The sequence below is a fragment of the Choloepus didactylus genome, chromosome 18, assembly GCF_015220235.1.
Source record: "Choloepus didactylus isolate mChoDid1 chromosome 18, mChoDid1.pri, whole genome shotgun sequence".
NCBI classification, from domain to species: domain Eukaryota; kingdom Metazoa; phylum Chordata; class Mammalia; order Pilosa; family Megalonychidae; genus Choloepus; species Choloepus didactylus.
Window position 1 is genome coordinate 17,288,224 of NC_051324.1, and position 128,338 is coordinate 17,416,561.

Genomic DNA, 128,338 nt, shown 5'->3' on the forward strand with positions numbered 1-128,338 from the left:
TTGTGATTGGACAAACTCTGTACAACACGAACATGTGGAGCAGCTGAGATCAGCAAAATCTGTAAGTTCTCATGGCCAGGGGGCCCGTGCCCCTCCCTGCCAGGCACAGTCCCAAGGGAGGAGGAGCCATCTGTGCTGGGAATCTGGAGGGAGAACAAAAGCTGTAACCACAGATAAGCTGAGAGCAGACACTGGAAAGTCTGGGAGCAGTCAGCCCAGCAGGGAGGAGATAAGGCTAGCAAAACAGCAAAAAAAAAAAAAAAAAAAAAAAAAAAGGAAAACAAAATAAAAACAGAGGCTTTTTGGAGTCAGGTGAACATAATAAGGAGAAGGGCAGGGCTCAAAGAGAATCAGACACATATGCAAATCCAGGGAGGGAGAGCCCTTGTCTGAAAAGCCAGCTTTTCTGCTAACAACCAGAAAAAAAAAAAAATGCAATCAGAAACAGAAAGGAAATATAACTACCAATCCTGCAGAAATAAAGGATATAATGAGAAATACTATGAGCAACTATACACTAATAAACTGGACAACTTACGCAAAATGGACAACTTCCTAGAAAAGCATAAACAGCCAACATTGAGCCAAGAAGAAATAGAGGACCTCAACAAACCAACCACAAGCAAAGAGATTGAGTCATCAAAAAGCTTCCAAAAAAGAAAAGCCCAGAACCAGACGGCTTTACATTGAATTCTTCCAAACATTCAAGAAAGAATTAATAACAGTCTTGCTCAAACTCTTCAAAAAAATTGCAGAGGAGGGAAAGCTACCCAACTCATTCCATGAAGCCAACATCACCCTCATACTAAAGTCAGACAAAGATACCACAAAAAAAGAAAATTATAGACCAATCTCTTTAATGAATATAGATGCAAAAATCCTCAACAAAATACACACAAACTGAATTCAGTAAAACATTAAAAGAATTATACACCACAACTAAGTGTATTTTCTACAGATAGAAAATTTTCAAGGCTGGTTCTATAAGAACTGGTATGCAAGACTGGTTCAACCTAAAAAAATCAATTAATGTAATACACCACATTAATCAATCAAAGCAAAAGAACCACATGATCATCTCTATCGATGCAGAAAAGGCATTTGACAAAATTCAACATCCTTTCTTTTTTTTTCTTTTTTTAAAAATCTTCATTTTATTGAGATATATTCACATACCACGCAGTCATACAAAACAAATCGTGCATTCAATTGTTCACAATACCATTACATAATTGTACATTCATCACCTAAATCAATCCCTGACACCTTCATTAGCACACACACAAAAATAACAAGAATAATAATTAAAGTGAAAAAGAGCAATTAAAGTAAAAAAGAACACTGGGTACCTTTGTCTGTTTGTTTGTTTGTTTGTTTCCTTCCCCTATTTTTCTACTCATCCATCCATAAACTAGACAAAATGGAGTGTGGTCCTTATGGCTTTCCCAATCCCATTGTCACCCCTCATAAGCTACATTTTTATACAATTGTCTTAAAGATTCATGGGTTCTGGGTTGTAGTTTGATAGTTTCAGGTATCTACCACCAGCTACCCCAATTCTTTGGAACCTAAAAAGGGTTGTCTAAATTGTGCATAACAGTGCCCACCAGAGTGACCTCTCAGCTCCTTTTGGAATCTCTCTGCCACTGAATCTTATTTCATTTCCTTTCACATTCCCCTTTTGGTCAAGAAGATCAACATCTTTTCTTGATGAGAATGCTTCAAAGGACAGGAATAGAAGGGAATTTTCTCAATATGATAAAGGCAGTATATGAAAAACCCACAGCTAACATTGTACTCAATTGGGAGAGACTGAAAGCTTTCCCTATGGAACAAGACAGGGATGCCCACCATCACCATTGTTATTCAACATTGGGCTGGAAGTTCTAGCGAGAGCAATCAGGCAAGAAAAAGAAATAAAAAGCATCCAAATTGGAGAGGAAGAATCATGTCATCTGCAAACGCTTTCACTGTTTGCAGATGACATGATTCTATATGTAGAAAATCCAGAAAAATCTGCAGCAAAGCTATTAGAGCTAATCAATAAATACAGCAAAGTGGCAAGCTACAAGATAAACATGCAAAAATCTGTAGTGTTCTTATACACAAGTAATGTGCAACAAGAGGAAGAAATAAAAAAATTTCCACTTACAAAAGCAACCAAAAGAATCAATATATTTAGAAATAAACTTAATGAAGGCCACAAAAGACCTATATGAAGAAAATTACAAGAAAATGCTAAAGGAAATTGAACAGGACTTAAAAACATGGAAGAACATACCGTGTTCATGGATTGGAAGACTAAATGTAATTAAGATATCAACTCTGCTTGAACTGATTTATAGTTTCAATGCAATACAAATTAAAAACCCAATAACTTACTTTGCAGAAATAGAAAAATGAATAACCAAATTTCTTTGGAAGGGCAAGTTACCTTGAATAGCCAAAAATATCTTGACAAAGAGTAACAAAGTGGGAGGTCTCACACTACCTGACTTTGAATCATATTACAAAGCTACAGTGCCCAAAACAGCATGGTACTGGCTTAAGTACAGAGATACTGACCAATAGAATCGAACTGAGTGTTCAGAAATAGACTCTTGCACCTATGGACAATTGATCTTTGATAAGGCAGTCAAGCCAAATCAACTGGGACAGAGCAGCCTCTTCAATAAATGGTGTTTGGAGAACTGGATATCCATTTCCAAAAGAATGAAAGTGGTCTCCTACCTCACACCTTATACAAAAATTAACTTTAACTGGATCAAAGACCTAAACATAAGTGCTAAGAACATAAGACTCTTAGAAGAAAATGTAGGGCACTATCTTAAAGATCTTGTGATAGGAGGTGGTTTCCTAGACCTTACATACAAAGCACCAGCAACCAAAGAACAAAAAGACAAATAGAATCTCCTCAAAATCAAACACTTTCATACATCAAAAGACTTTGTTAGAAAAGTAAAAGCCTATACAATGGGAGACAATATTTGGAAACCACATATCAGATAAGGGTTTAATATCCTGGGTGTATAAAGCAATCCTACATCTCAACAACAGAAAGAAAAACAACCCAATTAAAAAGTGGGCAAAAGACAGGAACAGACACTTTTCTGAAGAGGAAATACAAACGGCTCAAAAACACATGAAAAAATGCTCAACTTCACTGGCTGTTAGAGAAATGCAAATCAAAACCACAATGAGATACCATCTCACACCTACCAGAATAGCCATTATCCAAAAAACAGAAAATGACAAGTGCTGAAGAGGATGTGGAGAAAGAGGCACACTTATTCATTGCTGGTGGGAACATAGCAACCACTCTGGAAGACAGTGTGGAGGTTCCTCAGGAAACTAAGTATAGATTTGCCATATGACCCAGCTATCCCATTGCTAGGTATATACTCAAAGGAACTGAAAGCTAAGACACAAACAGACATTTGCAAACAAATGTTTATGCAGCATTATTCATGATTGCCAAGAGATGGAAGCAGCCCAAATGTCTGTCAATGGACTAGTGAATAAACAAACTGTGGTGTATATATATATATTTATTTATTTATATATATATATATGATGGAGTATTATGCAGCTGTAAGACAGAACAAAGACATGGAACATATAATAACATAGATGAACCTTGAGGAAATTATGTTGAGTGAAGTTAGCCAGAAACAAAAAGACAAATACTGTATGGTCTCACTAATATGAAATAACACTAATGAGCAAACTTTGAGAGTTAAAAGCTGATAACTCAGGCTACCAGGAGATAGAAAGAGGTTAGAGATCAGGCGTTTGATGCTGAAGGACTTCACAAATGTTCAGCAGGTTTGATTGTATAGATCCAGAAATAGATAGCATAATACTGTGTAATGGTACCACAATATTGTAAGTACATGGAACAAAGATGTCTGTGAGTAAAGCTGAAATAGGTGTTATAGGGGAATGTATGACACCAAAGGTAAAGATAGATGATGAAGACTGGGATTGCATAACTTGGCAAAAACTGGAGTGGCCAATGACTGTTGCTAAATGTAGAAGTATAAAAATGTTCTCAAATGTGGGAGAACAAATGAATGTCAACCATGCACAGTGTTAAAAAATGGATGGTATTTGGGAAAAAACATAATCAAAGCAAACTGGAGACTATGGTCAACAGTAACATTCCAATATGCTTCCATTAAATATAACAAAGGCAATATAGCAAAGTTAAATGTGTATGAGAGGGGGATACAAGGAAGAGATACAGGATTCTTGGTAGTAACATTGTGTTTGTCCTTACTTTTGTATTGTAAGACATTTTTCTTTTTCTTTTTATTACCTTTTTTATTATTCACCAAAAAAAACACTTTTTCATAATAATAAATATGTTCAAGTGCTGACTGTGGTGATAAATGTACAACTATGTGATGATGCTGTGAACAACTGATTGTACACTGTGGATGGCTGTATGTTATGTGAATATATCTCTATAAGATTGTAGGAAAAAATAAAAACAGAGGTCAAAGTGCTGGAGAAAACATGGAGAGACCGATGTACCTATTTATGATTGATGAGGAGGCAGAATGGTGTAACCTTTCTGGAGGTCACTGTGGTAGCTCCACAAGAAGCTAAATATGTGAGGGCCATAAGGTCCTGCAACCTCATTATGGGGTATGTATTTGGAAGATCCAGAAGCAGAGACAGGAATGAACACTTGCACATTGGTGTTTTTGGAGGCAGTATTCATGATTTGCAATGGGTGGAGGTGGCCTAAGGGTACACTGACTGAGGAACAGAATGGTGAACTGTGGTGTATGCATACAATGGAATATTGAGCAACTACAAGAAGAATGAAGCTGTGAGACATGCAATGAGGTGAATGGATCCCATAGACAGCATGTTGAGTGAAGTACACCAGAAACCATGGCAAACACTATAATGCTTCACCAATATGGACTAACTAAAATGTGTAAACTCAGAATTGAATCATAGAACACAGCCTAACAGGGAAATGATTATTGTAATGATCCCTAGATTGTAAACTCTTACAGCAGTTAAATCTATTCCTGAATTGAAATGGCTATCTCCAAACTCTGAGACGTTGATCCATCAATGTATAATCTGATTGTTCTCTGGAACACTGGGTATTTGTGTTACACCTGAAACTCAGAGGTACAGCTCGGCACATATGAATATCAGTATTAATGCATACGCAACTCTTAAAAAAAGAGCTGAAATAGAGCCCAGACTTCAAGTAGAGATATGAATAAAGCAGATCTGGTTAAGACTAGAGCAAGTATGGCCAAAGGGTAAACACTGAAACTAACTGTGTTCAAACTTCAGCTTCCATATGAGGCCAAGGGAAGAGATGTTTGTTTGGTGTAGGATCTGTATTTTCTAAACAATATGACTTCTACAGTCAGTGTGTTCAAACACTACAATTACATGGAACTTTGAATAGAGGGTTGGATTCTGGTAGTTTCAGGTATTTACTTCTAGCTAGTCCAATATATTAAAACCTAAAAAGTGTTATCTATATAGTGCTTAAGAATGTCCACAGAGTGACCTCTTGACTCCATTTGAAATCTCTCAGCCACTGTAGCTTCATTTCATTTCATTTTGCCTTCCCCCTTTTGGTCAAGAAGATGAAGGAACATGCTTTTAACGAATGAAAATCTCAGTAGAGAAATGGCAAATCTCAGCAGAGAAACAGAAAATAAAAAAGAAGTCCTAAAACTAAAAAATACAGTTTCTGAAATTAAAAAAATCACTAGGTAGACTTAACAGCCACATGGACATGCCAGAAAAAAGAGTAAACAAACTTGAAGAAAGATCAAGGAAATTTACCTAAGATGAAGAATAGAGAGAAATAAGATTGAAAAAGATGCACAGTGTCTCCAAAACTGTTAGATGATATATAAAAGTACAACATATGTGGAATTGGAATCTCAAAAGGAGAGGAGAGAGAAATGAGGGAGAAAAAATAGTTGAAGAAATAATCACCCCAAATTTTCCAAATTTGATGAAAGAAATGTGCAAAGAAGTCCACACCAAGCTACATCATAATAAACTCTTGAAAGCCAAAGATAAATAGAAAATGTTGAAAACAGAAAAAAGCAAAGACAAATTACACACTGGAAAACAATTTTTTGATTAAAGCTGACATCTCATAAGAAACCACTACAGACAGAAAAGAGTGGAGTAATACTAAAAGAAGATGGAATTCTACGTTCAGTGAAAATATCTTTCAAGATTGAAGGTAAAATAGTCATTTTCAGATAAAAGGAAACTAATAAAATTTGTCACTTGTCACCTGCAAATTTGCACTACAAGAAATTCTAAAGGAATTCTTTGGCTGAAGGGAAATGAAACCGAATGGAAACTTGGATCCTCTTATAGCTTTAATGGGAAGACAAACAATCCAGTAAAAAGTGAGCAAAATATTTGAACAGGCACATTACAAAAGAAGATATACAAATGTCCAATAAGTACATGAAAGTTGCACATCACTAGTCACAGAGAAATGCAAATGAAAACTGCAGGATGGCTACCACTGAGTTTCTCAAGCATTCTGGTTTTCCCCTCACCAATGCATGTCTTACTTCCTTAGCAAAAGGAATTTCCTCTGCACCTTTGCAGGAATATAAAATCAGACGGTGAGGCTTCTGATCTCACGTAAGGTTCCTAATCTCTAGCCCTTCTACTCCTTCCTCAGTATTCCTGCAAGGCAATGCTGGCACCCCCACTGCATTTACTATCTTGCCCAAGCTCAAAGGAGACATCTGAGCAGTTTATTAGGACCAGCTCCAGGCATCTTTGCCAGGATGCACTATCCTCAGTCTGATAAAAGTGCTCCCTTGTCAATGAACTCTCCCTATTTAGCTTTTTCCTGCCCCACTCCATTTGTCCTCATAAGCTGCTCCAGCACATGCTCCTCCAAGAACTGGAGGAATTGGCAATTACTGCCAGCATGTATGGCCACTGTATTAGTTTCCTCTTGTTGCTGTAATAAATTACCAAAAATTTAGTGACTTAAAGGAGCATAAATTTTTTTTGTCTTAAAGTTCTGGAGGCCAAAAGGCCAAAATGAGTCTTACAGAGAAAAGTCAACGTGTCAGCAGGGCTGGTTCCTTCTGGGGAAGCAGGGGAGAATACATTCTTGGTCTCTTCCAGGTTCTGATGGTTACTGGTATCTCTTGGCTAGTGGCCACATCACTCTAATCTCTGCTTCCATTGTCACTTTCCTTCTTCTCTTCTGTAGCAAAATATCCCTCTGCCTCCCTCATTTAAAGACATTTGTGATTATATTGGGCCCATCCAGATAATACAGGATAACATCCCCATCTCAAAGCCCTTAACTTAATCACATATGCAAAATCTCCTTTGCCATATAAAGTAAAATTCACAGGTTCCAGGGATTAGGAGCTGCATGTCTTCATGGGTTATTGGTCAGCCTACACAGACAGGTAGGTGAATTCTTTTCAGTGAGTAAGTTATTTCCTCTCAGATCAGAAATGGATTTCCTTTCTCAACTATTCTGAGACCTCACCTTAGTTATTATGGAGGCAGGGAGGGGAGGTAGGAGAAGCTCTTGAGGAGGGCAAGAATCATCTTGAGGCATATGCTTCTTACAGGGGATTTGCATGGTTTTAAGACAAAAGTAGACAAAGGGGGAGGGATGCTTATGCCAGCTAAGTGGGTTCAGGGGAATCTGCATTTTCAAAATTCTCAAGCCCCATCCACTCAAACATCTCTATCCTAGAGCTTAGGTTCTCACCTGACTTTAGCTTGGGAGACCAGCCTGTGCTGCACATTCAGTCTCCTTTGCAGCTCTGCTACCCCTACAATTAAATCCTAGGCTTGGTTTACAGCATTGTTTGGCTTTTAGCAGCAGCAGATTAATGTCTTATTAAATGTCACCATGGGAGGCTTCTGGCTTTCATAACATACTGTGAATTGATATTTGGCTGACCTTAGCCTGTCATTCTGTTTCTTCAAGCCTTCCTAGGTAGTTAATAAAAGCCATCCAATATCCCTAAAACTCCACACATTTTATAATTAGATATGTGTTGGGGATTGAATCATGTCCTGCACAAAAGTCATGTTCAGTTCCCAACTCCTGGCCCTGTGGGTGTGAACCCATTTGTAAACAGGACCTTTGAAGAAGTTACTGATTTAGTTGCACCCAAACCAAATGAGGGTGGGCCTTCATCCAGTATGGCTGAAGTCCTTATAAACAAAGAAAATTGGACATGGAAAAGAAGCTCCTATGAGCAGTCAGAAGCTGGAAGTCAATGGAAGAGAAAGAAGAAGAGATGGAACGATATGCATTGCCATGTGACAGAAAAGTCAAGGACCAAGGGTCTCAGGCAGCCGGTCCCAGACTGTCACAGTCTTCAGGAAGAAAGCCTCACCTTGCTGATGCCTTGATTTTGGACTTCTCTTGGCCTGAGCCAACAAATTCCCATTGCCTAAGCCAATCATTTTATGGTATTTGTTTTAGCAGCTAGGAAACTAATACACCATGTTTCTCATTACATTAATGTGCTAGAGCTAACACATTACCCAGTGTTTCACCTATCACTCATACCTCATCCCACTGTATCATAATCTACTTAGTTATTATGATGCTGTCATATGCTAGGGGTTATTACCAACCCAACTTATTCCATGAAGCGGTGAATGTCCAGTTCCAGAACTCCATCTGGAGGATCTGCACCCCAGGGCCACTTTCAGTACCAACTATCTTAGTTGTGTTTTGCCAAAGCAGGGCCTGACACAAGATATATGTGTGGTTTTATAGGTAGCTAATCTCATGGAGCAGATTATTTATTTGATAAGTGGTTCCCAGGGAGCAAGATTGAGGTTGTGAAGAGAGTGAAACAGAGAAGGAAGCTGTTCTTGTCTGTGAGGTGCATTTCCAAAATTGCTGCTATGGACAACAAAGGCTTGACTGGGCAAGAGCATATAGAATGCCTCCCAGAATCATCTGAAGAAAAGAAAGGGAGCCACAGTTTAAATAAGAAGAAAATCTGAGCGTATGTGAGCCAGAACATTCAACATGCCTGCTAAAATCTACTTCTTAGAATTGTTGTGAGGATTGATAGGGACTTTACGAAGCCTGTAAAGTTCTTAGCACATTACCATGTCAACAAGTGCTCAAAAATATTATCAATTGGTAATCTAGTAATATATTATATACTGTGCCTGTTTGAATGTATTGTGTCCCCCAAATGCCATTATCTTTGTGGTCTTGTGGAACAGACGTTTTGGTGCTGGTTAGATTTGCTTGGAATGTGCCCCACCCAGCTGTGGGTGGTGACTTTGGTGGGATACTCCCATGGAGGCATGACCCCACCCATTCAGGGTGGGCCTTGATCAGTGGAGCCATATAAACCATGCTGACTCAAACAGACTGAACGGAGTGCAGCTGTGAGTGACGTTTTGAAGAGAAGCAAGCTTGCTAGAGACGAACGTCCTGGGAGAAAGCCATTTTGAAACCAGAACTTAGGAGCAGATGCCATTCACGTGCCTTCCCAGCTAACAGAAGTTTTCCGGACGCCATTGGCCATCCTCCAGTGAAGGTACCCGATTACTGATGTGTTACCTTGGACACTTTATGGCCTTAAGACTGTAACTGTGTAGCTAAATAAACCCCCTTTTTATAAAAGCCAATCCATCTCTGGTGTTTTGCATTCTGCAGCATTAGCAAACTAGAACATATACTATATAATATATAGTAATATTGTTGAACTGCTACTAGGAGCTTAATGACTCTTCATTTATCTTCAGAGTAATGTCATGTGCTGGAGGATATGTTCATTTCACTGATGAGGAATCTGAGGCCCAAAAGGGCTTGGCAGCTTGTCCAAAGTCAAGCCACTAATAACCATATGACCCAGTCTGTATCAGGTTTCCCTAGTGAGAGAGAGAATGCTTTCTCCTGGGGAGGGGGTTGGGGAGTAATTAATGGTAGGTATAGGAGCTAGAGAAACACATTCCTCCGACTTCCCACATCCTCTGTTCATTAATGTATTAGCTTCACCAGGGCTCTTGATTTGTAAGGGCCTGGCCTAAAAAATCATATTGGTAGGCAGATTCCCAGGAGTCCTAGCACAATACAGTCCTCTACCACCACTTCCAAAATCATTATGGGATCCTCAAGATGCAGTCCCTGAGGGAGAATGCACTACTCCTGAGGACTCATTAGGAAATTGACTTTGAAGAAAGCTCCATGTTGCTTTCTTTTTGGGGCTTCCTACTAATTCCGGGTCCAAGGCAAGTCTGGGAATTTGTTTGTCTCTTCTTAAGAGACCCGCTTGGGGTTCACATCTGGGAAAGAAACCTCCTCCCTTAGGAAACCCGTATCTAGTTCCAACTTCACTTGTATCTGCCTTGGTGACTTTGGGGATATGGACAAGTCCGCTAGGCCTCAGGGATCCAGGCATTAAGTAGAATTTACATCACTTGCTCTAACAACTTGCCCATAAAGCCAGAGATGGAGACAAAGCCTATTTTGAGAAAATCTAAGTTACCAGGAAGTGTGACACTTCATGGCAATATTTATGAAGGGCTTGAGCTGTTTTCCCTTGTCTCTCTACCATCTAACTCTTTCCTGGGAGAGCTAATTTCTGAGGTCCCCAGGGGTAGCACTGTAGTGAAAATAGCTCTATGAGAGAGAAGATGTCAGCTTATTTACCCCCTCATTACCCCCTTCCTTGCTTTAGTGCATATGACTGAGTCAACATCTCCTCATCTTCTTTCCTGAAGAGATCTCACTGGCTTCTATGCCCATTCAAAGGTGAGTGTTCTCATGGGTCTTTCTTCTGCTCTATGAAATGGAAGGGGTTTTCATTGCCAGAACCTCAGACCCAACTCCATACTTGGTGCAACTGATGCCCTAGAGAGGAGAAAAAGAGTGGAAGAGCTTGGACTATAATTCAGAGGTCCTGGCCCATTTTCTGGGTCCCTGGCCCATGTCCCTCCATCTTGGATGAAACCTGCTGTCTTAACTCTTAGTGGTGGGTATGAGGGGATTCACTAGTCCAGCTCCCTACTGGAACCCAATCCATCATGCATCATAGAACCTTCACTCCAGGGAAGGCTTTGTTGAGTCTTTTCATCTTTGGGAGCATGAAGGGCCTGGTTGGAGTTCCAGTGTAGGGACCAGTCTCTGCTCAATAAAGAGAGCCTGGGACTTGTGATGCACCTAAGAGTGGTAATGCTAGAGGAGCTCCTCAGAAAAGGGCATAATGGTGCCCCTGTCAGACACACTGGAGGTCGCTGGATGATCAGAGTCCACCCCAGAATCCAAGGGTTTTAATCAAACTGTGTCTATAGCCACCTGAGGGTGAGGCAGCAGCTGTCTGTTGCTCTCCTATCCCTAACTATGACTTTCTTAACTATTAAAGGTATACCCTCCAAAAAGCCTTATTCTTTAGTGCAATTTACATGGGATGAATATGGCAGTTGATGGACTGTTAAAATTACCTGCTTGTCCCATCAAAACAATGGGAATCAACATTCCCTGAGGCAACCTTGCATCCTGCACTTGCCCCTACACCTCCCCTAAATTATACTAATCTGTAAAAGTCTAGCCCAAATTCTGTCCTGAAAGTCGTCCATGACAATTCCAACTCTCAATGTGCCCTCATTATCTGAAATCCTATGGAAATTTTAACCAATCATTTATATATGTAAGAAATAGTAGCACAACTATGTGCAAAGTGAAGTATTATAGTAATGATTGTTATTAATAAACTGAATCAAACACATATCCTTTCTTCAGATTGGTTACAGTGAAATAGGGGAGTTATGTTCTATAGAGAAATGACTTTGTAGAGGGTAAACAGTAATAAGTTCCATGCAATAATGTGTAGTGGAAGTCTAGAGGAGAGAGAGACAGATCATTTTGAGATGGGGAAGTTTTAAGGAAGGCCAGCATTTGAGTTGTCTTGAAATATTGGGGCATGTGAAGTTGGAGGAAAGGCATCACAGGTAGAGGATACAGTATGAGCAAGGAGATGGAAAATCACAGGGTCACAATCTATGGCTCATGTTAAGATGGACACAGCAGAGAAAATGGGGAGTAATTGTTCTTAATGTAATGTATGTAGAGTGCTGTTATCCACCCATTGATTTATCTATTTGCAAATTTTTATCAATTGCCAATTTCATCAATGGTGATCAAGCCTGAGGATGAACCCTCTATCCCACCAAGTAGCTTGTGATCTTAAAATTTTAAGGAGGTCCTAGGGATTGCCACATTTAATTTCTCACCCATTTGGTATCCCCTCTGCAGTTTCCCAATTGCCTGAAGACACACCATGAGGACCTCATTAGGGAGGATGGTGATTGAGGTATCCTCAAATTGGAAGCATCATTCTGCAGGAATAGAGGTTTCAATGAGATGAATGTTGCCCTCATGAAACCTTGGGTTAAGCTATAGTTACTGCCTTGACTTCAATCCTAGGTGGATGGGTCTTTCTAAAAGGGTTCTGCATAACCTGGAAGAGCTGATTGCTTTTTGTTCTGGAAGTTGAAAAGTAATGAAGTGGGGAGTAAGAAGCCATCATCAGGCCTCTCAGGGAACACAGATGCCAGGGGATGTCTATCCTGGCTGGATGTTAGAATTACCTTGGAAGCTTTAATAATGCACTCATGCCCAGGCTCCACCTAAACCCAATTAAATCAGAATTCTTGGTGAAAAGACCTGAGCATCAGTAGTTGCTTCTTAGGGCTTTTCAGGTGATTCCAATAATCATCCAAATTGAGACTCTAATCTAAGAGAGAGTCAGGAATTGCAGCTGAAAATATGGACCACCAGAGCTTTGTAAGCTATCTTAAATTTCTGTAACTTTTCTGTTTGAAATCTCTTAAATGATTGTCTTTTCTCTCTTCATGTTTATCTATATAAGTAAAATGAGAAATTCCTGTTCTTAAATATTAATATAATATGTGATAATATATAACATGTAATATATACACACACATATAAATATATGCACACATTATTCTTGATTCCCTCTCACCTTGGTGCCTGTCTCCCTTGTGTTGGTACCAGTTACTATCTTTTTTCTAATTGTGTATTTCATCCCCTCTTTTTACCTGAATTATGTCCTCACATTTCATCTTCTGATATCTTGAAACTCCTTCCTAAGTTCCTGTATTTCTGCCTTGTGCTCTTATAATATAGAGGTGAATTCTGTGTTATATGTTTTAAGTTCATGTTGATTTTTTTCTCACAATATGCAGAACCATTTTTCTTTTGAGTATTTGGAAACTACCATCTATTTTCCTGCTTTTTTCTTCCTGTCCCCCACTCCACATGTTTTTTATTCTAGTGTCTTTGAATATATCTTGTGTTGATTCCTTTTTGAAGCCTAAATGAGATGAAAGATTTCTGAGACAGGTTTTTGTTTGTTTTGATGTGAAGTTTTTTCTGGGGAAAGGAGCATGCCCTATTACTCCTGACTGTCTGAGAGTGCTCTGAGGCTTTACTTCTCTATAGCTAATGCTGAAAGGCAGCTGTGGAACTACTTACAATATAGCCAACTTGCTTTACAGTCTCACCTAAAGACTAAAAACAGCTTGCTTGTGTGAATTTTCTGCTTCTAGGATTCAAACTGAGACCAGAGATGGCCAGGCCACCAACCTGTGCACTCAATCCCCATTTTAAAGAGCAAAGGATTTTTCAGGGTGATGAATTCCCAGATACATCAGTCACACTGCTAGAGCCTCTATAGTGCCAGGACTGCCTTGGCCACTTCTGCCCCTGCATTTCACTCCCCAGCTCAGGCTGTCATCACTCTCTCTTCTGTAGAGTTTCCTAACTGAGCAACTGTTTCTCATCCTCTGATTCCATTCCATTCTATTCATGGAATGACATTATTTTTAACAAAGCTCTAGTCCTGACTATCCAAGGCAATAGAGAGACATAGATGTTTTTTGTTCAGGGGCTTGATATAAAATTTAAGACTTGATTCAATCTGGTTTTCTAAGTCTTTGCCTGCTTGTTTCCAGGACCTCTCCTTAGAGCTATTGGCCAACCTATCATGCCTGAGTCAGGGCAAGCGAAGGCCAATGGATTTCCATGCAGAAACTGAAATGCATCTAGCAGCAACCAACCTTCAGACCATGCGTCCAACTTCTATTTTAGAGAGGGAGAGCATACAATATAAGAGAATAAATAATTTTAAATTAGTCTCTTATTCAAAGTCCAGAGTAGGGGCTTGATTAATAACAAGGCATTAGGAATTTATTGAACATAAGATTTTTCACTTATACCTGCATATGTCCCTCACCTTGGAGAAATGTGGCTGGCTGGTCTTTCTAATAACTATACTGTGTGTCTTCTCTCTGATTCTTGCCACATCTTCACTTGATCTTCATTATTTCTAAAAGCCTTGAAATTGCTTTTTACTTTCTGTGGAAATGCAATTGACATTTATATTCTGGAATCTGCTTAAATAGGTTTGGGGTGATCCCTCAGAGAAAAATGGTGAAAATACCATCTTAATCTTGCTATGTTCAGGGAAGAAGTCTTCTTTTTTTTCTTTAACTTATTTTCCCAGGTTTCTGTCCCTTTCGGCTAACAGAAGGTGGGAGGGACAAAGTGGTTATGGTGATGGGCATCTCTGCTGAGAGAAGAGTAAAGGCATTCAGATGATGGAGGAGGCCCATGTGTGAGGTATGGCCTGGGGATTGGGAAAATATTCACCAGAACAACTGGAAATTTACCATAGTGCTTTGCAGTGAGAGGGCTTAAAACATATATGTTGAGTAAATGAATTGAGTAGGTTAATGTTTCCCTTCTTGGGACATTTTCTTACAGTGACTCATGGGGCCAGAAGCCAGGACCAACAGGACAGCAGCTACTGAGTTCATTCTTGTGGGATTAGTAGAAAAAGAAAATGTGCAATCTGTGGTCTTTGTTCTCTTTCTCTTTGCCTATGTGGTCACAATTGGAGGCAACCTCAGCATCCTGGCTGCCATCTTGGTGGAGCCCAAACTCCACACCCCCATGTACTTCTTTCTTGGGAATCTATCAGCACTGGATGCTGGATGTATCACCGTGACTGTTCCTCCCATGTTGGGTCGACTCCTGTCCCATAAGCGTACAATTTCCTATGATGCCTGTATCTCACAGCTCTTTTTCTTCCACCTACTGGGTGGAGCAGACTGCTTCCTGTTGACAGCCATGGCCTATGACCGATTCCTGGCCATCTGCCGGCCCCTCACCTACAGCACCTGCATGAGCCAGGCAGTCCAGAGGATATTGGTGACCATGTGCTGGACTTGTGCCCTCGCCAATGCACTAACGCACACTATTGCCCTAAGCACCCTCAACTTCTGTGGTCCCAATGAGGTCAATCACTTCTACTGTGACCTCCCCCAGCTCTTCCAGCTCTCCTGCTCCAGCACCCAACTCAATGAGCTGCTGCTCTTTGGAATGGCTTTCATAATGACAAGCACCCCTATGGTTCTTATAATCACTTCCTACATCCATGTAGCAGCTGCAGTTCTACAAATGCGCTCAGTGGAGGGCAGGAAAAAGGCTTTCTCCACATGTAGCTCCCACCTCACTGTGGTTTTCCTATTCTATGGATCAGGAATCTTCAACTACATGTGTCTGGGCTCAGAGGAGGCTTCAGATAAGGATAAAGGTGTTGGGATTTTCATCAGTGTTATCAATCCCATGCTGAACCCACTCATCTACAGCCTCAGAAACCCTGATGTACAGGGCACCCTGTGGCGGGTACTTGTGGGGAGACAATCATTGTGCTGAGAGGTTGTAGAATTTCTTGTTTCCTGCCTTTTTTGGGGCTAAGAAATATATCTTATGATGGCAGAGACAAGAAAAATCAATCCTAAACCATATTTTCTATTTCCTGATGCCAGAATATTTTAGTTAAGTATTTGTCCTACAAGGAGAACCCTACCTAGTTTGTTCATTCATTTGTTCTTTCAACAAATATGTATTGAATTACTTCTATGACCCAGATTCCCTTCTAGGGCACTGGCTATAGAGCAGTGAACAAAACAGACGAATGCCTCTGCACTCATGTCAGTCATCTTCTAAAGAAGGCAGACAAAATAAATGAAACAAATGAGCATCATATATGGTATGTTGGGTACTGTTGATTGTGATAATACAATACAAACAAGTCAGGGAATGAAGTTTGGTTCTGCCAGGCAGGCACCTGGTCAAGTAGCTACCCTGAATTTGGCAGTGCCCATTTTGTGGGCACAGTTGAAGCCTTGGGAGGCCTGGGCAGCAATGTTCTATAGGGAAGTGCCATGTGGACAATCACAGCCTAGGTAGCCAAGAATATCTCTATGAAGTTTCCTTCTATTGGGGACAAGAGAGTCCCTTCAGATCAGAGTGTGGAGCATTGTTTTGATCAACACGTGCAGTGCTGAGGATTATTTCATTCCTTGAAAATCAGCTGCTGCTCTTCATTACCACACAAGAGTCCCTCAGAATGTTTAGGGGACAGATAAAATCTAGAGAGGTAGTAGACCACTAAATAAAAATGACATTAATGCATATGTGATATATCTTAAGGTCATGCATGGAATATTCCATCTCCATCTCCTGCTGTGTCTTTCTTATTTGATGTCATCTTCCTCATACACACACACACACACACACACACACACACACACACACACACACAACAAAGCCCTTGAAAGGATAATCATTTATGCTCCAACTAGGTTGTCATATTTTTAAATGTAGTATACTTAATATAACTGTTCCAAAGTGTTACTTTTCTCTCCCAAACCTCCTAGCTCAGAAACTACACATCCGTCACTGGTCACGGTTGCTTCCTTCCTCAGAGCAAGCAAGACGAGGGTATTCATGAGCATGTGATCAAGAAACATTACCTAATCTCAGAAGTGGTGCCCCATCACTCTTACCATAGTTTATTTGTTAGAAGCAAGTCCTTAAATTCCCACATACAAGGGAAGGGGGTTGCACGAGGATATGGATACCAGGAGGCAGGAATCCCTGGGAGCCATTTCAGAAGCTGCCTTTCCACAACCCAAATGTCTGTCAGTAGGTGAATGGATACAAATGGAATACTAATCAGAAATAACAGGGAAAAGACTTCTGATATTCACAACAACGTGCATAAATTTTAAGACACTATGCTGATTGAAAGAAGTCAGACACAGGGGACATGATCCAATCTACCACACATACACATGCAATAAAACAATAAAGAAAAGGAAGGAAATGATAAACACATAAGTTAGGATCATGGTAATCCTTGAAAGGAAGACATACACAGGGAGTTCTATTTGTTATGCTGCATTATTGATGTATGGGTATTTATTGTTCTATTCTTTATACCTTGTAAAATTTAAATATAGATATTGTCTAAAATGCAAATGATGACAATAAAAATATAACAGTCACAATGGGCAAAATTCTGTCTGAAATTCTAGAAAATACAAACTAACCTACAGTGACAGAGGACAGAGCCGTGATTGCCTGGGTCCTGTGGTGGAGGGAGGGACTGACTGCAAAAGGGCTCTAGGAAACTCTTGGCAATGAGGCAAATATATCATATTTTAATTCTGGTGGTGGTTACCCTAGTATAAGGGATTCACTTTATCATGTGTAAATTATACATCAATAAAAATGATAAAAATATTATACAATTTACATTCAGTTCCCAAATTTTGCAAACATAAACAATGCACATATTTTAGGATGCATACTGTCTTAGTTTTCTCATGCTGCTATGATATATATTACAAACCATTTTGCTTAAACAATAGGGATTTATTGTCTCTCAGTTTTGGAGGCTAGCATCCAAAATCAAGATACTGGCAGGCCATGCTTGCTCCAAAGTCTACCATTCTGCCAGTGGTTTGCTGGCAGTAAATCTCTGTCTTTGTCACCTGGTGATTATTTTCCTCCTCTGGCTTCCATTTCCATGTCTGAATTTCCTTTGCTTATGAGGGCTCCTTCCATACTGGATTAAGACCCATCCAATTTCAGTTTGACCTCATCTTAACAGGATCTTCGAAGATCCCATTTACAAATGACTTCATACCCATAGGCCTGGGGGATAAGAATTGAACCTACCTTTGCAGGGACATTATCCAGTCTACCAAACATACACATGCAATAAAACAATAAAGAAAAGGAAGGAAATGATAAACACATAAGTTAGGATCATGATAATTCCTGAAAGGAAGAAATACACAGGAAGTTCTATTTGTTGTGCTGCATTATTGATTTATGGGTGTTTATTATATTATTCTTTACACCTTGTAAAATTTAAATATAGATATTGTCTAAAATGCAAATTATGACAATAATAATATAACAGTTACAATGGACAAAGGATGGAATATATATCTTCATTCACAAAAAGACTAACAGCCAGGAAGAAACGTAGAAAATGAATAGACAAGAACAATGAAGAAAAATACACTATAACAGCCGACAAAAGAAATGCAGATTGCACAAAAATACTAGGAAAAATGTTCAACCTAACTACATCTGAGCAATGGAAATTAAAACAACAATGGAATATGATTTTTCACTGATAAGATAAAAATTTATTAAAATGATAGTGCTAAAAAAAATGATAGTGCTGGTTAGGACATGGGGAAATGGGCACCATACCAAGTAACCTTAAGTTAGTTAGAGCAATAGCAGAGGGGTGCCTGATGGTGAGAACCTGGGGCTCAAATCCAGAGGCAGATATTAATACCCACTGAAAGGAAAACTGTGGTCTCACACAGGAAATCCAAAGACCTTCCTTGACTCTGCCAGCCCTCCACGTGTCACTTTCAGATTGCATATCACATTGTTTACACTAATACTGCTGTCTGGTGGGAGGTACCAGTGTGGGGTCCCTGTGGTCATTTGCTTTCAATTGAGCTCAACTCATCATGTTTATTTCTTCCCAGGACATGTGAGCAGAGCTTAGGTTTCAGATCTCTTAACTAGCCCATGGGGTAATGCCTGCCTGCCCTGCAGTGGAAACAGTTACCAAAATAGGCCAGAGCTCAAAAGGCCAAATGAAGCACCATTAACACACAGGATTTTAAAGGACAGAGAAGGGAACAGGGACCCCACCTGCCACTCTGCCTCTGTCCCCTGCTCTGCCCAGGGCAGTGTGCCCCACTGGTCTGGATGCCCCCTTCTAGGTGGGTGTGGAGGAAGTGACTCCTTGTGGACCAGGCTTGGACTCCCATGGGACCTCTGCCCTCCCACCAGGCAGGGATGAGACCCTCACTGCAGCAGCCCCCGCCTCTGGCCAGTTCCCCATCTTCTAGCACCTTCTGCTCACCTGAGGTCAACATGTCAGACACTGGATATTACTTTAATTGGTTATTTGCTTCCAATATTTTGCATACCAGAAATCTAATCCCATCCCCTTTTTGAACTAGGTTAACTGGCAAAACGTTACTCAAGAAGACCAATGTCATTTTTGCTTTTGCCTATTGTCCTTAAAAGTTGGATGAGCTTCCTCTCCTTCCACATCTCACAAGGCAAATCATCACAAACAAGACAAAACAAGCACTTGTGCCCCTCTTGGTGAAAGAGTAGATTGGTATAAACTTTTTAGAGAGCAATTGGAGTAAAATGTATCAAAGGCCATAAAAATAAAAACTTTCAGCCCAGCAATTTTATATTAGAAGTTTGCTTTAGGAAATAATCAAACAAATGAATAAAGATGTACATACAGGAACATTTACTGCCATCTTGTATACAATGGGAAAAGAGGAGAACAGCTAAATCTGGAGTAATAGGAAATTACTTAAATTGTAATATGGTCATTAAATTGAATATGGGAATACTTTGCAGGCATTAAATAACTTTTTAGCTGAATATTTATTAGCATGAAAAGATTATAATAGTGTTAATTGAATAAGTAAGAATCAACAATTTGAATTCAATTTTTTAAAACTATATAAATAGAGGTCAAAACCTTAAAATAACACCAAATGTGAAATTAGCTGTATTTGCATGGTGGAAATACAGGTAATTATTTCTGGCTTATTTTCACTTCTGATATTTCTACCATACATGCAAGTAATTTAATGAAAATAATGAAAATTAAAACTAATAAACCCTCTGAGGCATCTCATTACCTATAGAATATATTCCAAGTGCCTTACATGGCATTCAAGGCCTGTCAAAAATATCTCTGTGTGTCTCAGCTTCATCCCTTTCTGCTTATGTGTCACAAATGACAATCCATAAGCACCAACTCACATGTTCCCCTGACACACCAGGTGGTTTCCTATGTCCCTGCCTCTGCCCATAGTTCCTGCCAAACTCCGTGCAAAGGACTTTTGTACCTTATGTCATGTGATCCACATGGAATCCCTCTGAGATAAATATGCATTATTCTCAATTAAGATAAGAAAACAGGGCTTAGGGTGGTCAGATGACCTCCAAGAACTCGTCACTTTAGGACTGAACTTTCCTCTCCCTACCACTGTTCCAGCATAATTCTTCTGCCTTTCTTCAGCTCAGCTCTCACCACCACAGGGACACCTTCTCCAAACCTCCACCACTAAAATGCCAGACCAGGCTTCCTGCCTTAGCTCCTTAGCTTCCAATCCATGTTTGTAACCCAGTATAAGCCCTATGGTGCTCAGGCACTATCAATTAAGTGAAGGAATGAATGACTGAATGAACGTCAAATCAATTCAACTCTACCTGTCCTTCAAGGTCTAGGTCAAGCCTTGCATGTGGTGGTAGAATTGTTCCATCTCCACTTCAATGCCCTCTTCCCAAAATTACCCTTACATTGTCCTCTGAAAGGCTTTCCCCAGTAGAAGCCTTCCCAGGGCCCCAAGCATGTCCTTGTTCCTCAGGCTGTAGATGAAAGGGTTCATCATGGGGGTCACTACAGCATACATCACTGTGGCCACAGAGTCCTTCATGGAGTAGGTATGGAGGGGCTGCAGATACACCATGCCAAGGGTCCCATAGAAGAGGGGGACCACAGCCAGATGGGAGGCACAGGTGGAGAAGGCTTTGTACTTCTTAGAAGCTGAGGGTATTCAGAGGATGGCAGTGACAATGTGGATATAGGACAGGATCATGAACCCTAAGGGGGTGAGGAAGATGCAGCAGCCTGTGACAATCAGCATTAGGTGGTTGATCTGGGTGTTGGAACATGCAAGCTTCAGCAGGACGTACATCTCACAGAAGATGTAGTGGATCTTCCGGGAGCCACAAGAAGGTCACCCTGGTCATGAGGAGGGTGTGGATGAGGACATAGAGGACAGAGAAGACCCAACACAAGGCCAGGAGCAGGACACAGAGCCCAGGGCTCATGGCTGTGGTGTAGTGGAGGGGGTGGCAGATGGCCACATAGTGGTCATACGCCATGGAGGCCAGGATGAGGTTGTCTAGGGCCACCAAGGAGACCAGGAAATAGAGCTGCGTCAGGCACTCTGCATAGGAGATGGCTTTGTTCTGGGCCTGAAGGTTCACCAGCATCCTGGGGATTGTGTTGGAGATGAAGAAGAGGTCGGTGAAGGAGAGATTGGCCAGGAGGAAGTACATGGGACTGTACAGGCGGGAGTCAGAGCCTATGGCCAGGATGATGAGCACATTGCCCACCACTGTGACCAGGTGCATGGACAGGAACATCCAAAACAGGATCTGCTGCTGCTTGGGATTCCTGAGAGCCCCAGGAGCTGGAACTCAGAGTCCCCTGTCCAGTTGCCCCCATCCATTTCACCACGAGTCTGAAACATTAATAGCAGCAGGTATTTACTTAATGTCTCCATTTGAATAAGGACATTCATATAAACAAAATCAACTTCCTTAGTGAAAATATCTTTGACTAAACTTCATAATTTTTCATATAAGCACCAAAAGTAATAACACATACAAAAACATAACATCGAAGTTCTTCATGCAAAGTAATCATTTCAGCAACTTCTAATCTGGCATATTCAATATTATAGGATGAATATCTGTCTTATTTTAAATCTTATCATCTTACTATACCTGGAAATGTTTAAGAATGCACATTGCCTTTACATGTTATGAGATTGTATAGGTTTTAAATTATATTTTCAACTGGTGTGTGCATTCTAACAAGTGGTTATTGTGCAATTGTACAAGAGGAAAAAAGTAAAAAAAATATTTTAAAGGAGAAGGAAAAGTGATCATTATATGCTGAAATGATGATATGGAAAACCTAAAAAAATTAACCAAAATGCCATTAGAAATAAAAGGAGTCAATAAATGGCCAATTACAAAATAAATCGACCCCAAATTCAAGCACTCCCTGTATGCCAGGGTACAGTGATGAAGATCCATTGTCAGTGGCAGATTTCAATTCTGAGCTTTGCCACCTTCTAGGGATGAAACCTCAGGCAGTTTACTTGAGCTCTTTAAGACTTGCTTTCTTCATGTACAAAATGGATTGGGACAAGGATGAAATTTAGTAATAAAGTGCTTCACACGAACAGTTGTCATGCAGTGAGCACTCAAAAAATAGTCCCTATTATTATTATTATGTGTAAATAAGAATTAGGTTAAAATATAATACAAAACAATCCCATCCACATTATCAACAAAGTAATTTAAGCATTAAGAGATTAACAAGAATCAAGCAAGACCTTCAAATTCTCCAGAGGGATGAAAAATGAAAGTCTAATGGATGGTAACCCGAGCTCACCTGGCTGCCACCTCTGTTTCTGTTATGGAGACAGAGGTTGTCCCACCTCTGTAGACCCCATCAGAACCTACTTCCTTCAACAGGCTGGGATAGCTTTCTGACAGGAGGGAGGGTAGGAGGAAGATAACAGGGTTGGGGAAGGCAGAGGAAACCCAAAGAAATGGGTTATGTGCTTCCTAATCCTCAAGGCAAGCATCTTCCACATTTTATTGTACATCAGAGTCACCTAAAATGCTCGTTTTAACTAAAAATATTATTTTCTGGCCCCTTTCCTTGAAACACTGTTTCAGGAGCTCAGGTCTGAGAATGAGAGCCTTGTCAGCAAAACCCCAGTAGTTCTGATCCTGGACTTTGGGAAACACTGCTCTGAGTCTGTCAGTGCGTTACAGATGCTTATATGGTCAGACAGTCTTACAGACAAACCTGCTGCTGTGAGGCTGGGTGGAGAGAGGTGAAGAGGGTGGGGCAGCATGTAAAGGGCACCAAACTTGGCATTGGAAACTGGGTTTTAGTACCTCCTCTGGCACAGTGACTGAGTGGTCCTGAATAGACTGCACAACCTCCCTGGGCATCCTCATCTCACCAAGAAAGCCTTTCCTGCAGGTTGTGTGAGTCACATGAAAGACAGCACCTGACATCACTTGGAGAACTGCAGAGTGCTAGGAAGGTTGGAGGCATTGTATTACCTTCAAACACTAAGGGGATAGATTCTATGAAGACTGTCCAAAGAATATGAGTATGTTTGTGAGAGAGAAAATGGAGAAGAGAGTAGTAAGAAAAGGAGGTGTGTGTGTGTGTGTGTGTGTGAGCCTGAGACTTCTAGAACTTACCCAGCTTCCCTGTGCTGCTCTGACTTCCCTGGTTTTACTTTTTTCCTCAATATGATGAAAATTCACAGTCAGGACATAAGGGAACCCAAGACATCATTCCCTGAGTAGGTCCTGGGACTTGGGGCTGGAATAGGGTAAAGATGGGAAGCAGGGCAATTGGTGACTGATCTTCATTTCCTACAAAAGACCAGATGCAAGAGACTTAAAGCTCTGAGTGCCTGTAAAGGCTGGGAGGCCTGGGAGCTGGTGCCTGAGCCTCAATTCACAAAGGAAGGGCTGAACCTGGACCACCTCATGCCTATTTATCAGTTTTGGGGAGACCTTGGAGAGGCAATCCCAAGACAGCTTCTCAAGATGAACACGGATAATTGTTCCTGTGGTGATATCTGTAAGTATGGGCCTTGGGAAATGAGTCTTGTTTACAAAGAGTAAGCCAGATTTGCCCTCCTTCTCCTCCGTCACTGTCACCTTCTCCCTTTCCCCTCACTTCACTCTTGCTGTTTCTGGTGGGGGGGATGGGCTTGGATTTCTGAAACCACAGATCCCTCAAGCCACTCATCCAGGACCCAAGTCCTAGCTCCACTGAATCAGAGCTGGAGAGATTTTATATTCACCCCCCATGTCCTCTCCACACCTGTCTGGATAACAGTCATTTTTACTATCTCTTCCTTGATGGGGATCTCACCATCTTAACTAGAAGTCAATTTACTATGAAACACTTTGGCTTTGTAAAGGTTCTCCCCAGCTTTCACCTGGATCCTGCCTCCCCATGACCTCCACGCACGGTGCTGGCTCTGTCCTTGAGCTACAGAGCGGGTGGACTCCCTCTGCCAGTGACAGACCTTCAACTAATTAAACACAGGAATGATCTCTCATGGTCTTTTCTTGTAACTGCAGTTATTTTATTTTAAGTATTTGAAGAGCAGATGGGGCTCTGCTGTCTTCAGCCCAGTTGTCTTCAGGATGGACAGTCATTGCCCCCTGTGAGCAGGGAGCTGGGAGTGGAACTGAGGCTTCAGGTTAATTGTAAGGAGAGCAGGTCTGTCTCTTCATCCCCTTCTGGACACTTCTCCTAGTAGTGCAACCTGGTTCTGATAGCCATGTCATAGTTTTGAAATAGACTGAGGCAGCATGGTTTATGAGCAGGCCTTCTGGAGCTGGAATCCCTGGGTTCAAATCCCACCTCTGCTACTATCTAGATGCATGACTCAGGGAAAGTTATTTATCCCCCGTGGGACTTGGTTTCCTTATCTGACAAATGGGCATCTAAATAATATTTATTTCATAGGATGTTTTTAAGGATTAAATTAATATTTCTAAAGTGCTTAGAATACCTATTTGTTATTGTTATCAATTTTTTTGTTTAGTAAAATGTCAAGTAGGAATCTCAGGAATTTTTCACAGGGTATGATTTCAAAGGGTTCTCAAGTAAAGTGCCTCCAGCCTCATACTAAGCAGCTGTGAAATATCAGATCAGTGTGGAGTTTTCCTTTCAGAGAATAATGTCATAGATACAGTGTTACAGGGGGCTATGAATGAATTCAGGACTGTTCCTAGTTCCATTACTAGATGACCCTATTAATTCATTGAATTGTTCTAGGTCTCAGTTTCCCCACTTTTCAAATATGACAGTAACACCCTCTACTGGCCCAATTATGGGATGAGCAGAGTTGACTGGGTGCTAATACCCAGACATCCCAACCAGTTGTTGTGTAGAGTTTGCATTTGTCCCACTGATGAAGCTCTTTAACTCTGTCTTTACTGCCTGATCTCCCCTTTGGGAATAGCCCATACTGCCAACACCTTTCATCAAAAGCAACCCCAGCTCCACTCATGCTCACGGTCTTCTTTCCTACCTTCGTTCCTCTCTCTGTTTTATTCCTGTATTATTTATTGATGGATGCACTGTGCTTTGTGCTAGGGATGCCACCAGGAGCAAGATGGACCTTTTGGTATCTCCTCATGGACTTGTAGACTAGAATGAGAGAGACCATTAAAAAGTAAATAACAAAGGAATTAATCATAAACCATTACCCAAAAGAAACTGTAATCGGATATAGAGAATTATTGGGGGGTGGGTGTTGGGCAGGAAAATCTTTAGTTTGGTTGGTCAGGGAATGTCTCTCTGAGAAAGAGACATTTGAGACATTTAAGCTGTGACAAAAAGGTTGACAGGGTGTCAGTGATTCAGAAAGATGGTGTAAGAGTCTTCCAGAAGAAAGAAACAGCATCTTCAATGGTCCCAAGGTGGGAAATTAGATGTGTATCTAAGGATTGAAAGAAAGCCAGTGCCCGTGTTTGGTGAGCAAGGCTGTAGGGGAGTCAACATGATGTTGAGTGCAGATAAGGACAGACAGATATGGTTAGACCTCCTAGTTTTATTCACCATACAATGAGAAGTCATTAAAGAATTTTAAGCGTGTAGTAGAATAGTGTCCATTTAGTTTGAATTAGGGTCACCCTGGTTGCTGTGAGGGGCACAGATTAGAGGCAGATAGGAGCAGAAGCAGACATATAGGTGGTCAGGAGGACACTGCAGTGGTAAGGACTAGGATGGTTGCAGAAGAGACAGAGAAAGAGAATACTTAGTTACACCCACAGGTGACTTCATGAAAACTAGCTGGTGGTCTGGATCCTGCTGATAAAGGAAAGGGTGAAATTGAGGATGTCTATTTCTAACTTGGATTGGGGACATAAAGGATTAATATGGAAAAGACTTTTAGCTTCTGAGAGATAAGCGGGGGATAGCAAACAGGTATTTGGATATATGAGTCTTGGGTCAGAAGAGATGTCTTGGATGGAGTATATATTTGGAAGACATTGAAATATACAAGATCTCTAAAGCCACATAGACAGGTGAGATCATCCACAGAGCAAGGGGAGAGAGAAAGGAAAGGAGGAAGGCCAGAAATGCTAATATGGCCTCCAGTGGATGAGGGAAAATCAGCAAAGGAGGTGGGAAGGAGTGGCCAGAGAAGAGAAAGGAAAGCCAGGGTCATTTGCTGTCACATAATGGAGGTCAGTATTGGGGATTTAAGACGGGATTTAAAGACCTTTCAGGAAACAACAGGAGTTTGCCAATATGCTGTGGAATGCCCATCTTCAAAAAATGAGGAAACCCCATAGTCCTGAGTCACCAGACAGGCTGCCATGAGCAGTGGGAATTGGACCCTGTGAGGAAGAATGCAAGAAAAATGAGAGTCTGAAGGGACAATGGAGAGACCACATATGACAACAGATCTCTTGACCTACAACCTCTGCAGTGATAGGTCCCAAATGTTCAGGACATTACCAACTGACTGCTGGCTTCCATATTTATTTGCTCCAGCTTCCAACTCAGGATTTACATGAGAAAGCCATATGCTTCCCAAGCCAATCATGTATGATGCCCAAATTCTTACAGCCCTCCTCTAGCTACCCCATGCCAACAACTGCCAATCAGAGCACACCTATCAAGCTTTTCCACTGCCCTGCCTGCATTTGAGTCTATTCCAAATGCAAGTAATGATGGCTGACTGCATGCCAGTGCTAGTTCTGGATAAAAAAGCCTGTTTCTCTCACTTGTCTGATCTTTGTTTATTTCCATAGAAGTTTGCCTCTTTGGGACTCTGAACAGTCAGAAGAGCATGCAGTAATCCATGCTGCAAAGGACAAAACCAAGACCTTTTCAAGGGACATGATGTGTTTGTGGGGACTGGTTGTCAGAATCAAAAATTATTTTTGATGCCTGGGGACAATGAGGCTTAAAAGCACTTTGCACATCTTATGTAAAGTCCTATTACTATGACAAAGTGGAGAAGATAAAGCAGGTTGGAAGAGCTATAGACAGTGCAGCATGGTTGTGATAAGCTTGGGCTCTTGTACATAACCATCTGGGTTTACACTAGCACTGACAGCTTGATGCCCGAGTGATGTTGGGCAAATTTCTTAATCTGTTGAGTCTGTTTGCTTCTGGATATAATGGGAGTAATAATAGCTCCTACTTCATTTTACCATCTTCATTGTGAGGATTCAATGAGTTGATGTAGGTAAAGTCCTATCACAGAACTTGCTATAGAATAATCTCTCAATATATATTATTTGCTACCATTATTGCTACTACCATTTTCAGTCTTTGTCACTGGAGACAAAGTAAAGGCTCAACCTTTGCATGCTCCTGTCACATAACTCATAATCTGGTGGGGACTTTGAACCCTGGCGACCTCTTCCTGACCATAGCACTATCCTGGCCAACCCCAAACTGTCTGTACCACAGGTGCAAATGACAGAGACCAACACTGGTTAACTGAAGAGTAAAATAATTTATTGGAATGTTAATGAGTTCTCAGAATCAGTGAGGAGGTAGGAGAAAAATCTCAGAAAATAGAAGGAAACTGAGGGTAGTAATGCTGAGCTCACACTCAGGAACTGCCTGCCTGAACCTGGCTGCTCTGGGCTCTGCTTCCTCCACTGCTGACTGGGCCAGCTCCAGATACCCTCAGCTAAACTGTGGGACCTGAGATCTGGAACTTCTGCTGCAGTCTCTGCAGACCCTTTTGGACTGTCTGAGCATTTGCATCACTTTTTCAAGATTCAACTTCCTGGGTGGGGGCGTTTAATTGGTTGAGGCTGCATCACATGCTTGCACTTGGGAGAGGTGGAATTCACAGCAGGAAGCTTTGCTCTGCCTCTTTTCTTATCTTTGAATCCAAAAAAGTAGGAAAGTTATTTCCATGCTGATCAATCATGAATGTCAACTACCATTCTGTCTTTGTGGAAGTCTCTGGTCCAGAAAGAGCTTTCCTTATTCATGGACAAAAAATAATATTTATAATAAAGGGAAAGAGAATAAGTTGTACACAATATACTGAAAGACGAAAGAAAGGAATGCAAAATGCAAAGAAGGGCTCAAGAATACACACCAGAAAAGTTTTGCTACAGTGTGAAGAAAAATCATTATGTAATGCTCCTCATATGGTTTCCTGTTAAATATTTCAGATTTTGCTTTATCTCCTAAAACAAAAAATTTTTTTATATAGTCTGGTCAGATAACTATATTACCTTTAGTCTATCTAGGCCTTTTTATGTTTTTTATTTTATCTGCAGGTTCCTGGTTCTGATAATCTTATTTCCTTCTGTGCCTGTGTTATGGGAAAAAAGCCAGAATCCAGGGTTTACCAAGGGTGGAAACTAACCAAACCCAACATTGACACAAATACAAAAAGAGCACCCTAGACATAGGAAGAAACTTGAAATAAACTAAACTGCATACATATTGCAACCTTGCTTTGAATCATCTGAGATGTCCAGAAAATCTTAAGCAGTAAATTGAAATTAAAGGGATACCAGATTTCTGTTGAAACCAAGTACTAATTAAAGTTATTGAGCATCATATTTAAGAGGAGATAACACCATCCTAAATCTCAAATTAATTTTCCAAATATTTTTCCAATCCAAGGTGCACAGAGAAATAAAGATAACTAGACAGGCTCTGACAATGTAGGTAGAGTACAAACATATAAAGTTAGGGGTGAGAGAGAATGTGAATAGCATATGCAGAGAAAGTTTTAAGTCTTTTTATTCTTATATTGATGGTTGTAGTATTCACATTGTTATTCTGACTCTGGAACATTTCGTATTGTGAGATAAAGCAAATTGTAGGATACTTTAATGTTCTCATCCCCTATGTCCTTCAGAACCAGGATGTTCAGTGTGAAAGAAAGTAGATACACATTTAAAATTTTATTTTTGTTACCTGAGAGTTTGTTACAATGGGGGTTGTCTTATAATGATTCACTAAGTTGCACATTTGTGTTGTGTGGATTTCTGTTTCTCTGTTTCATTTTGTAACAAAAACACAAATTATGCATGCAAAATAATATACAACTACAAACCGAACATATTGGTGAAAGTTTTCAAGTCTTACAATTCCAAGTCCGGGAGGATGTGGAGCCATGGGAGCCACGGGATCAGAGGCAGGTGGTTGCCTTAAGTCAGAAGGTGGTTCCTTCAGTTGAGCGTGGTCAGGTAGGTGCCATGGCGGGTCCTGGGGTACTGGCAGAACACCACTTCTTGATGGGGGCAGAGCTCATGTAAGTGTTCACATCACGTAAACTTGTTAACCTGAACATTTATGCCACAATCATTTTTGGCGTGTGTACTAAATTTCATGATAATATTTTGAAAATCTTATGTGATACCACCAAAACTAAGTTCCTGAGAAAATTAAAAACCTTAACCATGTCTTAATTAATGAAATATAATACAGTTAAAATAACAAAATAAACTAAAGAAGAAAGGATGAAAGTTAAAAGCAAAAATTAATGAATTAGGATATACAAATCATATAAAATTGACTAAGAAATGCAAGAACTGATACTTCTGGAAATTCCTAAATAAAGCATTACCTAATACAATGTAGAAAAAGATATACACAATATTTTGAATGAAAGAAGCAAAAACCACACAAGAATTTGAAAGAAATATGAGACTAGTATATACAAAAACAAAAGTAAACTTGAAAACTTGGATGAAATGATGCTTCTATAGGAAAATAAATGCAATAAGAGATGAAAACCCAAATCAGAAGCATCTCCCTAGAGGAAATTTAAAAATTTTCAGAAAAAAACCCATTAAGAAAGTGTCAGTCTCAGACAGTTTTATAGTCAGTTATTTCCAAAGTTCAAGAAACTTTGGAAATTGAAACTGTTTTATGGTTTAGAGAGAAAGGATATTCCTTAAATCACTTTTTAAAATCCAGCATAACACTCTAGAAAATCCTGAATAAGATAATGAGAAAAATAAATTTCTATGACACTTAAGCTTGAAGAGAAAAAAATTCTAAATAACTTCAGTACTACACAAGAAAAATTTCAAATTCTGACCAAGAATATAATACATTTTAATATTAGGAAATTTCTTAACATAATTCAGCCTGTTAAAATTTCTTGAAAAAAAAAAAAAAAACCCAGTGGTTATATCAACAGGTGCCAATATGCATTTTAAAAACTTCAGCATTCATTCAAAAGTAAAATTCTAAGAAAATGGGAGTAGATGAAAGCATCATATCATGAATATATTTTGGGGATTCAGACAACAGAAACCTCTATGTATCATTATTCCTTTTTGAATAACATTAGAGAAGTATTCCCCTGACAAATAAAAAAAAAAAGCATGAGGATTTCAGCAGACTGGGAGCCTCCCTACACAGACCGTCAGCTCAGAACTGCCCTAGGGGCATGGCACTCACATGTAACATAGCACAGTCATCCCTCAACAGAGGACCAGGGGGTGAAAGGCCTGGAAGAGGGACCCATTCACAAGTCTCAGGGGCCACACATCAATAAGAAGGACTTGTGGGTCAGTGGCAGAGACAAACTGTGGCAGGACTGAACTGAAGGATTACACTATTGCAGCAGCTTTAAAACTCCAGGAACAACAGGGAGATTTGATTGTTAGACCCTACCCCCTCCCTGACAGCCCAGACACATGACCCTTATACAGGGCAGGCAACACCAACTACACACGCAAGCTTGGTACCCCAATTGGACCCCACAAGACTTACTCCCCCACTCATCACAGAGGCAAAGCAGGGGAGAACTGGCTTGAGGGGAACAGGTGGCTCGTGGATGCCACCTGCTGGTTAGTCAGAGAAAGTGTACTCCACGAAGCTGTAGATCTGACAAATTAGAGATGAGGACTTCAATTGGTCTACAAATCCTAAAAGAACCCTATCAAGTTAAGCAAATGCCAAGAGGCCAAGAACAACAGAAAATTTTAAAGCATATGAAAAAACCAGACGATATGGATAACCCAAGCCCAAGCACCCAAATCAAAAGATCAGAAGAGACACAATACCTAGAGCAACTAATAAAAGAACTAAAGATGAACGATGAGACCATGGCATGGGATATAAAGGACATCAAGAAGAGCATGGAACAGGATATAAAGGACATCAAGAAGACCCTAGAAGAGCATATAGAAGACACTGCAAGACTAAATAAAAAAATAGATGATCTTATGGAAATTAAAGAAACTGCTGACCAAATTAAAAAGATTCCGGATACTCATAGTACAAGACTAGAGGAAGTTGAACAATGAATCAGTGACCTGGAAGATGACAGAATGGAAAATGAAAGCACAAAAGAAAGAATGGGGAAAAAAAATCAAAATGGACCTCAGGGATATGATAGATAATATAAAAGGTCCAAATATAAAACTCATTGGTGTTCCAGAAGGAGAAGAAAAGGGTAAAGGTCTAGGAAGAGTATTCAAAGAAATTGTTGGGGAAAACTTCCCAAATCTTCTAAACACCACAAATACACAAATCATAAATGCCCAGTGAACTCCAAATGTAATAAATCCAAATAAACACACTCTGAGACATATTCTGATCACACTGTCAAACATGGAAGAGAAGGAGCAAGTTCTGAAAGCAGCAAGAGAAAAGCAATTCACCACATACAAAGAAAACAGCATAAGACTAAGTAGTGACTACTCAGCAGCCACCTTGGAGGCGAGAAGGCAGTGGCAGGACATATTTAAAATTCTGAGTGAGAAAAATTTCCAACCAAGAATACTTTATCCAGCAAAGCTCTCCTTCAAATTTGAGGGAGAGCTTAAATTTTTCACAGACAAACAAATGCTGAGAGAATTTGCTAACAAGAGACCTGCCCTACTGCAGATACTAAAGGGAGCCCTACAGACAGAGAAACAAAGAAAGGAGAGAGAGACATGGAGAAAGGTTCAGTGATAAAGAGATTCAGTATGGGTACATTAAAGGATATTAATAGGGAGAGGGAAAAATATATATGACAAGCATAAACCAAAGGATAAGATGGCTGATTCAAGAAATGCCTTCACAGTTACAATGTTGAATGTAAATGGATTAAACTCACCAATTAAAAGATATAGGTTCGCAGAATGGATCAAAAAAAAATGAACCATCAATATGCTGCATACAAGAGACTCATCTTAGACACAGGGACACAAAGAAATTGAAAGTGAAAGGATGGAAAAAATATTTCATTCAAGCTACAGCCAAAAGAAAGCAGGTGTAGCAATGTTAATCTCAGATAAAATAGATTTTAAATGCAGGGATGTTGTGAGAGACAAAGAAGGTGACTACATACTAATAAAAGGGGCAATACAACAAGAAGAAATAACAATCATAAATGTTTATGCACCTAATCAATGTGCCACAAAAAACGTGAGAGAAACACTGGCAAAACTAAAGGTAGCAATTAATGTTTCCACAATAATTGTGGGAGACTTCAACACATCACTCTCTCCTATAGATAGATCAAGCAGACAGAAGACCAATAAGGAAAGTGAAAACCTAAACAATCTGATAAATGAATTGGAATTAACAGACATGTATAGAACATTACATTCCAAATCACCAGGATACACATACTTCTCTAGTGCTCACGGAACTTTCTCCAGAATAGATCATATCCTGGGACATAAAACAAGGCTCAATAAATTTAAAAAGATTGAAATTATTCAAAGCACATTCTCTGACCACAATGGAAAACAATTAGAAGTCAATAACCATCAGAGACTTAGAAAATTCACAAATACCTGGAGGTTAAACAACACACTCCTAAACAATCAGTGGGTTAAAGAAGAAATAGCAAGAGAAATTGCTAAATATATAGAGATGAATGAAAATGAGAACACAACATACCAAAACCTATGGGATGCAGCAAAAGCGGTGCTGAGGGGAAAATTTATAGCACTAAATGCATACATTAAAAAGGAACAAATGCCAAAATCAAAGAACTAATGGATCAACTGAAGAAGCTAGAAAATGAACAGCAAACCAATCCTAAACCAAGTACAAGAAAAGAAATAACAAGGATTAAAGCAGAAATAAATGACATAGAAAACAAAAAAACAATAGAGAGGATAAATATCACCAAAAGTTGGTTCTTTGAGAAGATCAACAAGATTGACAAGCCCCTAGCTAGATTAACAAAATAAAAAAGAGAGAAGACCCATATAAACAAAATAATGAATGAGAAAGGGGACATTACTGCAGATCCTGAGGAAATTAAAAAAATTATAAGAGGATACTATGAACAGCTGTATGGCAACAAACTGGATAATATAGAGGAAATTGACAATTTCCTGGAAACATATGAACAACCTAGACTGACCAGAGAAGAAACAGAAGACCTCAACCAACCAATCACAAGCAAAGAGATCCAATCAGTCTTCAAAATGCTTCCCACAAATAAATGCCCAGGGCCAGATGACTTTACAGGGGAATTCTACCAAACTTTCCAAAAAGAATTGACACCAATCTTACTTAAACTCTTTCAAAACATTGAAGAAAATGGAACACTACCTAACTCATTTTGTGAAGCTAACATCAATCTGATACCCAAACCAGGCAAAGATGCTACAAAAAGGAAAACTACTGGCCAATCTCCCTAATGAATATAGATGCAAAAATCCTCAACAAAATACTTGAATACTGAATCCAAAGACACATTAAAAAAATCATACACCATGACCAAGTGGGGTTCATTCCAGCATGCAAGGATGGTTCAACATAAGAAAATCAATCAATGTATTACAACACATTAACAAATCAAAAGGGAAAAATCAAATGATCATCTCAATAGATGCTGGAAAATCATTTAACAAAATCCAACATCCCTTTTTGATAAAAAGACTTCAAAGGGTAGGAATTGAAGGAAACTTCCTCAATATGATAAAGAGCATATACGAAAAACCCACAGCCAGCATAGTACTCAATGGTGAGAGACTGAAAGCCTTCCCTCTAAGATCAGGAACAAGACAAGGATGCCTGTTATCACCACTGTTATTCAACATTGTGCTGGAAGTGCTAGCCAGGGCAATCCGGCAAGACAAAGAAATAAAAGGCATCCAAATTGGAAAGGAAGAAGTAAAACTGTCATTGTTTGCAGATGATATGATCTTATATCTGGAAAACCCCGAGAAATCAACGATACAGCTACTAGAGCTAATAAATTTAGCAAAGTAGCAGGATACAAGATTAATGCACATAAGTCAGTAATGTTTCTGTATGCTAGAAATGAACAAACTGAAGAGACACTCAAGAAAAAGATACCATTTTCAATAGCAACTAAAAAAATCCAGTACCTAGGAATAAACTTAACCAAAGATGTAAAAGACGTATACAATGAAAACTACATAACTCTACTAAAAGAAATAGAAGGGGACCTTAAAAGATGGAAAAAATATTCCATGTTTATGAATACGAAGGCTAAATGTCATTAAGATGTCAATTCTACCCAAACTCATCTACAGATTCAATGCAATCCCAATCAAAATTCCAACAACCTACTTTGCAGACTTGGAAAAGCTAGTTATCAAATTTATTTGGAAAGGGAAGATGCCTCGAATTGCTAAAAACACTCTAAAAAAGAAAAACGAAGTGGGAGGACTTACACTCCCTGACTTTGAAGCTTATTATAAAGCCACAGTTGTCAAAACAGCATGGTACTGGCACAAAGATAGACATACAGATCAATGGAATCTAATTGAGAATTCAGAGATAGACCCCCAGATCTATGGCCAACCGATCTTTGATAAGTTTCCCAAAGTCACTGAACTGAGTCATAATGGTCTTTTCAAAAAATGGGGCTGGGAGAGTTGGATATCCATATCCAAATGAATGAAAGAGGACCCCTATCTCACACCCTACACAAAAATTAACTCAAAATGGACCAAAGATCTCAATATAAAAGAAAGTACCATAAAACTCCTAGAAGATAATGTAGGGAAACATCTTCAAGACCTTGTATTAGGCAGCCACTTCCTAGACTTTACCCCCAAAGCACAAGCAAGAAAAGAAAAAATAGATAAATGGGAACTCCTCAAGCTTAGAAGTTTCTGTACCTCAAAGGACTTTGTCAAAAAGGTAGAGGCAGCCAATTCAATGGGAAAAAATTTTTGGAAACCATGTATCTGACAAAAAACTGATATCTTGCATATATAAAGAAATCCTACAACTCAATGATGATAGTACAGACAGCCCAATTATAAAATGGGCAAAAGATATGAAAAGACACATCTCTGAAGAGGAAATACAAATGGTCAAGAAGCACATGAAAAAATTTTCAGCTTCACTAGATATTAGAGAGATGCAAATTAAGACCACAATGAGATACCATCTCACACCAATTAGAATGGCTGCCATTAAACAAACAGGAAACTACAAATGCTGGAGGGGATGTGGAGAAATTGGAACGCTTATTCATTGTTGGTGGGACTGTATAATGGTTCGGCCACTCTGGAAGTCATTCTGGCAGTTTCTTAGAAAACTAGATATAGAGATACCCTTTGATCCAGCGATTGCACTTCTCGGTATATACCTGGAAGATCAGAAAGCAGTGACACAAACAGATATCAGCATGCCAGTGTTCATAGCGGCATTATTCACAATTGCCAAGAGATGGAAACAACCCAAATGTCCTTCAACAGATGAGTGGGTAAATAAAATGTGGTATATACACACGATGGAATACTACGTGGCAGTAAGAAGGAACGATCTTGTGAAACATATGACAACATGGATGAACCTTGAAGACATAATGCTAAGCGAAATAAGCCAGGCACAAAAAGAGAAATATTATATGCTACCACTAATGTGAACTTTGAAAAATGTAAAACATATAGTTTATATTGTAGAAGCTAGGGGAACTAGCGATAGAGAGCAATTAAGGAAGGGGGAACAATAATCCAAGAAGAACAGATAAGCTATCATGGGTAAATTTAACGTTCTGGGAATGCCCAGGAATGACTATGGTCTGTTAATTTCTGATGGGTATAGTAGGAAGAAGGTCACAGAAATGTTGCTATATTAGGTTACTTTCTTGGGGTAGAGTAGGAGCATGTTGGAAGTAAAGCAGTTATCTTAGGTTAGTTGTCTTTTTCTTACTCCCTTGTTATGGTCTCTTTGAAATGTTCTTTTATTGTATGTTTTTTTTAAAGTTTTTTTTTTAATTTTTTTAATTTTTCATACAGTTGACTTAGAAAAAAAAAGTTTTTTTTAAAAAAAGCATGAGGGCCACTGCCATCTCAATGATCTAACATTTTTCTAGCCAATAAAATTAGGTGGCAGAATGAAATAAATCATAAGATGTGGGAGGTAGAGAACACTGTTAACTGAATATTACAAGCTGGTCTAAAAACAAAGAGCATTCATTGGGAAAATGTCTTAAATCTATTCATTTCCATTCATTCCATTTCTCTTTCCTTACACCAAAAACACAATGTTTTACTTACTATGGGTTTGTAGAAAGTATTATTATCAGCTTAAGACCTCCACTTTTTCTCTCTTTCTCAAGGATGATATGGTTATTTGTAGCCATTTATTGGTCCATGGAAACTTTACTTTCGAGACCTCAAAAAAAAAAAAATCAAACTGGAATCGGTATAGGATTGCATGGAATTCATACTTTAATTTAGAAGAAATGTCACCTTTATTTAGGCATTCTATTCAAGAACAAGGAATATTGCTCCATTGTTTTTTCAGATTATCTTCCAACTCTCTATTATAGAATTAATTCTTCTGCGGAGTATTGTATATTTTAGTTAAATTGATTTCTGTATACTGTATACCTCTATGGATGATATCGTATTTTTATTATATTTTCTAAGAGGCTATTTCTTATATGGTAAAAGTTGATTTTAAAGATGATCTTGTAATGACAATCTTGCTGAACTCTCTTAACTCTAATAGTTTGCTTTTTTGTATACAGGTAAACACATCACTTTCAAATAATGAATGATTTATTCTTCAGTATAAATCTTTGCACTAATTTGTTTTTCCCTTCAATACTTTTTCAGTTTTTTCTTAGAGTACTATTCAGAATCCCTAGGCCTGAGCTGTTTACTCTCCTTGCATCTTTCCCAATCCTTCTCTTTCCTTGGAGGGCTAATTTCTGAGATCCCCAGGGATAAAGCTGTTGTGCAGAGAACCATAAGAAAGAGAAGATATCACCTTATTTTCCCCTTATTTTCTTATAAATAGCCCCTTACTTGCTGTTTTGGTATATAACTTGGCTTGCCTAGCTCCTCATCTTCTTCTCTGAAGAGACATCACTGGCTTCTATGCCCATATCAGGGTAAGCGGTCTCATGGGTGTTTCTTCTGCTTTTAAAAACAGAGAAGGAGTTTCCATTGCCAGAACCTCAGTTATGAATCTACACATGGAGCAACTGATGCCCCAGAGAGGAGAAAAAATATTTAGTGGAAGAGTTGGGACTATAACCCAGAGGTCCTAGCCCATTTTCTGGACCCCATGCCCCTCCTTCTTGGATGAAACCTGCTCTCTTTACTCTTAGGGGTGGGCATGAGGGGACTCATTAGCCCAGCTCCCTATGAGGACACAACCCATCATGCCTCCTAGCACCTTCACTCCAGGAGAGGCTTTGTTGAGTCTTTTCATCTTCAGGAGTATGAAGGGTCTGGTTGGAGTTCCAGCACAGGGACCATCTCTGCTCAGTGAGGAGAGCCTGGGACTCCTGATGAACCAAGAGTGGTAATGCCAGAGGTGGTACTCCATGAAGGGTGTCATTGTGCCCCTGTCAGACACCCTGGATGTCCATGGGTGATCAGAGTCCACCCCAGAATTCAAGAGTTTTAATGAAGCTGCATCTCTGGCCACTTGGGGGTTAAGCAGCAGCTGTTTGTTGCTCTCCTATCACCAAGTATGACTTTCTTATCTGTAAGATGTACCCTCCTAAAGGTCTTTTTCTTTGGGGCAGTTTACATGGAAAAAACATTTTAACCATCCATCTATTCATATGAGAAATATCAAATACCTACTATGTGCAAAGAAAATTATTATGATAAGGATTGCTATTGAAAAACTGAATCAAATGTTCTGTCTTCAAGATGGTTACCACGAAATATGGGAGAAATGCTCTATAAAGAAATGACTGGGCTAGAAGGTAAATGGTAGTAAGTTCCATGCCATAATGTAGTAGGAGTTTAGGTGACAGAGAGATCATTTTGAAATGGTGAAATTTTAAGGAAGCATTAATTCAGTGTCCAGCATTTCATCAAGTCTTCAAATATAGAGGCATGCTAAGTAGGAGGAAATCAGTCACAAGGAGAGAAAACAATGTGATTAAGAAGGTAAAAAATCACAGGTTTGCAATCTAATGGCTTTTGCAAAGATGAATCCAAGAGAGAAAGTGGGGAGTAATCATTCTTTAATATAAGATATGTAGAGTGCTGCTATCCATCCATTTATTTGTCTAATGGCAAAGCACCTATCAATTGCTAATTTCATCAATGATGATCAGGCCTGAAGAAGGTTATCTCGTCTCCCACTCCAAATTCTAAAAATCTTAGAATTTTCAGATGTCTTAGCAATTGCATTCAATTTCTCATGCATGTGGTGTCCTCTCTGCAAATTCCCAATTGCCTGAATACATACAATGGAGCCCTCATTGGGGAGGTTGGTGATTGAGGTATCCTTAAGTTGGATACACTCTTCTGCAGGAATATAGAGCTAAATTAGATTAATGTTACCCACACAAAGTGTGGGTTAGGCTGTAGTTACTGCCTTGGCTTTAAGCTAAGTTGGAGGGGTCTTTGTGGACGGGGAATAAATGACCTGGAAGGGCTGGTTGGCTGTTTTTGTCCTGTAAGAAGAAAAACAATGAGGAGAGGACAACGCCATCATCAGGGGTTCTAGGATATGAGGAAACCATTGGATCTCTTTCCTGGCTGAATATTAGAATCATGTGTAAAACATTAACAAAGCATCTATTACCAGGAAGCATCCAAACACAATTAAATCAGGCCTGAACATCCATAGTTTCTTCTTAGGGCTTCTCAGGTGTTTCCAATAGTCATCTAGCTAGAGAATCTCATCTAAGGGAGGGTCAGGAATTGCACCTGCAAATACTGATCACCAGAGCTGTGTGAGATATCTTAACTTTCAGTAATTTTTTTTTGTTTCTAGTATCTCTTCTCCTGAAAGTTTTAATATGAAAGAAAATGAGAAAGGCCTTGTCTTAAGAATGAACGAATGCCAAGAAAGGGATAGTGGAGGTGGTGGCTGGAAGTGCCTGATCAGTGGTGTCTAAGAGAGCAGTGATTCATTGGCATCACCTGAGAAGCTTTAAAAAATGCTAGCACCAGGCTCCCACCCTTGGACATTCTGATTGAATTGGCCTGGATTGGAGCCCAGGCATCAAGACTTTTTAAAGCTCCCTGTGAGCTTTAAAGCACCTCCAAGGGTGAGACCCACTGTGACAGAGAATGGAAGAGAAATGAATGGCCCACTGATTTCTTACAGTCTTCGAAAGACAGGAAAGCATAATGGAAGAAGGGAGTATCTGAGAAGTGACTTCAGGATTTTAACAGCCATGAGACCCATGTGGTTGTTCTTTGACAACTGGTGTCAACAATGGGATCAGAGACCCTGTGCACATACTTGGTGACCAGAGAATAGACCCAAATCACCTGAGGGTATCAGAGGAAAGGCACTTGCAGAACTGGCCAGGGGAGAGCTTGTTACAGGAAATGGAGTGTGGTTGACAGGAGGTAAAAATGAGTGGGGCAGCTGCTGACTACACTCAGGAGCCGCCCAAGCTTCACTGTGATACAAGCGACAGTGTTCACAAGGCAAGGACCTTGAGATTATGAGGACATTGTCATGGGGAGGTGGAAATAGATCAGCCACTCATTTAAGGTACATTTATTGGTTACTATGAAAGTAATATTGATAATTTGGAAAGATAGAACAATTCAAAGGAAACAACTAAAAACCATTATGTGACTACCACTCTGAAAACAACTTCTTAGTAATACCTTGGTGGTTCTTCTGCTTATTTGGTGTGTGTGTGTGTGTGTGTGTGTGTGTGTGTGTGTGTGTGTGTGTGTTACAATATAAAGTTTATATACAGCTTTGAATCCTCTTTTACATCTCATTTTATCACAGGAATTTTCCTGTTTTTATGAAGTTACTTTGCTTAATATTGGCTTTTAAAAATTATATTTTCTCGCTGATCACCGTTGGTATATGAGAAAATCATATTATTGGATATTTGCTTTTTATCTTGCTATGTTCCTATTGTTGGATATTTTAAAGATTTTTCCAGGGCTTTTACTATATAAATTATTTTATTTTTTCCAAGTAGATATATTTTTTTGCTGTTTTTTAGTATCTAACTTTTGAATTCAATTTCCTGATTAAACTGTCTAGAGCTTTCAAATAATGTTAAGTAATCTTGGTGATGTGAACATGCTTGTCTCATCCTAACTTCAACTGGAAACTTCTCATGTTTTCCCATTATTCATGATGTTCACTTTGGAGCTGAGTTAGTTTTAATTTTAACATGTTATATTTGCATCTATTACTATTTTATTATGAGTTTTCAAAATTCAAATTAATGTTGAATATAATCAATATCTTTTTAGCATCTTTGAAAATGATCACATGACTTATCTTTAGATTTATTATCATAAAATATATTAGCAAGCATCCTAATTTTAAACATCCTTCCATTACTGGAATAAATCCCACATGGTTATGGTCAATTATTTTTGTAATATATAACTGAAATAAATTTGTTAATATTTAGGATTTTATCTTAACGTCTTAAATGTCAGTGTATTTTTCTCTTTTTTGATCTAGTTATGGACACTTAAATAAAAAGAATGTGGAAACTTTCTTATTTTATATTCTGGAATAGTTTATTTAGCATTGAAAATTTCTTTATGACATTTTCTGGACATGGTGCTTTATTATGTGTAGGATGGGGAATTGGAGAATAGTTCTCTACTTTTTTTCTGGTAGTCTGTTTAGATTTTCTAACTCTTCTTGAAAATTTTTAATAAATTATAGTTTCATAGACAATTATCCACTTCATTTCATAGAGTTGAGAAAAACAGAATTTTGTAATTCTTCAGTTTCCTATGGTGCTATGATTATTTTCTCCTTATCACTTATTACTTTGCATATTCATACAAACCTTTTTATTCTTGATGAAGTCCTTAGCTAAAGATTCATAGATTACCCTTTACCCCAAAGAATCTGCTCTTGATTGTGTTTATTACTGTTTATTGTTGCTTTTGTTTGTCAGTTTTCTAATTTATTACTTAGTACTTTCTTGGATTTCTTTACATTTGTTTTGTTTCCTTACTCTAACTTTCTGATGGTTAATCCTTTTAATTTTTTTATATTAACATGAACATGAATTTTCCACTCAGCATTGTTTTATTTCTATCCCTTACCTCTACTATGTAGTGATTTATCTTTGTTTTTGGTCTCAGTTGCCATTTTGGCCCAACAGTAACTTAAGAAATCATTTTGAGGACTGCTTGGTGAGTGATCTTTTTCTGATTAATTTCTGTTTTCATTAAGCATTCTTAGAATGTTTTATATTAACTTACCTTTTTAAAAAATTATTGGGTATATTTATGGCTTAAGATTTGATAAATGGTTGTTTTTGTTCCATGGTCAATACAAAAGAAGGCAAAATTTCTCTTTTCAATTTACAGAGTTTATTTTATGATTATGCTCTCTATACCTTTTATATAATCTAATTTTTGTCCTTTTTGTCTGTCATGCCTTGAAAGAGGTAAATTAATATCCCTGACAAATAATCTTACTGAATATTTCTTTTAACTCCTTGTAGATTTTAGTTTATGACTATTGATACCATGCAATTCAGTCCACAGATATTCATAACAGTTAAATATTCATTGTGCTTTATACCCTTTATAAAATGCCCTACTTACTCTATTTTAAATTTTCATCCTGACTTGCATTCTGTCTGATACACCTGTTTATTTTTATTTATATTGCTTTGTATATATTTGCCCATTATGTGTCAATCTTTCTAAATTATTTTGTTTAAATGTGTCTCTACAAACAGCATAGAGTTGAATTTTGCTTTTAAATCCAACAGGAAATTCTTTTTCCTTTAATTGGAAAATTTGGCTTATTTAAATTTATTGTCGTAATAGCTAAGCCTGGTTATTGTTCTCTCACATTATTTAATTTTATATTTTCTTTTATAATTTTTTAAACCCCTTTCCTCTTGTATTCTGTATTTCCTTTGATTTCCTTTGCATATACTTCCTTTGTATTTTTTATTATATTCAAAATGCATAACAGCTAGTTCGACATGGACACTGATCACTCAGAACATTTGACTGGACAGTTAGAGATGTCGGCTTTAAAAAACCTACACAATCACTCTGGTATCATCCTTGACTATAACTTCTCATGCTATATTTCATCAATTCTAAGAAGCATATCATTTCACAATTAATACCTAAGAAATTCCAATGAAGAAAATTTGAATCCTGCCCTGGATCACACTTATTTCCTAAAAGACTATGTAAGCATTGCTCTGATCTCTTCTAGTTTGAATGCTTCTATAGAGAAATGAGACACAAGCCATTTTTTTTCTAGTTTAAGTGACTTGATCTTTCTGCCAATGGATTTGTTTCTTTTTGAAATCTGAAAACTTTACTGGGTCATACCTCACCATGGGACCTCTATGTCCATGTTTCCATACACATGTTGTCCTTTCTCAATATTTAGAAGCCAGTCTTACTTTAATTTTGAAAAGGTTTTCTGAAATGGATATTGAAATAACTGTCCTAGTCCATTATTGAAGGGCTCTTCATTGGGAAGTCCAAGAGGGAATGTGTTGGACTTTCTTTGCATGTCCTATATATCAGTATTTTCCAATAATGTAAGTCACAAATCTGAGTCACATATGTGGCTTTTAATTTTCTAGTAGTCACATTAAAAAAAGTTTTAAAAGTTGTAGAAAATTGATTTTAACACCATATTTATTTAACCTGGTATATTCAAATGGTTATCATTTCATCATGCATTTGATTTAAAACAATACTATATTTTATATTCTTGTTTTATAATTCATCACCAAATTTTGATGTGCATGTCATTCTTACAGCACAACTAAATTTGGATTAGACCCTTTCTAGTTCTCAGGAGCCCTGTGTGGACAGTAGCTACTGGAAAACAGAGCATTATATGTATATATGTGTGTATATATATATTTCTCTTCCTTGCCCATTGCAAATTTGGTCTCTATATCTCTATATGTCTACTCCCTTGTGTAGCTGCTAGATTTATTATTTTAATATTTATTTCTTGTCTATTTTTAAAAACCTTTTGGTTGTAATAAGATACATGCAAGTGAAATTTTCCATGTAATCACCTTCATGTGTACATTCAGGTGATATTAATTGCATTTAAAAGATTGTGTGATCATCACCATCTATTACCCCAATATTTTCATCACATCAAACAGAAACTCTGTACCTGAGTTTTGTCAGATGACATTTCATGTCTTCTGATACTTTGAAACTCTTCCCTGAAGTCTTGTATCTCTTCTGCTCTTATTATATAGAGGAGAATGGTTTAGTACGTATTTTAAATACATGAATTTTTTTCAGAGTTTTCAGCTGTTTGATGGCACCATTTTTTTCTCATTGTTTGGAAACTATCATTTGTTCTCTTTAGGACCACTCCCCCATTTTTTCCATGAGTATCTTTGAATAGCTTTGTGATGATTATAATTCAGTTTTTAAGCTTGCATGAGGTGAAAGGTCTCATGGTCAATTTGTTAATGAGAGTTTTCCATTTGGGAAAGGAAGGAGGATGCCCCATGATTCATGGTTGTTGTGAGTACTTTTAATCTTTACATCTCCATAAGCAGTGCTGATTGCTGAGGAATAACTGACAATGCCGTCTCCTTGCTTATACAGACTCCAAAAATGGCTCACCTGGGTAAATTCCCATACAGCCCTGTCTCCTCTGTTCAAATAAAGTGCAGAGAGGACCATGCTTTCAATCAGTGCACTGAATTCCCATTTTTATGAGCAATGTTTTTTTGTTTCTAATTTTGGGTGATCATATCCCCAACAGTCATTAAGGTCACACTGCTGTGGACCTACTTACCCACTCCTGCCCTTGCACTTCACTGCCTCAGCTAAGCCCTCATCACTCTTTCTCCTCTGATAGAATTACAGAACACAACACCTGTTTCTCATCCTCTAATTCCAGTCTTTCATAGTCAAGGAAATTCCATAATTCATAATTGGCTCCAGCCTTGCTAATTCAGTAGGAAATGAGAGCCACTGATACATTTTTATCAGGAGCTTGATATAAGACTGAAAGCACTTACCTCAATTTGGCTCTCTGAATTTGTGCCTAGTTCATTTTAAGACCTCTCCTTGAGCCATTGGCCAATCTACCGTGCCTGAGTCAAGGGCAAATGGAAGGCTAGAAACTGTGCCATGCAGAAACCCAACTGCAACTAGTAGCAACCAACACTCAGGCCAGGCAACCAACTTTTATTATAAAGAGGTAGCAGGCAATATACACAGAATAAGTCATTTTAAATTAGGATGTTATACAAAGTCCAGTCTAAAGACTTGAGTAACTGCCAGGAAACCAGGAATTTGTTGAACAATGCATTTGAAATTTTACTTGCACGTGTCCCTCACCTTGAGGAAAGTTACTTGGCTCGTATTTCTGATATCTAATATAGTGAGTGACTTTTCTCTGATTCCTGTCATACCTTCACTTGATATTCACTATTTCTAGAAGTCTTGAAACCTAGGTTATTTTAAAAACAACCTTTTAGTCCTGTGGAAATATAATCATTGTTCTATTTTGAAACGTGCTTTATTGGTTTGGAAAATGGAGAAATGTCATCTAATCTTTCTACATTCAAAGAGGAAGTCTCCTTTTATCATAATGTATATTCCCAAGTATTCTGGACCTTTCAGCTAGTAGAGGATGGGAGGGACAGGTATTGGTATCATCGGACATCTCTGTTGAAAGCAGGGGAAAGGCATTAAAGTGATGGAGGAGGCCAATGAGTGAAGTTGGCCTGGGAAGTGGGAAAATCTTCACCTCAACAACTGGGAGTTTACCATGGAGTTTCGCAGAGAGAGGGCTTAAAACAAATATGTTGAATAAGTGAATTGACTGGACTGATGTTTCCCCTTTTGGGACATTTTCTTACAGTGACTCATGGGGCCAGAAGATAGGACCAACAGGACAGCAGTTATTGAGTTCATTCTTGTGGGATTAGTGGAAACAGAAAAGCTGCAATCTGTGCTCTTTGTTCTCTTCCTCTTTGCCTACATGCTCACAATTGATGGCAACCTCAGCATCCTGGTTGCCATCTTGGTGGAGACCAAACTCCACACCCCCATGTACTTCTTTCTTGGGAATCTGTCAGCACTGGATGCTGGATGTATCTCCATCACTGTTCCTTCCATGTTGGGTCAACTCCTGTCCCGCAAGTCTACAATTTCCTATGATGCCTGTATCTCACAGCTCTTCTTCTTCCACCTTCTGGCAAGGATGGACTGCTTCCTCTTGACAGCTATGGCCTATGACCAATTCCTGGCCATCTGCTGGCCCCTCACCTGCAGCACCCGCATGAGCCAGGCAGTCCAGAGGATACTGGTGGCTGTGTGCTGGGCTTGTGCCCTTGCCAATGCACTGATACACACTATTGTCCTAAGTACTCTCAACTTCTGTGGTCCCAATGAGGTCAATCACTTCTCCTGTGACCTCCCACAGCTCTTCCAGCTCTCCTGCTCCAGCACTGAACTCAGTGAGCTGCTACTCTTTGGTATGGGCTTCATAATGACAGGCATCCCTATGGTTCTCATCATCACCTCCTACATGCATGTAGCAGCTGCAGTTCTACGAATACGCTCAGTGGAGGGCAGGAAGAAGGCTTTCTCCACATGTGGCTCCCACCTCACTGTGGTTTTCCTATTGTATGGGACAGGAATTTTCAACTACATGCATCTGGGGTCAGAGGAGGCATGAGACAAGGATAAAGGGGTTGGGGTTTTCAACACTGTTATCAATCCCATGCTGAACCCACTCATCTACAGCCTCAGGAACCCTGATGTGCAGGGTGCTCTGTGGTGGGTCCTTGTAGGGAGAAGGTCATTGAGATGAGAGGTGGTAGAATCTCTTCTTTCCTACACTATTGACTACAAATCAGGTCCCATGACGTCAGAGCCCAGAAAAATTGCTCCACAGTCACCTGTCTATCTTTTGTGCCAGAAAATTTGGCTTCAGTGTTTGTTCTACCAGTAGAGACCTACCTAGCTCATTCTTTCTTTAAATAAAATTTATTGAACTATTTCTATGACTCAGGCACCCTTCTAGTGTCCTGGCTATTGGGCTGTGAATAAAGCAGACAAAAGTTTCTACACTCATGCCATTCATAATCTATTAACAAAGACAAAAACTCTTGGCAAGGAGGAAAATATACTGATTTTGATTGTGGCATTAGTTACACTAAATATATATATTTGCCCAAAGCTGTCAAATTATATGCTTTAAATGGGTTTTATTTATTGTATGTAAGTTCTGTTTAATAAAAATGATAAAAGGTAATATACAAAATGATATCATTTACATTAAATTTCCCCAAATATGCAAATTTAAATAATACACATATTTTATGATATGTACTGTCTTAGTTTGCCAGGGCTGCTAGGACAAATAACAGAACCTGGTTGTTTTAAGCAACAGGAATTTATTGACTGACAATTTTGGCAGGTGCAGTCCAAAATCACAGGGTTGTCAGGCCACACATTCTCCAAAGTCTGTAGTGTCTTGGTGGTGGTTTGCAGGCCATTGATCTCTGCCTCTGTCATATGGCAATCTATCTCTTATGGCTTCTGTTTCTGTGTCCACATATCCTTACTTAGAAGGACTCTGTCCTACAAGAATCAGACCCATGCTGTTTCACTTTGTCTTCATTTTAACAAGCTCTTCAAAGATCCAATTTACAATTTTGTTCACAAGTACAGGACAAGGGGTTAGGACTTGAACATGTTGCTGTGGGGGACATGATTCCAACTACCGTGCATAGATATGAAATAAAATGACAAAGTAAAAGAAGGAAACGAGAAACTCAAAATTTAGTGTGTAGTTATTCCTGAAAGGGAGAAACACAGAGGGGGTTGTACTGGTTATGCTAGAAGGTAGATATAGGGTGCTTATTATGTGAATCCTTAAACTTTGTGAAATTCATATGTGACAATCAAAAGTTTCATAATATTATATTTTAAAAGTGTAAATGACTTGATAAAAATGTGAATTTTTATCACATTTTATGTGAATCCTTAAACTTTGAGAAATTCATATGTGACAATCAAAAGTTTCATAATATTATATTTTAAAAGTGTAAATGATTTGATAAAAATGACAGTCACAAAGAACAAAGGAAGGAATGTAAATATAGATGTAGATATATAGATACATATAGATTTAGATATAGATTACATAGATTCACACAGAGAAAGACAAACAGTTAGCAAGAAACCTACAAATTGAATAATGGACAGGGATAATTAAAAAATGCACAATCGGGGGATCCAAGATAGCAGATTAGGAAAGACAGAGCAAAATTCTCCTCTGTGAAAAACACTAGATAAAAGACAGAAAGTGCTCCAGAATAGCAGTGCCATGGTTCCACCGCCTGGGAAGGGACATCTACTTCCATAGTGACTGTGCACTTGGAGAAACCAAGAGACTGCATTCGGAATTGTGGGGGTGTTTGATCTGGAGGCTGCTGGGGAAACAGCAGCAGAGTGGCACCATGGTGGGGAGAAACTGAGAAACTCTATTTGGAGCTGGGTTAGTGTAAAACCCAGAAAGCTGCCGAGGAGCTGACAGTGGGAGCCACAGTTGAGCACAGTGGGGAGTGCCTTCCACACCCTGGGCATCTGCCTCAGTATCTGGCCTGTGTTGATAGCCCTTCACACATCCACAGCTAAGAGCCCATCAGCTGGGAACAGGCCACTGCAGCAGGCAGACAATTGCAGAAGGGGATAGATACCATGCCCCATGCAGCCATCCTTGCCACAGGCTGGGAGCCACCCCTTTGCAGTGGCACAGCTGATTGCTTCATAAGGTGATTCAGCATTCATCAGGCTTGTGATGGTGCACATGCCTCCTCTGTAGAAGCCCAAGGAGTGAACAGCCTAGAGCAGGGGTGCCACACAGCAGTGCCAGGAGTCCCACACCAATACCAGGCAGTTGTGGGCCCACAGCAGAGAAGGACTCTGGGGAATCTTGGCTGAAGGGTTAGGCACCTGCTGAACTCCAGTGTATTTCAGCTTCAGCCCTGCCCAGGTACAGCTGGGAATACTGGGTCTTAAAGCTGGCTTCCCTGTGAAACTACACAGGGCATGCCCCCAACCTACAGGGCTGGTGGTTGCCACTGCATGTGGAAAACTGGTGCACTGGTTGGATCTGCAGAAGGTTTGGACCCCAACTAGCTGCATAGAGGAAGTTAGGGAGAAATGGCTTGAGGGTAAGAGGTGGCTCAGGAGCGCCATCTGCTGGGAAGTCAGGAAAACTTCACTCCACCAAGCTGTAGCTCTGTCAAATTTTAGATTATTGTTTAAATAAGCCTGCATATCCTAAAAGAATACTATCAAGATAAGCAACTGCCAAGAGGACAAAAACAACAGAAAATTTTAAAGCATATGAAGAAACCAGAAGATATGGATAACCCAAGTGTCCAAATTAAAAAATAAAAAACAACAGAGGAGACAGAGAACTTGGAGGAATTAAACAAGTAATCACAAACACCAATATCATGTCTCAGGCTATAAATGACATCAAGAAGACCCTTGAGGAGCATAAAGAAGAATTTTCAAGAGTAAACAAAAAATAGAGGATTTATGGAAATAAAGAAACTGGTGATCAAATTAAAAAGATTCTGGAAACTAACAGCATGAGATTAAAAGAAGTAGAGGAACAAATAAGTGAATTGAAGAAAATGTATTGGAATGTGAAAGCACAAAAGAAAGGGGTGAAGAAATTGAGAACTTTGAAATGGATCTCAGGGATATGATGGGCAACATGAAGTGCACAAATATAAGAATCATTGGCATTCCAGAAGGGGCGGAGGAGGGTAAAGGACTAGGAAGAGTATTGAAAGACACTGTTGGGGAAAACTTCTCAACCCTTCTAAATGACATAAATATGCAAATCATAGATGCCCAATGAACTCCAAACAGAATAAACACAAATATGCCCACTACAAGACATATTCTGATCAAGTTGTCAAATGCTGAAGAGAAGGAGCAAGTTCTGAAAGCAGCAAGAGAGAAACAATTCACCACATACAAGGGAAACAACACTAGCCTGAGTAGTGACTACTCAGCAGCCACCATGGAGGCAAGAAGGCAGTGGCATGATATATTTAAAATTCTGAAAGAGAATAATTGCCAACCAAGAATTTTTTAGCCAGCAAAGCTCTCCTTCAAATTTAAGGCAGAGCTTAAAATATTCACAAACAAATGCTGAGAGAATTTGCTAACAAGAGACCTGCCCTACAAGAAATACTAAAGAGAGACCTACCAGTTTAGAAAAAAAGAAAGAAGAGTGAGAGGTCTGGAGATAGGCACAGAGCTAAAGAGTTTTAGTAAGGGTAGTTAAAGGAAATAAAGAGAGAGAGCTAAAAATATATCTGACAAATAAAAACCAAAGGATATTATGGCTGATTCAAGAACTGCCTTCACAGTAATAAAATTGAATGTGACTGGATTAAGCTCCCCAATTAAAAGATATAGATTGGCAGATTGGATTAAAAAAATATGAACCATTAATATGTTGCTACAAGACACTCATCTTAGACCCAGAAACACAAAGAAATTGAAAGTGAAAGAATGGAAAAAATATTCCATGAAAGCTACAGCCAAAAGCAAGTAGGAGTAGGAAAATTAATCTCAGATAAAATAAACTTTAAGTGCAAGGATGTCATAAGAAACAAAGAAGGTCACCATATATTAATAAAAGGGACAATTCACAAGAAGAAATAACAATCATAAACGTCTATGCACCCAATCAAGGTGCCCTAAAGTACATGAGACAAACATTCCAAAACTGAAGGAAGCAATAGATGTTTCCACAATAATTGTGGGAGACATCAATACATCACTCTCTCCACTAGATAGATCAACCAGACAGAGGACCAATAAGTAAATTGAAAACCAAAACAATGTGATAAATGAATTTGACTTAACACACATACATAGAGCATTACATCTCAAATCACCAGGATACACATTCTTCTCTACTACTCACTGAACTCTGTCCAGAATAGATCATAGCTGGGACATAAAACAAGACTCAATAAATTTAAAAGTTTGAAATTGTCCAAGGCATGTCATCTGACCACAATGGAATAAATTAGAAGTCAATAACAATCAAAGATTTAGAGCATTTACAAATATCTGTAGGTTAAACAACAAACTCCAAAACAATTAGTGGGTTAAATAAAAATAGAAAGAGAAATTGCTAACTATCTAGAGATTATTGAAAAGAGAGCACAACATATCAAAACTTTTGGGCTGCATTGAAGGCAGTATTGAGGGGAAAATTCACAGCTCTAAATGTACACGTTAAAAAGGAAGAAAGAGCTAAAATCAAAGAACTAATGGAACAACTGAAGAAACTAGAAAATGAACAGCAAACTAATCCTAAACCAAGTAGAAGAAAAGAAATAACAATGATTAGAGCAGAAAAAAATGACAGAGAACAACAATAACAACAACAACAAAAACACAGAGAAAAAATAAAACCAAAATTTGGTTCCCTGAGAAGATCACCAAGATTGACAAGCCCTGACCTATACCAACAAAATAAAAAATAGAGAAGACCCAAAAGGAACAAAATAATAAATGAGAGAGGGGACATTACTGTAGATCCTAAAGAAATTTAAAAAAAATTGAGGATACTATGAACAGCTGTACACCAAGAAAATAGAAAATGTAAAGGAAATGGACAATTTCCTGGAAACATATGAACAACCTAGACTGACCAGAGAAGAAATGGAAGACCTCAACAGACCAATCACAAGCAAAGAGATCCAATCAGTCATCAGAAAGCTTCCCACAAATAAATGCCCAGGGCATCAGAGAGGAATTCTACCAAATTTTCCAAAGAGAACTGACACCAACCTTACTTAAAGTCCTTCAAAAAATTGAAGAAAAAGAAAAACTACCTAATATATTTGATGAAGCTAACATCACACTAATACCAAAACCAGGTAAAGATGCTACAAGAAAGGAAAACTACAGGCCAATCTCCCTCATGAATACAGATGCAAAACCTCGCAACAAAATACTTGTCAAATGAATCCAAAGACACATTAAAAAAATCATACACCATGACCAAATGGGGTTCATTCCAAGCATGCAAGGATGGTCCAACATAAAAAATCACTCAATGTAATACAGCACATTAACAAATCAAAAGGGAACAATCAAATGATCATCTCAATAGATGCTGAAAAAGCATTTGACTATATCCAGCATCCTTTTTTGATAAAAACACTTCAAAAGGTAGGAATTGAAGGAATCTTCATCAATATGATAAAGGGCATCTATGAAAAACCCACACCCAGCATAGTACTCAATGGTGATACTGAAAGCCTTTGCTCTAAGATCAGGAATGAGACAAGTTTGCCCACTGCCACCACTGTTATTCAACATTGTGCTAGAAGTGCTGGTCAGAGCAATATGGCAGGACAAAGAAATAAAAGGCATCCAAATTGGAAGGGAGAAGTAAAACTGTCATTATTTGCAGATGATATGACCTTATATTTGGAACACCCTGAGAAATCAATGACACAGCTACTTGAGCTAATAAAAAAATTCAGCAAAATAGTAGGCTACAAGATTAATGCATGTAAGTCATTAATGTTCCTATACACTAGAAATGATCTAACTGAAGAGACACTCAAGGAATAGATTCCATTCCCAATAGCAACTAAAAAAATCAAGTACCTAGGAATAAACTTAACCAAGGATGTAAAACACCTATACATAGAAAATTACATGACTTTACTAAAAGAAATTAAAGGGTCTGAAAAAGATGGAAAAATATTATGCGTTCATGGATCGAAAAGCTAAATGTTGTTAAGTGTCAATTCTACCCAAAGTCATCTACAGATTCAATTCAATTCCAATCAAAATTCCAACAACCTACTTTGCAGACTTGAAAAAATTAGTTATCAAATATTTGGAAGGAAAAAATGCCTCAAATTGCTAAAAACTTTCTAAAAAAGAAAAAATGAAGTGGGAGGACTTACACTTCCTAACTTTGAAGCTTAGTATAAAGCCAAAGTAGTAAAAACAGCATGGTATTGGCTCAAAGATAGACATATCGATCAATGGAATCAAATTGAGAATTTGTAACTAGACCCCCAGATCTATGGTTGTTGGATCTTTGACAAGGCCACCAAATTCACTCAGCTAGGATGTAAATGTCTCTTCAACAAATGGGGCTGGGAGAACTGGATATTCATATCCAAAAGAATGAAAGAGGACCCCTACCTCACATGCTACACACAAATTAACTCAAAGTGCATGAAAGACCTCAATATAAGAGACTGTCCAATAAAACTCCTATAAGATAATGTAGGGAAACATCTTCAAGACCTTGTATTAGAAGGTCGCTTCTTAGACCTTAAACCCAAAGCACAAGCAACAACAACAAAAATAGATAAATAGAAACTCCTGAAAACTAAAACTTCTGCACCCCAAAGAAGTTTGTAAAAAAGGTGAAGAGGCAGCCAACTCAGTGGGAGAAAATGTTTGGAAACCATTTATCTGATAAAAGACTGATATCTTGCAGTATTAAGAGATCCTGAAACCCAATGACAATAGTACAAACAATCCAATTATAAAATCAGCAAAAGATATGAAAAGACATTTCTTTGGAGAGGAAATACAAATGGCTAAAAAAACACATGAAAAATGTTCATCTTCACTAGCTGTTAGGGAGATACAAATGAAGACCATAATGAGATATCATCTCACACCAATTAGAATGACTGCCATTAAACAAACAGGAAATACAAATGCTGGAGAGAATGTGGAGAAATTGGAACTCTCATTCATTGTTGGTGGGACTGTATAAATGGTACAGCCACTCTGGAAGACAGTCTGGTGGTTCCTTATAAAATTAGATATCAAATTACCCTTCAATCCAGCATATATATATCCAGAAGATCTGAAAGCAGTGATGTGAACAGATATTTGCACACTGATGTTCATAGCAGCATTATTCACAACTGCTGAGAGGTGGAAACAATCCAAATGTCCTTCAACACATGAGTGGATAAACAAAATGTAGTATATTCACACAGTGGAATACAACATGGCAGTAAGAAGGAATGAGGCCATGAAACATATGACAACACGGATGAACCTTGAGACATATGCTGATTGAAATAAGCCAGGCAGAAAAAGAGAGACATTGTATGTTACCACTAACGTGAGCTCTGTGAGAAATCTAAAATAAATGTTTTATATTGTAGAATATAGGTGACCTAGCAACAGACAACAACTAGTGAAGGGGGAATGATAATGTAATAATAACAGATAAGTTATGGAAGGTAATCTTAATATTGTGGGAATGCTCAGGAATGACTATGCTTTGTTAATTTTCTTGGGGTGTGGTAGGGACAATTTGGAAGCAATGTAGTTATTTTAAGTTATTTGTTTTTCTTATTCCTTTCTTTGTTTTGTTTGAAATGTTTTTTTTACTGTTTGTTTTTTTAATTTTTTTGATAAATAACATTTAAAAATGCACATAATTTACTCCTATGTATATGCTGATTGGTCACAAATGCTAGGAGAAAATTCTACCTCATGACATTAGAGCAAATCAAATTAAAACAACATGAATGGGCTGTGATTTTTTACCCATAAGATAAACAAGTATTTTTAAAAATGATAACGTCTAGTGTTTCTGAGGACATGGGGAAATGGGCACTGTTCCAGGTAACCTTAAGGTGGTTAAAGCAAGAGCATACAGTGCCTGAAGCTGGGGATCTGGGGCTCAAAACTAGAGGCAAATATTCAATACCTACAGAAGGAAATCCCAATTGTCTAACCCTGGAAATGCAAAGACCCTCCATGTCTTTGCCAGTATTCTTCCTGTCTCTTTCAGACTGCATTTCACATTATTTAGACTACTTCTGCAGTCAGGGTGGGTGGTGTGCCACCGGGTCCACTGTTGAAATTTGCTTTCAGTTGAGCTCAACTCATCTGGGTTTTTTCTCCCCAGGACATATGACCAGAGCTTAGGTTTCATACCTCTTAACTAACCTATGGGGTAATGCCTGCCTGCCCTGCAGTAGCTATTTGACAGCGAGATAAGTAGAAAAAACACTCAGTTTAATTCTTTAGCTGGAAAATGCTTAGTATAGTCTTCAGTAGCCAAAAAATTTCTTTATTAAGATCCCTTCACTCAAGCCACCTTGAGTTATTCTTAGCACAAAAAGCCCTTGTTAAAATAACTTGCCATTGTTCTAATCTCAACAATAACACAAAAACTTACTCTCTGTCCCCAGGAGCTTTCCCAACATTGCCTGCAGGAGGATACAAGGGACATCAATCACTGTTTGGTCTGATAATCAATGTCTTCCTGAAAAATAAGCCTGAATAAGAGGAAGACTTGAAGATAACAGGAAACACTGATCAAACAGCTTTTTTTTTTCATTTTTATTGAGATTGTTCAGATACCATACAATTATCCAAAGATCCAAAGTGTACAATCACTTGCCCCTGGGTACCCTCATACAGCTGTGCATCCATCACACTTAATTTTTGTTCAATTTTTAGAAACTTTTGATTACTCCAGACAAGAAATAAAGTGAAAGATGAAAAAAAAAATAAAAAAAATAAAAAAAAACTAAAAGGAAACTCTAATCCTCCCCTATTCCTAACCAACCCCCCACAATTGTTGACTCGTAGTATTGATATAGTACATTTGTTACTGTTTATGAAAAAATGTTGAAATACTACTAACTGTAGTAAATAGTTTGTAATAGGTATATAGTTCTTCCCTATATGTCCCTCTATTATTAACTTCTAATTGTATTGTCATACATTTGTTCTGGTTCATGAAGTGATTTCTAGTATTTGTACAGTTGATCATGGACATTGCCCACCATAGGATTCAGTTTTATACATTCCCATCTTTTGACCTCCAACTTTCCTTCTGGTGACATATATGACTCTGAGCTTCCCCTTTCCACCTCATTCACACACCATTCGGCGCTGTTAGTTATTCTCACATCTTGCTACCAACACCCCTGTTCATTTACAAACATTTAAGTTCATCCTAATTGAACATTCTGCTCATACTAAGCAACCACTCCCCATTCTTAAGCCTCGTTCTATATCTTGGTACCTTATATTTCATGTCTATGAGTTTACATATTATAATTAGTTCCTATCAGTGAGACCCTGCAATAATTGTCCTAATGTGTCTGGCTTATTTCACTCGGTATATTGCCCTCGAGGTTTTGTCATCAACACATTTTTTTTAATATGGTTTTGTTCACTCACCATACATTCCATCCCAAGTAAATAATCGATGGTTTTCTGCATGGTCATACATTTATGTGTTCACCACCTTCACCATTATCTATATAAGAGCATCTACATTTCTTCCACAAGGCAGGAGGGAGAGTCAAAGAAGGTAGAGAGGAAAAAGAAAGAGGAAAAAAAAAAAGACAGCTAGGAAGCAGCAAAAGGAAAAATAACCTTAAATCAAAGTAGAATAAAGAATCAGACAATACCACCAATGTCAAGTGTCTAACATGCCTCCCCTATCCCCCCCCTCTTATCTGCATTCACCTTGGTATATCACCTTTGTTACATTAAAGGAAGAATAATACAATGATTCTATTAGTTATAGTCTCTAGTTTATGCTGATTGCATCCCTCCCCCAATACCTCCCCATTTTCAACACCTTGCAAGGTAGACATTTGCTTGTTCTCCCTCGTAAAAGAACATATTTGTACATTTTATCACAATTGTTGAATACTCTAGACTTCACCAAGTTACACAGTCCCAGTCGTTATCTTTCCTCCTTTCTTGTGTCTCACATGCTCCCCACCTTCCTCTCTCAACCATATTCATAGTTACCTTTGTTCAGTGTACTTACATTGTTGTGCTACCGTCTCCCCAAATTGTGTTCCAAACCATGCACTCCTGTCTACTATCACCGTGTAGTGCTCCCTTTAGTATTTCCTGTAGGACAGGTGTCTTGTTCACAAAGTCTCTCATTGTCTGTTTGTCAGAAAATATTTTGAGCTCTCCCTCATATTTGAAGGACAGCTTTGCTGGATACAGGATTCTTGGTTGGCGGTTTTTCTCTTTCAGTATCTTAAATATATCACACCACTTCCTTCTTGCCTCCATGGTTTCTGCTGAGAGATCCGCACATAGTCTTATTAAGCTTCCTTTGTATGTAATGGATTGCTTTTCTCTTGCTGCTTTCAGGATTCTCTCTTTGTCTTTGACATTTGAAAATCTGATTATTAAGTGTCTTGGCGTAGGCCTATTCATATCTCTTCTGTTTGGAGTACGCTGCGCTTCTTGGATCTGTAATTTTATGTCTTTCATAAGAGATGGGAAATTTTCATTAATTATTTCCTCTATTATTGCTTCTGCCCCCTTTCCCTTCTCTTCTCCTTCTGGGACACCAATGATATGTACATTATTGTACTTTGTTTCATCCTTGAGTTCCCGGAGACGTTGCTCATATTTTTTCATTCTTTTCTCCATCTGCTCCTTTGCGTGTAGGCTTTCAGGTGTTTTGTTCTCCAGTTCCTGAGTGTTTTCTTCTGCCTCTTGCAATCTGCTGTTGTATGTTTCCATTGTGTCTTTCATCTCTTGTGTTGTGCCTTTCATTTCCATAGATTCTACTAGTTGCTTTTTGGACTTTTGATTTCTGCCATATACATGTCCAGTGCTTCCTTTACAGCCTCTATCTCTTTTGCAATATCTTCTCTAAACTTTTTGAATTGATTTAGCATTAGTTGTTTAAATTCCTGTATCTCAGTTGAAGTGTACGTTTGTTCCTTTGACTGGGCCATAACTTTGTTTTTCTTAGTGTAGGTTGTAATTTTCTGTTGTCTAGGCATGGTTTCCTTGGTTATCCAAATCAGGTTTTCCCAGACCAGAACAGGCTCAGGTCCCAGAGGGAAGAAATATTCAGTATCTGGTTTCCCTGCAGGTGTCTTAGAAAACTGCTCCACCCTGTGATGCCTCAGGTCACTGTGCTTTTCTGCCCAGCAGGTGACACCTGTTAGCCTATAATTCTTGACTGGTGTGAGGAGGTATGGCCGTGTTCCCCCAGGTTCTGGGGTCTGGTTCTGAATGGAAAGGGCCCCACCCCTTTCCTCCTAGAGAAGACAGACCCCCCAGGTGGAGGTCATTAGCATTTCAATGGTCTCTCTCTCTGTTTGTGCTGTCTCCACCCTTCTCTGCTTCACAGCCCTGGAAACTGAAAATGACTGGGGCTTTCTCCACTGAGCCGAAAAAGAAACAGATAGTCCCCTTCAGACCCAGTCCAAGGCGACCCTCCGGCTCTCTCAGGTCAGTCATCACCCAAAGCCTCTGTCTGTTTTTTGGGGATGCGTACCTGTAGTGAGCAGTTCACACTCGCTACTTAAAACCCCAGTTGGAGCTCAGCTGAGCTATATTCGCTTGCTGGGAGAGAGCTTCTCTCTGGCACCACGAGGCTTTGCAGCTTGGGCTATGGGGGAGGGGGTCTCCCGACTTGGATCCGCAGGTTTTACTTACAGATTTTATGCTGTGTTCTCGGGCATTCCTCCCAATTCAGGTTGGTGTATGATGAGTGGATGGTCTCGTTTGTCCCCCCGCAGTTATTCTGGATTATTTACTAGTTGTTTCTGGTTTTTTGTAGTTGTTCCAGGGGGACTACTTAGCTTCCACTCCTCTCTATGCCGCCATCTTGCCCCTCTTTTCCAAACAGCTTTTTCTCTTCTGTTTTTTCCCTCTCCACTTTTTTTCTGGATACTAGCCATTCCTTTTTCTGTTTGGGGTTATAAAAGCCCAAACCACTCTTCTCACTCTGGACTGGTCCTGGAAAGTTTTTTTTCCTCCAGTTCCTTGTTGATGCATCTTTAATAAACTCACCTTCTAACAAAAGCAAAGGACTTGTTCCTGTTTTGTGTAGGATCAGGTGGGCCTGACTATTTAGGACCATGTTTTCTGACAGTGACAATTTGGTGACCATGGCACCTGTCTTTAGTGCAGCCCTGATCCATGTCTTGGCAGCTGCAGGGCTCTCCTGGACTCTGGGAATTTTTCCCAGAGGACTGGGACTGGAGGGTCCAGGTGGAGCTTCCTGCTACTGATGGACACCAGATGCATCTGGGTACAGGTGACTTTGCAATTGAGACTTTCCCTGTGCTGTGTAAATATGTGATCTTTTGTTTGTTGTGTTCATTTTGCTTCCTTTTGTTTCAATTAACCTATTGCCTGAAAAGGCTAATTGAGTTGATCCAGGGGTCATGAATGCAGACCTGATGGGTTTGAGCCCCCCAATCTGTGACCGTAGATTTGTATTTCTCCTTTAGAATTTGTGGTTTGCTCAGTTTGCATTTGTGTGGGGAACCAGTTGTATTAGAGGAACTCCTACTCTGATGTTCTGTCTTTGTGATTTATGTTGGTATTACCCACCCAAGGAAAACTCTCAAAGTGTGCCAACTACATCTCCCTAGAGAACTATTATTAATACTTAGTCTAAATCTGGAGAGTATAATTAAAAAACAAACTGTTATTACATTATTGCAACTCTGTGTGTCCACAATATATATTAAGTAAAGGGGTCCTTACAAAAAGCTGAAATCCCTGGGAGGACATCAAGTAGTAACTGATACTATTTAAAAATTACCAAAATTTTCTGGTGTCACAGAATAATATCTCTACTAAGGAATTTAATAATGAAAATGCTGACTCCTTCTTTCTATAGGGATTGGAGAGCTGAGGAGCCTTGCTACTTTCATATACTACCTCATGCTTTCTGTTCAAATGGTGAACAGAAAATATTCCTTCTGATGTAGAAGCATATTTAACAAAATTTTACCCCCAAACACTCAAGTACAATTTCCAAATGATAGAAAGTGAAAAGCCTTACTATAATAACTGGGACAAATGATTCATAGCCTTCTATTCCAATATTAAAAGATTGTACTGAGGGAGAAGCTAAACAGTTTAAAGCTGTGAATATTTTCAGAAACACAAAAGCCCTTCTCAACATTCTTAGATATAGATAACATGTAACCATCTTGTACTCTCTGTTAAAAAACAAAAACAGAATAGGGCTGTAGCTGTTACTTCAATCATAAATAAATCATAAGTAATATAACAAGGCTGAATACAGTTTTGATCAAATATATAGTTATCAACATGATGCAATGCTCAAACAAATTATACTGTGAAATTAAAAAAATACTAATAAATTAAATGTAAGTAATAGTAATGTCTCTTATAAATTTTAATTTTTATATAAGTAGAAGGTGTTATACTGCTCTTAGAGAAGTCATAGCTTAATTAGTAAAAATATTTTCAGTAAGGTTTTGCAAATATTCAAGGTTAAATTTGTATTTCTAATAACACTGCGAATACCCTCCTATATTTTTAACTCACCCATGGTTCACCACCTGTAATTCATCACCTGTGGTTCAAAAATAAAAATAGAATATAACTTAATTAAATGTACCCTTAATCAAGGCTCTGTAGACACTCTATTACTTAGGATGGGCCTTCTAATATTCTATCCAACTACATCTGGTTGGGATAAAAGTCTCCAGGCTTGGTAATATACCAGTGTATTTTTACATTGCAAACTTGTTCCTTTTACTTAAGTGTCCCTTCTTGTCTTGAGGGCTCTTTACTTTTAAACTATTGTCTCTCTGTATACTCTTATTTGAGTGTGAGGTTAGTTAATAAAGCCCAAACTGGCTAAACCATGACCTGATGAGGCTCAGGATTTTACTAACAGAGATCATAGGTTTGAGATGCAAAAAGACAAATCCATAACACTGGCAAAAATTCCCTTTAACAGCCCTGTTTGGCCAGTAAATAAAAGTAAGTTATAAAAAAATACTGATACAAAAGTGGGGGAAACAGGTTATCATTTCATTTCTTCAGCATTGATTGGCCATTTAAAAAAGTTGACACTACCCTCTTGTATGAGAGTCTATAAACATTGTATCTACCCCCCTTTGGATTTAATTTATTGTTTAAACACCTATATTTCTATCCCATGTATGCTCATTTTATATTAGATGAAATTTTGTGAATGTATAAAAGTATTATTTGTTTTTTTCCATTTTTGAGGCACCTTAGATTTTTTTAAATTAAATTCAGTTTTATTGAGATGTATTCACATACCATACAATCATCTATGGTGTACAATCAACTCTTCACAGTACCATCATATACTTGTGCATTCATCACCCCAATCTATTTTTGAACATTTTCCTTACACTGGAAAGAATCAGAATGAGAATAAGAAATAAAAGTAAAAAAGTACACCCAAACCATCCCCCCATCCCACCCTATACATCATTTAGTTCTTGTCCCCATTTTTCTACTCATCTATCCATACACTGGATAAAAGGAGTGTGATCCACAAGGTTTTCACAATCACATTGTCACCCCTTGTAGGCTACATTGTTCTACAATCATCTTCAAGATTCAAGGCTACTGTGTTGGAGTTTGATAGTTTCAGGTATTTAGTTGTAGCTATCCAAATACATTAAAACCAAAAGTGTGTTATCTATATGGTGTGTGCAAATGTCCACCAGAGTGACCTCTTGACTCCATTGGAAATCTCTCAGCCACTGAAGTTTTATTTTGCATCATTTCACATCTCCCTTTTGGTCAAGATGACATTCTCAATTCTATGATGCTGGGTCCAGATTCATCCCCGGAGTCATATCCTGCATTGCCAGGGAGATATACACCCCCAGGATTCAGGTCCCATGTATGGGGGAGGGCAGTGAGATCACCTGCTGAGGTGGCTTAGAGAGAGAGAGGGCCACATCTGAGCAATAAAGAGGCACTCAAGGGGAGATTCTTAGGCACAATTATAAGCAGGTGTAGCCTCTCCTTTGCAGTAGCAAGGTTCATAAGGGCAAGCCCCAAGACAGAGAGCTTGGCACACCAAGCTTTCAGTCCTCAATGTTTGTGAGAACATCAGCAACAATCCAGGAGAGGAAGTCCAACACTTTTGTATTTTCCCCCAGCTCCTCAGGGGGCCCCTGCACATGTATTTTCATTCTCCACCCAAATTACTTTGGGATGTGTTGCTATTTCACTCTAACCTAAACAAACCTACCATATCTCATTTCCTATTCAAAGTTCCATGTAATTGTGGTGTTTGAACAAACTGTAGAAGTTATATTGTTTAGAAAATATATATCCTACACCAAATAAACATCTCTTCCTTTGGTCTCACATGGAAGTTGAAGTTTTAACACACAGTCACTTTCAACCTTTACCCTTTGGCCTTGTTTGCCTTAGTCTTAACAAGATCTGCTTCCTTCATATCTCTAATTGAAGTCTGGCTCATTTTCAGCTTTTTTTTTTAAACAGTTGCTATATGTGTTAATACTGACATTCATATCTGTGGAGCTCTAGCTCTGAGTTTCAGTTGTCACACAGGTATCCAATGTTCCAGAGACAAATCAGGTTATGCACAAAGGGAACAGCATCATAGAATTTGGAGATACATTATTTGTTTTTGAAACTTTCCATGCCTCAAATAGATGTATCCATCAAATACTTGGTAATCACTGTGGCAAACCTAGAGTATATGGGGAAACCTAAGTGTCTTCACTTCAACTTCTCATCAAACTTTAAAATGTTTGACAGTATTAAATTAGCACACTACATTTAAAAAATATAAAGAAATATTTTTCTGGGTAATTAAATAAATTGTGAAAACTTCCCTTCCTAATAACCAAGAAACAAATGCTTTAGCCCATATCTTCCTAATGTGTCCCACACCTGCTGAGGAGTCTTCCTTATGATACATAAAAAAGGTGGGCAAAGATGAGCAACTGAACAGCTTTTTCCCTTCTACTTTCTTCTGGATCCTACCAATTCCTTAGACTGTTTTGTGTTATAAAAGCCAAAACCACTCTTCTCACTCTATGCTTGACTGGAAAATTTTTTCCTCCATTTTCTTGTTGATGCATCTTCAATTACTCACCTTCTCACCAAAGCAAAGAGACTTGTTTCTCTGTTTGATGTGGGATCAGGTGGAGCTGACTATTTACACTGTAGTTTCTGAGGGTAACAGTAGCTACAGCTTATCACAATAGGCCAAGCTCAAAAGCCAAATTAAGCACCACTAACATTCAGGATTTTAAAGGACAGAGAAGGGAGCAGTGACCCCACCTGCCACTCTGCCTCTGTCCCCTGCTTTGCCCAGGGCAGGGCACTCCACTGGTCTGGATGCCCCCCTTCTGGGTAGATGTGGAGGAAGATACTCCTTATGGACCAGGCTTTGACTCCTGTGGGACCCCTGCCCTTCTACCAGGCAGGGATGAGACTCTGACTGCAGCAGCCCCCACCTCTGTCATGTTCCCCATATTCTAGGAACTTCAACCATCATGATGATGGAGGGGGACTTGTTTCTGAGTTGATTGTCCTACCTGAGGTTGACATGTCAGATGCTTGCCTTTATTTTTATTGGTTATATGCTTCCAAAATTTTACATACCAGAAATCTAACCCCATCATGTTTTTCAGATAACAATGACTACTAAAATATTGATCAAGAAGAACAATGTTACTTTCCCTTTTGACCATTGTCCTTAAAAGTTGGCCGCACATCCTCCCCTTTTACGTCTCACTAGGCAAATCATCATAAGAAAAAAACAAGCATTTTGTCCCCTCTTGGAGAATTTGTAGATTGGTAGAGAATTTGGAGGGAAATTTGAGTAAAATCAATCAAAGTCCATGTCAATAAATCTTTTATTGAGGCAATTTTACATTAGGAGTTTGAACATATAGAATATTACATCCCAAATTACCAAGATATACATTCTTCTTTGGTGCTCATGGAATGTTCTTCAGGATAGATCATAGGCTGGGACATAAAACAAGCCTCAATAAATTTAAAAAGATTAAAATTATTCAAAACACATTTTCTGACCACAATGGAATACAACTAGAAATTAATAACCATCAAAGAACCAGAACACTCAAAAATATCTGGAGGTTAAACAACAAACTCCTAATCAATCAGTGGGTCAAAGAAGAAATTGCAAGAGAAATTGCTAAATATCTAGAGACAAATGAAAATGAGAATACAACATATCAAAACCTATGGGATGCAGCAAGATGGTATTGAGAGGGAAATTTATAGCTCTAAATGCATACATTAAAAAGGAAGAAAGAGCTAAAACCAAAGAACTAATGGAACAACTGAAGAAGCTAGAGAATAATCCACAAACTAATCTTAAAGCAAGTGTAAGAAAAGAAATAACAAGGAGTATTCAGAAATAAATGATACAGAAAACAAACAAACAAATAGGATGAATAAATAAAACCAAAAGATGGTTCTTTGAGACGATCAAGATCGACAAACCCTTAGCTAGACTGACAAAGTAAAAGAGAGAGAAGACTGAAATAAACAAAATAATAAATGAGAGGGGGCATATTACTACAGATCCTGAAGAAATAAAAAATATCATAAGAAGATATTATGAACAACTCTATGCCAAAAAAACTAGATAATTTAAAGCAATTGGTAATTTCCTGGAAACACACAAACAATGTACACTGGAGAAAGAAGAAAGAGAAGGACAGCATAGAAAGGTGTGGAAATTATTTAGTCCTCTAGAGCAACTAGTAAATAGCCAGGAACAACTAGTAAAGAGTCTGGAACAAATTCTGGGGGACAACCCTGATTGTCCATACATCATACATCAGCCTGGAATGGATGGAATGGTTGTGATTTCAGCATAAAATCTGTCAGTAAAAACTGCAGAACCTCACTGGGATCCCCTCCCTACATGGCAGGCTGAGATGCAAAACCTTGCTGTGGGAGAAAGCAGCAGTCCTGACTGGAAGCAAGCAAATATAGCTCAACCTAGCTCCTACTGAAGTTTTAATTGACAAATGTGGATGAATACAAACTACAAACACAGCCAAACCCTATTAAGCAGCAAAGTACCCTGAGGTCATTCCCAGTGGAGAGGAGGTGGGGCAGAAAGAAAAATAAAATACAGAGGGTTTTGGAGATGGCTGACCTTAGAATATTGGAAAGTGCCTGGATCCCAAGTGAAGAAGCACAGAAGACTGGGCACTCTTACTGGCTGAGAGGTGAAACTGGGGAACTGGTGACCAGCTCTAATAAGGGGATTTCTTTCCCCTTTTTTTCTCTCTGAATCTGAGAGGCTCAGTGTAGAGAGCCTCAGGCATTTTCAGTTCTCAGTGCTATGACCCAGGCAGGGGTGGAGTTAACAGAGTCAGAAAGACAAAGGAGTAATTCAAGTGCAGAAGATGACTCCCTAGGGTGTCTATCTTCCCTAAGAGGAGGGAGTGGGGCCCAGCCCAAGTGCCTTCCCTCTCTTCAGAACTCAGACCTCAGGGTCAGGGCAAAAACAATAAAACCAGAAACAACTTAAGCTGAGAATTAAAGGGACCACACCTCATTAAACCAGTGGGGCATGACAGGGTGACAGGTGCCATCTGCTGGACAGGTTATGAAAAGCACAGCAGCTAGAGGCCTCACAGAAAAGTCTGTCAATATTCTAAGACACACCCTCAGAGAAACCTGATACTGAATATAGCCCCCTTTTGAGATTTGAGCCTGTACTGGTCTGGGAAAACCTGATTGAGGTAATCAAGGAAACCAGATGCCTAGAAAACACAAAACTACAAATCACACTAGGATAAATGAAGATATGGCCAGTAAAAGGAACAAATTTACACTTCAGCTATGATACAGGAATGGAGACAACTAATTAAAGATATTCAAATAAATATGTTAAATACATTTATTTATAAAGATATGGCAAAAGAGATGAAGGATATAAAGAAAACATTGGGTGAACAAAAGAAAGAAATTGAGTTTGAAAAAAACGAGCAGAGCTTATGGAAATGAAAGGCACAACACAAGAGATGAGAAATACAATGGAGAAATACAACAGCAGATCTCAAGAGGCAGAAGAAACATTCAGGAGCTGGAGAAGAAGATACCTGAAATCCCACACACAAAAGAACAGATAGAGGAAAAACTGAAAAATATGAGTAATGTCTCAGGGAATTTAATGACAACATGAAGTGCATGAATGTGCATGTCATGGGTGTCCCAGAAGAAGAAGAAAAAGGGAAAAGGGGCAGAAGCAATAATGGAGGAAATAGTCACTGAAAATGTCCCATATCTTATGAAAGACACAAAGTTACAGATCCAAGAAGCTCAGCATACCCTAAACAGAATAGATGTGAATAGAACAATGCCAAGACACTTAATAATCAGATTATCAAATGTGAAAGACAAAGAGAGAATCCTGAAAGCAGCAACAGAAAAGCAATCCATCACATATAAGGGAAGCTTGATAAGATTATGTGTGGTTTTCCCAGTAGAAACCATGGAGGCAAGAAGGCAATGATGTAATGTATTTAAGACACTGAAAGGGAAAAACTGCCAATGAAGAATTTTATATCCAGCAAAACTGTCCTTCAAATATGAGGAGGAGATTAAAATATTCTCCAAGAAACAGACAATGAGAGAGTTTGTGAACAAGATACCTGCTCTACAGGAAATACTAAAGGGAGCACTACAGACAAGATAGGAAAAAACCAGGATGAGAGGTTTGGAGAACAATTTTGGGGGAAGGTAGCAAAATAATGTAAGTACACTGAACAAAGATGACTGTGAGTATGGCTGAAAGAGTAAGGTTAGGGGCATGTGGGACACCAGAAAGAAAGAGGGAAGATAAAGACTGGGACTGTATAACTTAGTGAAACCCAGAGTGGTTAACAATTGTGATAAAATGTACAAATACATTTTTACATGAGGGAGAACAAATGATTGTCAACCTTGCAAGATGTTAAAAATGGGGTTGTATCAGGGAAAAAATACAATCATGGCAAACTAGAGTCTACAGTTAATAGAAACATTGCACTATGCTTCCTTTAATGTAACAAAGGCAATATACCAAAGCTAAATTCCAATAAGAGGGGGATATAAGGGTGGGGTATGGGATTCTTGGCATTAGTGATGTTGTCTGACTCTCTTATTGTACTTTATTTTAATTTTATCTTTTCTTTTGTTGCTTTTTAGCTGTCATTTTTTTCTTTCGTTTTCTTTTTCTTTTGTTTCTCTACCTTTTTTGACTCTTCTTTCCCTGTGAAAGAAATGGAAATTTTGTCATAAATAGATTGGTGGTGGTGGTGAATGCATAACTACATGATTATACAGGGAACTGTTGATTGTTTACTTGGATGGAATGTATGATACATGAACAAAACTGTCATAAAAATGGGATGATATATGAACCTTGAAGACATTATATTGAGTTAAATAAGTCAAGACACAAAAGGACAAATATTGTATGATCTCACTGATATGAACTAATGATAATACATAAACTTATAGACATGAAATATAGGTTACCAGGATATAGAGAGAGGCTAAAGAATGGGAAGCATTTACTTATTACGAGCAGAATGTTTAACTAGGCTGAACTTAAGCATTTGGAAATGGACAGAGGTGATGGTAGCATGTTATTGTGAGAATAACTAACAGTGCTGAATGCTGTGTGAATGTGGTGGAAAGGGAAAGTTTAGAGTCACATATGTCACCAGAAGGAAAGTTGGAATTTAAAACATGGGAGTGTATAACACAGTGAATATTGTGGTGGACAATGTCTGTGATTAACTCTATGAATATTAGAAATTTCTTTCATGAACTAGAACAAATGTATGACACTATAACTGGAAGTCAATAATAGAGGGGTATGTAGGGAAAAATGTACCTATTACAAACTAAGTACTACAGTCAGTTATATTTTAATATCCTTTCATCAACATTAACAAATATAGTATACCAATACTATGAGGCAATAATGGAGGTTGAAGGGTTAGCGGCATGGGAGGATTTAAGTTTTTCTTTTTATTTGTATTTCTTTTCTGGAGAAATGAAAATGTTCTAAAACTGAAAAAATATTTGTGGTGATGAATGCACAGCTATATAATGGTACTGTGAACAAATGATTGTACACTTTGGATGATTGTTTGGTATGTGAATAATCTCAGTAAAATTGAATTAAAAAAAATCAGAATCGAAGAACTCAACAAGCCAATCACAACTAAGGAGCTCCAATCAGTTATCAAAAAGTTTCCTACAAATTAAAACCCAGGCCCAGATAGCTTCACAGGGGAATTCTACCAAACTTTCCAAAAAGAAGTGACAACATTCCTACATAAACTCTTTCAAAAATTGAATAAATTGGAACACTACTTCACTCATTTTATGAAGCCACCATTGCTCTAATACCAAAATCTGATAAAGATGCTACAAGAAAGGAAAACTACAGGCCAGTTTCCCTAATGAATATACATGCAGAAATTCTCAACAAAATACTTGCAAATCAAATTCCAAGAAACGCTAAAAAAAAATACACCCTGATCAAGTGGAGTTCTTCCCAGGCATGCAAGGGTGGATCAACAAAGGAAAATCAATGAAATACAACACATTAACAAATCAGAAGGGAAAAATCATATGATCATCTCAATAGATGCTGAGAAAGCATCCGACAAAATCCAGCATCCTTTCATGATAAAAACTTTTCAAAATTTAGGAATTGCTGGAAACTTCCTCAATATTATAAAGGACATATATGAAAAGCCCACAGCAAGTACAGTACTCAATGGTGAGATACTGAAAGCTCTCCTACTAAGATCAGGAATGAGACAAGAATGCCCATTGTCACCACTATTATTCAACATTGTGCTAGAAGTTCTAGCCAGAGCAATTCAGCAAGAAAAAGAAATCAATGGCATGTAAATTGGGAAGGAAGGATCAAAACTCTCATTATTTGCAGGTGACATGATCTTATACTTGGAAAACCCTGAGAAATTGACAACACACCTACTTGAGCTAATAAACCAATTCAGCAGTGGTGGGATATAAGATTAATGTCCGTAAGTCAGTAATGTTTCTATACATTAGAAATGCCATAACTGAAGAAACACCCAAGAAAAAGATTCCATTCTCAAAAGCAACTAAAAAATTTAAGTACTTAGGAATAAACTTAACCAAGGATGTAAAAGACCTCTATACAGAAAATTAACTAACTCTACTAAAAGAAATAGAAGGTGACCTAAGGAGATGGGAAGATATTCCATGTTCATGGATAGGAAGGCTAAACACAGTTAAGATGTCAATTCTACCCAAACTGATTTGCAAATTTAATAAAATTCCCATCAAAATTCCAAAAATCTACTTTGTAGACTTGGGAAATCTAGTCATCAAGTTTATTTGGAAGGGAAAGATGCCTCAAATTGCTAAAAGCATTCTAAAAAAGGAAAAACAAAGTGGAAGGACTTACACTGCCTGCCTTTGAAGCCTAGTATAAGCCACAATAGTCAAAACAGCAAGGTATTGGCAGAGATAGACATATTGATCAATGGAATCAAATTGAGAATTCAGAAATTGACCCCCAGATCAATGGTCAACTGATTTTTGATAAGGCCCCCAAATCCAGTGAATTGGGACACAACAGCCTCTTCAACAAATGGGGCTGAGAAAATTGGATATCTATATCTAAAATAATGAAGGAGGACTCCAACCTCACACCCTGTACAAAAATTAATTCATCATGAATCAAACATCTAAATATAAAAGACTGCACCATAAAACTTCTAGAAGATAATGTAGGGAAATATCCTCAAGACTTAGTATCTGGAGCTCACTTCTGGGGCCTTACACCTAAAGCACAAGCAATGAAAGGAAAAGTAGATAAATGGGAAGTCCTCAGAATTAAAAATTCTGTACCTCAGAAGAATTTGTCAAAAAGTAAAGAGACAGCCAACTCAATGGGAGAAAAATATTTGGAAACCATCTATCTGATAAGATACTTGTATCTTGTATATATGAAGAAATCTTAGAACTCAATGATGAGAGTACGATTAGTCTAATTATAAAATGGGCAAAAGATATGAAAAACATTTCTCCAAAGAGGAAATACAAATGGCTAAAAAACACATGAAAAAATGTTCATTTTTGCTAACTATTAGGGAGATCCAGATCAACACCACAATGAGATATCATCTCACACCAATAAGAATGACTGCCATTAAACAAACAGGAAACTACAAATGCTGGAGAGGATGTGGGGAAATTGGAGCCCTTATTCATTGCTTGTGGGATTGTATAATGGTTCAGCCACTTTGGAAGACAGTTTGGCATTTCCTCAGAAAACTAGGTATTCATTTCCCCTATGACTCAGCAATTTCACTTCTTGGTATTTACCCAGAGGACCTGAAAGCAGTGACATGAACAGATATTTGCACAGCCATGTTCAAAGCAGCATTGTTCACAATTGCCAAGAGATGGAAACAACATAAATGTTTTACATCAGATGATTGGAGAAACAAAATGTGGTGTATACATATGACGGAATACTATGTGGCAGTGAGAAGGAACAAGGTTGTGAAGCATAAAATAACATATATGAATCTTGAGGACATAATGTTAAGTTAAATAAGGCAGATACAAAAGGAGAGACATCGTATGTTATCACTAATGTGAACTCTGTGAAAATGTAAAACAAGTGTCTTATATTGTAGCATACAGGGGACCTAGAGATACACAGCAGCTAGTGAAGGGGGAATAATAATCTAATAACAGATAAGATATTGAGGGTAACTTAATGATATGGGAATGCTCAGGAATGACCATGGTTCATTAATTTTCTTGTGGTATGGTGTGAGCATGTTGGGAACAATGAAGTTATTTCAGGATATTTGGTTTTTCCTATTCCTTTGCTTTGTTTTGTTTGGAATTTTTTTTTATATTTTTATGATAAAGTTAAAAAAAAGAAAAGGCATTTGACAAAATCCAGTATCTTTTCTTGACAAAAACACTTTGAAAGGTTGGTAAAGAAAGAAACTTCCTCAACATAATAAAAGGCATATATTAAAAACCCACCACTAACATTGTACTCAATGCTGAGTGACTGAAAGCTTTCCCTAAAAGATTAGGAACAATACACAGATGCCCACTGTCACCATGGTTATTCAACACTGGGCCAGAAGTTCTAGCCAGAGCCATAGGCAAGAAAAATAAATACAATACATCAATATTGGAAAAGAAAAAGTAAATCTTTCACTATTTGCAGATGTCATGATCCTATATTGAGAAAGTCCTGAAACAACTATGACAAAGCTTCTAGATCTAACAAGCAAGCTGAGCAAAGTGGCAGGACACAATATCAACCTGCAAAAAACGGTAGTATTTCTACACACTAGTAATAAGCCATTCAAGGAGTTAATCAATAAAAAAATTTCCAACTAAAAGAATCAAATATCTAGGAACATACTTAACAAAGGATATAAAGGACCTGTACACAGAAAACCACAAAATATTGCTAAAAGAAATCAAACAAGACCAAAATAAATGGAAAGATATTCCATATTACTAGATTGGAAGGCTACATGTTATTAAGTTGTCAATTCTGTCCAACTTGACCTACAGATTCAATGCAATACCAATAAAAATTCCAATACCTATTTTGCTGAAATGGAAAAGCTAATTATTAAATTTATTTGGAAGGGAAAAGAGGCTCAAATAGCAAAAAACAACTTGAAAAAAAGAATAAAGTGGGAGGACTCATGCTTCTGGACTTTAAAGCACAATATAGAGCCAGAGTGGTCAAAACAGCATGGTCCTGGCATATAGACATATTGATCAATGTAATCAAATCAAGAGTTCAGAAATGGACTCACATATATGTGGTCATTCGATTTCTGACAAGGTTCCCAAGTCCATTCAACTAAGATAGAACAGTCTCTTCAATAAAATGGTGCTTGGAGAATTGGATATCCATATCTATAAGAATGAATAGGTCCCTTATCTCACTCCCTTTACAAGAATTAACTCAAAATAGATCAAAGACCTAAACAAAAGAAAGAAAAGAACCAGTACCATAAAACTCCTAGAAGAAAATGTAGTGAAGCATCTTCAAGATCTAGTGATAGGCCATAGTGTCCTAGACCTTACACCCAAAGCACAAGTAACAAAGAATAAATACATAAATGGGAACTCCTCAAAACTGAATATATCTGTGCTCCAAAAGACTTGTCAAAAGGATGAAAACATAGCCAACACAACAGGAGAAAATATTTGGAAAACACATATCTGACAAAAATTTGATATCCAGAATATAGAAAGATATTCTACAATGAAACAATAAAAAGATAATTTAAAAAAAGAAATAAAAAGACATTTTCCCAAAGAGGAAATACAAATGGCTAAAAAACACATGAAAAAATGTTCATCTTCACTAGCTGTTATGGAAATTCAAGTCAAAACCACAATGAGATATCATCTCACACCTACTAGAATGGCTGCTATTAAACAGACAGGAAATTACAATTGTTGGAGAAGGTGTGGAGAAATTTGAACACTTATTCACCGCTGCTGGGAATGCAAAATGGTACAGCCACCATGGAAGACAGTTTGGCAGTTCCTCAGAAAGCTAAGTATAGAGTCTCCCTATAATCTGGCAATCCTGCCACTTGGTATATACCCAGAAGAAATGAAAGCAGGGATGCAAACAGACATCTACATACCAATGTTCATAGCAGCATTATTCACAATTGCCAAGAGATAGAAACAACCCAACTGTCCATTAACAGATGAGTGGATAAACAAAATGTGGAATATACATATGATGGAATATTATTCAGCAGTAAGAAGGAATGAAGTTCTGCAGCACGCAACAACATGGATGAACACTGAGAATATTATTTTGAGTGAAATAAGTCAGACACAAAAGGACAAATATTGTATGATCTCTCTAATATGAACTAACTATAACATGTAACTCATAGATGTAGAATCTAGAATATAGGTTACCAGGAGCTAGAATGAGGCTAGACGGTGGGGAGTGGCTGCTTAAGGTGCAGAATTTTTAACCAGGATGAATGTGTGGAATGGATAGAGGTGATGGTAGCACATTACTGTGAGTATAATCAATAGTGCCGGTTGGTGTGTGAACATGGTTGATAGGGTTTACAGTTATATATTTCACCAGAAGGAAAGCAAGAGGTTAAAACATGGGATGGTATAACGCAGTAAATCTTGTGGTGGAAAATGACCATGATTAACAGCACAAGTACAAAGAATGTTCTTCCATGAACTAGAACAAATGTAGGAAAAGATTGCAAGGAGTTAATAACACAGTGGTATATGGAGAAAAAAATGCACCTATTGCAAACTATGACTATAGTTACCAGTAATACCTTAATATTCTTCCATCAATAGTTATAAATGTACCACATCAATGTTAGGGGCAAACGATAGGGGGAGATAAGCGGTATTGGATGCTTTGGGTTTTCTCTTGTTTTGGAATAATAAAAATGTTCTAAAATTGATTGTGGTGAAGAATGCGCAATTATATTATGACACTATGAGCCACTGATTGTATACTTTGGATGAATTGTATGGTATGTGAATATATCTCAATAAAATTGCATGAAAAAAATGACATAAAGGCCACCATCATCTCAAAGACTTAAAATTTTCTAGGAAATGTAATTAGAGGACAGAATGGAATAAATCATAAAATATTGGGAGGTAGAGAAAAATTATAATTGAATATTGTAAGCAGGTCTAAAACAAAGAAAATCTATTGGGAAAATATCTTAACTCCCCTATCCTTTTCTATTTGTTAGAAATAGACATAGTTATTTGTAGCCATACAAACTTTAGTTTTTGATGCCTCAAAAAATCAAACTGGAATTTGTTTAGGATTCCACGGAATTTATACTTTAATTTAGAAGAAATGTCACCTTTATTTAGGCATTCTGTTCAAGAACAAGGAATATTGCTCCATTTTTTTCAGATTATCTTCCAACTCACTATTACAGAAATAAACATTTCTTCTGAGAAGTCTTGTATATTTTAGTTAACTCTCTTAACTCAATAGTTTGCTTTTTTATATACAAATGAACACATCACATTCCAATAATGACTGATTTATCTCTTCCATATAAATCTTTGCATTAATTTATTTCTCCCTTCGATACTATTTCAGTTTTTCCTCAGAGTACTATTCAAATCCCCAGATCTGAGCTGTTTACTTTCCATTTCTCTTTTCCAATTCTTCCCTTTCCTTGGAGGGCTAATTTCTGAGATCCCTAGGGATAAAACTGTTGTGAAGGCAACCATAAGAAAGAGAAGATATGAGCTTCTTTCCCCCTTGTTTGCTTATAGATAGCTCCTTACTTGTCTTTTCGGTACATAACTGGGCTTGCCTATCTCCTCATCTCCTTTTCTGAAGAGATCTCACTGGCTTCTATTCCAGGGTGAGTGATCTCATGGGTCTTCTGCTCTTAAAAACAGAGAAGGGGTTTCCATTGCCAGCATCTCAATCTTACTCCATACCTGGTGCAACTGATGTCCCAGAGAGGAGAAAAAAAGAGTGGAAGAGCTGGGCCTTCAACCAGAGGTCCTGCCTCCTTTCCTGGGACCCTTTGCCCATGCTCCTCCTTCTTGGATGAAACCTGCTCTCTTTACTCTTAGGTGTGGGTATGAGCAGATTCACTAATCCAGCTCCCTGTGAGGACCAATCCATCATTACCTCCTAGAACCTTCACAACAGGGAAGGCTTTGTTGAGTCTTCATCTTCAGAAGCACGAAGGACCTTGTTGGAGTTCCAGTGTAGGGACCAGTCTCTGCTCAGAAGGAGAGCCTGGGACTCATGATGAACCCCTGAGAGTGGTAATGCCAGAGGAGCTCCCCAGTGAAGGGAACCGTAGTGCCTCTATCAGATATGCTGGATGTCCCTATATGCTCAGCGTTCACCCCAGAATTCAAGGGTTTTAATCAGGCTGCATCTCTAGGCACCTGGGGTTAGGCAGCAGCTGTTTGTTGCTCTCCTATCCCTGACTACGATTTTCTTTTCTGTAAGGTGAACCCTAATAAAGGCCTTCTTCTTTAGGGAAATTTACATGGAGAGAAACAAGTCAGTCTATGGATGGTTCAAGTTACTTTCTTGTCCCATTAAAACAATGGGAAGCAGCAGTCCCTGCAGCAACCTTGCACTTTACTCTTGCCCTTACATGTCCCCTAAGTTATACTAATCCATAAAAGTCTAGCCCATTATGGTGGGTCACTGCCTAGAACATCCCTGATGATGGGAAAGTGATTAAACTAGAGTAAAGGGTAGCAACAGACAAGACAGAATTTAACAAACGATTATGAGTACTGAATCTTTATATAATTTTCTTTTCCTTAGTTGCCAGGGTATTACAATAGTGAGAAGGAAAAAATTGTAATGGTGGAACTGGAACCCATAACAGCCTTTGAAATCTGTTCTATAGCTAGTTGTTAAATTGTAATTTGAAAGCTATACCTTTCTGTGTATATGTTATATTTCACAACAAGGAAATAACTGAGATTATGATATAATAACTCATAATAACTTGGAAATTTCCTATATACTTGTTAAATCATACTTTAAAAGACATATTTCCTTTTTTATATATATGTTATATTTCATAATAAGGAAATGAGTGAATCTGCAGAATTGTAACTATAACATTCTTTGAAATTTGTCTCTAACTACTTGTTAAATTGCACTTGGAGGGTTGTCACTTTTGTGTGTGTGTTGTATTCTACAATAAAAAAAATATATGAAAGAGAAAAAAAGTCTAGCCTGAATTCCAACATGAAGAAAGTCATTCTTGACAACTCAAACTCACACTGCTGTCCTCGTTCTTTGAAATCCTACAGACATTTTAAACATCTGTCTATTTATATGAACAATATCAGGTACCTACTATGTGCAAAGTAAATTATTATGATAAGGATTGCTATTGAAAAAGTGAGTCAGATGCTTATTCTGTCTTCAAGTAGGTTATAGTGAAATAGGGCAGATGTGCTCTATAGAGAAATGACTGTGCTAGAAGATAAACAGTAATAAGTTCCATTCAATAATGTGCCGTGGGAGTTTAGGAGACAGATGATTTTAAAATGGTGAAATTTTAAAGCAGTAATTCAGCAACCAGCATTTCATGAAGTCTTGAAATACAGAAGCTTGTGAAATAGGAGAAAGTCACTCACAGGTAGAAAAAACAGCATGAGAAAGAAGGTAGAAATCACAGAGTCACAATTTAATGGCTTCTGCTAAGATGGACCCAAGAGAAAAGAGTGGAGTAATCATTTCTTAATATAGATATGTAGAGTGCTGCTATTCACCCATTGATTTGTCTAATGGCAAAGCATGTATCAATTGCTAATTTCATTGATGATAATCAGGCCTGAGTAAAGTTTTATCCCTGATCCCCCTAAAAATTTCTAAAAATCTTAGAATTTTAAGGAGATTGATCTTAGAGATCGAACATCCAATTTCTTATGCATGTGGTATCCCCTCTGCAAATTCCCAATTGCCTGAACACACACAGTGGAGTCCTCATTAGGGTGACTGAGGTATCCTCAAATTGGATGCATCCCTTTGCAGGAACAGAGGGGTCAGTGAGATGAACAAGGACCATTTAACCACTTGAAGTGTGGGTTAGGTTGAAGTTACTGCCTTGGCTTCAAGCTAAGCTGGAGGAGTCTTTGGAGAAGGGGAGTAAATAACCTGGAAGGGCTGGTTGCCTTTTTGTCCTGTAAGAAGAAAAACAATGAAGAGGAGACGACAATGCCATCATCAGGGTTTCTAGGGTGCAAGGAAGCCAGAGGTTCTCTACACTAGCTGGACATTAGAATCATGTGGGAAACATTAATAAAGCATCCATGCCAAACTGGCATACAAACACAATTAAAGCAGAACTTTCTGTGATAAGAGCTGAACATCAGTATTTTCTTCTTAGGGCTTCTCAGATGATTCCTATACTCATCCAGATTGAGAATCTAGTCTAAGTGTGGGTCAGTGATTGAAGCTGCAAATATTGAATACCAGAGCTGTGCAAAATATCTTAACTTTCTATAATGTCTCTGTGACTCATTTTTAGTGATTATCCCTTCTCCCATCAGGTTTATCAATTAATGAAAATGAGAAAGTCCTTTTCTCAAAAATGAACAAATGCCAAGAAGGGGATAGTGGAGGTGGTAGCTGGAAGCACCCAATCATTGGAGTCTAAGAGAGCAGTGGTTCATTGGAATCACCTGGGGAGCTTTAAAACATGCTGGTGTTGGACTCCCACCCTCGGAGATTCTGGTTGAATTGGCCTGGATTGGAGTCCCAGCATCAGGACTTTTTAAAGCTCCCAGTAAATGTTTATCGAAGGGTGAGACCCACTGTGATAGAGAATGGAAAAGAAATGAATGGTCAGAAGATTTCCAGTCTTTGGAAAGAAAGGAAAGCATAAGGCAAGAAGGGAGTATCTGAGAAGTGACCTCAGGATTTTAACAGCCATGAGACGAATGTGGTTGTTCTTTGACAATTGGTGGCAACAGTGAGATCAGAGACCCTGGGCACATACTTGGTGACAAGAGAATAGACCCAAATCACCTGAGGGTATCAGAGGAAAGGCACTTGCAGGCTGGAGGGGAGAGCTGGTCACAGGAAATGGAGTGTGGTTGACAGGAAGTAAAATGAGTGGAGCAGCGGCTGACTGCACTCAGGACCCACCCAAGCTTCGCCATGATTCAAGGGACTATGTTCACAAGGCAAGGACTTGGAGATTATGAGGACATGGTCATGGCGAGGGTGGAAATCATTCATAAAATGCACATTTATTGATTACTATAAAAGCAATATTGATAATTTGGAAAGATAAAACAATTCAAAGGAAATAACTAAGAGCCATTATGTGACTACCACTGTTTGAAAACAACTAGTAATATCTTAGTATTTCTTCTACTTATTCTGCATGTGTTACAATACTGAGAATAAAGGTTATACACAATTTTGCATCCCCTTTTTCATTTCATTTTATCACAGGAATTTACTTGTTTTTGTGAAGTTCTTTTGGTTAATGTGGGCTTTTAAAAATTATATTTTCTTGCTGATCACAGTTAGTATGTAAGAAAACTATGTATTATTGGATTTTTGCTTTTTGTCTTGCAGTTTTCCTATAGTTAGATATTTTTAAGGTTTTTTCCAGGTCTTTTACAGTATAAATTAGTTCACTTTTTCCAAGTGTATATATATGTGTGTATATATATATATATATATATATATGTTTTTACTGTTTCCTAATATCTAACTTTTTAATTCTGTTTCTTAATTAATTGTATTGGCAAGAGCCTTCAGAAAAATGTTAAATAATCTTGGTGATATGAATATGCTTGCCTCATCCTTAACTTGAATGAGGATCTTCTGATGTTTTCCCATTATTAATGATGCTAGCTTTGGAGCTGAGTTAGTTTTAATTTTAACATGTATATGCATCTATTCCTATTTTATAAGTTTTCAAAATTCAAATAAATATTGAATATAGACAATGAATTTTCAGCATCCTTGGAAAGGATCACATAATTTCTTATCTTTAGATTTATTATCATAAAATAAAAAGACAAGCATCCTAATTTTAAACTGTCCTTGTATTAATGGAATAAAACCCACATGGGCTATGGTAAATTATTTTTGTAATGTATAATTGAAATACATTTGTTAATATTTAGGATTTTATTTTAATGTTTTAAGTGTCAATGTATTTTCTCTTTTTTTATTTAGTTATTCATACTTAATAAAAATAATTTGAAAGCTTTCTCATTTTATATTCTGGCATAGTTTAATCAGCATTGCAAATTTCCTTATGACATTTTCTGGACATGCAGCTTTTTTACCTGTAGGATGGGGAATTGGAGAATAGTCCTTTCTCTACTTTTTTCTGGTAGGTCATCTGTTTAGATTTTCTAACTCTTCTGGAAAAATTTTAGCAAATTTAACGGTCATCCATTTCATTGAGTAGATTTGGGGAAAATAGAATTTTAGCTAAGGTCACTTAGCTAAAGATAAATCAATTTCTTTTTACCTCAAAGAAACTGCTCTTGATTGTGTTTATCATTACTTTTGTTTTTATGTTTTCTAATTTATTATTTAGTTCTTTCTTGTGTTTCCTTACATTTTCTTTGGTTTCTTATTCTAACTTTCTGAAGGTTAGTCCTTCTAATTTCTGTATTTTTTTAAAGAACTTGAGCAGGAATTTTTCTCTCAGAACAGTTTTAGTGTTATCCCTTACCTATAATTTGTAGTGATTTATATTTGTTTTTGGTTTGTGTTGCCATTTTGGCTCAAGAGACACTTAAGAAAGCATTTTGAGGATTGCCTGGTGAGAGGCTTTTTTTTCTGATTAATTTCTGTTTTATTAGGCTTTCTTAGAAAATATGGTTCATATTAACTCTTTTTTAAATTAGTGGATAAATTCAGGCTTAAAATTTGATTAATAGCTGTTTTTGTTCTATGGACAATACAAAAGAAGGCAAAGTTTCTGTTTTCAAGTCACAGAGTTCACTTTATTATTTTCTTCCCTATATCTTTTACATAATTATTTTACTTTTGTCCTTTTTGTTAGTTATCCATGGAAAGAGGGAAATTAACATCCTTGATAATTAATCTTAGTGTATATTTCTTTCAACCCCTTGTAGATTTTGCTTTATGACTATTGATACCATGTAATTTGGTCCATAGATATTCATAACAGTTAAATATTCATGTCCTTTTTTTACACCCTTTATAATATGTTCTACTTTTATGTCTGATATTAAAATTACAACCTGTTTATTTATGTTTATATTGCCTTCTATGTATTTGTTGGTTATGTTTCAGTCTTTCTAAATTACTTTTATTTAAATGTGTCTCTACAAATAGCACAGAATTGAATTTTGCTTTAAAATAGATCATGAAATTCTTTTTCTTTTAATTGGTAAATTTGGCTTATTTAAATTTATTGTTATAATAGGTAAGCCTGGTAATTGTTCTCTAATAATATTTAACTTTATATATTTCTAATAATTTTTAGAAAAACTTTTCTCACATTCCATATTTCCCTTGTTTTTTTTTTTATTATATTCAAAATGCAGAACAACTAGTTTGACATGGACATTGATCACTCAGAACATTTGAGCAATTAGAGATGTCAGCTAAAAACAACCTATACAATCACTCTGGTATCATCCTTGACTACAACTTCTTACCCTGTATTTCATCCGTTCTAAGATGTATATCTTTCACACAATACCTGAGGAATTCCAGAGAAGAAAGTGGTGAATCTTGGCCTGACCACAGTGAAGATGCTGGTGGGATGCTGATGGACATTAGAGAGAGAGCCCATCTCAGACTATCTACAGTTAGAATCTCAAGTTTCCCAAATAATCAGTAAAAACCTAAAATTATTTTCCTTGATATCCCTTGTCAGTCTACTAAAAACTAGACTATCTAGAATGACCTCTTAGCTAGCCATGAGCTAGATTTCCCTCAAAAAGTGTGAGAAAACTATCCCCAGATTATTTGAATTTTTCTCCCTTTCTCCTCTTTCTCATATGCAAATTCTGATTTTCACTTTGTTAGATGAAGTCAAGCTACTGATTGATTTTTTTGGGTTTAAGTTTATCAGCTTATTAATACTTAATTTTCTTCGACTTATTCTTTGACTTATCTCTGCAATTGGATGCCTCTTACCATTGATGGCATATTAGTTTATTTTGCAGAATTTTAAATTTGAGATTGGTGCCTAAGATAATGGTGCATCTTACAGTTGATGGTGTTTTACATGTGACAAAATATAAACATGCTCTTAATCTTCTCCTTTTGAAAGACAGAGTCTCTCAACTTCTTACTCTGAGCAATAATAAAAATTAAAATGTTTTCTTTTATCCTTTCCTTTTTCTCCAACATTCAACTTTGAATGTTCAGATTATTATTGTCAACCATTATGTTTGTCTGGTTAAGCACACCTCATTACATGATTGGTATCTCTTTTATATGCTGTATCAAGGTTAATTTTTTTTACTGCCCGGTATAAGAAACGAGGAAATCAGCATACCTTCACTAGACCTACTCTTCACTCTCCTCTCTTAACTTTAAGACAGGTCATTTCAACATCACCATGGTTCATGACACGTATATTCAATTCTGAAAACTTAATCCCCACATAGGTTTTAAACTTAGTTCTTAGTTTAAAAATATTCATTTATGTCATAGCTCATTTTCTGTATTTACTCTCTTTACTTGGTTGACTGAAGTTTATCCTCTAATCATTTACCCTGCTAGGCTCATATAAATACTACTTTCTTATTTTTTAAAAAATTAGATAAGTGGTAGGTTTACAGAAAAATCAAGCATGAAAAATAGAATTTCCATACAACACTCTGTATAAGTGTGATACATTTGTTACAATCAATAAAAGAACATTATTATCATTATACCATTAACTATAATTCACCATTTATAGTATGATACAATGTATGTATTATATATGCCTATGTTTTTGTATGTATTTTAAAAATTTTTATTCTAGTAACACATATACAACTTAAAATTTCCCATTTTACCTATCTGCAAATTCATAAGTAATTGGTGTCTAAAAATGTTAAGCTGTTTGTTTCTTGTATACTCAAACAGTTTGTCTTGACATAAAATTTTTGGGTCACACTTTCTTCCCATAAAGACTTTGTAAATATTGCTCTGATTTCTTTTAGTTTGAATGCTTCGTTAGAGAACTAAGACACAAGCCATTTTTGTTTCCTATTTTAAGAGACTTGATCTTTTCTGAAAAACTACCCAAAGGATTTGTTATTTCTGAAATCCAAAGACTTTATTTGGAGATACCTCATCATGGAAACTCTATGTCTATACTTCCATACACAGGCTGTGCTTTTTCAATATTTAGAAACCAGCCTTCCTCAAATTTTGAAAAAGATACCTGAAATGGATCTTCAAGTAACTGTCCTGGTCCATTATTATAGTTTTCTTCTTTGGGAATTCCAAGAAGACATGGGTTGGATGTTCTTTGCATGTCCTTTATATCAGTGTTTACCAATATTGTGAGTCACCTATGTGGTGTATAATTTTCTTGTAGCCACATGATAAAAAGTAAAAAAAAAAAAAAAACAAAGTGAAATTAATTTTAAAAAAATATTTTATTTAACTGGATATATTTGAAGGTTATAGTTTCATCACATTATGGATATAAAGTAAATAATGAGATATGTTATATTCTTGTTTTATACTTCACCCCCAAATTCTGGTGTGCATGTTACACTTACAGCACATCTAAATTTGCATTAGACACTCTCTAGTGGTCAGGGGTCATGTGTGGATAGTGGCCACACTTTAGAAAACAGAGCTACACTATAGAAAACAGAAATTTATATGTATTTCTTGCATACCTATCTCAAATTTGGTCTCCATATCTCAATATGTCTACTTCCTTGTGTGGCTACCAGATTAGTTTTTTAAAAAATATTTATTTTTCCTCCACTTAAAAAAAACTGTTTATTTTAAGAACATGTACACAAGTGAAATTTTCCCACTTAACCACTTCCATGTGTACAATTCAAGTGATATTAAATGCATGTGAAAGATTCTATCATCACCAACATCCATTTCCTGAACTTTTTCATCATGTCAATCAAAAACTCTGCACCTGAGTTCTATTAGATGACATTTCCTTTCTTTCTGATTCTTTGAAACTCTTCCTTGAACTCTCCTCTCTCTCCCTTCTGCTATTGTTATATAGAGGAGAATGCTTTAGCACATGTTTTAAGTACTTGACTTTTTTTTTTCCAGATTTTTCAGCTGTTCAATGGCACCATTTTTTTTCTCAGTGTTGGAAACTACCAACTGTTTCTCATCACAACCACTCCAATAATTTTTTCTTGAGTATCTTTGAGTAGATTTGTGATAATTACAACTCCTTTTTTTTAAGTCTACATGAGGTGAAAAGTCTCATGGTCAGTTTGTTCATGAGAGGTTTCTGTTTGGGAAAGGAGCCTGCCCCATGATTCATGGTTGTTGTGAGGACTTTTAATCTTTACATCTCTGTAGTCAGTGCCAATTGCTGAGGAAAAACTGACAATGCCATCTCTTGCTTATACAGTGGCATCTACAGGCTCCAAAAATGGCCCACCTGGGTAACTTCTCCTACAGCCCTGCCTCCTCTGTTCAAACTAAGCACAGAGAAGACCATGCCCCCAAACAGTGCACTCAATTCCCATTTTTATGAGCATGGTTTTTGGTTTTTAATTTTGGGTGTTCATGTCCCCAACAGTCATAAGGGTCATACTGCTGTGGACCTACTTACCCACTCCTGCCCTTGTACTTCACTGCCTCAGCTAAGCCCTCATCACACTTTCTCCTCTGTTAGAATTACAGAACCCAATACCTGTTTCTCATCCTCTAGTTCCAGTCTTTAGTATGCAAGGAAATTGCATTATTTTTAATTGGCTCCAACCTTGCTAATTCCATAGGAGAAGAGAGATATTGATACATTTTTATCAAGACCTTGATAAAAGCTGAAAGCACTTACTTCAATTTGGCTTTCTGAATTTGTGCCTGCCTCATTTGAAGACCTCTCTTTGAGCCATTGGCCAATCTACCATGCCTGATTCAAGGGCTGGAAGGTGAGAAACTGTGCAATGTAGAAACCCAACTGCAACTTTCAGCAACCAACCCTAAGGCCAGGTGACAAACTTTTATTATAAAGAGGCAACAGGCAATATAAACAGAATATGTCATTTTAATTGAGATGTTATACAAAGTTCAGTCTAAAGAATTGATTAATGGCAAAAAAAAATACCCAGCAACTCATTGAACAAGGCATTTTGAATTTTTTCTTGCATATATCCCTCACCTTGGAGAAGTGTACTTTGTTCGTTTTCTGATCTCACCTGTAGAGAATGACTTCTTTCTGACTCTTGTCATACCTTCACTTCATCTTCACTATTTCTAAAACTCTTGAAAGCAAGTTAGGTTTTCACATGATTTCTAGTTGTGTAGAAATATATTCAATTATTCTATTTTGATATCTGCTTATTGATTTGGGGTGATCCCCCAGAGGAAAATAGAAATTTCTATCTTAATCATTCTACATTCAAAAAAGATGTATTTTCCCAAGTATTCTGACCCTTTCAGCAAAGAGAAGGTGGTAGGGTAAAGATTTGGTGGCATTGGGCATCTCTGCAAAGCAGAGTAAGCATGTTGAGTTAATGGAAGAGGCTATTGTGTGAGGTGTGGCCTGAGCAGAGGGAAAATCTTCACCTAAATACTGGGAATTTACCACAGGGTTTGTAGAGAGAGGCCTTAAACTATGTAGAATAAGTGTACTGAGTGGGCTAATTCCTCCATTTTTTGGACATTTTCTTTCAGTGACTCATGGAGCCAGTAGCTGGGAGCAACAAGACAGCAGTTACTGAGTTCATTCTTGTGGGATTTGCTGAAACAGAAAAGCTATAATCTGTGCTCTTCATTCTCTTCCTCTTTGCCTACATGGTCACAGTTGGAGGCAACCTCAGTATCCTGGCTGCCATCTTGGTGGAGACCAAACTCCACACCCCCATGTACTTCTTTCTTGGGAATCTATCAGCACTGGATGCTGGATGTATCACCATCACTGTTCCTCCCATGTTGGGGGGACTCCTGTCCCACAAGCATAAAATTTCCTATGATGCCTGCATCTCACAGCTCTTCTTCCACCTTCTGGAAGAGGTGGACTGCTTCCTGTTGACAGCCATGGTCTATGACTGATTCCTGGCCATCTGCTGGCCCCTCACCTACAGCACCCACATGAGCCAGGCAATCCAGTGGATCTTGGTGACCATGTGCTGGACTTGTTCCCTTGCCAATGCACTGAGTCACACTCTTGCCCTAAGCACCCTCAACTTCTGTGGTCCCAATGAGGTCAATCACTTCTACTGTGACCTCCCCCAGCTCTTCCAGCTCTCCTGCTCCAGCACTGAACTCAATGAACTGCTGCTCTTTGGTATGGGTTACATAATAACAGGCATCCCCTTGGTTTTCATCAGCACCTCCTACATCCATGTAGCAGCTGCAGTTCTATGAATGCATTCAGTGGAGGGCAGGAAGAAGGATTTCTCCACATGTGGCTCCCACCTCACTTTCCTATTCTATTGAACAGGAATCTTCAACTACATGCATCTGGGTTCAGAGGAGGCTTCAGACAAGGATAAAGGGGTTGGAGTTTTCAACAGTGTTATCAATCCCATGCTGAACCCACTCATCTACAGCCTCAGGAACCCTGATGTGCAGGGTGCCCTGTGGTGGGAACTTTTGGGGAGGCAGTCATTGAGATAAGAAGTGATAGAATCTCTCCTTTCCTATCATTCTGGCTGAGAAATATGTCCCATGAGAATAGAGACTGGAAAAATTGCTCCACAGCCACCTCTCTCTTTTGTGCCAGAAGACTTAAGTGTCTTTCATTCATTCTTTCTTGCTTTAGATAAATTTTATCCAGTCAATTCTATGACTCAGACACCATTGTAGGGCACTAGCCATATGACCATGAACAAAATAGACAAAAGTCTCTGCACTCATGCCACTCATTATCTAATATCAGGACACAAAATAAACTTTTGGCAAAGAGGAAAATATACTGATTTTGATTGTGGCAGTAGTTACACTAAAATATGTATTTGCCCAAACTCATCAAATTACATGCTTTAAATGGATATCATTTATTGTATTTAAATACTGCCTAATAAAATTGATGGAAAAGATTACAAACAACATGATATAATTCACATTAAGTCCTCCCAAATTTGAAAATGTAAATAATACACATATTTTAGGATATACACTGTTTCAGTTTGCCAGGGCTGCTATGACAAATATCCCAACCTGTTGACTTAAACAACAGGAATTTATTGACTCAGAATTTTGTAGGCTAGAATCCAAAATCACTGTATTGTCAGTGCATGTGATATGCAAAGTCTGTCATGCCCTGGTGGTGGATTGTTAGCAGTTGATCTTGCCTCTCTCATGGGACGACCTGTCTCCTGTGTCTTCTGTTCCATGTCCAAATTTTCTTTGCATATAAGGACTACTGTCCTAGAAGATTAAGACCCAACCTATTTCAGTTTATCCTCATTTTAACAGGCTCTTCAAAAATCCCATTAACAATCATTTTCACACCTATAGGACAAGGGTTTAGGACTTGAAAATGCTGCAAGGAGGGACATGATTCTACCTACCAAGCATATATATGGAGTAAAACAATAAAGAAAAAGGAGTAAATGATATACACAAAATTAAGAGTTGTAGTTATTCCTGAAAGTGAGAAACATGAGAGAATTGTATTTGTTGTCCTGGATGGTAGATATATGGTGTTTATTATGTGAATCCTTAAACTTTGTGAAATTTACATATATATGTATGTGTGTGTATATATATACATATATAAATTTCATAATATTAAATTTGAAATGTAAATGATTTGATAAAAAATATGACAGTCACAGTGAACAAAGGAAGAAATATGAATATAGATGTAGATATAGAAGATACAGATTCAGACAGAGAAAGAGAAATACTAAGCAAGAAACATACAAATTGAACAATGGACAAGGACAATTTAAAAATGCACAATAGCTTACTAACAAGGTAATGCAGATTGCTCACAAATACTAGAAAAATTTCAACCCCACTACATGAGAGCAAATCAAATTAAAAACAGCAGTGGGACAGGAATGGGCTGTGATTTTTTACCTATAGGATAAACAAGAATTTATTAAACTGGTAACATATAGTGTTGGTGCAGACGTGAGGAAATGGGCACTTTCCCTATAGCCTCAATGTAGTTAAAGCAAGAGCTGACAGTGCCTGAAGCTGGGAATCTGGGGCTCAAAACCAGAGGTAGGTATCCTGTACCTACAGAAAGAAAACCTGTGGTCTAACACTGGAAGTCCAAAGACCCTCATTTTCTTTGCCAGTATTCATCCTGTCTCTTTAGGAATGTGTTTCACATTATTTAGACCACTTCTGGAGTGAGGGTGGATGGTGTGCCATGGGGAACTCTGTGGAAATTTTCTTTCAGTTGAGCTCAACTCCTCTCATTTTTTTTCTCCCCAGGTCATATGAGAAGAGCTTAGGTTTCAGATCTTTTAATTAGCCCATGGAGTAATGTGTGCCTGCCCTGCAGTAGCTACAGCTGATCACAATAGGCCAGAGCTCAAAAGGCCAATTTAAGCACCATTAACACTCAGGGTTTTAAAGGACAGAGAAGGGAGCAGGGGCCCCACCTGCCACTCTGCCTCTGTCCCCTGCTCTGCCCAGGGCAGGGTGACCCACTGGTCTTGAAGCCCCCTTCTGAGTGGGTGTGGAGGAAGTGACTCCTTGTGGACCAGGCTTGGGCTCCTGTGGGACCCCTGCCCTTCCACCATACATGGATGACAACCTCACTGCAGCAGCCCCTGCCTCTGGCATGTTTCCTATCTTCTAGCACCTTCCACCATCATTACGAGGGAGGGGAAGCTTGTTTCTCAGGTGCATGACCCACCTGAGGTTGACATGTCAGATGCTGGGCTTTATTTTTATAGGTTATCTGCTTACAATTTTTTGGATGCCAAAAATATAACCCCACCATCTTTTTCAAACAATGATGACTACCAAAATGTTGCTTAAGAAGAACAATGTTACTTTTGCTTTTGACCACTGTCCTTAAAAGTTTGCTGAGCTTCCTTTCCTTCCACATCTCACAAAGCAAATCATCATCTGTTGGTGAATCTGTGGATTGGTACAGACTTTGGAAAGCAATTTAATTAAAATTAATAAAAGGCCATGACAATAAAACTCTTGGCCAAGAGATTTCACATTATGAGTTTGTCCAAGGAAATAATCACATAAACAAGAAAGACGCATGTACAAAGACATTTACTGACGTCTTAATAATAACATGTTCCTAGCATACCCAAGAAAATTTACAAACCATAATCATTCCTATTCATTCCCATAGGATTGAGATTGCCCTCAATATCTTATCTGTTCTTATTAGCTTACTGTTCCCCCTTCATCAGTTGCTGTTTATCTCTAAATCCCTTACATTCTATAATATAAAATATTTATTTTACATTTTTCACATAGTTCACATTAGTGATAACATACAATATCTCCTTTTGTGTCTGGCTTATTACACTCAGCATTATGTCTTCAAGGTTCATCCATGTTGTCATATGTTTCACGAGATCGTTCCTTCTTACTGCCGCGTAGTATTCCATCGTGTGTATATACCACATTTTGTTTATCCACTCATCTGTTGAAGGGCATTTGGATTGTTTCCATCTCTTGGCAATTGTGAATAATGCTGCTATGAATATCTGTGTGCAAATATCTGTTCATGTCACTGCTTTCATATTTCTGGGTATATACTGAGAAGTGAAATTGCTGAATGGAAAGGTAGAATTGACATCTTAATGACATTTAATCTTCCTGTCCATGAGCATGGAATATTTTCCTACCTATTTACATCCTTTTTATTTCTTTTATTAAAGTTTGATGATTTTCTGTATAGTGGTCTTTCATATCCTTAGTTAAGTTCATTTCTAGGGACATAATTTTTTTGTTGCTATTATGAATAGAAATTTTTTGATTGCCTCTTCAGTTATTACTAGTGTATAGGAACATTAGTGACTTACGTGCATTAATCTTATATGCTACAACCACTCTAGTGAATTTTTCTTATTAGCTCAAGTAGCTTTGTCATCGAATTCTCAGGATTTTCTAAATATAAGATCATATCATTTGCAAATAATGACAGTTTTATTTCTTCCTTTCCAATTTGCATACCTTTTATTTCTTTGTCTTGGCAAATTGCTCTGACTAGAACTTCTAGTACAATGTTGAATAATAGAGGTAATGGTGGGTATCCTTGTCTCATTCCTGATCTTAGGGGGAAGATTTTCAGCCCCTCAACATTGAATACTATGCTGGCTGTGGGTTTTTCATATATACACTTTATCATATTGAGGAATTTTCCCTCAATTCCTACCTTTTGAAGTGTTTTTATCAAAAAGGGATGTTGAGGGGGCAAGATGGCAGACTGGTGAGCTGTATGTTTTAGTTACTCCTCCAGGAAAGTAGGTAGAAAGCCAGGAACTGCGTGGACTGGACATCACAGAGCAATCTGACTTTGGGCATACTTCATACAACACTCATGAAAACGTGGAACTACTGAGATCAGCGAAATCTGTAAGTTTTTGCGGCCAAGGGACCCGCGCCCCTCCCTGCCAGGCTCAGTCCCGGGGGAGGAGGGGCTGTCAGCTCCGGGAAGGAGAAGGGAGAACTGCAGTGGCTGCCCTTATTGGAAACTCATTCTACTGATTCAAACTCCAACCATAGATAGACTGAGACCAGACAGCAGAGAATCTGAGAGCAGCCAGCCCAGCAGAGAGGAGACAGGCATAGAAAAAAAACAACACGAAAAACTCCAAAATAAAAGCGGAGGATTTTTGGAGTTCTGGTGAACATAGAAAGGGGAAGGGCCCTGAGGCTCATATGCAAATCCCAAAGAAAAGCTGATCTCTCTGCCCTGTGGACCTTTCCTTAATGGCCCTGGTTGCTTTGTCTCTTAGCATTTCAATAACCCATTAGATCTCTGAGGAGGGCCCGTTTTTTTGTTTTTTTGTTTTTTTTTTAATCCTTTTTTCTTTTTCTAAAACAATTACTCTAAGAAGCCCAATACAGAAAGCTTCAAAGACTTGCTATTTGGGCAGGTCAAGTCAAGAGCAGAACTAGGAGAGCTCTGAGACAAAACGCAATAATCCAGTGGCTGAGAAAATTCACTAAACACCACAACTTCCCAAGAAAAGGGGGGTGTCCGCTCACAGCCATCATCCTGGTGGACAGGAAACACTCCTGCCCGTCGCCAGCCCCATAGCCCAGAACTGCCCCAGACAACCCAGTGTGACGGAAGTGCTTCAAATAACAGGCACACACCACAAAACTGGGCGTGGACATTAGCCTTCCCTGCAACCTCAGCTGATTGTCCCAGAGTTGGGAAGGTAGAGCAGTGTGAATTAACAAAGCCCCATTCAGCCATCATTTCAGCAGACTGGGAGCCTCCCTACACAGCCCAGCAGCCCAGAACTGCCCTGGGGGGACGGCATTCACCTGTGACATAGCACAGCCATCCCTCAACAGAGGACCCAGGGTGCACGGCCTGGAAGAGGGGCCCACTTGCAAGTCTCAGGAGCCATACGCCAATACCAAGGACTTGTGGGTCAGTGGCAGAGACAAACTGCGGCAGGACTGAACTGAAGGATTAGACTATTGCAGCAGCTTTAAAACTCTAGGATCACCAGGGAGATTTGATTGTTAGAGCCACCCCCCCCCTCCCTGGCTGCCCAGAAACACGCCCCATACACAGGGCAGGCAACACCAACTACACACGCAAGCTTGGTACACCAATTGGACCCCACAAGACTCACTCCCCCACTCACCAAAAAGGCTAAGCAGGGGAGAACTGGTTTGTGGAGAACAGGTGGTTCGTGGACGCCACCTGCTGGTTAGTTAGAGAAAGTGTACTCCACGAAGCTGTAGATCTGATAAATTAGAGATAAGGACTTCAATTGGTCTACAAATCCTAAAAGAACCCTATCAAGTTCAGCAAATGCCACGAGGCCAAAAACAACAGAAAATTATAAAGCATATGAAAAAACCAGACGATATGGATAACCCAAGCCCAAACACCCAAATCAAAAGACCAGAAGAGACACAGCACCTAGAGCAGCTACTCAAAGAACTAAAGATGAACAATGAGACCATAGTACGGGAGATAAAGGAAATCAAGAAGACCCTAGAAGAGCATAAAGAAGACATTGCAAGACTAAATAAAAAAATGGATGATCTTATGGAAATTAAAGAAACTGTTGACCAAATTAAAAATATTCTGGACACTCATAGTACAAGACTAGAGGAAGTTGAACAACGAATCAGTGACCTCGAAGATGACAGAATGGAAAATGAAAGCATAAAAGAAAGAATGGGGAAAAAAATTGAAAAAATCGAAATGGACCTCAGGGATATGATAGATAATATGAAACGTCCAAATATAAGACTCATTGGTGTCCCAGAAGGGGAAGAAAAGGGTAAAGGTCTAGGAAGAGTATTCAAAGAAATTGTTGGGGAAAACTTCCCAAATCTTCTAAACAACATAAATACACAAATCATAAATGCTCAGCGAACTCCAAATAGAATAAATCCAAATAAACCCACTCCGAGACATATACTGATCACACTATCAAACACAGAAGAGAAGGAGCAAGTTCTGAAAGCAGCAAGAGAAAAGCAATTCACCACATACAAAGGAAACAGCATAAGACTAAGAAGTGACTACTCAGCAGCCACCATGGAGGCGAGAAGGCAGTGGCACGATATATTTAAAATTCTGAGTGAGAAAAATTTCCAGCCAAGAATACTTTATCCAGCAAAGCTCTCCTTCAAATTCGAGGGAGAGCTTAAATTTTTCACAGACAAACAAATGCAGAGAGAATTTGCTAACAAGAGACCTGCCCTACTGGAGATACTCAAGGGAGCCCTACAGACAGAGAAACAAACAAAGGACAGAGAGACTTGGAGAAAGGTTCAGTACTAAAGAGATGCGGTATGGGTACAATAAAGGATATTAATAGACAGAGGGGAAAAATATGACAAACATAAACCAAAGGATAAGATGGCTGATTCAAGAAATGCCTTCACGGTTATAACGTTGAATGTAAATGGATTAAACTCCCCAATTAAAAGATATAGATTCGCAGAATGGATCAAAAAAAATGAACCATCAATATGTTGCATACAAGAGACTCATCTTAGACACAGGGACACAAAGAAACTGAAAGTGAAAGGATGGAAAAAAATATTTCATGCAAGCTACAGCCAAAAGAAAGCAGGTGTAGCAATATTAATCTCAGATAAAATAGACTTCAAATGCAGGGATGTTTTGAGAGACAAAGAAGGCCACTACGTACTAATAAAAGGGGCAATTCAGCAAGAAGAAATAACAATCGTAAATGTCTATGCACCCAACCAAGGTGCCACAAAATACATGAGAGAAACACTGGCAAAACTAAAGGAAGCAATTGATGTTTCCACAATAATTGTGGGAGACTTCAACACATCACTCTCTCCTATAGATAGATCAACCAGACAGAAGACCAATAAGGAAATTGAAAACCTAAACAATCTGATAAATGAATTAGATTTAACAGACATATACAGGACATTACATCCCAAATCACCAGGATACACATACTTTTCTAGTGCTCATGGAACTTTCTCCAGAATAGATCATATGCTGGGACATAAAACAAGCCTCAATAAATTTAAAAAGATTGAAATTATTCAAAGCACATTCTCTGACCACAATGGAATACAATTAGAAGTCAATAACCATCAGAGACTTAGAAAATTCACAAATACCTGGAGGTTAAACAACACACTCCTAAACAATCAGTGGGTTAAAGAAGAAATAGCAAGAGAAATTGCTAAATATATAGAGACGAATGAAAATGAGAACACAACATACCAAAACCTATGGGATGCAGCAAAAGCAGTGCTAAGGGGGAAATTTATAGCACTAAACGCATATATTAAAAAGGAAGAAAGAGCCAAAATCAAAGAACTAATGGATCAACTGAAGAAGCTAGAAAATGAACAGCAAACCAATCCTAAACCAAGTACAAGAAAAGAAATAACAAGGATTAAAGCAGAAATAAATGACATAGAAAACAAAAAAACAATAGAGAGGATAAATATCACCAAAAGTTGGTTCTTTGAGAAGATCAACAAGATTGACAAGCCCCTAGCTAGACTGACAAAATCAAAAAGAGAGAAGACCCATATAAACAAAATAATGAATGAAAAAGGTGACATAACTGCAGATCCTGAAGAAATTAAAAAAATTATAAGAGGATACTATGAACAACTGTATGGCAACAAACTGGATAATGTAGAGGAAATGGACAATTTCCTGGAAACATATGAACAACCTAGACTGACCAGAGAAGAAATAGAAGACCTCAACCAACCCATCACAAGCAAAGAGATCCAATCAGTCATCAAAAATCTTCCCACAAATAAATGCCCAGGGCCAGATGGCTTCACAGGGGAATTCTACCAAACTTTCCAGAAAGAACTGACACCAATCTTACTCAAACTCTTTCAAAACATTGAAGAAAATGGAACACTACCTAACTCATTTTATGAAGCTAACATCAATCTAATACCAAAACCAGGCAAAGATGTTACAAAAAAGGAAAACTACCGGCCAATCTCCCTAATGAATATAGATGCAAAAATCCTCAACAAAATACTTGCAAATCGAATCCAAAGACACATTAAAAAAATCATACACCATGACCAAGTGGGGTTTATTCCAGGCATGCAAGGATGGTTCAACATAAGAAAATCAATCAATGTATTACAACACATTAACAAGTCAAAAGGGAAAAATCAATTGATCATCTCAATAGATGCTGAAAAAGATTTTGACAAAATCCAACATCCCTTTTTGATAAAAACACTTCAAAAGGTAGGAATTGAAGGAAACTTCCTCAACATGATAAAGAGCATATATGAAAAACCCACAGCCAGCATAGTACTAAATGGAGAGAGACTGAAAGCCTTCCCTCTAAGATCAGGAACAAGACAAGGATGCCCGCTATCACCACTGTTATTCAACATTGTGCTGGAAGTGCTAGCCAGGGCAATCCGGCAAGACAAAGAAATAAAAGGCATCCAAATTGGAAAAGAAGAAGTAAAACTCTCATTGTTTGCAGATGATATGATCTTATATCTAGAAAACCCTGAGAAATCGACGATACAGCTACTAGAGCTAATAAACAAATTTAGCAAAGTAGCGGGATACAAGGTTAATGCACATAAGTCAGTAATGTTTCTATATGCTAGAAATGAACAAACTGAAGAGACACTCAAGCAAAAGATACCATTTTCAATAGCAACTAAAAAAATCAAGTACCTAGGAATAAACTTAACCAAAGATGTAAAAGACCTATACAAAGAAAACTACATAACTCTACTAAAAGAAATAGAAGGGGACCTTAAAAGATGGAAAAATATTCCATGTTCATGGATAGGAAGACTAAATGTCATTAAGATGTCAATTCTACCCAAACTCATCTACAGATTCAATGCAATCCCAATCAAAATTCCAACAACCTACTTTGCAGACTTGGAAAAGCTAGTTATCAAATTTATTTGGAAAGGGAAGATGCCTCGAATTGCTAAAGACACTCTAAAAAAGAAAAACGAAGTGGGAGGACTTACACTCCCTGACTTTGAAGCTTATTATAAAGCCACAGTTGCCAAAACAGCATGGTACTGGCACAAAGATAGACATATAGATCAATGGAATCGAATTGAGAATTCGGAGATAGACCCTCAGATCTATGGCTGACTGATCTTTGATAAGGCCCCCAAAGTCACTGAACTGAGTCATAATGGTCTTTTCAACAAATGGGGCTGGGAGAGTTGGATATCCATATCCAAAAGAATGAAAGAGGACCCCTACCTCACCCCCTACACAAAAATTAACTCAAAATGGACCAAAGATCTCAATATAAAAGAAAGTACCATAAAACTCCTAGAAGATAATGTAGGATAACATCTTCAAGACCTTGTATTAGGCGGCCACTTCCTAGACTTTACAACCAAAGCACAAGCAACAAAAGAAAAAATAGATAAATGGGAACTCCTCAAGCTTAGAAGTTTCTGCACCTCAAAGGAATTTGTCAAAAAGGTAAAGAGGCAGCCAACTCAATGGGAAAAAATTTTTGGAAACCATGTATCTGACAAAAGACTGATATCTTGCATATATAAAGAAATCCTACAACTCAATGACAATAGTACAGTAGGCCCAATTATAAAATGGGCAAAAGATATGAAAAGACAGTTCTCTGAAGAGGAAATACAAATGGCCAAGAAACACATGAAAAAATGTTCAGCTTCACTAGCTATTAGAGAGATGCAAATTAAGACCACAATGAGATACCATCTAACACCGGTTAGAATGGCTGCCATTAAACAAACAGGAAACTACAAATGCTGGAGGGGATGTGGAGAAATTGGAACTCTTATTCACTGTTGGTGGGACTGTATAATGGTTCAGCCACTCTGGAAGTCAGTCTGGCAGTTCCTTAGAAAACTAGATATAGAGTTACCATTCGACCCAGCGATTGCACTTCTCGGTATATACCCGGAAGATTGGAAAGCAGTGACACGAACAGATATCTGCACGCCAATGTTCATAGCAGCATTATTCACAATTGCCAAAAGATGGAAACAACCCAAATGTCCTTCAACAGATGAGTGGATAAATAAAATGTGGTATATACACACGATGGAATACTACGCGGCAGTAAGAAGGAACGATCTCGTGAAACATATGACAACATGGATGAACCTTGAAGACATAATGCTAAGCGAAATAAGCCAGGCACAAAAAGAGAAATATTATATGCTACCACTAATGTGAACTTTGAAAAATATAAAACAAATGGCTTATAATGTAGAATGTAGGGGAACTAGCAATAGAGAGCAATTAAGGAAGGGGGAACAATAATCCAAGAAGAACAGATAAGCTATTTAACGTTCTGGGGATGCCCAGGAATGACTATGGTCTGTTAATTTCTGATGGATATAGTAGGAGCAAGTTCACAGAAATGTTGCTGTATTAGGTAACTTTCTTGGGGTAAAGTAGGAACATGTTGGAAGTTAAGCAGTTATCTTAGGTTTGTTGTCTTTTTCTCACTCCCTTGTCATGGTCTCTTTAAAATGTTCTTTTATTGTATGTTTGTTTTCTTTTTAACTTTTTTTTCATACAGTTGATTTAAAAAAGAAGGGAAAGTTAAAAAAAAAAAAGGAAAAAAAAAAGATGCAGTGCCCCCTTGAGGAGCCTGTGGAGAATGCAGGGGTATTGGCCTACCCCACCTCCATGGTTGCTAACATGACCACAGACATAGGGGACTGGTGGTTTGATGGGTTGAGCCCTCTACCACAGGTTTTACCCTTGGGAAGACGGTTGCTGCAAAGGAGAGGCTAGGCCTCCCTATGGTTGTGCCTAAGAGCCTCCTCCCGAATGCCTCTTTGTTGCTCAGATGTGGCCCTGTCTCTCTAGCTAAGCCAACTTGAAAGGTGAAATCACTGCCCTCCCCCCTACGTGGGATCAGACACCCAGGGGAGTGAATCTCCCTGGCAACGTGGAATATGACTCCCGGGGAGGAATGTAGACCTGGCATCGTGGGACGGAGAACATCTTCTTGACCAAAAGGGGGATGTGAAAGGAAATGAAATAAGCTTCAGTGGCAGAGAGAATCCAAAAGGAGCCGAGAGATCACTCTGGTGGGCACTCTTATGCACACTTTAGACAACCCTTTTTAGTTTCTAAAGAATTGGGGTAGCTGGTGGTGGATACCTGAAACTATCAAACTACAACCCAGAACCCATGAATCTCGAAGACAGTTGTATAAAAATGTAGCTTATGAGGGGTGACAAGGGGATTGGGAAAGCCATAAGGACCACACTCCACTTTGTCTAGTTTATGGATGGATGAGTAGAAAAATAGGGGAAGGAAACAAACAGACAAAGGTACCCAGTGTTCTTTTTTACTTCAATTGCTCTTTTTCACTCTAATTATTATTCTTGTTATTCTTGTGTGTGTGCTAATGAAGGTGTCAGGGATTGATTTGGGTGATGAATGTACAACTATGTAATGGTACTGTGAGCAATCGAAAGTACGATTTGTTTTGTATGACTGCGTGGTATATTAATATATCTCAATAAAAGGAAGATTAAAAAAAAAAAAAGACATAATGCTGAGCAAAATAAGCCAGGCACAAAAAGAGACATATTGTATGTTACCACTAATGTGAATTCTGTGAAAAATGTACAATGTTTTATACTGTAGAATGTAGGGGACCTAGAGATACCAATTAGTGGAGGGGGAATGATAATCTAATAAGAACAGATAAACTATGGAGGGTAATCTCAATGTTATGGGAATGCTCAGGAATGATTATGGTTTGTAAACTTTCTTGGATATAGTAAGATCAGGTTGGAAGCAATAGAGTTATTTTAGGTTTTTTTTTCTCTTATTCCTTTGTTTTCTTAGGGGTTGTTAATTTTCTTGGGGTATGGTAGGAACATGTTGGAAGCAATGTAGTTATTTTAGATTATTTGTTTTTCTTACTCCTCTGTTTGGACATGGTTTATTAATTTTCTTGGGGTATGGTAGGAACATATTGGAAGCAAAGTAATTATTTTAGGTTATTTGTTTTCCTTAATCCATTGCTTTGTTTGAAATGTTGTGGGGTTTTTTTGGTTGTTGTTTGCCTGTTTGTTTTTAATTTTTTGATAAACAAAGTTAAAAAATTGAAAAAAAATCAGTAGAAAAATGGGAGTAAAAACTAAATGACAAATAGGGTGGGATGGGGGGATGGTTTGGGTATTCTCTTTTCACTTTTATTTTTTATTCTTATTCTGATTCTTTCTGATGTAAGGAAAATGTTCAGAAATAGATTGTGGTGATGAACGCATAACTATATGATCATACTGTGAACAGTTGATTGTATACCATGGATGACTGTATGGTTTGTGAATATATTTCAATAAAACTGAATTAAAAAAAAAAAAAAGAAAAAGGGATGTTGAATTTTGTCAAGTCTTTTTCAGCATCTATTGAGATGATCATTTGATTTCTCCCTTTTGATTTGTTATTGTGTTGTATTACATTGATTGCTTTTCTTATGTTGAAACACCCTTGCATGCCAGTAATGAACCCCACTTGTTTGTGGCATATAATTCTTTTAATGTGCCTTTGGATTTGATTTGCAAGTGTTTTGTTTAGGATTTTGGCATCTATATTCATTAGGGAGATCGGCCTATAGATTTCCTTTTTTATAGTATCTTTATCTGGTTTGGGTGTCAGAGTGATATTAGCTTTATAAAATGAGTTAGGTAGGGTTTCTTTTTCTTCAATTTTTTGAAAAAGATTGAGCAGAAATGATGTCAATTCTTTTTGGAAAGTTTGGTATTTCTTGCAGGGTAGGTCTCTTGTTAACAAATTCCCTCAGCATTTATTTGTCTGTGAAAATGTTAAAAAAGTTTGATAAAATTCCCCTGTGAATCCACCTGGCCCTGGGCTTTTATTTTTAGGTAGATTTTTTTTTTTTTTTAATCATCATTTTATTGAGATATATTCACATACCACGCAGTCATACAAAACAAATTGTACTTTCGATTGTTTACAGTACCATTACATAGTTGTACATTCATCACCTAAATCAATCCCTGACACCTTCATTAGCGCACACACAAAAATAACAAGAATAATAATTAGAGTGAAAAAGAGCAATTGAAGTAAAAAAGAACACTAGGTACCTTTGTCTGTTTGTTTGCTTCCCCTACTTTTCTACACATCCATCCATAAACTAGACAAAGTGGAGTTTGGTCCTTATGGCATTCCCAATCCCACTGTCACCCCTCATAAGCTACATTTTTATACAACTGTCTTCGAGATTCATGGGTTCTGGGTTGTAGTTTAATAGTTTCAGGTATCCACCACCAGCTACCCCAATTCTTTAGAACCTAAAAAAGGTTGTCTAAAGTGTGCGTAAGAGTGCCCACCAGAGTGATCTCTCGGCTCGTTTTGGAATCTCTCTGCCACTGAAGCTTATTTCATTTCCTTTCACATCCCCCTTTTGGTCAAGAAGATGTTCTCCATCCCACGATGCCGGGTCTACATTCCTCCCCGGGAGTCATATTCCACGTTGCCAGGGAGATTCACTTCCCTGGGTGTCTGATCCCACGTAGGGGGGAGGGCAGTGATTTCACTTTAGGTAGATTTTTGATGACTGATTGGATCTCATTGCTTGTGATTGGTTTGTTGAGGTCTTCTATTTCTTCTCGGGTTAGTCTAGGTTGTTCATGTGTTTCCAGGAAACTACCCATTTCCTGTAAATATGTACAAAATACAGTTGTTCATAGTATCCTCTTAGGATTTTTTATTTTCTTCAGGATCTGAAGAAAGCATCCCCTTCTCATTTCTGATTCTGTTTATTTGGTTCGTCTCTCTTTTTGACTTTTTCAGTCTAGCTAAGGGTCTGTCAATCTTGCTGATCTCAAAGAACCAAATTTGGTTTTATTTATTCTCTCTACTTTTTGTTCTGCAGCTCATTTGTTTCTGCTTTAATCTTTGCTATTTCTTTATTTTTATTCATATTTATTGAGATGTATTCACATTACATGCAGTCATACAAAACAAAGCACACATTCATTTGCTTACAGTACCATTATATAGCTGTGCATTCATCATCAAAATTAATTTTTGACATTTTCATTACCACACACAAAAATAATAAGAATAAAAGTTAAAGTGAAAAAGAACAATTAAAGAACATTGGGTGCCTTTTTTTTTCCTTCCCCCATTTTTCTACTCATCCATCCATAAATGAGACAAAGGGGAGTGTGGTCCATATGGCTTTCCCAATCACATTGTCACCCCCCATAAGCTGCATTTTTATACAATTGTCTTGAAGATTCATGGGTTCTGCCTTGTAGTTTGATAGTTTCAGGTATTGACTGCTAGCTATTCCAATGCATTAGAACTTAAAGAGGGTCTATATTGTGCGTAAGAGTGCCCACCAGAGGGACCTCTTGGCTCCTTTTGGAATCTCTCTGCCACTGAAGCTTATTTCATTTCTTTTCACATCCCCCTTTTGGTCAAGAAGATGTTTTCCATCTCACGATGCCAGGTCTAGATTCCTCTCTGGGAGTCGTATTCCATGTTGCCAGGGGGATTCACTCCCCTGAGTGTCAGATCCCATGTAGGAGGGAGGGAAGTGATTTCACCTTTCAAGTTGGCTTAGCTAGAGAGAGACAGCCACATCTGAGCAACAAAAAAAGCATTTGGGAGGAGGTCCTTAAGCACAATTGTAGGGAGGCCTAGACTCTCCTTTGCAGCAACAGTCTCCCCAGGGGAATTCCTGTGGTAGAGGGCTCAGCCCATCAAACCACCAGTCCTCCATATCTGTCAGCACATCAGCAACCATCGAGTTGGGGGAGCCCAACACCCCTGCACTCTACACCAGCTCCTCAGGGGGGCTCTGCATATTTTTTCATTTTTTTTTAAATTAACTCTTTGTTTTAAATCAACTATATAAAAGAAATAAAAAAAATACAATAAAAAAGAAACATTTCAAACAAACCATAATAAGGGATTCCAACATGTTTCTACTCTACTCCAAGAAAATAACCTAATATAGCAACATTTCTGTGAACTTGTTCCTACCATACCCATCAGAAATCAACAAACCATAGTCTTTCCTGGGCATTCTCAGAATGCCAAACTTACCCACAGTAGCCAATCTGTTCTTATTGGGTTATCAATCCCCCTTCATTAATTGCTCTCCAATCACTAGTTCCCCTACATTCTACATTATACACCACTCATTTTAGGAGTGTGTTGTTTAACCTCAGGTGTTTGTGAATTTTCTGTCTCTGATGGTTATTGACTTCTAATTGTATTCCATTGTGGTCAGAGAATGTGCATTGAATAATTTCAATTTTTTAAAATTTATTGAGGCTTGTTTTATGTCCCAGCATATGGTCTATTCTGGAGAAAGTTCTGTGATCACTAGAGAAGAATGTGTATCTTGGTGATTTGGGATGTAATGTTCTATACATGTCTTTTAAATCCAATTCATTTATCTGATTGTTTAGGTTTTCAATTTCCTTACTGGTCTTCTGTCTGGTTGGTCTATCTATAGGAGAGAGTGATGTGTTGAAGTCTCCCACAATTATTGTGGAAACCTCCATTGCTTCCTTTAGTTTTTGCCAGTGTTTCTCTCATGTATTTTGTGGCACCTTGACTGGGTGCATAAACATTTATGATCCTTATTTCTTCTTGTTGAATTGCCCCTTTTATTAGTATGTAGTGGCCTTCTTTGTCTCTCCTAATATCCTTACAATTATAGTCTATTTTATCTGAGATTAATGTTGCTAGTTCTGCTTTCTTTTGGCTGTAGCTTGCATGAAATATTTTTTCCATCCTTTCAATTTCTTTGTGTCCCTGTGTCTATGATGAGTCTCTTGTATGCAACTTGATGGTTCATATTTTTTGGTCCATTCTGCAAATCTATATCTTTTAATTGGGGAGTTTAATCCATTTACATTCAACATCATTACTGTCAAGGCATTTTTTGAATTGGCCATCCTATTCTTTGGTTTATGTTTGTCAGATATATTTTTTCCCACTCTCTCTTATTGTCCTTTAATGAACCAATATTGAATCTCTTTAGTACTGATCCTTTCTCCATATCTCTCTCTCCTTTCTTTGTTTCTCTGTTGGTAGGGATCCCTTTAGTATCTGAAGTAGGGCAGGTCTTTTATTAGCAAAATCTCTCAGCATTTGTTTGTGAAAAATTTAAGGTCTCCCTCAAATTTGAAGGAGAGTTTTGCTGGCTAAAGTATTCTTTGTTGTAAATTTTTCTCTCTCAGAATTTTAAATATGTCATGCCACTGCCTTCTCACCTTCATGGTGGCCACTGAGTAGTCACTACTTATTCTTATGTTGTTTCCTTTGCATATGGTGAATTGCTTTTCTCTTGCTGCTTTCAGAACTTGCTTCTTCTCTTCAGTTTTTGACAGTCTGATCAGAATATTTCTTGGAGTGTGTTTACTTGGATTTATTCTGTTTGGAGTTCACTGGGAATTTATGCTTTGTGTATTCATATTGTGTAGAAGGTTTGGGAAGTTTTCCCCAACAATTTCTTTGAATATTCTTTCTAGACCTTTACCCTTCTGTGACAGTTTGAATGTATTATGTCCCCCAAACACCATCATCTTTGATGTAATCTTGTGTGGGCAGACCTATCAGTGTTAATTAGATTGTAATTCTTTGAGTGTTTCCATGGAGATGTGCCCCACCCAACTATGGGTGTTGACTCTGATTGGATAATTTCCATGGAGGTGTTGGATCACCCATTGGATGGGTCTGAATTAAATTACTGGCACACTATATAAGATCAGACAGAAGGACAGAGCTTGCTACAGCCAAGAGGGACACTTTGAAGAAAGCACAGGAGCTGCAGATGAGGGATAGTTTGAAGATGGCCATTGAAAGCAGACTTTTGCTCCAGAGAAGCTGAGAGAGGACAAATATCCCAAGTGCAACTAAGGGTGACATTTTTGAGGAACTGCAGCCTAGAGAGGAGCATCCTGGGAGAAAGCCATTTTGAAACCAGAACTTTGGAGCAGATGCCAGCCTCATGCCTTCCCAGCTAACAGAGGTTTTCCAGACACCATTGGCCATCCTCCAGTGAAGGTACCCAATTGCTGATGTGTTATCTTGGACACTTTATGGCCTTAAGACTGTAACAGTGTGACCAAATAAACTCCCTTTTATAAAAGCCAATCCATCTCTGGTGTTTTGCATTCTGGCAGCATTAGCAAACTAGCACACTTTCTCTTCCCCTTCTGGGACACCAATGAGTCTTATATTTGGGTGTTTTATTTTGTCTATCATATCCCTGAGGTCCATTTTGATTTTTTCAATTTTCCCCCATTCTTCTTTCGTTCTTTCATTTTTCCATTCTGTGGGCCTTGAGGTCACTGAGTCATTGTTCAGTTTCCTCTAGCCTTGTACTATGAGTATCCAGAATCCTTTTAATTTGGGAAAAGTTTCTTTTTTTCCATAAGATCATCTATTTTTTATTTACTCTTGCAATTTCTTCTTTATGCTCTTCTAGTGTCTTCTTCATGTCCTTTATATCCTGTGCCATGCTCTTGTTGCTTGTCTTTAGTTCTTTGATTAATTGCTCCAAGTACTGTGTCCCTTCTGATCTTTTGATTTGGGTGTTTGGGTTTGAGTTATCCATATCATCTGGCTTTTTCATATGCTTTAAAATTTTCTGTTGTTTTTGGCCTCTTGGCATTTGCTTTACTTGATAGGGTTCTTTTAGTATATGTGGACTAATTCAAAGGCTTATGTCTAATTTGTCAGATCTACAGCTTGGTGGAGTATACTTTCTTTAACTAACCAGCAGATGGCATCTGTGAGTCACCTATTCCCCTCAAGTCAATTCTCCCCAACTTTGTGGTGTGTGGGGGTCTGATTCTTGTGGGGTCCAATTGGTGCACCAAGTTTGGGTGTGTTGTTGCTGTCTGCCCTGAATGTGGGGCATGAGTCTGAGCAGTTAGGGAGGGAGGGCAGCTTTAATAATCAAACCTCACAGGTGTTCCTGGAGATTTAAAGCTGTTGCAAGAGTCTAAACCTTCATTTCAGTCTCACTACAGATCGTCTCTGCTGTTGACCCACAAGTTGTTGGTATTGGCATATGGTCCCTTGGATTTCCAAGTGGGTCCCTGTTCTGAGCCAAGCCCTTCTAGGGTCTCTGCTGAGGGAAGGTTGTGTTACATCACAAGTGAACACCACCCCTCAAGGGAAGTTCTGGGCCACTGGGCCATGTAGGTGTGTTCCCAGCCTGCTGAAAGGATGGCTGTATGGAGCATGTTAATTTCCCCCTTTTTGCACACCTCCACCTTCCCAACTCCAGGACAATCAGCTGGGGGTGCATGAACAGCTATTGTCCACACCTGATATTGTGGTGTGTGTGTTTGTTGCTAGAAAAACTTCCTTTCACACTGGGTTTTTTTGGTGTGGCTCTGGGCTGTGGCACCGGTGCTGAGCAGAAGCATTCCCAGCCCTCCAGGAAGATGGCTGCAAGGGGTGTGGTTATTTTCCCCTTTTGGCTTACCTCTGCCTTCCTCTGTCTGAGACAATTAGCAGCAGGTATGTGAAAGGCTATCTTCCATGCCAGATACTGAGGCGTTTGCACAGCACATTCCTACCATGCTTCACTGTCTGGCTCTTGCTGCCATATCTGCAGCTGCTTTTGGGTTTCTTAAAAAAGAACTAGTCCACCTCCAAACATTAATCCGTGGTGTCCCCACACTACAGCATGGCTGCCAGATATTCAGCAGGCTTATTCACTTGTTTCAGAACACACACTCCCAGTTTCACCAAGTGCACAGTCCCTGTGGATTTAGCAGACCCTGTCCAGCCGGTATATCACTGGAACTGGTGTTCTGGGTCACTTTCTGTCTTTTATCTAATATTTTTCATGAAGGTGTTTTTTTGACCTATCTTTCCTAGCTGCCATCTTAGATTATCCCCTGCTCCACTCTTTCACAGTCCTCACTATTTCTTTTTGTGTTTTAGGGTTAGCTTGCTGATCATCTTCTAGGTCCTTCAATTGTTCAGCTGGGTCTTTGGTTTCAGCTCTTTCTTGCTTTTTGATTATGCTTTCAGAGCTATAAATTTCCCTCTCAGCACCACCTTCACTGCATCCCACAGGTTTTGATATGTTGTGTTCTCATTTTCATTCATCTCTAGATATTGACCTATTTCTCTTGCAATTTCTTCTTTGACCCACTGGTTGTTTAGGAGTGTGCTGTTTAACCTCCATACATTTGTGAAAGATCTGGTTGTTTTTGGTTATTGATTTCTAGCTGCATTCCATTACGGTCAGAGAATGTGCTTTGAATAATTTCAAAATTTTAAATTTATTAAGACTTGTTTTGTGTCCCAGAATATGATCTATCCTGGAGAACATTCCATGGGTACTTGAGAAGAATGTACATCCTGGTACTTTGGGATATAAAAATCTATACATCTGTTATGTCTAATTCATTCACCATAATGGTTAGGTTCTCAATTTCCTTATTGGTCTTCTGCCTAGTTGTTCTATCTGTAGAAAAGACTGGTGTTTTGAAGTCTCCTGCTATTATTGTAGACATGTCTGTTGGTCCCTTCTGTTTAGCCATTGTTTGTCTCATGTGCTTTGGAGTTCCTTGATTAGGTGCATAAGCATTTATGATTGTTATTTCTTCTTGTTGAAGTATTCCTTTTATTAAAACATAATGTACTTGTTTCTCTCTTATGACATCTTTGCATTTACAGTCTATTTTGTCTGGTATTAGTATAGATACCCCAGCTTGTTTTGGGTGCAGTTTGCGTAGGATATTTTTCCATCCTTTCAGTTTCAGTCTCTTTGTGTCACAGGGTCTAAGATGAGTCTCTTGTAAACAGCATATCTATGGATCATACTTTTTAATCTTTCCCACCAGCCTGTATCTTTTAATTGGAGACTTTAATTCATTCACATCCATAATTTTTACTTTGAAGGGAGTTCTTGACCAGCCTTATCCTTTGGTTATACTTGTTATATCTATTCCCCTCCACTCTTTTTTCCTCTAAGTTACCCTTACTAATACTCTTCAGTTCTTTGCTCTTCTCCAGTCCTCTCTTTCCTTTCTTTTTATCTCAGCTGGTAGACCTCCCTTTAGTATTTCTTGCAGGGCAAGTCTCTTGTTAAAAAATTTGCTCAGCATTTGTTTGTCTGTGAAAATGTTAAGCTCTCCCTCAATTTTGAAGGAGAACTTTGCTGGATAAAGGATTCTTGGCTGGCAATTTTCCTCTTTCAGAACCTTAAATATATCATACCACTGCCTTCTCACCTCCATCATGCCCACTGAGTAGTCCATACTTAGTCTCATGTTGTTTCCCTTGTATGTGGTGAATTGCTTCTCTCTTGCTGCTCTCAGACCTCTCTCCTTCTCTTCAGCATTTGACAATCTAATCAGTATCTGTCTCAGAGTAGGTTTATTTGGATTTATTCTCTGTGGAGTTTGGTGAGCACCTGTGATTTGCATATGTATGAGATTTCAAAGAGTTGGTAAAGTTTTCCCCAACGGTGTCTTGAAACAATCTTCCTGGCCATCAAGCATTCTCTTTTCCTTCTTGGACACCAATGTTTCTTATATTTGTACATTTCACGTTGTCCATCATTTCTCTGAGCTCTATTTCAAACTTTTCAATTTTTTCACCATTTGTTCTTTTGTATTTTTGCATTTGATTTGCCTGTCTTCTAGTTCACCTAATTCTTTCTTCTGCCTCTTCAAATCTGCTATTGGGTGTCTCTAGTATATTTTTAATTTGAACCACAGTGTATTTTATGTTATTAAAATCTGCTACTTTTTAATTTACTCTTTAAAATTTTTCTTTATACTCTTCTAGAATCTTCTGGATTTCCTTTATGTCTTAACCAACTTGTTGAAGTTGTTTTGGAGAACTGTTTGTACTTCTTTAATTAATTACTCTAAATTTTGTGTCCCTTCTGTCTTTTTAATTTGTTCACTTGGCTTGTCCATATCTTCTAGATTCTTCAAATGCTTTGTGGTTTTATGTTGGCTTCAGGGCAGTTGCTTGTTTTGATAAGGTTATTTTAGCAAATGCAGGATTATTTGGGCATTTGTATATAATTTGGGAGAGCTACAGCCTATTTGAGTTCTACAAGTAGGTGGTGCTATTGAGCTACAGCTTGCTTGAGTACAATTTCCCAATGCTACCAGTAGGCAACTCTCTCAATTCAGTTTTCCTTGAACTTCTCCTGTGCAGTGTGCAGAGACCACACCAGGTGGGAAACCAATCAGTGCACCAGTTCTCCGTGTGCACTGGCGACTGCTTGCCCTGGGGCTGTGATGAGGGCACTTCTCATTTAGGCAGGGAAGTTGCTGAAGGGACCCTGCAGATCAAATGTAACTGGCTCTTTGCCTGTGGTGTGCCAAGTCTCTGGGGTGTGGGAGGGGCTCCTGATGTGCTGGCACGGCATCCTCTCCTTTCACCACCTCTCCCCATTGCATCCCTGGACTTTCATTTGGGGAGAGCAATTGCTGCCTTCTGGGTTCCCTCACAGGAGTTCCCAGCCATCTAGCTGTGAAAGATCACTTGCCAAGCTAACCACCAAGGTAGGTGCATGGGAGTGGAGAGCCACTGCTCACTCCCTTGTCTGGCGGTAATCTCGCTGCTGCCAGCTTGCAAGACATCCTGGCCAAACAAACTCACCCCATTCCTTGAGTCACTATCTCTTGCTTTTTTTTTTTTTTTTTTTTTGGTCCATGTCCCCTCCACACACTGTGGGGACCCTCTATGACTGGTCACACCACAGGGACACCTTCTCCAAACTTCCACCACTAAAATGCCAGACCAGGATTCCTGCCTTGGCTCCCCTAAAATCCTGCCAAGAGCACACCTGTTGCTGTCACAACATTACCTTGCAATTGTCTTCTTCCCCCAGTAGATTGTGAGCTTGTGATCCTTGTTTGTAACCCACTGTGAGCCTTATGGTGTCAAGCCACTATCAATTAAATGAAGGAATGAATCACAATGAAAGTCAAATCAATTCAAATCTACCTGTCCTTCAAGGTCTAGGTCAAGCTTTGCATGTGGTGGTAGAATTGTGCCATCTCTACTTCAATGTCCTCTTTCCATTAATTACCCTTACATCATCCTTTGAAGACTTTCCCTAGGAGGAGCCTTCCCAGGGCCCCATGCATGTCCTTGTTCCTCAGGCTATAGATGAAAGGGTTCATCATGGGGGTCACCACAGCATACATCACTGTGGCCACAGAGTCCCTCATGGAGTAGGTGTGGAGGGGCTGCAGATACACCATGCCAAGGATCCCAAAGAAGAGAGAGACCACAGCCATATGGGAGACACAAGTGGAGAAGGCTTTGTACTTCCCAGTGGCAGAATGTATGTAGGGGGAGGCTCTGACAATCAGGACATAGGATATGACCATGAACCCAATGGGGGTGAGGAAGATAAAGCAGCCCATGGGCGTAAGCACTAGGTGGTTGGTCTGGGTGTTGGAACATGTGAGCCTCATCAGGATGTACATCTCCCAGAAGATGGAGTGGATTTTTGAGGACCCACAGAAGGTCATCCTGGTTGTGCTGGTTTGTATATATTATGTCCTCCAGAAAAAGCCATAGAGTTTCATGCAATCTTGTGGGGCAGATGTATTAGTGTTGTTTAGGTTGGAAACTTCTGATTGTGTGTTTCCATGGAGATGTGACCCACTCAACTGTGAGTGACAGCTTTGATTAGGGTGTGACCTCTTGATTGAATGTTTCCATGGAAATGTGGTCCTTCCCATTCAGGGTGTGTCTTGATTAGGTTCCTGGAGTCCAATAAAAAGAGCTCACAAACAGAGGGACATCAGAGCAACTGAGAGTGACATTTTGAAGAGGAGCTGCAGCTAAGAGACTGCAAAATGCCCCAAGAGCAACATATTGGAAAATGCTATTTTGAAACGCAAACTGGGAGCAAGCAGATGTCAGCCACATGACTTCCGAGCTAACAGAGGTTTTCCAGAAGCCAATAACATACTTCAGTGAAGGTACCCTATTGCTGATGTCTTACCTTGGACACATTATGGCTTAAGACTGTAACTTTGTAACCAAATAACCCCCCTTTATAAAACCCAATCCATTTCTGGTATTTTGCAAAATGGCAGCATTAGCAAACCAGAACACGGTTCATGAGGAAAGTATGGATGATGCTGTAGAGGACAGAGAAGACCCAATCAACCCAAGGCCAAGAGCAAGACATAGAGCCCAGGGCTCATAGCCATGGAATAAAGGAGGGGGTGGCAGATAGTCACAAAATGGTCATATGTCATGGCGGCCAGGATGAGGTTGTCTAGGGCCACCAAGAAGACCAGAAAATAGAGCTGCATCAGGCACCCTGCATATGAGATGGCTTTGTTCTGGGCCTGAAGGTTCACCAGCATCCTGGACATTGTGTTGGTAATGAAGAAGAGGTCAGTGAAGGAGAGGTTGGCCAGGAAGAAGTACATGGGAGTGTGAAGGCAGGAATCAGAGCCAATGGCCAGGATGATGAGCACATTGCCCACCACTGTGACCAGGTAAATGGACAGGAACAGCCAAAACAGGACCTTCTGCTGCTCATGAGTCTGGTTACCCCCATCCATTTCCCCAGCAGTCAGAAACATTCACACCAGCAGATGTTTGCTAAGTGTCTTCAATTGAATAAGGACATGCACATAAACAAATCAAGTTTCTTTGCATTAAAATATCTTGGACTGAGGTGGGGCAAGATGGTGGCATAGAGAGGAGTGGAAGCTAAGTAGTCCCCCTGGAACAACTACAAAAAACCAGAAACAACTAGTAAATAATCCAGAATAACTGTGGGGGGGGGACAAATGAGACCATCCACTCATCATACACCAACCTGAATTGGGAGGAATGCCCGAGAACACAGCATAAAATCTGTAAGCAAAACCTGCGGATCCAAGTCATGAGACACCCCCCCCATAGCCCAAGCTGCAAAGCCTCGTGGTGCCAGAGAGAAGCTCTCTCCCAGCAAGCGAATATAGCTCAGCTGAGCTCCAACTCGGGTTTTAAGTAGTGAGTATGAACTGCTCACTACAGGTACACATCCCCAAAAAACACACAGAGGCTTTGGGTGACGACTGACCTGGGAGAGCCGGAGGGTTGCCTTGGACTGGGTCTGAAGGAGACTATCTGTTTCTTTTTCAGCTCAGTGGAGAAAGCCCCAGTCATTTTCAGTTTCCAGGGCTGTGACTTGGGGAAGGGTGGAGACAGCACAAGCAGAGAGAGAGACCATTGAAATGCTAATGACCTCCACCTGGGGGGTCTGTCTTCTCTAGGAGGAAAGGGGTGGGGCCCTTTCTATTCAGAACCAGATCCCAGAGCCTGGGGGAACACGGCCACACTTCCTCACACCAGTCAAGAATTATAGGCTAACAGGCATCACCTGCTGGGCAGAAAAGCACAGTGACCTGAGGCATCACAGGGTGGAGCAATTTTCTAAGACACACCCTCAGGGAAACCAGATACTGAATATTTCTTCCCTCTGGGACCTGAGCCTGTTCTGGTCTGGGAAAACCTGATTTGGATAACCAAGGAAACCATGCCTAGACAACAGAAAATTACAACCTATACTAAGAAAAGTAAAGTTATGGCCCAGTCAAAGGAACAAATGTACACTTCAACTGAGATACATGAATTTAAACAACTAATGCTAAATCAAATCAAAAAGTTTAGAGAAGTTATTGCAAAAGAGATAGAGGCTGTAAAGAAGCACTGGACATATATACTTCAGAAATCAAAAGTTCAAAAAAACAACTAGTAGAATCTATGGAAATGAAAGGCACAACACAAGAGATGAAAGACACAATGGAAATATACAACAGCAGATCTCAAGAGGCAGAAGAAAACACTCAGGAACTGTAGAACAAGGCACCTGAAAGCCTACATGCAAAGGAACAGGTGGAGAAAAGAATGAAAAAAAATATGACCAACGTCTCCGGTAACTTAAGGATGAAACAAAGTACAATAATGTACATATCATTGGTGTCCCAGAAGGAGAAGAGAAGGGAAAGGGGGCAGAAGCAATAATAGAGGAAATAATTAATGAAAATTTCCCATCTCTTATGAAAGACATAAAATTACAGATCCAGGAAGCACAGCGTACTCCAAACAGAAGAGATATGAATGGGCCTACACCAAGACACTTAATAATCAGATTATCAAACGTCAAAGTCAAAGAGAATCCTGAAAGCAGCAAGAGAAAAGGGATCCATTACATACAAAGGAAGCTTAATAAGACTATGTGCGGATCTCTCAGCAGAAACCATGAAGGCAAGAAGGAAGTGGTGTGATATATTTAAGATACTGAAAGAGAAAAACCGCCAACCAAGAATCCTATATCCAGCAAAGCTGTCCTTCAAATATGAGGAAGAGCTCAAAAGATTTTCTGACAAACAGACAATGAGAGACTTTGTGAACAAGACACCCGCCCTACAGGAAATACTAAAGGGAGCACTACAGAGTGATAGAAGACAGGAGTGTGTGGTTTGGAACACAATTTTGGGAGATGGTAGCACAGCAATGTAAGTACACTGAACAAAGATAACTATGAATACGGTTGAGAGAGGAAGGTTGGGAGCATGTGAGACACCACAAGAAAGGAGGAAAGATAAAGACTAGGACTGTGTAACTTGGTGAAATCTAGAATATTCAACAATTGTGAGAAAATGTACAAATATGTTGTTTTACGAGGGAGAACAAGCAAACGTCAACCTTGCAAGGTGTTAAAAATGGGGAGGCATTGGGGGAGAGATGCAATCAGCATAAACTAGAGACTATAACTAATAGAATCATTGTATTTTGCTTCCTTTAATGTAACAAAGGTGATGTACCAAGGCAAATGCAGATAAGAGGGGGAGATAGGGGAGGCATGTTAGACACTTGACATTGGTGGTATTCTCTGATTCCTTATTCTACTTTGATTTAAGGTTATTTTTCCTTTTGCTGCTTCCTAGCTGTCATTTTTTTTTCCTCTTTCTTTTGCCTCTCTACCTTCTTTGACTCTCCCTCCTGCCATGTGGAAGAAATGTAGATGCCCTTATATAGATAGTGGTGAAGGTGGTGAACACATAAATGTATGACCATGCAGAGAACCATCGATTATTTACTTGAGATGGAATGTATGGTGAGTGAACAAAACCATATTAAAAAAAAAATGGGTTGATGACAAAACCTCGAGGGCAATATAGTGAGTGAAATAAGGCAGACACATAAGGACAATTATTGCAGGGTCTCACTGATAGGAACTAATTATAATATGTAAACTCATAGACATGAAATATAAGGTACCAAGATATAGGACGAGGCTTAAGAATGGGGAGTGGTTGCTTAGTATGAGCAGAATGTTCAATTAGGATGAACTTAAATGTTTGGAAATGAACAGGGGTGTTGGTAGCAAGATGTGAGAATAACTAACAGCACCAAATGGTGTGTGAATGAGGTGGAAAGGGGAAGCTCAGAGTCATATTTATCATCAGAAGGAAAGTTGGAGGTCAAAAGATGGGAATGTATAAAACTGAATCCTATGGTGGGCAACATCCATGATCAACTGTACAAATACTAGAAATCGCTTCCATGAACCAGAACAAATGTATGACAATACAATTAGAAGTTAATAATAGAGGGGCATATAGGGAAGAACTATATACCTATTATGAACTATATACTATAGTTAGTAGTATTTAAACATTTTTTTCATAAACAGTAACAAATGTACTATATCAATACTACAAGTCAACAGTTGAGGGGGGTTGGTTAGGGATGGGGAGGATTAGAGTTTCCTTTTCTTTTTTTCTTTTTTCATCTTTCACTTTATTTCTTGTCTGGAGTAATGAAAAGTTTCTAAAAATTGAACAAAAATTAAGTGTGATGGATGCACAGCTGCATGAGGGTACCCAGGGGCAAGTGATTGTACACTTTGGATCTTTGGATAATTGTATGTTATCTGAACAATCTCAATAAAAATGAAAAAAAAAATATCTTGGACTAAACTTCAGAATTTTTCATGTAAGCACAAAAGTAATAACAGATGCAAAAATATAACATGTAATTTCTCCATGTGAGGTAATCATTCCAACAACTTCTAATCTGTCATATTCAATATTAAAGGATTGATGTCTATGGCTCATTTTAAATCTAATCATCTTGCTTTAAACCCTTGAAGTGTTTACATTGCCTTATATATCATGAAGTTACATAGGTTTTTTAAATGATATTTTTAACTGGTATGTGCATTCTAAGAAATGGTTATTGTACAGTTGAACAGGGGTAGAAGTGAAAATATTAAAGCTGGATGAAAAGTGATCATTATTTTTTGTTATGGTGATTTATCTGGGGAACATAAGGAAATTAGATGATAGGCTATTAGAAATATAAAGACTCAATAAAGTGGCCATAAACAAAATGAATCTGCCCGAAATTCAAACATACCCTGTAAGCCAGAATGCAGTGATGAAGACACATTATCAAGTGCTTATTCAGTCCTGAGATTTGCCATTTTCCAGCTGTGAAACCTCATGCAGGTTACTTGTGCTCTTTAAGATTTGCTTTGTACATGTGCTACATGGAATGTCACATGGATAAAATTAAGTAATCAAGTGATTAACACAAAGATCAGGCATGCAGTGAGTACCCAACAAATGTTGCTATTACTATTATTGTAAAGAATGATTAGGTTAAAATATAATGCATAATAATTCCATTTGCATTATCAACAAACTAAGCATTAATATGTTAACAACAATTGGTCAAGACCTTTAAATTCTCCAAAGGAGCACAAAATGGAAGTCTAATAAATGGATACACGTACCAAGATTCTAGACAGAAGGATTAAGTATTGCACAGGTGCATAATAACCTGAATCAATCTCAAACTTTACTTTTTGGAAGTCAAAATCCTAACAGTTTTTGACAAAACAATTTTAAGCATGCAAGTGGAATGACTCTGTTTAATTTGAATTGAGATCCTTTGGTTTCTGTAAAGAGCATGGATTGGAGACAGACAGGAGCAGAAGCAGGGAGGGTGGTCAGGAGGCCAGTGCAGTGGTGAGGGTGTCCTGAACGAGGATGGTTACAGGAGAGGTATAGAGAGAATGAATACCTAGCTACATGTGTAGGTGAGTTCATGAACATTTGATGGTGGACTGGATCCTGGAAATCAAGGACGACTGTCCAGAACTTTGGGTGGGGCATAACAGATTAATGTGGGGAAGAATTTTAGCTCCTGAGAGACAAGCAGGGGATGGCAAAAAGATGTTTTGATATATGAGTCTTGGATCAGAAGCAATGTCTGTGTTGGGGTATATATTCAGAGATCTTTGCATATACAAGATATCTAAAGCCACAGAGACAGGTGAGATCATCCACAGAGCAAGGGGGGAGAAAGGAAAGAAGATGATTCAGAATCAAGACCACAGATTTCAACATGGCCCTCCACTGGAAGAGGAAAACCCAGAAAAAAAGGTGGTAAGAGTGTCCAGAGAAGAGGAAGGAAAGCCAGGGCCATTTTCTGTCACATAAAGATCAGTATTGGGGATTTAAGATGAGATTTAAAGACCTCCTTTCCCCTTTTCTCCTCAAGAAACAGCAAGGGTTTGAGAATATGCTATGGGATGTCCATCTTCAGTGGAACTATGAAACACCCATAGTCCCAAACCACTAGAAAGGCTGCTGTGAGCAATGGGAATTGGACTTTGGGAGGAAGTGTGCAAAGGGAAATGAGGGAATGAAAGAATAAATGTGCAGACCACTTATGACAACAGAACTCTGACCCACAACCTCTGCAGTAATTGATCTAAAATGGTCAGGATTTCATCAACAACTGACTGCCAGTTTCCCTATTTTTTTTTTTTTTTTTTTTTGCCTCTACTTCCATCAGGATCTGTAAAAGAAAGTCTTATGCTTCCTAGGGCAATCACATATGATGCTCTACATCTTGTTAGCCCCCCTCCAGCTTCCCCATGCCAACAACCTTAAACAGAGCATCCTTGAATCTTAACCCTATTTCACTATCAAATTTTCCACTATGCAGCCTGCCTTTCAGTCTCTACCAAACACAAGTGAGGGTGGCTGGCTCTTTGCTAGAGCAAACTCTGAGTAAATACCTTCTGTTTGCTCTCATTTGTGTGACATTCATTTATTTTCACAGAATGTACACCTCTTTGGCCCCTGACACACCCAGAAAAGCACACAGCAACCCTTGCTGTGAAGGAGAAAACCAATGATCTTTATTTGAGACAAGACCTGTGTTGGAACTGGTTGTAGGAGTCAAAATTTATATTTGACATTAAGGAACACTGAGGCTTAAAGATGCTTTGCACATCTTACACAAAATCCAATTACTGTGAAAAAGTTCAGAAGATAATGTTGGCAGGAAGTACCAGCTCTAGTATAGGTAGTACAGCTTGCAGGCTAAATACTTGGGCTCTTGTGCCAGAACAACCTGGGTTTATATCCCAGCAGTGACAAGCTGTTGTCTGGCTGACCTTGAGCAAGTTTCTTAATCTCTTGAGTCTCCATAAGCTCACAGGTGTAAGGGGAGTAGTGATAGGACCTCTTGTGGAGTGAGCTGTTATATGGCACAACATGGAAATAAAGGGTCAGGCACAATGGAAACTTGGCAAATGACTCCTTTATTAAGTACACAGTAAAACAGTCCAAAGGAGCAGGGGAAGAGATCTCAGCATGGCTGGTCATCTAGGAGGCCAGCTGCTGGGGCCAGGGTTGGTGGATGTTAGCTGGGTGTGCCCCACCTCATGTGGGAGAAGAAAGACAAAGCTGTGCTGCCTGAGGGCAGTATATTCAAACAACCCCTGTTGAGTGGGCCCTGTCACCGTGAGTTCCTACCCTGATAAGCAGCTGGAACTGCTCATTCTGTATCCCAGGCTTAAGGTATACAGGGGCCTTTGCAGCAGATGTGACATCTACCCCTGGGCTGCCAATGGAAACATAAGCACACCATAGAAAGTGAGGCCCCAGTAGGGGAGAGTTGTGTCATGGCCTCTAGGTGTATCCCTGACCTCCCTGGCACCTACTCCACGTTGCCATCTTCATTGTGAGGAGTCAATGCATTGATGCAGTAAAGTCCCAGCATCGCGCCTCTGGTAGAATAATCTCTCCACAAATGCTAATTGGTGCCATTATGGTTATTATCTTTGTCAGCAGAGAAAATGTAAAGGCTAAACCTTTTCATGCTCATGTCACATAATTCAGAGTTCAATGGGGACTTTGAATGCTGGAGACCTCCTCCTGACCAGAGCACTTCCCTGGCCCCTCCCCTATGCTCTCTGTACCCCAGGTACAATTAACAGAGACCAACTCTGGTTCACTGAAGAGTAAAATAGTTCATTGGAAGAAGATTAATGAGTTCTCAGAATCAATGAGGAGGCAGGAGAAAAATCTCAGAAAATAGAAGGAAACCAAGGGTGGTAATGTTGAGCTCACACCCAGGAGATGCCTGCCTGAGCCCAGCTGCCCTGGGCTCTGCTGCCTCCACTGCCAACTGGCCTGCCACAGACACTCATGAAGCTGGTGGACCTGAGATCTGGGACTTCTGCCTCCGTCACTGCAGACTGTTTTGGACTATCTGAGCATTTGCATCACTTCTTCAAGATTCAAAGTCCTGGTTGGGGATATTTACTAAGCTGTGGCTGTGTCACATGCCTGCACCCTAGGGGAGGTGTTGGATTTCAGGATGGGTAGCTACACTCTGCCTCCTTCTTATCTTGATTCCAAAAAATGGGAAAGTTATTTGCATGCTGATCAGCTACAAATGTCAAGTATCACTGTACTGTCCTTCTGAAATCATTTTCCAGAAAAAACTCTCCTCATTCAATAATAATATTAAAAATAAGAAGAAAGAAAAGAAGGAGTAGGAGGTTGAGAAGGAGAAAGAGACAAAGTTGTACACAAAATACTGAAAGGAAAAATAAAGGAATAGAAAATGCAAAGGATTGTTGAAGATCATACACTAGGAAACTGTTGCTATATGTAGATAAAAATTCATAATAAAATGCTCCTGACAAAATTTTCAGATTTTGCTTTATCTTTTAAAACATAATATATGGTTTTTTGGAGTAAGATATGACAATTATGTTAACTTTTTTCCCTATAGGTTTGTTTCTGTTTTCTGTTTTGTGTGTGTGTTGTATGTTTGTGTATGTGTGTTTGTGTGTTTCCTGCTGTTTCTGAGATCTTATTTCCTTGTGTTTCAGTAGTAGGGACAAGGCTCACCAGTGTGGAAACCTAGTAAACTGAAACAAAGACAGAGAGAACAACCTAGACATAAGAATAAAGTTGAAATGAATTAGATTGTACACATACAGCAATCTGGCATTCACTCATCTGGTTTGTCCAGAATCTCAAGCAAGAAATTTAAAATTAAAGTGATCCCAGCTGGCTGGTGACCTCAAGTACTATGTAAAGTTACTGAACATCATATTGAGAAAGAGATGATATCATCCTAGCTTCAAATTATTTCTACAAATAATTTGTCAAGTTCAATATGCAGCACAAAAATAAATAAAAAAATATTGAAAAATAAACACCAGCCATGGCCTCATAATGTAGATATAGTACAACAATAAAAAGTTGAATGAAGGAGGAAAAGAGGACACCATACACTCACAAAAAGTTTTAACTATTTACGTTCATCTAAATTGATGTTGGTAGTGTTACTGTTACAATTCTGACACTCTAAGGGGATAAAGCAAATTGCAGGATATTTTCATTCTCTCAGCACTTCTGTCACTGGGAAGTGGGTTTTTCAGTTTAGAAAAAATAAGACACACATGTATTACATACAAGGGTATTTAAAAATTTTTAGTCCTGAAGTTGAATAGATTATATCAGTATAAGAACCCATGATGCACTCTATCTCCATATATCTCCCCTGAAAAGGCCTACACCAGTAGTAATATACATCCCTAGCACTCTGATTATGGATCTTGAAAAACAATTTCACATTAAAAACTCAGGGCTTCTTAGAGAAGTGACTATTCCAAGTGTGGCACAGAAATTGTGACCAGAGTACCAGATAACAAGGAGATTGAGAGGAGTGAAACACCAGAGATGGGACTGCATTCAGGCTGAAGTTTATTTGCAGAGACAGAGAACCACCCAAGCAGCATGCAAAATGGCATCTGCACCAGCTGTGGCAGGGAGAATGAGTTATAAAGGCAGGTTTGTGTGCTTGGAAACTGGGTGGAGGGAGGAGAAGGTAGAAAAGTTTGTAGCAAAAAGTTTTTAGTTGACACCAGTCCTGGATAGGGGGTTAATCTCTTATTGCTGTGGGCTGGTTTCTGTCAAGGCCTCAGAGGCTGCTCTTATCTTTCTGCATTTCTTGAGGAGGCCAGACCTATCATCCTGGTCTTTTAGGTGAGGGGAGTTAAGGGGTGGCATTATGCTTCTGTAGCAACTTCCTGCTGAGGAGGGCAGTAGTTGTCAGAGGCAGGGAGGAACTGGGGTTGAGATGGGGGTTTTGGGGAAGCAGGAGAAGCTGGGTAGCTATGGAGGTGGAGATGTTTTTTTGAGATTCTTTCAATGAGGTTAGTAAGTAGCCTTAAGATGCAAGGGGCAAATAGCACAGTGAGAAGCAGGAGAAGAAGTGGGGTTACTAAAAGAAGGATCCATTGCCTCCAGGGTAGGATGACGACAAGGGAGTGGTCCCATCTTTGGTTTGCATGCTCCCTGAGTAGGCCAGCTCCTTCTCATACTAAGCCTGATTTGTTAGCATAGAAACAGCGAGTTTCTTGTAAGAAAACACAGGTGCCTCCTTTTGCTGTGGTAAGTAAATCGAGTGATCATCTGTTTTGCAGGACTACTGCTGCCAGGTTCTTGCAGGTTTTCTAGCTGTCCTGCAATTTCTTCTAGGCTTTTTACTAGTTTTTCTGATAGAGGAGCAGCAAGAGTGAGGTTGGCAATGCCTGTGCCAGTGCCTGTGGCTATTCCCAGACTGACTAGTAAGGGGATGAGTAATGGGGCTGCCAGGCATGGCTGGAGGGATTTGGGTTGTGTTATTGGTACTTGGAAGGGTGTTTCTTTTGGGGCTAGAAGAATGGGGGGAGATAGGAGGATGAGAGTGCAAATTCCTGTCCGATTGGTGGGGAAGCAGAGATAAGCAGAGGAGCTGCAGACAAAGAAGACACCAGCTTGTGGGTCAAGGTATCCAATTAGATGTTAAGTCATGAAGTGTGTGAGTGTAGAGGCATATCTATTTGAGGCACCCACCCTTTCCCAGAATGATAGGGAGAAAGACGAGGAAGTAGCAGTTAGGGATTGAGTTGATTGTTGGTGGCTTTGGGATTTAATGGCTAGGCAGAGTTTTATAGTATCAAGGTAAATTGGTTGGGATTGGTTATGTAAGGGTATGTTGAGGGCTGGACATTGGGACTTATCTGTGACATCACCATCCTTTTTGAGATTTAAGATTTTGATGGCGATGTTTCCACATCCTTGGCAAAATGGGGAGCCACAGGATTGTTTGATTTGAGTGGCATCTAGTGTAGGGAACCTGGTGTGGCAGATGGGGTAGGTTCTGCGTAAATATTTTGAAAGATGGCTAGTGAGGGCTTTTAAAGTAATGGTGGCATTGCACAAATTTGGGGGTAGTGAAGCCACTTGGGTGGAGCTGGGAAATGATGGCTGGGAGATGCATCATGGGGCTTGGGATGTAAGGAGAATTTGTGGGAGATGTGACTCCGGTTGGAGGGGAGCTGGGGGCATTGCTCGGTTGGGTTAGTTGAGTGGAATATTTGGAAAAGAACCTTTTTGTTAGTGTGGTGAGCAGACTATGGGGGCCATTAAAGAATCCAGGTCCATGAAATATTTGCTTAACATGTAGGAGGCCTTTGGTGGTTACCCAGAGGTGAAGAGGGATGGGGATGGCATCAGAGGAGAGGGCAGATATTCATGGGCAGAGCCAGCATTCAGCTGCTAAGGTGGGGTTAGTTTGATTTAGAAGTTTCCAGGTGAGGGTAAGGCTTGAGATAATATAAGGGAGTGTTGAGACATGAACTACAGAGAGTGGTAGGAGGGTTAAGGCAAGTGCAAAATTGTTAGGCTGGTGCATTTGGAGGGTTGCAGGGGGGTAGAATAGGTTATGGATCTGTTCCCACTGGAATTTTGGGAAAGAACCTTGAAGGAACTCATCCTTTAGGAAGTTGAGGATGAAGTATTTCAGGGGTTCTGGAAGTTGTGGAAGCAGAGAGATGATTTCATTTATTAGCAGGAGGGGGATTTGGGGTTGGAGGTCCATGGGTATGTACTTACTTGTATTTTGTTGAGCTTGAGGGATGTTGGACCTGTGGATGGTAACAAGGGTATGAGACTTTGTGAGGAGGATAGGAGATTTTTACATTTCTAAGGTGGTACCAGCTATTGGATTTTTCTGCTAGTTTGACTGCTGAGGGGGTAGTTAAGGCCACTGTGTAGGGCCCCTCCCATGGTCAGTTGGAGGGGTTGTTTTGGTGTTTGTGTTTATAGTAGGATTAAATCTCCCTCCGGGCTCTACTTTTGTTTCAGTGGAGGGGGTGGGGCTTGGGAGTAGGGAGTTTGTGTGTTGCCTGGCCACCTGCCAGACTGTCTCTCTCTCTTCAGGAAGTGTGGTGGAGTTAAAGATCATAAAAAGATCTTGCTAGGTGAGGTCATAGGACTGGAGGAGGTAGGTAAACTGCTTGATATGGTGAGAGGGGTTGGTGAAGAATGGGCCTAATCCTTGTTCTACTTGGGACATGTCACCTGGGGAGAAGGGGACATGCACTTTAACAATGCTCTCTGCACCTGCTACTTCATGCAGGGGTAGGAGAGGTTGTGGGACATGGGTTTTGGGGATGTGGTGAAGACAATGGTGGGTCCTAGAATGGGTTTCAGAAGGAGTGGGGGAAGGGGGGCCTGAGAATGGGAGATTGTTGGGTGGGAGGAAGGTGGTTTTTTGAGTAGCAGGAGGTGGTTTTTTCAGGCTGGGGGCAGGGCTGACTGCAGATGCGGTAGGGTGTGTTTAGTCTGGGACTGGGGGAGGGGTTGCTCTGACAGATGGAACTTGATATGCTGGGTAGAAGTCATGAGAGGGGTTAGGGTAGGGAGGAGGCAATGAAGTTTGAGAAGAAGGGGGTGAGGCTGTAGGGGGAGTTCTAGCCACCAGGATGTGGTAAGTGGAGCAGGAGTTAAAGAGAGAGGAATGAGAGCAAAGAGAGAAGAAGGCCTGAACATATGGAACCTCACCCAATTTCTGGCTTGATGAATAAAATTATCATGATCTCAGAGGATATTAAAATCAAAAGTTCCATTTTCTGGCCATTGGGACTCATTATCTAACATATTGTGGCAAGACCATTTTACAATAGAATATGAGTTGTATGGGTTGAATTTCTTTTTGGAAGCCTAAATTCTCATACTGTCTGAGCAGACACCCAAGTGGTATAGCAGTAGAAGGTATTGACTGCCTGGAACCCATGTTGGCTGCAAAATGATGAGCCAAGAGGCAAGAGTGAGTTCCCTTGGAGGGTCAGGCATCCTGAACCTTGTGAGGAATTGAAATGAAAGAGGGCTTTCTCAGAGAGAAGCTGGCATCCCGGGTTCAGTCTGGAAGCTGAGGTTGTGCCCCTGCTCCAAGCAGGGGTATAGCTGGAGCTGCCTAAGAGCCCAGTACCAGGGATTTTGGTTAAGAAGAAAGGGCTGATGGGTGAGAGAGACTGAGAGGTTTTTACAGCCAACTGAGACTTTGGGGAGTACTCATGGTTTTTTGGAGTGGTGGGGTAGGGTGAAGTTCCAATCTTCAGGCGGGAGTCAGTCAGTGGTGGAGGCTTTAGCTGGAGAGAGCCTGGGGGAGGGGGGATGGTGGCCCAAACCTGATGGTTAGGAAAAGGGAGTTAGCCTGGGATGAGCTGCTGCTGCCCACTGCTTCCCTTGTTGCAAGACCGTACTGGCTGGAACCACACCCTGGCCCAGGCAGGAACAGTAGCTGAGGCCCAGTGATCAGGATAGGGGAGTTAGCCCAGGACAAGCTGCCACTGCCTGCTGCTTCCCCTGTTGCAAGACCTCCTTAGCAGGCACCATGGTGGTCCAAGCCAGGGGTCCTGTGACCCCAGGCTCCCAGGTTTCGGCACCACAATGAGAGGAGCCGACCACCACAGATGAGACTGCGTTCAGGCCAAAGTTTATTTGCAGAGATGAAGAACTGCCCAGGCAGCATGCAAAATGACATCTGCCCCAGCTGTGGCAGGGAGAAAGCATTATAAAGGCAGATTCATGCACTTGGGAACCAGGTGGAGGGAGGAGGAGAAGGAAGAAAAGTTTGTAGCAAAAAGTCCTTAGTTGATGACAGTCCTGGATAGGGGGTTAATCTCTTATTGCCATGGGCTGGTTTCCATCAAGACCTCAGAGGCTGCTGTTAACTTTCTACTGTGGGCTGGTTTTCTTCAAGGCCTCAGAGGCTGCTGTTATCTTTCTGCATTTCCTGAGGAGGCCAGACCTATCAGAGATACCAAAACTATCAGGTAATATCACAACAACTTAGGAGACTTCTTGCAATGTCCCCCACTGGGAAAAGAAGGATAAAATAAGTTTCTATAAGGATAAGAAATTCTATGGATCAAATCCCATAAAATACATTTAAATACATGATTCCATAATTATAGAAAAAGTTAAGTGAATTCACTCATATTTTTAAAATTGATAAACTTGATGATCAAGAATTTTTTTGTTTTGCCTCTCTATATTATTATTTCAGGTAGTGAACTAAAATGAAATAATAGCATTGGAATATCAGCATTTTGAAACTTCCTAAGAATTTTTTGATATTATTATTGAGCATCAATGACTATTAACATCAGAAAATGAGATGATAGACGTGAGTTTCCTCATGATGAAAGAACAGGCCACCACCTAGTCTTGTCAAAGGACTGAACCTGAGTTTGATCAAGCTCAAATCTAGCAGCCAATTTACAAAAAATATGGAAGAGAGAAGACCACATTAAAAAGCACCCCAAGTGTTCCATTAGCCACAGCCAGACTTTGGAGAATTCATAGAGGAAACAGCCATGTTCCTACACAGATGAAGTGTAAGAAAAGGAAAAGGATAAGAGGAAAATCTGAAGATAGAAAAAAGAATTAAAAGACATGTGAAAATTTTTAATAGGCAAGACTAAATTAGTGTGCACAGATGAAAATCTGGATGATAAAATTACAAAGAAATGAAAGGAAGCAAAGTTTAGGACAGCAGTTCCTTTTGGCTGTCAGGAGAGAACTGTGATGTGATGGGGTGGCTGGCAAAGTTTTATATTATTTTACCTGTGTGTTTGTTACAAGGCTTGTTGCCTTATAATAATCCACTAAGCTACACATTTGTGCTATATGGATTTCTGTCTCTCTGTTTCATTTTACAAAAAGAGATATATCATACTCACAAAGACAGCTACAAATACTCACCCAAAATATTGGGACCATTTTTAAGTTTGACAATGCCAACCAGTAAGGATATGGAATAAAGAGAACTCTTACTCAATGTTGGTGTGAACACAAACCAGAACAAGGGCATTAGGGAAAAGTTTGCCAATATCTAGTAAAGTTGGAAAATACTGATCATGGAAACATATAAGTAGGCAGTAAAATGATTAAGGCAGGCAATTGGTGGTTGCCATATTGAGGCAGGTTAGAGATAGGAAAATCAACTTGCAAATTCTGAGACACCTTTGGACTCAGTGCAGGGAAGGTGGAGGTGGGGCAAGGTAAGGGTCATCTGGTGAGAACAGTCAGGCTCCTGAAACTGGAGGAGGCTGAACAAAGTAAGACACATTTTTCAACCACCATGCAGCATGGACCAATCACAATGACCAGTTCACAGTCCTTGGTTTGAAAGTTTATGCACCCTATTGCAGTAGCTTACTTACAGACCTTGGGTTGCATGTTTGTTAACCAATCACAAGAATGTATAGACAACCAATCACAATAGACAAATTACACTACTTAATTTGAATGCTTACTCACCAATCACAATGTGCCAAGTGTAGGAAGGTCTCAAACCCCACCTCCCTTTGTCAGATCTGATGAAAAGCACTTGTGCCCAGTGCATCTCTCTCTTGAGATGCCTGGAATGGAGCTCCAGTAACATCTTTCTTAGCAAAAGGGAGCTCTGCTAGCAGTATGTGAGAACAGTGGTTCAGAATAGTTGGGTGTTGTCATTAGGAAGGAGGGAAGGGAGGACTCTGTGGACTGGCAATGACATAATTCTTGTCCTTGGGCTTGCGTTAGTGTTTATATTACAGTAACTTGTTAATCTGCACATTTATGCCTTATTCATGTTTATGCTTGTGAATTAAGTTTCACAGTAAAATTAGGAAAAACTTTTATGGATACTAACAAACCTATGCTGATGAGATAGTTAAAACTTTTAACTTGTCGTTATTAATAAAACACAGTAGAGGTTAATTCATAAAGATTTTAAATCAAGAATTTAGAAATAGAATAACAAAATAAACCAAGCAAGAGATGAAACAATGAAAATTAGAGCCAAAATTAGTTAATTATAATATAGAATTAAGATGAAATTAAGAAATGTAAGAACTGATTCTGTTGGAAATTCCTAAAGACAGCACTAACCAGTATTATATATAAAAAAATTTCACAAAACTACAAATGAAAGGAGAAAATCATGACAAAAATGAGAATAATTTAAAAATATTTAGGAGAATAATATGCATTATGACAGAAATAAACTTGAAAACCTGGATGAAATTGTTGGGTCAACTGAATATAAATAGAGTCAATAAGAGATGAAAATCCAGACACATGTCCATTGATAAGTTGAAAATTTTTCAGTGATACCCCTGCAGAAAATGCCAGTCTCGGACAGTTTTGTTGGTTACTTCCAAAGTTCAAAAAATTTATAAACAATTTTGATGCAATTGAAATTGTGTCAGGCTTTGGAGAAAAGGATACTTCCTAACTCATTTTAAAAAAATCCAGCATAACTATATAGCACATTCTGAACAAAACAGTGAGAAAATAATGTTCCATCCCACTTAAATTTAAAGAGTCAAAAACCCTAAATGTTAATCAAGCACTACGTTAGAAGAATGTACAATTCTGATAAAGAATTCAATAAAGATTAAACCTTAGGAAATTTTTTAATGTAATTCACCCATTAAAATTTACTTGGGGGATAAAAAACTCTATGGTTTCTCAATGGGAGGCAAAAAGCATTTAATAAAGCTCAAAACTCATTCAAAATAAAAATTCTAAGTAAATGGGAACAGATGGAAGTATCCTATCATGATTAGAAATTCAAGTAACTGGGAATTCAAGTAACTGAAACCAATATGTATCATTATTCATTTTTATGTAACATTAGAGAAATATTCCACCCTTTTTTAATTGTGATTGTTCACAAACCATACAATTATCCAAAGATCCAAAGGGTACAATCAATTGCCCATGGTACCATCATACAGCTGTGCATCTATCACCACAATTAATTTTTTTCAATTTTTAGAACATTTTAATTACTCCAGAAAAGAAATAAAGACAAAAGAAGGAAACTCAAATCCTCCCATACCTCTAACCACCCTCACTCCATTATTGATTCATAATATTGGTGTAGTATATTTGTTAATGTTGATGAAAGAATGTTAAAATACTGCTAACTGTAGTATATAGTTTGCGATAGGTATATATTTTTTCCTATATGCCCCTCTATTATTAAGTTCTAGTGATAGTGTCATACATTTGCTCTAGTTCATGAGAGAGATTTGTAATATTTGTGCAGTTAATCATGGACATTGTCCACCACAAGTTTCACTGTTTTATACATTCCCATCTTTTAACCTCCAACTTTCCTTCTGGTGACATACATGACTCTAGACTTCCCCTTTCCACCACATTCACAGACCATACAGTACTGTTAGTCATTCTCATAATGCGCTACCATCACCTCTGTCCACTTTCAAATGTTTTTCACCCTAGTTGAACATTGTACTCATAAGCAACTGCTCCCCATTCTTTAGCCCTGTTCTATATCCTGGTAACTTATATTTCATGTCTATGAGTTTACATATTATAACTAGTTCATATCAACAAGACCCTGCAATATTTGTCCTTATGTGTCTATCATATTTCACTTAATATAGTGCCCCCAGTTTTTTTCATCAACCCATTTTTAAGGTTTTGTTTACACACCATACATTCCATCCTAAGTAAACAATCAGTGGTTCTCTGTATAGTCATGTATTTATGTATTCACCACCATCACCACTATCTATATAAGGACATCTCCATTTCTTCCACAAAGAAGGAGGAAGAGTAAAAGTAGGTAGAGAGACAAAAGAAAAAAATAAAGAGGAAAAAAAAAAACATGACAGCTAGAAAGCAATAAAAGGAAAGAGCATTAAACCAAAGTAGAATAGTCAGACAGCATCCCCAATGCCAAGAGTCTCATACCCCTCCCTTATATCTCCCCCCATATGCATTTAGCTTTGGTATATTGCCTTTATTACATTAAAGGAAACACAATACAATATTTCTGTTAATTGTAGTCTCTAGTTTGCATTGATTGTATTTTCCCTGAATCCCACCCTATTTTTAACAACTTGCAATCTTGACATTCATTTGTTCTCCCTCATGTAAAAATATATGTCTAACATTTATCACAATCATTGAGCACCCTAGGTTTCACTGAGGTATACGGTACCAGTCCTTATGTTTCCTCTTTCCTTCTGGTGTCCCACATACTCCTAATCTTCCTCTTTCAACCATACTCACTGTCATCTTTTTTCAGTGTACTTACATTGCTGTGTTACTATCTCCCAAAGTTGTATTCCAAACCTCTCATTCCTGTATTTTCCTTTCTGTCTGTCATACTCCCTTTAGTGTTTCTTGTAGAGCAGTTATTGTGTTCACAAACTCTGTCATTGTCTCCTTGTCAGAGAATATTTTAAGCTCCCCTCATATTTAAAGGACAGTTTTGCCAGATATAGGATTTTTGTTTGTGGTTTTTCTCTTTCAGTATCTTAAATATATCACCCCACTTCCTTCTTGCCACCATGGTTTCTACTGAGAAATCCACACATAGTCTTATCAAACTTCCTTTGTATGTGGTGGATCACTTTTCTTTTGTGGCTTTCAGGATTCTCTATCTTTGATGTTTGATAATCTGCTTATTAAGTGTCTTGGCATAGGCCTATTCGGATCTATTCCATTTAGGGTATGCTGCACTTTCTGGATCTGTAATTTTATCTTTCATAAGATGAGAAATTTTCATTGATTATTTCCTCTATTATTGACTCTGCCCCATTTCCCTTATCTTCTCCTTCTGGGACACACATAACACATACATTCCTGCATTTCATGTTGTCCTTCAATTCCTGGAGATGTTGCTCATATTTTCTCATTCATTTCTCTCTCTGTTTTTTGTGTGTAGGCTTTCAGGTGTCTTGCTCTCCAGTTCCTGGGTATTTCCTTCTGCCTCTTCAGAGCTGCTATTGTATGTCTCCATTGTGTCTTTCATCTCTTGTGTTGTGCCTTCATTTCCATAGATTCTGCCAGTTTTTTTTCAAACTTTTGATTTCTACCTTATGTTTGCCCAGTGTTTTCAGTATACCTTTCATCTCTTTTGCCATATCTTTCCTAAGCTGTTTGGATTGATTTAGCATTAATTATTTCAATTCCTGTATCTCAGTTGAAGTGTAAGTTTGTTCCTTTGACTGGGCCATAATTTCATTTTTCTTAGTGTAGGTTGTAGTTTTCTGTTTTCTAGGTATCTGGTTTCCTTGGTTACCCCAATCAGGTTTTCCCAGACCAGAACAGGTTCAGTTCTAGAAGGAGACAATAGTATGATGTCTCCCTGAGGGTGTGTCTTAGAGGTTTATACACTCTTTTAGTCCTCAAGCCACTTTGCTTTTCTGTCCATCAGGAGGCACCTGTCAGCCTGTCACTCCAGACTGACGTGATGAGGTGTGGCCCATGACCATTTTCTCCCAGGCTCTGGGATCTGGTTCTGCATGGAAGGCAGGTGGTAGAGCTGGGCACCACCTCTTTCCTCAGGGAGAATACACCCCCTGGGGAGATATCATTTGCATTCAAATAGTCTCTCTGCCTCTGCTCTCTCCACCCTTGTCTGGATCACAGCTCTGGGAAATGAAAATGCCTGAGGCTTTCTCCACTGAGCTGAAAAAGGGACAGAAAGCCTCTCTTCAGGGCCAGTCTACAGCCACACTCAGTTTCACCTGTCAGCCAGAGACAGCATCCAGTCCTCTGGGCTGCCCTTCCCTCCCAGAGAGGTCCTCTAGCTCTCCAAGTTCAGTCATCAACAAAACCCTCTGTTTGCTTGTTGGGGATTCATAGCTTGTATTGTGCAGCCAACATTTGTTAATTAAAACATTGGTTGGATCTGGGCTGAGGTATTTTCGCTTGTTCAGAGAGTGCTCCTCTGTAGCACAGTGAGGCTTTGCAGTTTGGGCTGCCATGGGAGAGGGGCTCTCCATGCCATTCTACAGTTTTTACTTACAGATTTTATGCTGTGATCTCGGGCATTCCTCCCAATCCAGGCTGGTGTATGATGTGTGGGCAGTCATGTTTGGTCCCCAGCAGTTATTCCAGATTATTTACTAGTTGTTCCTGGTGGTTTATTAATTGTTCCAGGAGTACTAACTAGGTTCTACTACTCTCTATGCTGCCATCTTCTGCACTCTGAGAAGTATTCCCTTTAGATAGAAAAAACAAAGCATGATAATCTACAAAGAATGTTTAATAAGGGTGATTGTAAATCTTTGGAAGTTGATAGCACAATAGTATGCAATGGTAGCACAATACTGTAAGTGTAACTAACAATGTTGATTGTGAGCATGGCTAAAAGGGGAAGGATAGGGTTGTGTACATCACTAGAAGGAAAGCTGGAGGATAAAACATGGTTCTGTATAACATAGTGAAACATATAGTGGACAATAACTGTGGTTAATTGCACAAATAAAAGCAAGTTCTTACATGATCTATAACAAATGTACATCACTATTAAAAGGTGTTAATAATAGGGTGGTATATGAGAAAAAATACAATTTATGCAAACTAAAGACTGTAGTTAGCAGTGGAATTGTAATAGTCTTTCGTCAGTTGTAACAAAGGCATTATACCAAGGGTAAGTGTCAATAACAGTGGTGTATAAATGGTATGGGATTTTTTTTCCAGAGAAAGGAGAATGTTCTCATATTGATTGTGGTGGCAAATGAGTAATTATGTGATCATACCAAGAGCCATTGATTCTATACTTTTGATGGATTGTATAATGTGCGAATAAAACTGTTTAAAAAATTAAAAAATATGATGATAAACTATTTATTTATTGACATGAGATGATTCCCAGGGTATTAAGTTAATTAGGAAATGCTGGCTAACTAAGAGTATATAAAAGTATTACTTTTTATTTACAAATAATTCTTTGATATCAAGTGTTGGCAAGGATGTGGAACTAAGGTATTCCGATACATGTCTGTATCAGTGTAAATTATTACAGCCATTTTGGAAAATTCTTTGTCAATATGTGTTAAAGCTCAACATATGCCCATACCCTAGAAACCAACAATTCTATTTCC

General features: G+C 38.7%; 2 protein-coding genes and 3 pseudogenes across 2 annotated transcripts; 3 read left to right on the forward strand and 2 right to left on the reverse strand.

Annotated features, from left to right (window-relative positions):
- The first annotated feature begins 14,806 nt into the window (after window positions 1-14,806).
- On the forward strand, window positions 14,807-15,766 carry LOC119514634 (olfactory receptor 3A2-like). Its single transcript, XM_037810451.1, has one exon. The coding sequence runs from the start codon at window positions 14,819-14,821 to the stop codon at window positions 15,764-15,766; it is 948 nt and encodes a 315-aa protein (XP_037666379.1). The 5' UTR covers window positions 14,807-14,818.
- Window positions 15,767-20,760: 4,994 nt separating this feature from the next.
- LOC119514635 lies at window positions 20,761-21,756 on the reverse strand (annotated as a pseudogene).
- Window positions 21,757-45,488: 23,732 nt separating this feature from the next.
- LOC119514636 lies at window positions 45,489-46,448 on the forward strand (annotated as a pseudogene).
- Window positions 46,449-83,846: 37,398 nt separating this feature from the next.
- Window positions 83,847-84,797, forward strand: LOC119514637 (annotated as a pseudogene).
- Window positions 84,798-106,853: 22,056 nt separating this feature from the next.
- On the reverse strand, window positions 106,854-108,344 carry LOC119514638 (olfactory receptor 1D2-like). The gene is given in 3 exon segments (XM_037810452.1): window positions 106,854-107,293; window positions 107,884-107,938; window positions 107,940-108,344. Coding segments are annotated over 3 exon segments (900 nt in total).
- Window positions 108,345-128,338: the final 19,994 nt, after the last annotated feature.

Coding starts and splice junctions, on each gene's coding strand:
- LOC119514634 (XM_037810451.1), top strand. CDS start 14,819: ATGGGGCCAGAAGCCAGGACCAACAGGACAGCAGCTACTGAGTTCATT.